The sequence below is a fragment of the Schistocerca gregaria genome, chromosome 8, assembly GCF_023897955.1.
Source record: "Schistocerca gregaria isolate iqSchGreg1 chromosome 8, iqSchGreg1.2, whole genome shotgun sequence".
In the NCBI taxonomy this organism is placed as follows: Eukaryota; Metazoa; Arthropoda; class Insecta; order Orthoptera; family Acrididae; genus Schistocerca; species Schistocerca gregaria.
In genome coordinates this window covers 462,261,405-462,405,583 of record NC_064927.1, presented here as the reverse complement: position 1 = coordinate 462,405,583, position 144,179 = coordinate 462,261,405, and the positions used below count along the sequence as shown (strand labels likewise).

Sequence of the window (144,179 nt, the reverse complement as noted above, 5' to 3'; positions counted from 1 at the left end):
ATAATTACAATAAATCATTCCAAGAATGAGGTGCTTTTGTAAATTTCTGCTAGGCATACATGAACTCTTGTGAGAGGCTCGTATCAAACGCTAATAAAAGTTGATAGCCGATCATGCGGTTGTTGATTTTGCATGTGGTGTCAAAATTACGTTACATTTGCGGGAAGTGTTGTGAAGTGAGCGTTACCCCACTCTACTCGCTGGGTTCTATTTATATTCTTTGCTAGTAAAAAATAGTTTATCAAGTTTGCTTTGTGACTTGGTTGCCTCAAGCTCTTTGATCCTCTTCTTTTTCTGTTTTCCCAGAATCAGTTATTCACTAACATACAATACTATGATTCAAACGTCCATTCTGTTAAATTTATTCCTCCACTTAAGTAGGAAGAACTACTGTCTAAGGAATTCATGTATGTAAAGTTTCTCCAGCTAGTTTCTTATGCCTTTTCTTTTCGCTAGCACAGAATGGAAGGGGTTTAAAATTTATCATAATAGCGATAGAGGCAACATTCCTCTTCAGTCCTGAGGTATTATGCATGACATCTCCAGGTTTTACATTTTTCTCAAGTGCGTATGGAGCTGATCGTTTTATAGCATGTGATATCATACACGATAAACATTATATCACTAAGGTTTTGAGTGGGGCCGCCTTTAGCAAAACACAGCTTTTTTTTGTCCCAGACATGTTTCACCGCAACTGCAGCATCATCAGTGGGTTTTTTATTACTATGGCTCTTAAACCTAAGGAATGTTCTTTACTGTTTGAATACATATAAATATTAGTTGCTAAATCTTAATTACAGGTTTCTCAAGAGCACATAAAATTGTGTAGTCATGCCTTCTTACCACATGGTATGGTTTTCCTTCTGTATTAGATTACATTAGATTTATTTTCATTTCAATTGATCCACAGTGAGGAGGTCCTCCAAGATGTAGAGCCTGCCAGAAAAACAATGATACATGAGAAATATTTACAACTGAAACAAATAAGCTAATGTACCTTCCACAGGTCCCAAGTGGAATGATCATCATTTTTTAATGAACATTATATGAAAGAATCATTTTACAAACACTCATTTACTTAGATTGCATTAATGCACTGAATTTAAAATTTTAAAAACAATGTTTTTTCTTACTTATAAGGTAATAAACATATAATAGAACTACTAGAATACTTATTTGCAATGAACACATTACTGCACTGAAATGGTCCTGAATACACATTGTACTTATATATAAACAAATCAGTTTGTTCTACTGAGAAATTCATCAATAGAGTAGAAGGATTAAACCACCAATAAATACTTTAGGCTTCCCTTAAACTGAATTTCATTGGTCGTTAAGCTTCTTCTGGCTGCTGGCAACTTATATAAAATGTGTGTTCCTGAATAATGCACACCCTTTTGCACAAGAGTAAGTGACTTTAAACCCTTGTGAAGATTATTCTTATTTCTAGTATTGATTCCATGAATTGAGCTGTTGGTTTGAAAAAGCGATATATTTTTAATGACAAATTTCATTAAGGAGTAAATATGCCTGTAAAATCATTTTTCTCAGTGTATCAGACTAGGTAAAAGACTGATCACTGTGTGGTCTCAAGAATCCATTGAATATCTTGAGGCGAGGCTTGCTGCAGCATGAGAATATCAGGCTTTAACTCGTTCTTTGGAAACTCCTTCCAAAAGCAAGGCAGGAAGTAACTCAGATCGAGAGCGTCATGCATTATTTCGCTGCTCAGATCCCTTCACTCATAGAGGCTTAAAGATAATTTTCTCCAACATCATAGTACCGGAAATTTTGATTCGACCTGGCGCAGTCGTGCGAGTTTTTATACACAGAATCCCGTTTATCCCTAACAATTTACCATTTCCGTTTAAAACTGTACAATTCCCAGGGATCTTATGCTATCCCACGACCATAAACAAGGCGAATGCCAGATTCTATGTTTTGCTGGCGTGGACCTTAGTGTCAGTTGCTTTACGTACAACCAGCTCGACGCGGCTCTCTCCCCGTAAGTGAAACGAACAATCGCCTCAGTCATTTCGCCACACGTACTACTTGTAACGTTGTACTCGAAGAAGCTTTATAACTCAAAAATAAACTACATACGTACGAAGTCGTGGACACATTTATAAATAAATGACCGGGCAACCGCGGGATCCTCTACTAGATCCACAGCAGTCCCAGACAACATGCATAAAAGATTGAAATAACTAAAATATGCGTAGATTAAACGTAATGATGCTGGAAAGTAAATATATGGTGCTACGCAGAGGTTATAACACAATTCACAGAGTATTTAGTTTGTCAAATTAAGTTATGGTTTACATTCATGAAATGTGCCACTATCATGTCATAGTATGTAAACTGGTTTTGGATTATAGCAACTTAATGGTGTCGCACCTACAGCATTGTCGAAGGACCAGGCTGAACACGATCAAACAGACGACGGTAGCTGTTACGTCTCACAGGGGGACGTGGAGCCGGGGCAATAAATAAAAGACGACCGCAGCGGGAAGCAATTTGGCTAAGGCGGCTCCCGCAGCGTTTAACGAGTCGTTCCACGTCCCGACGGCAGAGCGCACCACCTTCTTGCCGCAGCCGCCATTTCCGTAGTTGATAAGTTGTGTTCCTTCTCATGCACTCTTCCTTGCGCCCCCCCCCCCCCCCCCCCCCGCCTTTCCGACTTTCTCCTTCGCTCTCTCTCCCTTTTCCTCTATGCTGCTCTGCCTTCCTGCAGCCTTCGGGCCAACTCCATCCCGACGCTGTGAGGTCGTTGTTGATGGTACACGGGGCGTTCATTATCTCCACGGCACAACATCCGGCTTGCAAATCTCCAGGTCGCCTGATTTCCTTGTTCTTGTCTTACTGCCCTTGTAGCCCATGCTGGTATCTTCCACAAGCAAGATGTGCTTACAATTAAAAAATAGTATTCAAAGCATTTCACAGTGCACTTAAAAATGCTGCAGAACGTCACCGTCATGCATCAAAGAAAGAAAGTGTTTGCCGTACGGTGGTGGATTTTGTATATGCTTAATCTTAAATGTTCTATTTGTTTTCGTGAGACGCTGCAAAGGCGCATGAGGATTTGCATATTTTTCCTATGAGTTTTGTTACCCAAAAGAGACCAAAGTTGTGAAACTGGAAAATAATGTACGTTTCATGGTACCTGGAGAGGAGAAAGCTAACACTGTGCTTGAACAGGAACGTCAACAGAATAATCAATTTTCATTAGTAAGACTTGTTATTAATAGCGGAAGTCTGAGCTACACTGAAGGGGACTAATTCAGTGTTTTACGTTATTTAGTACTTAGAAAAGGAGGATAGAGGGAAAGGCACTATATATTGCCGTCTGTATGTTACTTGGAGTGCTTATATATGTATATGTTCTCGGTCGTGAGAGTGTAGATGTTTTGTAATGTTTGTACGACACTTTTCGTATTCTTTCAGTTCTCGGCCTAGGGAAAAATTTACTGTAAGAAGAGTATAGCTTATGAATTTTGCATTGGCCATTACCAAACGCCGCTGTCTACATCGACATCTACGCTCTGTACACCACTGTGAAGCGCATGGCAGAGGGTACGTCTCATCGTACCAGTTTTTTTCCGAAGTCTACCACATTGGCCACATGTCCTAACTGAATGAGGTTCAAGTGGCCGATGCAGACTCACTTACATCGGAAGTGGACAGCAACTCTCCTCTTTATTCTGAAGTAATGCCATCGGCTTGGCGTCTTCCTTAAAGTGCAAACACTTTGCTGTTCTTGACTGAACAGTCAATGGTTTCGTCCATATTACATACGTGATGAGCAGGGTAAAATTGTTTCTCTTACACTGTTTTAACGATAAAAAAACTGGTCGCTGTTGAGCTTGTTAAAAGCTTGTCCTCTGGCCACTGAGACAGGCTTTCCGAGACTAATATTAGGGTACTGTATTTGTTTACAGTCTCTGAATGTTTGTTAAAACGGTATTTTGCTACCCTCTGCCAACTCTGCTAATCTCCAATGATCGTTCACTGTAAATCCACAAACTCAATTTTCCATACGAAAAACTTAATCAGGGGCTTCTTATTTCTATTGCAGACACTCCTTAGGCTGCTATGACCTTTTTAGCACGTGCATCTCTATTTTTTCTTGTAACTCTTCTTTCCAACTTTTTATGTGGAACACGAAATTGCCTTGCTGCCGTAGAAGAAGGCAACTTATCATCCCTTACCGCTTGAATCGCACTTTCCATCACAACAGGGGTTCTATGTTCGTCGATCTGACTTCTTGACATTTTTCTAGGCATTTGGTGTCTGAAAGAATACCAAGGAGCTGCAACAGACAGCTTTCAATCGGGTTTTCGTATTAGACCAAATAGAACAGAGATCGTTTTAAATAATATTAGTTTACTAACTACATTGTCACCAACGGTCGAATGACGGATGATAGCTTTGTATCTAAAAGTATTTACAAGTATAAATCAGTCTGTAGCATTATGTACGATATGTGAAAGTAACTAACTCTTGTTGGGTAAACAGATAGCGCGAGTAGAATAGCCCGTTTTCCCGATTGTCCACCATGTCGTCACTAACAGTTCCAAGATGAAACTAGCAAACCGAAAGTAACTACAAGGAACTACATTTGTAAGTGAAAAGATGTTGTTTAAACACTGATATCGTAAAAAAAATTACTTTAAATTCATGCGAAGTAACATGAATAACGTAAATGATTTATCTTAAATCAGAATACTGAAAATTTAGAAAAGAGAACAAGCTTCCTCTGTCAAATTCACTGACGACAATGAGAGTGTATATTAGAACTAGTCTGACCGCTTCCCGGCAGGCAGCACCACCTTCCTACGCATCAGAGAAGCGTTACAAACAACCATATTTTGAAAGAAATTGAAAGATGAATAATCTGTGTGGCGACCTGCAGCAATATGCAGCTCAGTCGAAGCGCCCTGTTTCTGTACAAACGTGTGGCAGCGAAGCTCCGCCTAGCTTCCCGCTCCCGCCACCAGAGGCGCCACCGAACGGAGCTCTGGTTTTACCGCCAGAGCACTCTGAATACTCACGCGCCAATTGGCGAGGCCGTCGTTTAGCGCTGCTCGTGGACACAGCTGTTCTAAATACGTGCTCCTGACTTCTGTGACCTCGTGGAATCTCCTACATTATTACGCAACGCATAACAGTTTATCGACCGGCTCGTAATCTACATCTCGCGCCTGTAAACAATACGTGGTCAGCGTACTGCATCTCGCTTCCTACTGCGTCCATTCCGTTAACATCGCCTGTAATTCGGTACTTAATACTGCGTGTCGTCCAGTCTTGTGAATAACTGTCACTAAGTTCTGCAAAATATTGTTCACATGTTCTGAGAAGAAAGACATTGTTCTGACTACACTGTTCAAAATTTAAGAACCTTCACTCGGAACCCTAGATATTACGAGCACCATAGAAATTACTAAATAATTTTAATCGGAATGAAGGCGGCACGAAGATAAATGGTATCTGTATTCTGTTGCTGAAGAAAATGTGTACCAGTCTTCCACCATGGGACAGTATCAATAGCAGGAGACAGCAACCGACAACAGCCAATTGCGTTCCAGTTTTCAAAGCATGTGCCATCACGTCCCTGATCGGGGCCGCGCGGAAACAGAATTTCACTCCAGTCAGCAGCGAGCCAGGGTGTAATCGGAATTACACAGTCATCACATTTCGTTGAACGTTTAGTAATAAATTTGTTTCACGTAAGATACTGTGAACATGTAAAGTAATGAGACCAGCAGACCATGTCATACTTTGTTATTATCTTTTCGACAGCTAACCTTTTTCTTCAATTATTTGATCACTCGTAGTTTCAAACCCGAAGCCCCATCACCCAGCGCTCCTGCATAAAAAATTATACAGAATTTTGAAAATATTTAAATCCAAACAGCATTCCACTGCCAGACTAAACTTCGTCAAATAGTATGCAAGTCATTAGGTCTTGGAACATTTCACACATGGCTACCACAAAGAAGTGGGTCCTATGGTTATAAAACTACCGTATGCTAACGTAGACTATGATTAGTAAGCGTAGATTACGTTGATTATTTTAGTACACTTGGTCAGTTAAAATTCGGGTCCTACAACAAACTTGTGACCTCACACTGGTCGGCTTGTCCGCCACACATTGCGAGCGCTCGGCTCCGTGTCTGGAGACTAGAAATCTACACTGTAGGAATCAGCATGGGTTTCGAAAAAAGACGATCGTGTGAAACCCAGCTCACGCTATTCGTCCACGAGACTTAGAGGGCCGTAGACACGGGTTCCCAGTTAAATGCCGTGTTTCTTGACTTCTACAAGGCCTTTGATACAGTTCCCCACAGTCGTTTAATGAACAAAATAAGAGCATATGGAATATCACCCCAATTGTGTGACTGGATTGAAGAGTTCCTAGATAACAGAACGCAACATGTCATTCTCAATGGAGAGAAGTCCTCCGAAGTAAGAGTGATTTGAGCTGTGCCGCAGGGTAGTGTCGTAGGACCGTTGCTATTCACGATATACATAAATGACCTTGTGGACAACATACGAAGTTCACTGAGGCTTTTTGCGGATGATGCAGTAGTATATCGAGAGCTTGTAACAATGGAAAATTATTCTGAAATGCAGGAGGATCTGCAGCGAATTGACGCACGGTGCAGCGAAAGGCAATTGAATATCAATGTAGACAATTGTAATGTGCTCTGAACACACAGAAAGAAAGATCCTTTATCACTTAGCTACAATATAGCAGGTCAGCAACTGGAAGCAGTTAATTCCATAAATTACCTGGGAGTAGGCGTTAGGAGTGATCTAAAATGGAATAACCATATAAAATTAATCGTCGGTAAAGCAGATGCCAGACTGAGATTCATTGGAACAATCCTAAGGAAATGCATTCCGAAAACAAAGTAAGTTGGTTACAGTACACTTGTTCGCTCATTGCTTGAATACTTCTCACCGGTGGGATCCGCACCAGATAGGGTTGATAGAAGAGATAGAGAAGATCCAACGGAGAGCAGCGCGCTTCGTTACAGGATCATTTAGTAATCTCGAAAGCGTTACGGAGATGATAGATAAACTCCAGTGGAAGACTCTGCAAGAGAGACGTTCAGTAGCTCGGTACGGTCTTTTGTTGAAGTTTCGAGAACATACCTTCACCGAAGAATCAAGCAGTATATTGCTCCCTCCTACGTATATCTCGCGAAGAGACCTTGAGGACAAAATCAGGGAGATTAGAGCCCACACAGAGGGATACCGACAATTTCGTTCCACGAACAATACGAGACTGGAATAGAAGGGAGAGCCGCTAGAGGTACTCGAAGTACCCTCCGCCACACACCGTCAGGTGGCTTGCGGAGTATGGATGTAGATGTAGATCCACGAGAAATCAGTTTGTAACTGAAGAAACACCCACTAAAGTTCTTAATTTTGTTGCGTGTTATCGAGACCTTGCATGTATTTAAACACGTAGTCAAGAGTTATTAAACTCGTCTAAAATAGCTACTCGCTCTTCTCCGGAGACGGTTGCTTACACTCGTAAGATTTGTAGTGTCACGTGCTGTGACGTACGCGCCACAGAATGTTGTTCTCGTGAGCCTTGGTTAAAATCGTAGTCAGGTCACCTGTCCGTTAGGTGTGTTGCATGCCCATCGGGCATTATCTCATTTGGACCAATTTGTGTGCATGGGCGATCAATGTCTTTCTAGAATTCCCTAAAAGTCAGAAGTAGTGGACCTTCAGAGTGAGGACATACTTCATGAAGAGCCGCCTAACCATCGAGATACTTCTGTTTTACACGGTTGCCCTAGTGTCACTTACTTAAAAATAGACAGCATATATAGCATAATAGGAATTGTCAATGTTTAATACAGGTTTTATTCGAAAGTTGTTAATATGTAGAATGAAACAGAAGGGCGTTGTGGAAATTTTTTAATAAAATATCATATAGCGCTAGAACAGCCAATTCCCTCTAAAATAGGATAACTTAAAAAAAAAAGCAAAACAAAAATATACCAAACATCGCTTCAACACTTCGTCAAGCTTACAGAAAACTTCACTGTTAAACATAAACAACTTCCGCACTTATCAATAATAACAGGCAACGTTGACGTTGATCATTATGAAGATCGTTCTATTTAGTTCAAAATAGCAACACAGTTCTATACATCTTTTTTATATTTGTGCATGTAACTAAACGAACAAAGAGAAGTCGCACCCAGTTTCTCTCTGACACAATCATTTATATCTATTTTCCTACCAGTGCTACTAATACCATGAGCAATCCTGTTACAACTTCCTTGCACACTGTGTGGTCCTTCAGTGTTATGCTGGAGCGACGAACAGATGCTGTTCACGAACAGAGAATGCAGATATTAATTTGTTCTACATCTATTGTCAAACAGAAGAAATAATACACAATAACTATAATACATAACTCCGTTGCTGTCTTTGCAGCGTCGAAAGCTCGAGATTTTATCCCGAAGAGACGCGGCAAGGAAACCGAGAATGTTTTGCATACACAGTGCCAAACATAAAAATGTTGTTGTGATCTTGTCCGAAGTGTGGTTTGATGCACCTATCCATGCCACGATGTCCTGTGCAAACCTCTTCACCTCTAAGTAACTACTGCAGCCTGCATCCTTCTGAATCTGCTTACTGTATTCATCTCTTCGTACCCCTCTACGATTTTTACCCTCCACACTTCTCTCCCCTACTAAATTGGTGACCTGCTGATGTGGCAGAATATGTCCTATCAACCAATCCCTCCTTCTAGTCAGTCTGTGTTACACATTTCTTTGTTCCCCAGTTCTGTTCAGTATCTCCTGATTAGTTACGCAATCTACCCATCATCAGCACTTTCCCGTAACACCGCATTTGTAAAGCTTCTTCTACCATCACGTCTGAACTGCTTATTGACCATGTTTCACTTCTGAAGAAGACCACACTACAGAAAAATTCCGTCAGAAAATACTTCCAAATAATTAAATTTATTTTCTATGTTAACGGAGTACCCTTCTTCAGAAACAGTTTTTTTTTTCATCACCAGTCTACATTTTATATCCTCTCTACATTTTATATCCTCTCTACTTGGGCCATCATCAGTTACATTACTGTCAAAATAGCTAAACTCGTCTATTACTTTTAGTGTACCGTTTCCTAATTCAATTGCTTCAGCTAAGATGTCACTCATGAGAGACCGACAACGCGACTTCTAGTGATGAGACAGTGTCCCTCTTCTCGCAATGAGTCTTTCATGACTTGCATGTACAGCAAATGGAATGTTATTTATTTGTAATTTCTGCAACCAGTCACTTTTTTATTTTTGTTTTATGTTTAATCTAACATAATACAATGCGTTTCGAACGTGTTCTGTTCATCTTCAGTCGTTTATATGTAAATAAATGCAGATAAATGTTATTCATAATAAACCGTCCTAAACTAGATTAACAAAGAACTCTTTGTCTATTGTTTATTACTGTAGTGGCTGGTGTGGCATCTAGTGGGGGGGGGGGGGGGCAGTGGATAGCCAGAAATCGATGTCAGTGATGTGTTCTGCTGGTCTTTTCCCTTCTGGTTGACTATGTATGACATCACAGCCAATATTGGATGCAGATAATTTTGCATCAGTTGTGTGTTGCGAAAGTAGCGCGAAAGGTTTTTGTATGATAGTTGATCACTTACGATTTCATCACCTTCAGCTTCACTTGTGTAATGGTGTATTGGCGGAGCTGTTGAGTAACACTACACTATTGCACACTGTATTTTGTCACTGATTTACGACGTAATTCACTGCACAAATTGCTTCGAGATACATGTAAACATTATGCACGTAACACAAGATCGTGGACTTGTAGCATGTGAGTCAGTATCGATTATCGAGGTTTTGTATCGATATTGTCGGTACTGACAGATTTGTGGTTATTTATTTACATTGACACATCTTGAATCTATTGAGTTAGAACTGGCTTAAGACTGTTGAAGAATTTGGATTTTTTTGAATTCGGTTATCTCATTATGAATGTTTTCTCCATGTTTTGCATTATTTATGAAAATTTTCATTTCTTCCATGATATCCATTCTTTTACTTTTTCCTATTTTGCGTAAAATTTTGATGTTGTCTTCGATTTTCAAAGGGTGGCATGTGTCTTTAATGTGAGTTGCTACTGCTGATTTGTTACAGTTACCAAGTCTGTAGCAGTCTAAATGTTCTCTGAATCGAGTTCTGAAATTTCTGCCTGTTTGGTAGATATAATATTTATTACATTGGCTGCAGGTAACTTTGTAAATGGCAGATGCATCAAGACTTGTATCTGGTGGTTTTATATTGTGAATAAGCTTCCTACTTAGGTTGTTGTTCGTGCTGAAGCTGATTTTTACTTCTGTGTTTTTGAATAATATTGCTAATTTGTCTGATACTATTCCAAGATATGTTGTTTGTTCAAACTACACTCTCAACTGACAGTGCCCCAGCAGTCAAATATGTAAAAATGCCATATATTGGAATATCAGCAGCAGCAACTCACATTAAAGACACACGCCACCCTTTGAAAATCAAACACAACCTCGAATTTTGGACAAAATTGGAAAAAGTAAAAGAATGGATATCATGGAAGAAATTGAAATTTTCATACATTGTACAAGGCATGGAGACAACATTCTTAATGAGATAACCGAGTTCAAAAATTCCAAATTCTTCAACAGTCTTAAGCCAGTTCTAACTCAATAGATTCAACAAGTGTCAATATAAATAAATGACTACAAATCTGTCAGTACCAAGAATATCGATACAAAACCTCGATAGCTGATACCGACTCACGTGCTACAAGTCTGCTATCTTGTGTTACGTGCATAATGTTCACGTGTATGTTGAAGCAATTTGTGCAGTGAATTACGTAGTAAATCAGCGACAAAATACAGTGTGCAATAGTGTAATGTTACTCAACAGCTCCTCCATTACATCAGGGATGCATGTGAAGCTGCAAGGTAATGAAATCGTAAGTTATCAACTGTTATAGCCTTTCACACTATTTTCGCAATACACAACTGATGCAAAACTATCTGCATGTGATATCATACATAGTCAACCACAAGGAAAGAGACCAGCAGAAGACATCACTGACATCTGTTTCTTGCCACCCACTGCCCCCTTCCCCCCAAATGCCACACCAGGTACTACAATACCAAACAATGGAAAAAATTGTAGGTTAATCTAGTTTAAGACTGTTTATTTTTAAGTAACATTTCTCTGTATGTATGTATGTATGTATAAACGCCTGAAAATGAACAGAACGTGTTCAAAACACGTTGTATTATGTTAGATTAATCATAAATCAAAAATAAAAAGGTGACTGGTAGCAAAAATTACAAATAAATAAGTATCCCACACAGTCATGGTTCACAAAGGTAGCCATTATGGCCGAAAATAAAAATGAAATTTTGTCTGAAAATTCCACGCCCAAGTCGTTTTCAGAAAGATGATTAAGAATGTAATCGAGGCAGGGATGTACGCCAATGGGGACAATGAATCATCCCTGGTAAAAACCTCACTTCATGTTCACTAGCCCATAACTTTCTTTACTGAAAAAATAGTACTGCTTTCCAGTGTTCCATCGCATTTGCTGTGAATTTACCAACTCTTTTTTTATGATCAATCTATGTGGCAGTGAGTAACGTCTGGCTGGAGTTCGTCTGTTGTCATCTACACATAATAACAATAACGAATATTTATAACAACGTCAATTTAGAATAACATGTAAGCCATTGTTATAGACCTATATTTACATTAGATCGTATTTACGATGCAAAATTGGAGTAATCATTTCACCCACTATCACAGCTTCTGTTATACTACGTGTCTGGGAGCTAATTAGGCTTCAGCGCTGACAGAAAGTGCAAGGTGGCCTCGCGTTACTCAGAATCCGCTATCGGCTAAGTAAGGGCTGGGAAGCATCTTGTCCTATTCTGCAAGGACAGACATGTATTGGCCTGAAAGATAATAGTACATGGCGTCGGTGGTTCATGATGCTAGAGGCTGCAGATCCCCTACAGCATGGACAGCGTGGCAGGAGGAGCTCTCTGGCGAGACGAAGAGATTTCAGAAGAGCATACCTGGAGAAGGAGCGTCAAAGGCGGAAGAACGCGAAAGGACGTCCTTTTAGTGTGAAGGAATGCGCAACGTCACAAACTACGCTCGCGAGCTGACCTGTGTGGAATCTTCTCACAGTCAGCGCAGGAGCACGCCTCCAGCAGAAAAAAAGCAGAGACACGCTAACGTGGGGAAATGAAGCCTTCCAGAAATTCATATTAAAGGAGTATTAGCTTCAGGTGATTGGCTGGTAGAGTCATGACCCACGTAGAGGAAGGTAATGTTTTTGTAACGACACACGGGATTCGTTCCTGGAGTGCAAATGTAGATGCCACATGTCCAGCTGGGGGGGGGGGGGGGGGGGGGGGGGAGGAAAGAGACTTCCCTGCGATTGGGAGCACTTGTATCTGCAGGTCGCTGGAAGTTACTTCGCTGGCAGTAACAATATCGGAGGAGTGAGTCTTCGACGTGTTGCTTTATATATGGGGAGCGCGTGAGTCATTTCTCTGACAAGGGGAAGGCCTCAGAAACGGCCAACCGATTCGCCTCAAATTTGCCAGGTCGCTTGAGTACAACCTAAAACAAAGGACTCTACGGTATTTTGGGTCAACACCCCCGCGTTTTTGAGAAAATCACCCCTAAAAGTTATGACGAGCAATCGACTCAAAATTGGCGGGATCGATAGATAATTGTAAATAGAGCATTTTTCATCATCAGGTATGGCGTCCGAAAATGCAAACTTTTCCAGAAATCGAGGAAAGAAACTTTTACAACTGCCGCTTCTGTATCCATATTGTAAACGCTTTTCGCAGATAGCACCGATACCGCAACGGGGAAGGTAACTGCCTGGGAATCGGAAAATCCCGGTTGGAATCTCGAAGAAAGCGAGCGGATGTTATTCTTGTCGTTTGTATTTTTCCATATCTTAATTGATAGGGACAGGAGGGCTAATAAGGTAAGTAAATCAATTAGGAATGATAATAATAAGGTAGGCAAATAAATTTCTCAAACCTCTTGGGATAGTAAACAACTAAAATGTTACTCCATGTCACTTTACAACGGCTCTTCCACTCACTGTTGCGTGTCCTCACTTTTCTTCGAACAACTAGATGGAGGGTACTTGTCATATAAACATTCGAAACAAATATACTCACGGCACCAGGAACATCTAATGAATACAATCTTTCGACAGCTACACTGTTCCTTACGAAGAGTCGGCGGAAAACAAACTTAGTTTACATTTAAAAATATGTCTTTTTCGGGAATTAATTTTGATTCTTACCACGCATACGATATCATTGGCTGGCCGCGGTGGTCTCGCGGTTCTAGCCGCGCAGTCCGGAACCGTGCGACCGTTACGGTCGCAGGTTCGAATCCTGCCTCGGGCATGGATGTGTGTGATGTCCTTAGGTTAGTTAGGTTTAAGTAGTTCTAGGGGACTGATAACCACAGAGGTTGAGTCCCATAGTGCTCAGAGCCATTTGAATCGATATCATTGCCTGAAACCTTGGTGCTGAAAGTTGGTTATGAATTATGCCGTGAATAGTTATTGCATCCATGCGGTTGTGCAATTCCCACTGGGTTTCCAGAAGCACACTGCAATTCTGAAGCCTGGAAATAAAGTTTTTAACCTAGCGATAGAAATAAACATCACACGGCTGGCACACAGGTGTGCAGTTTGGCGGTATTACTTTTACTGTGCAAGTCAGTTGACCCTCGCCATCTATAAACATTGTGTCCGATATTGTAGTATTAATTTGTCCACTCCAGGAATTCAGTGTTAGACAAAACTTGTTATCAGAAACGTATTGTTAAATGTTCTGTAAATCGTATTCGTCTGTCTCATTGTGAGACAGAGTTGTTATTCTGTTTACCTCGAGTGACGATTCTTTAACTCTCTGTGGAGCATGACACACGTTGAAGTGGTTCTTTATGGGAGAATGCATGAGTCGATTGTTTGTTCCTGGCTAGTGAGCAAACAAACCTTGAATCGTGTTCTGTCTTGTACTGAGGTAATTTCAGCCCAAGGAGTTTGCGGATGGCATATTGCGTCCACTGAGTAGGCAGGAAATTCTAGGCACACCATATAGATCACCTGCACAGCGGCCAATGCCCACACGAGCAGATCATTGGTGCAGTACAACTGCTGCCTGCACATCAGTAGGTGACTTGCGCACTCCAGCTCGGCGGATAGGGTAAAAGTCATAGAAAATGCATTGAGTTGAATTTTCTTGTCCACTGAACTTTACTCTGAAGGTGCTACTCGGAGTGTAGGTCTTCTGTTTCTCACCGCTTATCAGTCTCACCTGACTTCGTGTCCTTCTAATAACGGGCTATTTATATCAATCGTAAGGTCGGGTACTGTGAAATACCACAGCTGAAGTCCATAATACGATGCGAAGTGTATCATCCTAGTTGTTCATAGCAACAGAACGAGATATATTGTCAAACGACATTGCCAAACAAAAAAAAATGTTGTTGTGGTTATGGTGGTTTTCACATGTTTTGTTTCTTCGCTTGTTGTCCTCACTGTCGACGTACTGCGTTGCTACACGGGCTGAAAAATGGGATGTGGAAGTACAACACTGACTACTTTAAATAATGTAGCCGACAGGTGCACATTTGCGTTTCACAGTTATTTACGTTCATTAATCACAACCACCCCCCCTCCCAAATAATACACTGTTTTATGGCCAGTGCACTATTGTTTAACTTTCGACAAGGGTTGCACGCTAACATCCACATACTGATACAATAGTTTCCTATTGCACATGTATAAGCCGTAAAAACCTACCCAGGAAGTTCACAGTTCTTGAACAATAGAAAGGTAAGTATAGAGTTGACACTGTCATTGTTTTAACACACGGTCTATTGGTGTAACACTTATTTCACTGTTAAGTTGATGCATTGTTGTTGTTCTAACCAACACTGGTTTCTCGTCTGACACTCGGCCGTGGACTGACTGTCTTGTGACCAAAAACCTGGCCATGATATACCTTCACAATAATAAGTACTGAAACTACACATTCTTCGAAGTTAAATTTACAGAAATTACAATTAAAACTTAACTCATTAAATTAACTGAATACTTCGAAAAATTGGTTCTTTTTAAGTTTCTTCCACCACAAGTCTTAAGCCGAATTATTCGTTTAAATTCACGAAATTAACAAATATTATTGCGCAAACAATACTTTTGACAAAACTGTTAATTACTTTGGTATTAATTAAGGGCTGGCTTTGCTAAAATGTTTTCGAAGGCAGCCAAATAGATACTTTAAGATTACTAGTAGTAATTCCTCCAAATGTTTATATTTAGTACAGAATTTATATTTGTTTATACATCAACAATAGAATTTAAGTTATGAAACAATTACTGATTTCGCGCTATGATGAAAGATACTACTTAGTAATAGTCAAAATAAATAAGGAAATCAATTACATAGATAAAATTAAGCACAAAATCAGATCTGGTGTTATATTCTTTAAAATTAAGGGCCAGTCTTTCTCTTTTATGAAAATGCAGGTTATATTCATGTATGTTAATGGTAGTTCCTTAAAATTGAAGAAACGAAGTTAAGTAGGCAGATGCCAAAACAAGAGGGGAAGTAAAAATATCCAAGCTTCCTTTGTCATGGTCTTCAGTCTGAAGAGTGAGTTGCTGCAGCTCTCTGTGCTGTTCAAATCCCTTCACCTATTGCAACCTGCATCTTTCTGAATCTGCTTACTGTATTCATCTCTTGGTCTCCCTCTATGATTTTTACCCTCCACACTTCCTTCCCTTATAACTCTACCAAATTAGTGATCCGTTGACATCGCAGAATGTGAACTATCAACTGATCCCTTCTTCTAGTCAGTTTGTGTCACAAATTTCTTTGTTATTCAGTATCTCTTCATTCTTAACGTGATTTACCCATCTTTCACCATTTTTCTGTAGCACCACAATTCAAAAACACTTAAATCCATATTCGACGTTAAATTTATGTTTTTCAGAAAAGCTTTTGTTGCCATTGCCAATCTAAGTTTTTTATCCTAACTACTTCAGGTATCATCAATTATTTTGCTGGCTAAACTCATCTATTTATTTATTTATTTATGCATTTATTTTACCTGGCAAGATTAGGGCCTTCAGGCCCTCTCTTACACCTAACCAGGCATACTCAGATTGAACGAGTTACAGTTACTAAATAACATTAAGAACATTTAACGTATTATGCAGTATTGATGTCAAACGAAAAAAATTTGAGATTATAACAGTAGTACAATGATAGTTATAACAATAAAAATAATTATAACAATCAACGATAATAATGATAATAATAATGATAATAGTAATAATAATAATAATAATAATAGTGACTAAGTATATGAAAGTAAACATACATTTCTTTTGTGAATGTCAGTTAGTTGGGAATTTTCTCGTTATATTCTTGCAGCTTGTGAGTTATTCTCGTCGAGCAGAGACATAAGACGATAGAATGGGGTGAAAGAGATATATAAGAGGTAGATAGGTTTGAAGAAGAGAAAAAGAATGGTAAAATTCGAAGCTGTGATGGAGAGAAGAAAGAAAGAGATGTTAGGGGCACAACAATGGTGGCTATACCGTCCCTAATATGTAAGTTTTGAGTTCCCTCTTGAATGTTGAGTAGTTCTGGATAAGACGCAGATCACAGGGGAGTGCGTTCCATAGTCGTATGGCTGAGATGGAGAATGACACGGAGAAAGATTTTGTGTTATGTAAAGGTACAGCCAAGATGATAGACGTATCCGATCTGGTATTGCGATTGTGGAATGATGATAGATGTTTAATGTGAGAAGATAAGTATTGAGGGCACCAGTGGCTAAGAAATCGATGAAGTAAGCACATCGTGTGGAGATCGCGTGCCTTATGTGGGCGTATCCAACCTAGCTGGGAGTATGAAGGACTGATATGATCATACAACCGAATATTGCACACGTATCTGACGCAAGCATTCATCACTAGCTCGAGGCATCTAGAATTTTCACTATTCGTGCCGTGTTGAACTACATCGCAGTAGTAAAGATTAGGCAAGACTAGTGTTTGGACTAATTTTTGTTTAACATGGGTTGGAAATATTTTTCTAAATTTTTGAATTGCATGTAGGGAGGAGAGCGATTTCCGGCAAGCTGTGACTGTTTGTTCTTCCCAGTTTAGGTGTTCATCCAAGATTATTCCAAGGTCTTTTACTGTTTTTTGGTATGGTAGTTGGGTACCATTGAGGAGTATTTTAGGGACCGTTTCGCGAAAGTACCGGCTGATTAACTTTGGATGAGATATAAGTGTGACCTGGGATTTCTTGGGGTTTAGTTTCAGACCTAGGTTCTGTGCCCATCGAGAAACAGAGCAAAGATCTGCGTTCATACTCGCTACTGCGCCAGCAATGTTTTTTGGGCTTGCACTTATGTACAGTTGGATGTCGTCAGCATATAGATGGTAGCTGCAGGAGTGAATCACTGAAGAAATATCATTAATATACAGTGAGAAGAGTAGTGGACCAAGGACGGAGCCTTGGGGAACTCCAGAGTGCACGCTTTTCCATGATGACTTTTCCGACCCACAAACGACTTGTTGACTTCTGTTTTTGAGGTAGCTGTCGAACCAGTGTATTGCGCTGATTGAGAAATTCAGCTGTTTCATTTTAATTAGTAATATATCGAAGTCAACTGTGTCAAAAGCCTTGCTAAAGTCAAGCAGTGTTAGGATAGTAGCTTCACGTCTGTCCATAGCATGTTTAATGTCATCAGTTACTTTGATTAATGCAGTTGCTGTACTATGGTGCTTTCGAAAGCCTGACTGATATTCGTCATGGATGTTATGAGTTTTGAGGTAATCCGTCAGCTGTTCATGGACGATGTATTCTAGGGCTTTAGATATTGCAGGTAGTATGCTGATCGGCCTGTAGTCACCTGGCGACTTAGGGTTGTCAGTCTTGGGTATAGGCTGGATTAAACTTTGCTTCCACTCAGTAGGATATATACTACTGACAAGAGACAGGTTGAAGATGTCTGTGATAACTGGGATAATAGTGGCTACGACGTTTTTAATCATGCCAATGCTCACTCCATCATTTCCTACTGCCTCGGAAGAGATTCTCATAATTGCCTTGTGTACTGTGCCGGTAGTGACATGTTTTAGGAAAAACTTGTCTCTCAAGAGATTGATATCTTGGGGCTGGTAATTTGTCGCTGCGTGGCAGATTACAGCTGTTGAGAAGAAATCGTTTAATTCTTCTGCAGACGCTTGATAAACAGCGTCATATCTTCGCTTCCCTATACCGAAACTGCGCAGCTTTTTCCACAGTGCAGCAGGTTTTGATATGCCGCATACGACAGAGCGGGCATGTCTGATTTTGGCATTTCTCACGCTTTGCTTCGTTCTGTTTCGGAGTTTCCTATAAGCTTCGTACGCCTCGGGAGTTGGGTTACGCTTGAAGGCCCTGTGTGCAGCATCACGTTTATTCATTAACTGGCGTAATGCAGTGGTGAGCCATGGAGCAGGAGCTCTCTTTACCTTGACAGTGCGTTGAGGAGCATGTATATCATACAGTGCAATAATTTTGCTACATAATTGCCGAATTTTTCCGTCTAAAGTCGGTTCATTGCTTATATCATGCCAAGGGATGTCTGAGCAATCCTTTTGAAGAGCGTCATGGTTAACATTTTTTAAGTTTCTGTAGGTTACCAGGTGAGATTTTTCTTTGGTAGTATGCACTGAGTAATTTAAGAATATCACGTCATGAGCAGAGAGTCCCGGAGCGGATGTCTGATTGGCGCGGATTATTTTATCTGGTCGCTTTGTTGCTATTATATCTATGAGTGTGTGGCTGTGTGACGTGTGGTGAGTTGGGTCCAGCGGTGTTAAACTCATATCATTGGAGTGGAACAGTCGCCTTAGTTTTTCGGCAGAGGGAGATTTTAACTGTAAGTCGATGTTTGTGTCGCCCATAATGATTATGTGTTCATACTGTGTCACGAGTGAGGACAGGGCAGACTGAAAGGAGGACATGGCACCGACGTTTGGAGGTTTATAGATTACTCCAATTAGCAGTTTCTGATTTGATGTATTTATTTCGAAAAACAAGAACTCTGCTTCTCCTTCGCCCTTTGCATCCGATGTGCATAGTACAGTAGGTGTCAGATCAGAGCGAACATAGGCACCCATACCACCCCCGCGTCGTGTTTCACGATCTGCCCTTAGGAGAGAGTAACCAGCGATTCGGATAGCGTCGGAAGAAATGTTTGGTTTCAACCAAGTTTCAGAGACGAGGATAATGTGGAACAGCGATTGGCAGAACAGGTCACAGAACTCGTCGAAGTGAGCCGTTAGCGACTGCGCGTTCGCGTGGGCCACAAAGAGCCCGCCGCCGGAACCGGTCCGTCCCATTGTGGCCGCCTGTAGGACCGAGCGCGCTCCGTTTACCTGCTGGCCGGAAGAGGGACAAAAGCTGGATTTCGCGGGGGAAGACATGTTTACAGGTGTCCAAGGTCGTGACTGACTCAAGCGTCTGTGAACTAAAGGTGAAAAACACACTGGAAGTATCGGAGAAGGGAGCGAAAAGAAAGATGGAAAGTGGCAGTAGTGGTTACGAAAAAGATAATAGTAGTAGTAGTAGTAGTGGCGAAGATGAAAATAACAGATATAGAAAGGCGGTTGTAAGGAGATTCCTGTTAATGGAGAATGTTAATTCCCATTTAACTGACAATATGAGTATACATATGTTGAGTGTTTCATTTCCTAATCGAATTCCCTCAACATTAAGTGATTTAATTCGACTACACTCAATTCTCCATGTTTCGCTTTTGTTTGTCTTCATTTTGTATCCTCTATCCCTGGCAGCATTACAGTGTCATTGGCAAACCTCAAAGTTTTTATTTGTTCTCCCTGTACCAAATTTTCCTTATATTTCTTTCACTGCTCATTCAACGTACAGATTCAACAACATCAGGTATATGCTACAACCCTGTCTCACTTTCTTCTCAACAACTGCTTCCCTTTCATGCTCCTCGACACTTTTAACTCCCATTTGGTTTCCCTATAAAGTGGAAATAACCTTTCACTCCCTGTATTTTACCCCTGCTACCTTCAGAATTTCAAAGAGAATATTCCAGTCAACATCGTCAAAAGCTTTCTCTAAATCTACAAACGTAGGATTGCCTTTCCTTAACCTATCTTCTAAGAGAAGCCAGTATTACCTTGGATGTTCCTTCATTTCACTGGAATCCAAACTGATCTTCCACGAGGTTGGTTCCTACCAATTATTCCTTTCTTCTATTACAAATTCGTATTAGTATTTTACAACCATGACTTATTAAGCTGACAGTTCGGTAATATACAAGCAAAAATCCATTAATTGGTGTGCGAGTCACAAAGGAATAGGAACCACGCTTTATATCCTTTTTTTATAAAACATCAGCTGATAATAAACCTTCAGACTTGAAATTACTAGTAAGAAAATAAAAATCAGGAAACAGTGTATCTATGGAAGCGTTATCCCCAGAAAATTTTATCTACTGTCGAGCTGCACTAAAGTTTTTGAAAAATGGACATGATAAAGCATTTCGTAAATGCTGACTCTTTTACTTTCGAGACAGGTGTGGAAGCCTCATAGGCAGACTCCTGCTCATGTGAGGTAAAGAATAAAGCAAGGAGCTCTCAGCAGACAATCGCCTGCTTCTGGTGCAATGTAGCTGTTGACTGGTCCTCACCGAGAATCGCCCAAACCCCAACTGCTTGGGGAAGACGACGGTTCAATCTCGCATCCGGCCATCCTGATTTAGGTTTTCCGTGATTTCCTTAAATCGCTCCAGGCAAATGCTGGGATGGTTCCTTTGGAAGGTCACGGCTGACTTCCTTCCCCGTTCTTCCCTAATCCAATGGGACCGATGACCTCGCTGTTTGGTCTCTTCCCCCAAACAATCCAATCCAATCCCCAACTGCTTGTCAGGGCTCATGCCCAACAGTCTTGGTCTCAGTATGAGAAAAAAGTCCTCAAGGTAAATCCCAACGCGGACAAAACAACTCTTTGCCTCCTCTAGAAGCTTTAGGTCTCTCACAGGATCTCCATTGTATTAGATTGGCTAACTTCTTTTATTACAGCCTTTCAAATATAACGTAGGGTGATGTCTAACTTCCCACGTCTTTACATTTTTTTACAGATAGTTCAATGTCAACAGTAAATGCAGGCTTCACCTTACATTGCGAAGATATGTAAGGTACACAGCCCTTTCATATTAATGTGACCACCGCCTACATTCGACGTCGACCTGCAATACCCACTCACAGACGGCAGATGGTAGGACTTACAGTGGAGGGTATATAAAGCGTATTGGGGGGACACGGAAAACAGTGCAGTCATTGTCCTAATGAACAAACGGTGTGATTTAGATCATGTGCAAAATTAATCATTGGCTTTCAGGCCAAGGTGGAACCATTTTCGAAACAGTTAAGTCTGTGAACTGTTCGCTTGTTGCCATGGTTAGAAGCATACCACGCATGGCAAAATTGTGTCATCCAAAAGTGGCCCCAAGGCAACTGTGTTGCACCATGGACCATAGATATCAGGGTGGACGACAGCTTTGGACAAGTGTACGGTGGAATAGACGAGCAACTGTTGAGCATCTGACAGCTCAGATGAAATAAAGGGCTACCAACGGTGCCTCCCCAATGACCGCTCAGCAAACAGTGCTGAATATGGGCCTCCGCAACAGACTGCCGGTTCATGCAACCAGGCTGCCTGCTGTTCATTGGTGACAAAGGATCCAATTTGCACACCAGTGCTGCAGCTCGATGAACATTGAGTGGCAACAGGTGGCCTTTTCTAATGAATCACGTTGATGTCCAACCTTTGTATCTGCACAGTGAGTGTACTAATGTGTGAAAACTTAGCTTACCACTTAGTGCGCTAATGGACTAAACATCTTAACTGTCTTCTCAAGCCCAGGGTGTCAAAAAGATATTGTAAATAAATATGACCCTGGCCCTGTAAGGCAGCTAATATCAGGTGCAGATCGTAACAAAAATCATTATAAATGCTTCTTTCAAGGACCTAGAATGCATGAATTAATAAAAGTGAAAGTTTGGGGTCTATTCTAGAAAGACAACACAACTATTTCCTTTTTATTCTACATATAATTTATCAATTGTTGCTTTCGGGAATCAAGTGATAAACAACAATCATGTTCAATTACTTTTGGCACTGAATAACAAAATATTAAATTCTTGGACATATTGAAATGACGATTATTAAAATCGTTACTCTACATATGAAAATTTTTTATCACAGGAAAGGATGATTATTAAAAAGCATCATCAGCTCATTTAAGTCTACGTTGTCATAGCTGGTCAAAGCACTGAGTTGGTGGCGAATAAATTTACTTTTTGAACCATTGGAAAAAAAAAAAAAAAACTTTCATGTACTCAATCTGAGGGTAGATTAGTATCCAAGCTTTTGATATTCAATGGTCGAAGCGTATGCAAGTTGGAGTGAGCAGAAGCTAGACTTAACATTTACTGTGGCCTAATGTGTGATGGTACTTAACCAAGTGGCATCTGCAATGGTGTTGTCTCTGTGCCGGACCTGAAACGCTAATTGCCTACTCTGGCCTTCACTGAATTCACTCAGTCGAAACTCTGCTGCGCTCTATAGAATGCTAATCTTTTTCTAGTCAAAATAATGGCTATTTCACACTCACTATGGGTTGGAGCGATGTGCACAATTTCTTTGTCCACAAAAATTCCCACAGGAATAATTAACTACCATTTTGATATCTGCCCCCATTACACATGAAGCTTATCGTCCTCACTTCAAAGAAAGCAAAGCCCTCAACGTCCTCACTTATTTCCGCCCACTTGTGCGGTCTGGCTAGAGACGATAGAGATAGAGCCTTAATTTAAGGTTTAAAATACTTTTATATAATGGGGACCTCTCCACCATGTCGCATCTACATTGTGAAGTATGGCTTCAGCCAATCACCGCCTTGCTAGAGGTGAATAAACATTTTTATTGTCCTTTCTGGGCAACGGCCTTGCCGCAGTGTAAACACCGGTTCCTATCATATCACCGAAGTTAAGCACTGTCGGGCGTGGCCAGCATTTGGATGGGTGACCGTGTGGGCTGCCATGCGCTGTTGCCATTTTTTAGGGTTCACTCAGCCTCTTGATGCCAATTAAGGAGCTACTCCACCGAATAATAACTGATCCGGTCAAAGAAAACCATCATAAAGACCGGGAGAGCGGTGTGCTGACCGCACGCCCCTCCTATCCGCATCCTCAAGTGAGGATGACACGGCGGTCGGATGGTCCCGATGGGGCACTTGCGGCCTGAAGACGGAGTTCTTTTCTTTCCGGGTCGCAGCCTAGCCCTGTTAATGATGTGCAGCTACTTAACTTCAGTCCTGGCTTTATTTACGTTAAAAGGAATAATGTATTGTTCTGGCCTTATCCCTTTCTGCACTGAAGCTCGCCGTTCTCTTGCTAAATGGGAGTCATATAATATTATTAACCACCTGCTCAGTCTGTTTTCAAAAATGCGTTTCACTTTAACTTGTTTGTTCATGCCAGTAAATATATTGGTTGAGCTCGTTTTGTTAGTTTTTGGTACATGAGATTAACTGTAATTGCCTTTTGTTGATATAATACAACTATTGTTTTCTGAGGATCTCATACTGTATCATTCTGTCGCTATGGATCAAGCTCATGTAAGGTCCATAAAATCCGGACGCCTTACAATATTTTACATTCAATTGGACAGATGACGGTACGCATGTAAGGCGTGCAATGTCTGAAAACAAACACACTGAAGCAACTTTCGGAAACAAGTGATAAATGAACAAACGCATGTCAGCACAAGCTCCCTACTACACTTAATAGAAGAAATGATAAGATAAAAGAAAGAAACCGAACGTTCCTCTCACACAACCAGGAAAAAAAAAAAACTTTTCCCCCTTCGCCTTCTGGACACACACACACACACACACACACAGACAACAACAAAAAATTACATCACACCAAACCATCGCGCACTCTCTCTCTCTCTCACACACACACACACACACACATACACACACACAAATGCATAGACGAACAGATCACAGATACTTCAATAATTACGCTCAAAATTTGGCAATAACATTCGATCTTTGGCAAAAACATCTGACATCTGAGAGAAACCAAAACATTGCATCCAAACAAGTTTTTAGTTCATAGTGCTGTGAAATGTTGGATAAAACCGCAAATTGGCATTTATAATAAGAAGAATAACACCAAAAATGCAACAAGAGCGTAATATGTAGGAAATCGTCCACGCAACCTGTAGATACAATTCAAAACATTACTACTTAACAGTAAATACCAACATCCAGAACTGTTTATAGTTTATAGGTACAGTGACCAAAATGTAAATTAAATAGCAAACATATGCACATATTCCAGGCAACTGATGATGTCTTGCAGAAAATAAAGGTGAAACGCATATGGCACTAAAATTGTCTTTTTTGCAGTTGCTGTCAGACGGTCCATAAGTAAAAATTATCAATATACCGTAATATTACACGCAACTGAGGAAGATGACTACAAACGTTGAATTATTGTAATTGTTACCACCGAGCCAATGCATAGTGCGAGCAGGTTCACTGAAAATAGCTTTGAACTATTCCAGACACCTAGTTCGGTAAAAGACTTGCCATTGTCTTAAGGCTCCATTACACGATCAAATTTATTTGTCAAATTCGCGCCTATCCATCCACAGACTTCTCAAACTAACCAGTACATAGTCTAACAATTTCGTCAATTTAACTTCACTTTTGAAGCAGACACTTTTTATGAACGTTGCACTTTGGCTAGAAATGGGAGTAGCTACAAATGTAGCTAACGCATTTTTAAGGAAATGTTGTACTCTAAAACTGATTTGTTTAGAGTTAGGGTGAAGTAACTGTAAACAAATTATTAAAAGTTTAATAGTGCATTTGAAAAATTCTGATGTCATCATCAGTTTTGTTGTTGTTGTGGTCTTCAGTGCTGAGACTGGTTTGATGCAGCTCTCCGTGCTACTCTATCATGAAGAAGCTTGCACAAGATAGAGTAGCATGGAGAGCTGCATCAAACCAGTCTCAGGACTGAAGACCACAACAACAACAAAACTGATGATGACATCAGAATTTTTCAAATGCACTATTAAACTTTTAATAATTTGTTTAGAGTTACTTCACCCTAACATTGAAGAATAAGATACAAGTAAGCGAAAATTTATTCTCTTCTATTCCTTCATCTAATGTCAGTTCATTAAAATAACACTGTGTGGGAACACATATTTATTTATCTATTTAACCTGGTCTGACTAGCGCCACCAGGGCCTTTTTAATGCATAGGACCACAGTACCTTTTTTACATCATAGTTACCTAACTAATAACATTTTTAGTATGACAAATAGTATTAAAATGATATGAATGTCTGCAGCGACAATGTCAGTAAATAATACTGACTACGAACTTCAAATGGTTCTGAGCACTATGCGACTTAACTTCTGAGGTCGTCAGTCGCCTAGAACTTAGAACTAATTAAACCTAACTAACCCAAGGACATCACACACATCCATGCCCGAGGCAGGATTCGAACCTGCGGCCGTAGCGGTCGCTCGGTTCCAGACTGTAGTGCCTAGAACCGCACGGCCACTCCGGCCGGCTGACTACGAACTGTTGTTGTTGTTGTGGTCTTCATTCCTGAGACTACGAAGTAATAAAGTTAATTCTGGCAGTATTTGTACAACTACTATTACTGCTACCACTAGTAGTGATAATAGTAATAATAATAATGACAATAACAAGAATAGTGACAATGACAGACGCAAACAAAATTTAGCCTACATCGTCCTTCGAAAAACTGGAGAACTTCGTATTTTTTATTTTGTGCGTAGAGATGTCTTTTTTTCACTCTTCCTGCGTAATATGCGGCGGGGGAAGATGTGACATCAGTACCATCTTGATAACTGCCAATTTTGTCCTGTTTCCATCCTTCACTGTAGTTTCCATAGTTGTGGAAACTCACGATCAACGAAATAAAATACAATAAAACTCCTTTTCACGAAACATGCACAGCAAAACACCACACAAACAAAGTCTGCCACCTTTTAAAATTTCTGTAAATCAAAATTTCTCTGAAACGCGTCAGGCAAGCCTTATGTTTCACAAACATGTCAAACATCACCATACGCTGTCAAATATTTGGGAAACATAATGAAGTTTGACGAATATTTGATCGAAATGGGACCCTTAAGAGACTTTTTTTTGACAGTACCGTACTTGTGTGAACCTTAACCATAATTTTATAGTGGTCATTGACTCAACTCATTGTCACCGTAAACAGGATTAATATCCTAGTATCTAAAGTTCGGAGAATCACATCATAAATGATCATAACTATATTAACGAAAAAGAGCAAATTTTCTCCAGAGAATATAGTTAAATTTTCACTTGATTGAAAGGATCGTTTCGTGTTAGTTAAGCAGTGTAACTGATTGTGAATTACAACAATTATAATTACATTTTTGAAAGTAATATTTGCAATATGTATTAAAAACTGTTAAATCAGGCAATTCAATTTACCTTTCTCTCAACTATACAGATCTCATTACATGTTTTTGATAACTTTATGTACCAATTTCTTGGCTCCAGAAATTAAGAGATACTATTGTATTTTTAGTAACTTAGAAGTCATTTACATTTAATTACGAATTTCTTGAGAGTGAATTACAAATCGTCGGAACAGTTGGTTTATTGAAATTAGTAGCTAACAGTAAGAACTACACTAAGGTTGTTACATAAATATTTTTGCATCATGTAATTCAATATTTCGGTATGTTTAGAATTTTTCTATAAGTTCGTTGAAGAGTTCTGAAGTTTTGAACATATTCTTTGACATGATGATCTAATTTTGTGATCACTTGTCTAAACAAATTAACTCCCAGGTGAGTAGTGACCGTTGACGCCCACATACATCTTACTGATTGTCATAAAAGCTTAAATTCACTCAAATACAATTGATTTCAGGAATAAATTGTCCCCTTTAGGACTGGCGATACTTTTATTATATTACACCATTAAAATTTCATCAATTTGCATTTTTCTCATTAATGACAAAATGAATAACATTTCAAAATTAATGCACTGAGATGACAAAAATCAAGAGAGAGCGATTTTCACATACACTACTGGCCATTAAAATTACTACACCAAGAAGAAATGCAAATCATAAACGGGTATTCATTGGACAGATATATTATACTAGAACTGACATTTTCACGCAATTTGGGTGCATAGATCCTGAGAAATCAGTACCCAGAGCAACCATTTGTGGGCGTAATAACGGCCTTGATACGCCTGGGCATTGAGTCAAACAGAGCTTGGATGTCGTGTACAGGTACAGCTGCCCATGCAGATTCGTCACGACACCACAGTTCATCAAGAGCAGTGACTGGCGTATTGTGACGAGCCAGTTGCTCGGCCACCATTGACCAGACTTTTCATTTAGAGATCTGGAGGATGTGCTGGCCATGGCAGCAGTCGAACATTTTCTGTATCCAGAAAGGCCCGTACAGGACCTGCAACATGCGGTCATGCATTATGCTGCTGAAATGTAGGGTTTCGAAGGGATCAATAAAGGATAGAGCCACGGGTCGTAACACATCTGAAATGTAACGTCCACTGTTCAAAGTGACCGAGACGTGTAACCAAGGGCACCCCATACCATTACGCCGGGTGATACGCCAGTATGGCTTCCAATGTGCGTTCACCGCTATGTCGCCAAACACGGATGCGACCATCGTGATGCTATAAACAGAACCTCCGTTCATCCCAAAAAATGACGTTTTGCCATTCGTGCACCCACGTTCGTCGTTGAGTACACCATCGCCGACGCTCCTGTCTGTGATGCAGCGTCGAGGGTAACCGCAGCCATGGTCTCCGAGCTGATAGTCCATGCTGCTGCAAACGTCGTCGAACTGTTCGTGCAGATGGTTGTTGTATTGCAAACGTCCCCATCCGTTGACTCAAGGATCAATCGTGGCTGCACTATACGTTACAGCCATGTGGCTATGATGCCTGTTATCTCGACTGCTAGTGATACGAGGCCGTTGGGATCCAGCACGGCGTTCCATATTACCCTCCTGAACTCACCGATTCCATATTCTGCTAACAGTCACTGGATCTCGGCCAACGCGAGCAGCAATGACGCGATACGATAAACCGCAATCGCGATAGGCTACAATCCGACCTTTATCAAAGTCGGAAACGTGATGGTACGCATTTCTCCTCCTTACACGAGGCATCACAACAACGTTTCACCATGCAACGCCGGTCAACTGCTGTTTGTGTATGAGAAATCGGTTGGAAACTTTCCTCGTGTCAGCACGTTGTAGGTGTCGCCACCGGCGCCAACCTTGTGTGCATGCAGTCAAAAGCTAATCATTTGCATATGACAGCATCTTATTCCTGTCGGTTAAATTTCGCGTCTGTAGTACGTCATCCTCGTGATGTAGCAATTTTAATTGCCAGTAGTGTATATAGAAGGCTGTGCTATCTTATACACAAGGTATAAAGGGGCAATGCGTTGGCGGAGCTGTCATATGAATTCAGGTGAAAATATTTCCGACGTGATTATGGCCGCACTACCGCAATTAACAGATTTTAACGCGGAATCATAGTTGGAGCTAGAGGCACGGGATGTTCCATTTCTGAAATCGTTAGTGAATTCAGTATTTAGGGAATTCAGTTTTCGGAGATCCCCAGTGTCATGAGTGTGCCGAATGTACCAAATTTCAGACATTACCTCTCACCACGGAAAACGCAATGGCCAAGAGCTTTCATTTAACGAGCGAGAGCAGCGGCGTTTGCGCGGAATTTCCAGTGCTAATAGACAAGAAACAATGCGTGAAACAATCGCAGAAATGAATGTGGAACATACAGGTTGTTTCAAAAATGACCGGTATATTTGAAACGGCAATAAAAACTAAACGAGCAGCGATAAAAATACACCGTTTGTTGCAATATGCTTGGGACAACAGTACATTTTCAGGCGGACAAACTTTCGAAATTACAGTAGTTACAATTTTCAACAACAGATGGCGCTGCAAGTGATGTGAAAGATATAGAAGAGAACGCAGTCTGTGGGTGCACCATTCTGTACGTCGTCTTTCTGCTGTAAGCGTGTGCTGTTCACAACTTGCAAGTGTGCTGTGGACAACATGGTTTATTCCTTAGAACAGAGGATTTTTCTGGTGTTGGAATTCCACCGCCTAGAACACAGTGTTGTTGCAACAAGACGAAGTTTTCAACGGAGGTTCAATGTAACCAAAGGACCGAAAAGCGATACAATAAAGGATCTGTTTGAAAAATTTCAACGGACTGGGAACGTGACGGCGACCGAGTACGGCAACGACAGAGGGCTACCCGGAGCTAGTGCAGCAGGTGATCCAATAGCGGCCTCGGGTTTCCGTTCGCTGTGTTGCAGCTGCGGTCCAAATGACGCCAACGTCCACGTATCGTCTCATGCGCCAGAGCTTACACCTCTATTCATACAAAATTCAAACGCGGCAACCCCTCAGCGCCGCTACCATTGCTGCACGAGAGACATTCGCTAACGATATAGTGCACAGGATTGATGACGGCGATATGCATGTGGGCAGCATTTGGTTTACTGACGAAGCTTATTTTTACCTGGACGGCTTCATCAATAAACAGAACTGGTGCATATGGGGAACCGAAAAGCCCCATGTTGCAGTCCCATCGTCCCTGCATCCTCAAAAAGTACTGGTCTGGGCCGCCATTTCTTCCAAAGGAATCATTGGCCCATTTTTCAAAACCGAAACGATTACTGCATCACGCTATCTGGACATTCTTCGTGAGTTTGTGGCGGTACAAACTGCCTTAGACGACACTGCGAACACCTCGTGGTTTATGCAAGATGGTGCCCGGCCACATCGCACGGCCGATGTCTTTAATTTCCTGAATGAATATTTCGATGATCGTGTGATTGCTTTGGGCTATCCGAAACATACAGGAGGCGGCGTGGATTGGCCTCCCTATTCGCCAGACATGAACCCCTGTGACTTCTTTCTGTGGGGACACTTGAAAGACCAGGTGTACCGCCAGAATCCAGAAACAATTCAACAGCTGAAGCAGTACATCTCACCTGCATGTGAAGCCATTCCGCCTGACACGTTGTCAAAGGTTTCGGGTAATTTCATTCAGAGACTACGCCATATTATTGCTACGCATGGTGGATATGTGGAAAATATCGTACTATAGAGTTTCCCAGACCGCAGCGCCATCTGTTGAAGAAAATCGTAACTACTGTAGTTTCGAAAGTTTGTCCGCCTGAAAATGTACTGTTGTCCCAAGCATATTGCAACAAACGGTGTACTTCTATCGCTGCTCGTTTAGTTTGTATTGCCGTTTCAAATATACCGGTCATTTTTGAAACACCCTTACGACCAACGTATCGGTTAGGACAGTGCGGCTAAATTTGGCGTTAATGGGCTGTGGCAGCAGACGATCGACGCGACTGCCTTTTTATAAAAGCGCGTCATAGCCTTCTGCACCTCTTCTTGGTTCGTAAGCATATCGGTTGGACACTGGACTACTTGAAAACGGTGGCCTGATCAGATGAGTTCCAATTTCAGATGGTATGAGCTGATTGTAAGTCCCTACGTAGCCATGGGTCCAAGTTGTCAACAAGCCATGTGCAACCTAGTGGCGGCTTCAGAATGGTGTGGGCCGTGCTTAATTGGAATGGACTGTGTCCGCTGGTCCAATTGTACCGACAGTTGGCCGGATATGGTTATGTTCAGCTATTTCGAGGCCATTTGTTCCCAATCAAGGATGAAATTTTTGTGGATGACAGTCCGCCGTGTCTCCGGTCACAATTTTTCACTGTTGGTTTTAAGAACATTCTGGGATATTCCAGAGAATGATCTGGCCACTCAGTTCGCCCGACATGAGTTCCATCGAGCATTTATGGGACATAATCGAGAGGTCAGTTCGTACACAAAATCCTGCGCCGGCAACACCTTCGCAATTGTGGACGGCTATAGAGGCAGCATGGCTCAGTATTTGTGCAACGGACTTCCAACGACTTTTGGAGTCCATGCCACGTTGAGTTGCTACATTACGCCTGGCAAAACGAGGTCCGACACGATATTAGGAAGTAGACCATGACTTTTGTCATCTCAATGTACATTCGCATTCGTTATTAGGGCAGTGTATTCACTTGTCATATTAACGGTTGGCTGTAGTCAGTTTCACATCAATTCGGTTTATTTCGGAAGAATCAATGCCTTTCCGATAATTTTCCGTTCGGATAATCGCCTTCGATTGCAGCAGATGTCGTAGGCGGTGGTGAGACGTAGCGCCGTACACCGATCCTGCCCTGGAGGCGGTTAAGTGGGAGATGTGGCTCAGAGCTGGAGAGTGACAGCTGGTGACGCGAGACTGGACGCGCACGTAGTTTATGTATCAGCCGATAGACGACAGTATTGGATAGGGCGACTGATTTAGTTTCGATTGTGCCCACTAGAGTGCACTAAGGGAATATAATGTATTTTATAAACTGTTCCAGGATTTTCGTAAAGTGTTATTATGTTTTTTTGTGTAGGTAAAATGCTACAAATGTGTTTTAGCAGTGTGAATAATGCGTGAGTGTTGTTTAAGGTTAATATGAAGATAATTGTTTAACGAGTTATGTAGTGGGATTTAGTGCGGGAACATTTCGAAGAAGTATGGACAAAGGGGATTTTTAAAGAATAGATTTGTAAAGTAAGTTTATGGTAAAGGGAAAGTTAATTCAGGTATAAATAACAATAAATAAACAATAACAATAGTAAACAATAACAATAACAATAACAATAGTAAATAACTTAATGCAAAAACAAAATTTCAGCATATTAGGTAAGTACGTCGGTAAAAAGTGCAGTCGTTATTGATGAAAAGCGTGGACTGACGCGGGAGAATGTTGTTTTGCTATTGGCTGTTGAGTAAACTGACCAATGGTAAAGCAATATTCTTCGCGCGGCTTTATCTGCTGGTACAGAAGACTTAGGGTATTCCAGGCAGGTAGTGATGGGCTAAACTGCGATTTTCCAATATCAGTGATTTCTGTGAATGCTACTTTTCAGTATCTGCTATTCTTAACTGTGATTTGTCGCAGTTAAGAGTCGCAGTTAAGGAACGTAGGTCACGTATCCCTCCGCCACTGCGATTTCTGCTACTTCCGCCATTTCTGTGACTTCTGCTACTTCTCTGATTTTTGTGACTTCTGCTACTTCTGCGATTTCTGCTACTTCTGCGATTTCTGTGACTTCTGCTACTTCTGCGATTTCTACGACTTACCACCGTATGAAAAAGTTACATCTGCTCACACAGAAAATATCATCTCAACAAATCTGTCATTGGTAAGTAAGTTTTACGTTTGTTCTTCCGTTGGCTTTAATTATGTATTAAAGAAACTGTGAAAATATTAATAGTGTAATCAATATGTAAGTACAGTAGCGTAATAGTTCGTGTTTAGAAAATGAATTCTAACATATTGTTATGTTCACAGGTACCCGAACTACATTTCAGTCACTCAGTAAATTGATAACTCAAAATATCATTGTCAACAGATCTGGAGAAATTGCCACTGCGTCTTTAGGCTGTTTTCGTCAGACGAGAGGTTAGTTTCTAAGTGTTTCGATGGAGTTAATTACTTCATTGAGATCGTTCTTGCAAATATGAAATATACCCCATTGAGTGGCTTTCATTACAGCGAATATTAGCAATCTACTCTGTCAATTATATTGCTTGTAATTAGTGACAGCAAAAATTGTTTAATAATCCTTGTGATTTTGCAGACACAGTTCTGACTCTTGATTACTGGTTGCTGTACATATCTATCCACATCAAAGGCTATTGAGAGAGACTCGTGAAGATTCAAGACAGCTCTTAGAGGATTTGCAGTTTAAAAGTGACATAATTGTGAAATAAGTGTGCAGAGATGAGTGATTAAACTGTGTTTTATTGAAGTTGTTATGCGATTTTAAAGGAATAATAAATGTTAAATACAGTGATTGAATAATGAAAATCTAATTTTCCACATGTTTAAGCCGTCCTATACCCGTAACTTTCCGCCACATATTTACTGGTAAACACTAGTTAAAGAGTGACGTGCCGCCGCCGCCCCCCCCCCCCCCTCCACAATCTTGATGTGACACTGACCTGTAGCATAGCCCGAGGTATAGAATATGCATTTTGAGGCTGTTTATATGAAAGTGGGAAGTACAGATCTTCCAGTTAAATCAGGAATAGCTTAAGTGCAGTACTTGAAAGTAACACAGGCCAAGCTTACTTATGTAGGTGGTTGTAGTGTCGGCAAAAAGTTCGTGTGTGTGAAGTTGCTATGTAGAACACCAGGGGCAAAACTTTTATCCCGAGTCTAGAACTGTGCCGGAATAAAAGTGAGGCATTCGTATGACTCAATAATGCTGTTTTCATTTCACTACACTTATACAGATGTCTGAGTTCTGCTGTGTTAACATTGCAAAGTCCTGTAGACATGTAGAGTATTAACCAAAATTGTCATATTGGAAGCAGAATCACATTTGTTACGTTAATTGATATTTTCAGGAGAAAAAGGCAATGTAGCTTCTTATTAATATAATACAGAGTCACAGCTGTGTTTGACCAATCATAACTGATGATGAATGTGCATGTCGTCATATAATGTGAAGTGCTTATTTCAATAGTGGTACAAGTCCATTACCTCCACTTTTCTGTCTATAATGCTTCTGAAATTAATGATCCAAACAAACATTAATAAAGGTTCATTTCTAGCAAGAAGCCATATGCTTGAATATTTCTGGTATCTCAACTGTAGATTTTTCAGCGCTCACTTAACTTTAGGACTCCGTATCTCAAAATGAACAAAAATGCACTTGTAACACTAATGAAATAAGTCCTTCATACGCACACACAACATACCGATCTTGTGAGGCACAAGGCTCTTATAACGAAGTACGTACGTCGTTCAACAGATGGCACTGGGAACAGAATGTTAACTGCGCTTTTTAGTTGCTACTTGTGACTCTTAGTTGCGATTTGTCACGGAAATCGCAGTTTGACTCGGTAGCGAATAGCATAGTATGAGCTTTGCTCAACAGATGGCACTGCTAACTGTCCTTTTTAGTTGCTACTTGCGACTCTTAGTTGCGACTTGTCACAGAAATCGCAGAAAGCAGTATGGAATTCGGCCAACAGATGGCTCGCGGCGTTTATTGTGAAATGCTACTTGCGACTGCTAACTGTGACTGAAATCGCAGTTAGATTTTGTAAAGTTGTTACTGTGATATCTATGACTTCTCAATCACTGTGATTTCTAACAGATACGCGATTTCCTGCCCACCACTACAGGCAGGAGTCGGAGCCTAGCCATGAAACAGTTCGAACGTGTGTAGTAGTAGTTCCGATGGAAATGATAAGTTGCCGGATCTCGCAGTGTTTCATACATCAAAAGTGTTGGAAAGTGACTGCTTAATTATTCCGATGGGTGTGTAGAAATTTCGGAATTTTTAAGTATTGAGCGTATTGAGCAGGTCGGTGACTAAAAACTGTGATTGCATTAGGTACCGATGGACTTAATATTTGGCGAGCATTCTCAACCAAAAACAATCAGTATTTTTGTAGCTATTACGTTTTGGGGAAATGCAACACCATAAACTTGCTAATGTGAGTGAAAGGGATTGTGAGTGACTGTGTTAAGACTAGCACGGGCTTGGCAGTGATACTTGTTCACCTAAGTTCCAGAATATTTTAATTAAGCACAAAATTTCCAACCTTTCATTTCGTGTGAAAACTTTCTCCCGAAACGTAGATTAGTGACTTTAATTGAAGCCTGGTTCACGTCGAAGTACAGTAGCTTTCGCTCTACTTCTCTACTGATGATCTGCTGAGACAATGTTCACAGGTAGGTGCAGGTTCGTCGTAAAGGGACGGAAGGAACCGCGCCGTCGCAGTGGGAAGTTTACAACCCGGGTTCGATTCCCGGCGGGGTCAGGGATTTTCTCTGCCTTGTGATGACTGGATGTTGTGTGATGCCCTTAGGTTAGTTAGGTTTAAGTAGTTCTAAGTTCTAGGGGACTGATGACCATAGATGTCAAGTCCCATAGTGCTCAGAGCCTTTTGAACCATTTTACAACGTAAATCAGGAACATTGTCTCTTAGCGTTAGGGTGAGCAGGCTCACCACCACCAAGAACCGGACTGTCGTCACCAAGGGTGCAGCTGAACCACGCAAAATAACTTTGCTGGTGTGAGAAAGGAGAGTTTCTTAGATAGGGCGACGGGTCGGATGGAGCAGGGAATCCACGAGAGGCGATATCAGACTGATCTGCCGGTGTTGCTTCATCGGGAGAATAGTCACCGAAAATGCGGCACGCCATGAATACTGTATGTTCGCTGCGGGTGTGAGCCCACCTGCTCGATGTCGTCTCTCCTTCTCTTGAACTCTGGAACTGGAGCAGCGCGGCGCGGTCTCTCTCTTTCTCCAGCGGCAATGGGATCTGCGAGCGACACCTCATCGATTGCGGGCCACGCGAGGCTTAAATTTTCATGCTCTTATGCATGCCGCCGTGCGAATAAAAATGTTGATACATCGACCCTTCTGATCCCGTTCGCAGATCGAACCTATTCTCTGCGAGCAGGCGAGGGCAATACCAATCACAGGTTGCAAAAAAAGTGGGGCTTTCAAAAAGTTATCCCAGTTTCTCGACTGGGAGTTGGGGTGCGCCTTTCAGGCACGATGTGATTATTGACCTGCCCGAGAGTTTGCGCGAACTTGTCCTGATACTTCAAGTGCAGGTCTGCGAAGAAAATACATAGTTGTCTGTTGCAGAATCATAATTACGCTCCTCCATACCCTTTTGTGATAATGGGTACTGCGCTGATATAAATAAAACCATTGACCGTCGAATTCAGCTGTAGACTTCCAGTTATTCATCCAGAAGATTCACTATAAGTCCATGGAATAAACATTTCACAATAGGGACCACAATTGATCAATACTTTGACGTAGCTGAATATTCCAAAAATTCGTCTGCCTTCTTCGATAAACAAAAACCTTCGGCTCGCTAGCTTCTGCAAACCAAATACGGCGGACTTGCTCCGAAAATCATATATGCGATTACATTTTAGCCTCCTCACGCAAGCGGTAACTAAGAGACGGTATTTTTGATAAAAATGGAACAGATGTTGGTGAGTTTCATGTACTAGTTCTGCATTTATGTAATGACCGTTAACTACAGAAATATCTTCCATAGTTTTCCATTTATCAGTACAGAAGATAACATGAAGACAGTAGCTTTTCTGAAAATTTGTAAACAAGAATTGGTTTGAAATTTTTGTCTTGCTTTAAAAGTGAGTTCTTAAGTGCTGTGCATCATTTTAATAGAGCAAAGATCCAAATGGGAACATAGTGTCAACAGTTTTACGAATAAATTGTGTTTGAAGTTCTCATATACGGTGAAACTTAAATATTTCAACAACTTAATGCAAAAAGCTTGGCAAGATTTAAACTACGTTCCCAGTTCTCTTTCCCCTAAGTTTTCCGTTGAGGTATAAAATCTCAAAACGTAATCACTTTCTGTAAATAAACAAACCTTCAAGATGCGTGTTTTACAAAATTAAATTTTACTAGTGTTATGTACCATTCAAATATCATCTCGGTCCTTTACAAATGTTTTGATCATTATCAAATTAAACTGAATTCTTCGCAATATATTACTTTTGGATATTTGAATACTACAAGCATCATTGTAAACATGGCTTATTAAAAATATATATTTCCTTTGTTAATTGTAAAAAGAGACAAATAATATGACATTGTGTACCTAATGGTACCACAGATACTATTACAAACCTAGTTATTCAAATAACGAGTTTTCCATGCTGTCAACTGACCGTGAAAAGTGTTAGTAAAGAAACCAGTTCACATCAACAGGTAATATTTTGTTCAGTAGCTGACCGGACTCCTTACTGAAATGACCGATGGCCTGCCTAAAACTTCATAGCAGCCAGAAATGTTTTATTAATGTTATGTACCATTCAAATGTCCTCTCGGTCCTTTAAAAATGTTGTGATCATTATCAGACTAAACTGAATTTTACTAGTTGACTTTGTTCGTCGTTAAAATTGCAGTATTAAAATTGCAGTACCATGAATCCGGCATGCATAACCCTCAAACTGACCTTACTTATACAAGGAGGCACCAAAAAAGTTTTCGAGACTAGCTCTGTAACGCATCAACAGACAACAGCGTGAGGCTGCTTGCAGAGGCACACGGAGCATCGACCTTCACAAGTCAGTGCCCCGAGACACAGGGCTCTCTTTACTCTTTCGTGCAACTAGAAGTGATAGCGTTGAGCCGCACGGGATTAGCCGAGTGGTTTTAGGCGCTGCAGTCATGGACTGTGCGGCTGATCCCGGCGGAGGTTCGAGTCCTCCCACGGGCATGGGTGTGTGTGTTTGCCCTCAGGATAATTTAAGTTAAGTAGTGTGTAAGCTTAGGGACTGATGACCTTAGTAGTTAACTCCCATAAGATTTCACACACTTTTTTTTAATTGTGTTGACTGGCATACATTGTGCTTTATTAACCAAGTCTGCACCAAACTTTTCTTTGGAATGAAAATAACACAGACTACACTCGCAAAACGTAGTGGATTTATAATGAGCAGCGATGCTATAATGTGCTAAACTTGAAAGATTTTTATGCGACACAAAATGTATCTGTACCAGTAACCTACAATATTAATAGAGTTACGTGTTTCTCACGATGTTGCTTTGTGACATATAACGGAACAGTTTGAAATTATTTCTCATTTTCCTTGTCTTCGTTCATCATCTACCCGTAATAAGAATACTGTACATGCTTCTACTCTATAGGACACTGCATTTTAGAAAAGTTTAATCCAGTTGCATTTAGACACATGCTGTGCATTCGTATTTACATGGTGCAAACCAGTTAGAATTGACCACATTGAACAGGTAGTCGTAAGACTGAATGTTTTCTTTTCTTCTCACTTTTGGCAGCTGTCTGTAACCTGTTTTGTAAAACCCCTTATCTTCATTAAGAGCAACATGTAACTAATCTATTTCTGTTAATGTCCTACCAGAATCTCACTCTTCAAATCTTTTCAGTTTCTTTAACAGCACGGCACTAACATTAGTTGAATACTACATATCAGTAATTTTGGATGGCTTCAGACTTACATTATTTGTGTTTAAGTACGCTTCTTTTACATCATCTGACTTGGGAAAGAGAAATTTGCTGACTAGTGAAAAACCGATTTCAAGAATCTGTTTGCAGGCCGAGGTGGCCGAGCGGTTCTAAACGCTACGGTCTCTAACCCCGCGACCGCTACGGTCGCAGGTTCAAATCCTGCCTCGGGCATGGATGTGTGTGATGTCCTTAGGTTAGTTACGTTTAAGTCGTTCTAAATTCTAGGGGACTGATCACCTTAGAAGTTAAGTCCCATTGTGCTCAGAGCCATTTGATTTCAACCAAGATCTGGTTAATTTTACGAGCTCTGTTCTCAAAGGTGTAAAAACAGACATTCAATACGTGCCCAGGATCGCTAAACCCATCCAAATTACCTATCACACCTATTAGTACTCGACTTTTAAATGCACTTCCTTAGAAACCCATTCCAGATTACTGGTTGTATTAAATTTAACGTACTTCGAAGAGTTTGCTCGCTATTCTCTTTTAGTTCTTATCAAAATTACCTTCTACTCCAAACAACAGGGCCGTGCAATTCAAATAAATAAATGAAACGTCCCCGTCATCTAGCCACATTTAAGTCAAAAAGCTCCATTAACAAAATGAGAATGACACTAAAGTGCATGTTGAGGAAATTGTATAGAGTATAAATAGAATTGCTTTGATATTTTTTTAGCTAGATTGTAACACTTTCTCTCAAATAGCTCCATCTAATAAATACACTTGTATTTATCATACACTTTAAAGGTGGTTAAATCATCTTCTTCTCTAAAGCACCCCTTCTTAATTAACTGCACTGTTTTTGCATTTTCTTCGGAAAATGCGTACATATCAAAGCCTGAAACTTTTATTGTGAACATGAATGTGTCTCGCAAAACAAATTCAGTGCTACAGTCATCTTTATTTGGGAAGCACAGATCAGTTTTCATATTACTATCATGTCGGGAGAATTTATGAATCTGAATAGATATTGTTAGTGCAATCGAAGTTAAGTTACTTGCATATGTCAGACAATTAGATACATGTTATGCATTCTTATTTACACGGTACAAACCTGTTAGAATTGACCACATTACACAGGTAGTCATATGACTTAATGTTTATTGCTACATCTCACAGCTACTACACATTCTGCCATGAGGAACGAGATGGATTCCTCTGTTGTTGAGTTATATAGCTGGTAATCAGTAGGTGAAATATGTAAGATTGCCAGCACGAAAGGGTGGTTCAAAATTAATAGCGTGGTTTTAAAGCTTTTCAGGATTTATTGTATTCAACTTAGAATGTTGTAAATAATACAGAAAATGAAAGAGCAGCTGAAACTCTCATCCTTACAAGCGTTCAGTGTGGGCACCATTCGTCACCTGGCACACACTGAGTCGATAGGTGAGTACTTCCCAAATCTTGATCAGTGTGTCTGAGTAATACTTTCAACAACTATTTCTTATCCTGGGTAGATTAGCTGATAGTGGAGGCGCATACACAAGATCCTTTATGAAGCCCCAAACGTAAACGTCGCATGGCGTCAGATGGGGTGAATGTGGAGGCCACGCATCTGGACGCTTGTGAACAATCCAGCGATCGGGTATAACGTCGTCTAACCAATCGTATTTGTATTATTCCACCGAGACACCACGCAGACTTGCTGCAAGCTATATGTCTGTGGTTCAGCTTGATCTGAATGAGGCCACAGTTCTAGCACATCAAGATAAGATTCACCAGTTACAGCTGCTTCACTCAAAATGAAAGGCCCATAAACTTTCCTCACGGACATGGCACAAAAAAATTCAATGTAGGGTAGTATCGTCTTTGTAGGATAGTATCATCTCTTGATGATTTCATGATTTGCTGACTCCCCAAAACCATACGGTATGCGTGTTCTATTACCACTTAGGTAAAATGTCGGTTCGTCACTGAAGACGACATGATCCAAAATATCTCAGTAACAATGCAGCAACAATTTGTGTGGAAAGTTGAGGTGTAAACCATAGTATATAGGCTTTAGAGGTGGTAACCGCTGCAAACTATAAGGATGCAGATGTAAGCATCTCCTTAAGTGCCTCCATACAGGTGTCAGGAGAATTGCTGATTCATGACTAGCCTTCAAAATTGATTCTTTGAGCTACAGGGGAAAGAATCACTCATTCGTTCAGCTCATTCTTCAGTCACTCTTGGTCTTCCAGTCTTGGCCCTTGCAAAGACATCTGGTGACTTCAAACTAAAAATACCACCTAAGGATATTATTATCATTTTTAGTATTACAATGGAACTTAACACGGAATGCACGTTGCACTGTAACAACAGATTCAGCCCTTGCAAACTGTAAAATACAAGAAACTTTCTGTTCATTAGGGGCCATCTTTGCTACCAGTGTTTTCTAATAGAAGACACAGGGAACAGTGCATGGGCACAGGCTTACAAAAAAAACTGGCTGGGTTTCTCCTTCGTCTCATGTATTATCTGTAATTAGAAATAGAGTGTAATAAATGCTACAGAGCCTTAAACCCCCAACATTCATTTTGAGAGATCTGGTACGTGTCAGACTTAAATTTTGGAGAATTGTGTGTATGCATGTGTGTGTCCAAGGAAAGTGTTGAACAATTATGACTGTGATGGTACAAAATGACTAAGTTCCTGCAGGTTGGAGCCTAAGTTTTGAAGTTTTGATTTCTGTCTCTCCACTTAACTATCAAGTGGTGAGATATGTGTGTGCACTGTGATGCAATCTACAGGCATGTCACATTCCAATGACTTGACTCAAATGCATGTGTGTTTTCTCAGCCAATTCCGACTTGCGCTGTCAAGTTGAAACTTATTCCAAGAAGCAAAAGCGTTTACTCGGCAAGTAGCTACTTGTAGACGCCAGTAAGTGAAGACTTGTTCGAATAAGCAAAATGCTTAGTGCACGAATTTTGATTTATCGACATATACTTACATGCATTCAAACAGTCGTAGTGGCTGGTTGGCATATAAATGCATGATGACATTGATGACATGCAAGCGTATGTTCAGTTAGCTACAAGAGCCACATAACCCATCACCCACCAACTGCTACCTTTCAAACTGTCACTGCCTCTGACCTGTAACATGGTCTATGCTGTGTGCCAGAGTCAAAGTCAATTGTATGCCTCGTTTTTACAATTTTATGGTGTTACATACTTCTGTTCATATACAAGTAATGCAAACATGGAACATCCTGAATATGCTGATGTACATATTTTCCCTTCCATTTTCATAAGACTCACATGTCATTGCTCCCAAACACTCACAGTCTTTTCCTACAATTATTCGAAGTCAGCCATTCGTCTCAGCTTTTGAGCTCATTCCATTTCCAGCATTTACTATGGATTTTTGATCACTGTGATTCGATCGCTGCTAATACTGTATGGATTGTTTTTCCATGCTCAACTACAATTTTGTTACCTTACCCTATAGCCAGTAACGACTCATAAAAGTGATATGTCTAATGTTTCTGTTCGTGCGTTGCTATTAAAGTTACAGCCTTCTTTTATGCAACTTGCTTTGTGTTGCTCAATGTACATGAAAGGACATGCACTGTTTGCTAGTATAGGAGACTGAACGTCAGTTTCGTGTTACACGTTTTATAACGAGAGTGGTATACTGTGAGGAGGAATAGTACTGCTGTTCATATACAAGGAAAGTGTACATGGAACATCCTGTATGTGCTGACATACGTTGCAGGCAGTAGAATCTTTTTAGGTGTCGCATCTTCTGATCCATAATATTGGTGGTGGAAAGCACAGTGTAACAGCCTTCTAAATTTAAGTGTATAATGCAGCCATTTCGGCAGTTTTTGTTTGAATGTTGAGCGTGATAGAGTACTTTCCATCGTTTGTTGTATGCAAAGCCATAATACTGGTAATTGCTTCTTTTACTACTTCTCCTAACATGATTACACAGCATCAAAGCAAGTCCTGCTTTTGTATAACATATATGTCTATTAAGAATTTTAAGCATTTTGTTTCACTAATCGTTGGAGAAAACCATGAATTCAGAGTAAGGGTGATAACCATGATACAATGCTCACCCTGTAAATTATCCACCGTTGCACCAGTGCAACAGTATCCAGGGTCAACTGGCTCTCAGTTCAGCATCCAGAGGGTAATGTTAGTCACCACAGTTGGGGGAGAATGTCAATCACAGCTATTGTTCAATGTTACTACAAAGAAATGTCATCTAGGCTCCATTGTGCCTTAGCGTAAATGGCTTTATCAGCAGAAGATGATAAGCTTTTGTTGTTCTCCAAGACGAAGTTTTTTACGCAAGAATGAAATTGATATAATATTTGGGTGGCTTTGGAGAGTAGCTGACTGCGAGTATTGACGGTGTATAGTATAGTATAGTATAGTATAGTATAGTATTTGCAGCTTTACTCGTCCCAGTTTCCAATACATTGATAATAACTCCCGAACTTCGAGACAGTGACCCACTGCAGAATGTTACCAGAGGTCTGAGCAAACAAATTAGGTTCTCAGATCTGTGAATGGCTTGAAGACTACTTAAATATTCGTGAGAGACAAGCGTATTGTCAGGAGTGGCCCAGAGAAGTGTGATAGAACTGCTCTTGTTCTCTATATACGTAAGTTGTCTGACTGACAGGTGAACATCGATCTGGGGTTATTTGCTGATGATACTTTGATCTATGGAAAAGTACAAGCATTGATTAACCGGAGGAAGAAACAATGTGATTGAAATATAATTTCTAGCTGATGTGATGCTCTCAGTGTAGAAAAATATAAGGTAATGCAGATAAGCAGGAAAATTAATCCTTTAATGGCTGACTGCAGCATTAGTGTGCTGCTTGCCATAATCACGTCGATTACATATTTAGGATCAATGATGAAAAGTGATATTGTAAGTAGGCTGTTTAGGTTTTTATGTTGGTAACGCCACGTAGCGATCTGTATGAAAATCACTGACTATGCTGTGTGCAGTCTGTGGTTCGTTGGACTCATTGTTGGAATATTCGCTAGTGTAGTGTTGGGCATTTGGCTGTGAACAGCACGTAGCGTTGGGCAGTTGGAGGTGAGCCGCCAGCAGTGGTGGATGTGGAGAGAGAGATGCCAGAGTTTTGAGAGGCTACTATAAGCGGACGATCTGGACGTGTGTCCGCCAGAAAAAGGAAATTTGTGAAGATGGATGTCACGAATACATATATATATATATATATATATATATATATATATATATATATATATATATATATATTTAATTTTTGAACTATTAAGGTAAATACATTGTTTGTTCTCTATCAAAATCTTTCATGTGCTAACTCTGCCTAACAGTAGTTAATGCCTTTAGTAGTTAGAATCTTTTATTTAGCTAGCAGTAGTGGCGCTCGCTGTATCGCAGTAGTTCGAGTAACGAATATTTGTGTGAGGTAAGTGACTCATGAAAGGTATAGGTTATTGTTTGTCAGGGCCATTCTTTTTTTAGGGATTATTGAAAGTCAGATTGCGTTGCGCTAAAAATATTGTGTGTCAGTTTAGTGATGATTAGAATCAGTAAAGAGAAAACTGTTTGAGTACGTTGAATTTAGCTCAGCTGTTTGAAAATCAAATAACGTAGAAGTTTACTAGCACAGTCATTATTTTTCTAAGGGGACGTTTCAATGTGAAATGGAATGAGCTTGTAAGGACAGTAGTAGGGTATGTATGTGCCTGACTTAGGTTTATTGGGAGAATTTTAGATAAGTGTATCTCACCCACAAAGGTGGCTGCATTTAGATCTCTATACCAACCCGTTCTTGAGTACTGCCTGAATATTTGGGCTCTCGACTAGGTTGGACTAAAAGAAGACATAGAAGCAATTCAGAGATGTGCTGCTAGATTTGTTACTAGGGTTCTTAGTAGAGTGCATGTTTGGTGAAAAGTTTTCACAACTCATACCCTATCCCGAATGAGGCCTCCCTTTCCCACTACGTGAAATCCTGTTCATTTCATTTATACGGACTTACTTTTTATATTACTTACTATACTGTGTGTTATAAAATCACAGGCTCAAAGTGTTCCTCAAGTACATGTTCACACAGCAGGACACTCGGGTTACAGTACGCGCTATGTTACACCCTAAAATTTGGAGCCCTGTAGGGGACAAGGGCTTCAAATATGTACGCAAAAAGAATAAAGATGTAGAATGTTAGTAACTTTTGTTTCGTTTAAAAACCTTTGAGAGTTTTCACATAAAAATTTGGAGGCAATACTTTAGGTAAACTCTCATTTTCAGTTGTTCATTATGTAATTACACTCTCTTGCTAAGTCAATGCTGTAGTATTTAAAGCTATGGTATCTTATTTAAGTATTTCTGTAGATAGATGGTCAAAGGATTGCATTTTCAAATGTGATGAGGCGCTGCAGGGGGCATGGTTGGGACACACGGATAGCTCCGTTGGAAAACTTTAGAACAGTGATCGCTGGCTGATGAGCAAGCAAATTGAGTGTGACTCAGCACACTCCTTCCTATCTGGGTGAGTACGTCTGCCTCGCCCCATGTCTCCGGCCCCTGGGAATGCCAGAGCCACCTTCAGGCCACAAAGGTGCGTGCACCTGTGGCAGTCTGACGCCTAGACCAACACAGTGGGGCTGAGGCACTGCTACGGTGGTAGTGCTGATGTGCAAGATGCACCTCCAACCCCTGCCAGTTCCTGTACCAGCAGCCAGCTGTTCTCCAAGCGGCCTTGATCAAGGGGCGACCCAGCCAGCACTCAGTCATCACTGGGGGATGCATGGTGCTGCCCACCTCCTGCCCCAACCCGTTCGCCTGCATCCCTCTCTGGAATACAACCACCGAACATTCTACACAGCAGGTGGTAGTCTTACCCTGAGCAGTTGTCTGCGAAAATGGACATCTCAACAAAAGGCAGCTACATCAACAACAAGGACTAGACAGGCACCAATTAGTAGTTACAGAAGCATTTCCCTTTTTTATTACCCTGTGTGCTGACAATGGGTAAACAGTAAATTGGCCAGAAACTTGTGACTGTTAGTGAAGACATGCAGCTATGCCCGTTAACTAATTTAAAGAATGAAATGCGAGGCAAAGACCGATTTACTGTTAGCATTTCCACATCATGTTCTTCATTCAACACAGAATGGGAGATATGATTAAGCAAAGTTTGGACACTAATGATTGTTATATTATGGGAAATGCTAATAAAGTGTAATTTCTAATTAGCACACGATCTTTCTAGTAGGATTCATTGATATGTCTGTACCGAGTGGTAGCAGTGTGGAAACTCCTCTGACCAAAGACAATTTTTGGAAAAGATAGGAAGTGGTCCACTGCAGACAGCAGAATCAAAGGACTTATGAACAATAACTGTCGAATCGGGCGTCACGATAGAACAATGACCTTGTTGCTTGACAATAGATGCCTTCAATACTGAGTGGCCTTAGCATGACATTTTGCTGGGAGATAAGCGATAGACCGTGCAAATAACAAGACTTCCAGACACCCTCTTCTTATCTGTCACATCTGTCACCATGTCCTTCAACATTCGGTGCCATGAGAAGAAACTTTTTCAAACTCTGACGACCTAACTACAAGTTATGTTTTTTGTGTGTGCCGCAACAGGGAACTGACGCGTTTCGGGTGCGCGCTGTGCAGCATCTCAGAAGTCAAGGTGTAATCTTTCTATGTGTTGTGGTTTGTGTACTTTTCCCAGGGAAAAACTCGTCCAGATGAAGACCATTTTTGCATTATTATTGTTGTGATTCTTGAGTTTCTCCCGGCGTATTTGATAATCAAAATATCCACGGGTGTACTGCCGGTCTATATTTTTGATTATTATTGTTTTTCTATTGTTTACTATTTTCACGACATTAATCTAGTATTAATCTACATATGTACTTCTATCACGTTTCGTTCGGATCAGGTCCATACTTTCACAAACCTAGTTAATAGTGATCTCAGAATTTTTAAGCAAACTTTTGTGTTGATCACATGAGTTAGGGTTCCCTATTGTCGTCAAGTCGCTTAATTAGACGGGGTAAAGAAGAGAATGAACAAAGAAAAAAATTCATTGCCTTGTAGCTAGATTGTGATAACAGGTCAGTGTAATAAACTGTTTCTCGCATTTGTATGCGGTTTATTTATTTAGTCATTATTAAAAAATGTCTCGTAAATTTCTTTAACTCAAGAACCATCTAATGTAAAAGTAATGCAAACCGCGACATGAAATCAGCCTGTTGATGAAACATAACACATATATAAAAATGTTTTTCGATTGCCTAATAGGTAAGAGAGTAGCTCTGCACTTTTCTATATGTCTTATTTCTCGGTCTGCTTAGACAACAGACACATATTGTAAGTGTAAAAAATGTATGCTCGTTTTGATCTTAGAATTAAATGTGAAACAAACGTCAAAGATTTTCATATCGTTCTATCCATAATTTCTCCAAGGGTGGATATTTACGTAATTGTGTACAAATTAGCATAGTTTCAAATCGCTTTGGCCGAAACAACGAAGTCGACAGATTATTGTGAAGAAACATAAAGGCTGAAGGCGCATTTCATTCAGTCATTAATTTGGTATTGTTCATAGAAAATCGCGGTCCTGAGATTAGATGCCGATTATTTTAATACGTCTTGCAATCATTACATGCAAGAATTTATTGTAAATAATTCAGTCATTCTTCTCTGATAAATGAATCTGTCGAGCTTCGATCCTCTTACATGCAGGCCCCACAACGAAAAATTGGTTATTAAAGACCAGCTCAGGTATTATTAGAACATAAACTTGCACTGACCATTCTACATGGCCATAACACACACAATTGAGATATATTATTACTCTCTCTCTCTCTCTCTTTCTCTCTGCCTCCCTCCCTCTGCCTCTATGACTATAGTTGCATTTTTGTTGACAACTTCATAATGTCAATTACCATTAAATTAAACTTATCTCTACACTTGAGAATCTTAACTCAAGGGAGTAACGTGTTATGGCGTCATTTTTCTAGACTCTATGAGAAGTAATGAAATATGAGTCCCACTTCCTTGTGATTTTGTAGTTTTACCAAGTGTTTCTTCTCTGTCTGTCTCCTCATACTTTTACCACGGTGGGCGGAAAGATTACGCTGGGAGCCGAATTGATTGTATTTTGACTTTTAGTTTTTAATGCGTTTGATATTCAGCAAACCATGTAACTTAAACCATGTTTCGTCTTTACACATGTCTGCCAGTTTGTGTGAATATGGGTGTAACTGTAAACACAGGCACAATGGCGAAATGAAGTGTACTTTTTAGTTACAGCTTTGTAGAAGGGACCGGGAACGGCTGCTGAGTTTAATTTTTCGACTCTGGTTCGGGGCACTAAACTTGTGAGGCAGTTATCTGCCCACGCTTTCCTCCACACAGATCCATGTGCAAGGCAAGCACTAGTCCATTTTTTAAACGTATATCTGAAAATTTTGAGGAAAGGAATCAGGTGTTGTTTCTCATACTTTCTGAATAAGAGGACTCCTAACATCATTGAAAAATTCACATTATTGATCGGTCAGTTCGCGCCTCCAAGTTTTTTCCATAATTGTGCACGGGGATAAGGCAGGCTTTGTGCAGAGTCAGTCAGTCGCTGTGCTGGTGTCTGGTGAGTACGATGATCTGCTGCCTCGTGACCTTGCAAGCTGTTTTACAATGGGAATTGGTTCAGGTTTTCGTCTTATGAATTTTCCATAATTAATTAGTGCTGTTTTTCGTCTTATGAATTTTGTATAATTTTTAATATCATTTGTCAGAAGTATTCTGGGTTTCTTGTGAGTGTTATTATAGATTAACTACACTACTGGCCATTAAAATTGGTACACCACGAACATGTCATGCTACAGACGCGAAATTTAACCGACAGGAAGAAGATGTTTCGATATGCAATTGATTAGCGTTTCAGAGCATTCACACAAGGCTGGCGCCCGTGGCGACACCTACAACATGCTGACATGAGGAAAGTTTCCAACCGATTTCTCAAACACAAAGAGCAGTTGACCGGCGTTACCTGGTGAAACGTTGTTGTGATGCCTCCTGTAAGGAGGAGAAATGCGTACCATCACGTTTCCGACTTTGATAAAGGTCGCATTGTAGTCTATCGCGATTGCGGTTTATCGTATCACGACATTGCTGCTCGCGTTGGTCGAGATCCAATGACTGTTAGCAGAATATGGAATCGGAGGGTTCAGGAGGGTAATACGGAACGCCATGCTGGATCCCAACGGCCTCGTATCACTAGCAGTCGAGAAGACAGGCATCTTATCCGCATAGCTATAATGGATCGTGCAGCCACGTCTCGATCCCTGAGTCAACAGATGGGGACGTTTGCAAGACAACAACCACCTGCACGAACAGTTCGACGACGTTTGCAGCAGCATGGACTATCAACTCGGAGACCATGTCTGCGGTTACCCTTGACGCTGAATCACAGACAGCAGCGTCTGCGATGGTGTACTCAACGACGAACGTGGGTGCACGAATGGCAAAACGTCATTTTTTGGGATGAACGGAGGTTCTGATTATAGCATCACGATGGTCGCATCCGTGTTTGGCGACATAGCGGTGAACGCACATTGGAAGCGTGTATTCGTCATCGCCATACTGGCGTATCACCCGGCGTAATGGTATGGGGTGCCTTTGGTTACACGTCTCGGTCACTTTGAACAGTGGACGTTACATTTCAGATGTGTTACGACCCGTGGCTCTACCCTTCATTCGATCCCTGCGAAACCCTACATTTCAGCAGGATAATAAAGTTGCAGGTTCTGTACGGGTCTTTCTGGATACAGGAAATGTTCGACTGCTGCCCTGGCCAGCACATTCTCCAGATCTCTCACCAATTGAAAACGTCTGGTCAATGGCGGCCGAGTAACTGGCTCGTCACAACACGCCAGTCACTACTCTTGATGAACTGTGGTATTGTGTTGAAACTGCGTGGGCAGCTGTACCTGTACACGCCATCCAAGCTCTGTTTGACTCAATGCCCAGGCGTATCAAGGCCGTTATTACGGCCAGAGGTGGTTGTTCTGGGTGCTGATTTCTCAGGATCTATGCACCCAATTTTCGTGAAAATGTAATCACATGACACTTCTATATATATATATTTGTCCAATGAATATCCGTTTATCATCTCCATGTTTCTGTTTTTTGTTTTGGTGTAGCAATTTTAATGGTGACTTTATTCCTTATCTGGTCACTACTGAACTTGCGAATGGTGACGTCAAATAATTTATTGTCTGTGAGTCACAGGCCGCTTTTGACGACTCAATCTTTCCTAGAAAATGATGAATTTTGTTCTCTGTCATTCTGCGGATGTTTGAATGGTTAAGTGTGAGCACATTAACGTCAATGAAGCGTTCCTTAGTCAGCCTAATCCTATCTGAGTAATGATGATTAATGTAATGACAAACAGCTTCGCCAGCGTGCCATCCCACCTCCCGTGGTGAAGTTAATTCCCTGATTGGTCGATTGAGGTCCACTAGTTAAATTTACTTTGCACTGACTCCGTGTGAATAAACTTGCGGCCAAATTCAATTACAGTTTATCTAACTTCAGATGGTTTGGCATCATGTGGAAGTTATAGAATTATAATCACTAGTTTTTTCAGTGGGAAAGTATTGGCTACGACAAAGTCTGTGGCATGCCAAAACTTCGTCCCGCTGAAGCACCAATTGCAAATATTTCGGCGGTTTCAGTATTTCATAAACAGTGGGCGACTTTTACGGCATTTATAGTGATGACTAACGGTGGCTACTTTAACTGTGCACCAAACTTCCCATAGCTGTTCTACTGAGGTTTATTCATTTGATCGCTAATGATTCTCAAAACTACCTTGGCTTCGTTATTTGAATTTTGTAGTTTTTGCAGATAGTGCATGGTGTTTGCCTTTTGATAGACGTGGGGAAGTGTTGTGGAGCATTATTTCTAGTGTATACCAAATTTTAATTGCGCTAGCTACTAGTTTTGAATAAAGCTCTCTATTTGTAATACAAAATATTTTAATCCTTATGATAGCCACTTATTCCCTGATATTCCACTACAAGTATCTCTGGGCTCTAGTAACTTAATACTGTATTGAAAGTGAACAGCTTAAATGAATCTAAATGATGGACAAGCTTTGTTACCGTAATTTCACTCATTTGGGGACTTCAATTGTTTTATGAAAGAGCGTGAGATTTAAAAACTAATTATCAACTATACTGTAGCTCTACTATAGCTGCAATGTTCCCGTGGAAAACACACAAAAACAGCTCGCCAGTAACAGATCAGGTACCATCAAGCTTTACTCTCCAACGTGAAAAAAAAATTGAAATCTCCACTATGGGGACTTCGAAGCTATTTCTACTGTCTTACTTGTACCCTCTGTAATGCTGTTAAGGAAGTGTAAAACATTGCCTGTTGAACTTCTAAACTGCCAGATTTGTTTTCTTCTGTATTGCTAAGTCCAGTACTGAAGTACAGCACTCAGAAGAGCTGTGTAGTGCAACTCTAGCTTACGTCTATTGCTAAGCATTTTATTCCACTTTTGTCTGTACAGCCATTCTCTCTTCCATCGAGTGATGTCTACACCAGCTTGGTAATAAACTGTTTCAATCTATATGCATCTACTCAATTTCAGTGACTTTCAGAAGTTGTTATATTTAGCTTATCACCTCTGTAGAAATAAACTATGATTTTTAGTTTCCTATTGTGATACCAGTACCTCATCTCTAACTGGATACTTACGTGTTGCTTAAAAAGTGTCCCGGTTTTTTATGAATTGTATCTCCAATGACACTATTTTGGCTATTTTATTAACTTACGCTGTGGCTATAGTTACATGGCAGCTCTGTGTTTGTGATACGTTAATTCTTAGTGAAATTACTGGAAATCACTGGGGTTAGCAGCCAAAACTCTCACACACAGACTGCTTGTGCAAATTAGTAATGCAGTTAACTCTTTAAACATTCAGAAGCTGGCAGTGCCACACCTGGTGAGACTATATGCGGTACAGTGCAACACTCACACCCACACAAGACCGCCAAAATCGAGTGATCGAATCGTAAAGCTCCAGTACTTGTTGTGTCACTCAGTGACACAATCTTCACCTCACTGCAAAGTGCAACATCAGTGGTATATCTCATATCATACTTAATTGCAGAGTTATGGTCCGAAAAGTTACCTATACCCACAATAGCCAATACATCGTCTTCTATATGAATATCTTTCCTCAGGGACCTTATATCACAGGTGGTATGCTGAGCCCTATATTTGACGTACAAACAGGATAAACTAGGTATTGCCTACCCAGGAATTTCTACGTTAATTTGGACGTCTCCTCTCCACGCTGACTCTCCTAGTCTCTCTTTCACTCTTATCACAATAAGCAATGATCTGCAAATTTTCCTTGACTTTTTGATTGTTTCTGACCTTTTTTTGATAACCCATAGTCAAATCTCTAAGACGGAAAGTGACTTATAGACTAAATCAACTTGACATATACAATCTCTTAAAACTCTTGTCTGATTTCACATGTTTCACCACAATCCCGTCATCTACCCTATTCTTAACATCACTGAAGTTAACCGCAACGCCAACAGCTTCAATTCCTTCCAAGTAAATTGCTTCTTCACACTATCTTCTGTTTCTGACTGCCAGGCTTCTTCGTTGTGATGCCATTTATTTTGCCTATAAATAATTCTTTTAAGTAACCAAGAAAAGAAAAACCACGATAAAGCGAGTTTTTAAAGTGTTTTATTTAAACCAAATCAGATTGGCTTGCAACACTCCACTCACAGCGAGGTTTCAAGTAGCTGTGATATTAACGGAATAATCGGCGAGTATTTAGGGTCAGGATGTTCACAATGAAGAATATAATCACAAAGAGTTGAATCTATGCCCGTCGGCAGCTGTCTCTCGTCCGTATTCTTCTTCAGATACAGAAATCTTCTCATTGCCTCACGAACAGGAGCGAGTCTCCTCTTCATTCGCCTGAAGAACCCTGGTCTCTCTGCCAAACCACGGTTTCGCCGGTAATCTCCCTTGTTCCGATACATGTCGAGTAGACTCTCCATCAAACGTCCAATCCGCGATGTGGGTGGAGGGTTCTCCTGCGAAAGAGAAAAGAACTATTTTTATTACGCCACTCCTTGAGCAACACTATATCTGCTGCTTAAGGTATTGCAGCCTACTAACATTCTGTGACAGGGCGGTGACTACGACTTTCGCGAGGAATCAAAATAACAGAAATATTATATGGAAGCTGATGTAGACATAAATGAATTTTCATTTCACAACTTCACGAACTTTCCAGCAAATGAATAAACACAAAGGTTGCAGTCATCGTTATGCCCTTACTCATAAATATGCATATTCTTGTTTTGGATCAATCTAATGACCATCATAACAATCGGCATGGGTTACTGAATTTATTAAACAAATTTGTGATCAATAAATGTTTTCGTTTCCACCTATTCTCAAATAATGAATCGCGTTTGCCTTTAAGATGAACTTGTCACGCCCCATAATCACGTCGTAGTGTTTTACATAATTTTCGTGTAGTTTATAGGTGACACGATGGGTGAATGAATTACTTAAACCTACATTTACATATATATTTATTATAAGTGTCTCACACAAAAAGATAATAATAATAAAAAGAAGAAAGCTACGTTTGAATTTCTAATGTAATGCTGTATTAGCAACAACCACATGGTTAACATACCATTGGATGTATCTCAGCTCTGAGCTGTGCCATCGCAGTCTGCACTTCCTGCGACGGTGGCTCCCGGATAATCTTCCGTCTGCGTGGTCTGTTTGCAAAGATCTGCAGACGACTGGGTGGAACAGGAACTCCGGGCGGGTAGTAGGAGCCAGAGACTTCCTCCTCTTCATCTTCGACACCGGGCAAGTCAAAATGCACAATTCGTGGTCTTGGACCAAACTGCGGAATGAAATTGTCATGTCAGTAAACGTGGCTGCATAACATCATTGGAATTCATTTCTTTCGTATTTCTTGAACACTCTGACTGTAATTATTGTCTGACTTTGTACAAAGTGGGCTGTGCTGCTTACATGCACTGCGTGAAGCAATGGTTTATCAGCAACGGCCTCTTTGCTGTCAGTGGTGGTGGACTCCGCCTTCTTCTCGTTCGGCTCTGGTCGAGATGGCCGAAGGCGGCGCAGAGGCGCGGGTGTTTGCGACTCATCGACCAGCCTGGGTTTCCCCTGGCTGGCAGCTGGCGAACAGATCTGCGAGAACATCTGGAAACGTAAAACAAGCAGTCTTTAGTGGATGCAGTGTTCGCTGAGGTGAAAATGGTCCTGTCAAGTGTGGCTTATTGTCAAGTATCATATCGGTCTCATGTTCACACCGTGTGAACACTCTCCAGCCCTTGACACAAACATAAAAAATTAATGTTAAGGGTTACTGTATTCTAGATGGAAACTGGAATGAAACTGAACAGAAAACTGATCGATTATTGAAAACAAGAAACATTTGTAACAAGGAAACAATCATTGAGAATAATGGAAGTTACTACATTTGTTAACTGTACACTATAACGTTATTGACACTCACTTAGCACCGCACAATTAATTAGTTTTCGTAAAAACTTGCTATCAAGTCAAATCTATTTATTCTTCAAAATTTTTGAAGAAAGTTGGGGCATTCATAGTTGTATTAATAGTGATGGTCACCTTTTCGGGTATTTGAAAAATTACTGAGCCAAGTTATTTCATTTTGTATGTGCAAACAATTTATATAAACCTTCTGACATCATAAGAAAAAATCCGGGTCAATTCTAGTGTCCGATACCACCCGTCGGCTTTGACCAATGACGTACTATTTGATGTTATTTTGTTTGTGCCGCAGATTGCTGTCGATGAACGTTAAATGATTTCTCTGGATTTCCTCCATCCGCGCGTATATTAAAAATTCGATGTAGATTGTTTTGTTTTCATCTCGTAATTTGTTTTAGGCATCTTTTGTTAATGAAAGTAGTCGTGATTTATAAGTAGTCGTGATTTATAAGTAGTCGTGATTTATAAGGTTTTGATTTCTCACGCCGTTCGTTATGGATAAGTCATTTGTTTTTCCTGCGAAAATCCTGCTTCAGAAAACGAGTGACCGTACATTAACTATAAAATTTTTGCAGTCATTGGGCGTCATTGTTGAATTTTGCAAGTGCAGTGTCTTTGGAAATTATGTGGGTTTGGCGAAGGTTGCGTTATCACGAACTTCCGACGTATACATGTAGAGATGCTGAAAAAATAACAAATAGAGATCTATACACAGGGGGACGTAGTTCGAAAGATCGAGGCTGAATTTAGAAGCAATTGTCATTCTTACCTACTATTTTTGCTATGAATATTCTTGCAAATCTGTCATGCACGAGGCAGGGGCTTAGTGTTGCACTGTAGTCTACTGGTTTTTGTAGAGAAGTCTGCGGGGAAGTTATGAAGTATAGGAGGTTTCTGGGGGCAGCCATAATACGATCCGTTCCATTCATAGATTGTCCATTGCAGCATTGCTGCCTCACGTATGACATCATTGGTCAAAGCCGACGGGTAATATCGGACACTAGAATTTATCCAAAAATCCTTTACTCCCTACTCAAGGATTTGTACTCACAATTCCCGATTAATTTTCTGGACTACAAGCAGTGGAAAATGAAGTCGCTCAACAAGCAGAGAAGTTAATCGGTAATGTAAAAATAGAGCTGATGGTGGCAAGGGAGGAATAACTTCATTTACTGATAGTCAAACAGAGATAATGATAGTCGATTATGTTGCTCAACAATATCAGGCACTCAACATTTAAGTTAGCAGAACGTTTTATTTAATTATTTAATGGTTGAAATTGATATCTGAAAACGGGAAGTAATGGTAATTCAACGTACTAATCCTCAAAAGTCACCAGTTATTCGAACTATTCCCTTCACCTCATCTAATCCAGCACACCAAACAAAACCACTCGAATGCAGAAAACTACATAAAAGAACACCAAATTACTAAGTTTGGGGACCACAGTTGCAAAAAGTATGTGAAATAAAAAACTCCACATGCAAATAACGCTTTTGTTCCATGTATCTGGAAGCGATTTTTGAAAAACGGGATGACATTTAGTTTTCATTTATGTCATGAGTAAAAAACTCAGAAGCAAAATGAGCTAATTGTAGTCATCACGTCCAGTGTTCATAGACGACTACCAGCAAAATCAGATCTAGACTTTACCTTCATTAAGGGCACCATAGCCTACAAATTTGTGTTGTAGATCTGCAGTTTGTTATGGATGTTCAATGAAACTAACCTGAGCTGAACGCACTCTGCTTCGCTGTACCAGAGTTGGATGTTAAACAATGTGTCTAGTTAAGGTTTAACATTTAGAAATCTAACGTGTGCACATGCTACTTACGTTTGGTTTCTTTGATTATATGGTTCCTGTTTGCTAGGAAGTCGATAGAGTCCGTTACACCCTCTGTTCACTCGCAATACGCAAATTCATAATTGGCGGTCGCAATGAGAAACTCTATTCTACGATTGTATCATTTTGTCAGTGATGACTACAGCAATTTCCATCGCATAAACAAAATGGATGATTCTCTGTCCCGTTATATATCTGTTAACCACCAGCCTAGAAACAAATAAAACTTCACTCCATTCGACATCCTCAAAAAACCTTTCATAAACCTTTATACTTAAGATACTTAAAACATTATTCGCAACCACAATTTCAGTTTCTAGGAGAGCAGGAATTGCGCAAAAGCAAAACCCCCAGTCAACATTATCAATCCGCTTGCACATCACAACATACTTTGTCGCATTCTGCCTGCCATTCGGTAACGAATCTTTGCAGTGCTTCAACAGCACCTCTGTTATGCTCTAGTCGTACCACATTTCACATGTAGTTTAGATTACTAGCAGGCGGAGTTCGCAGATATACTTTTATACCAAACATTTATCGTGACGTGCCAATATCACTTGTGTTATTAGCACAAACACGAAACATGCATTAAATTTCGTCCAAAACTGTATTAACTAGTAGACCACAGAAGAAATTTCTAAAAAAACTAACAGTTGGAAGTATTTACACACCTCCCGAAAACGATATAATTTTGTTTTAGTTAATTCTGAAAGGATAAGATTAGTGAACGAGACGGAAGGAAAGTTAATAATCTGAATTGCCTTTGTTGGTACTCACGCATTTCGCGGGCTAAATTATCAAATATCGGGATAACTTCTTTTGATTTGCTGTACAAACTACTTTATGGAGGATCGTTCAAAAAATGCTGAGAATGATTTTTCCCGTCGTCGTAAGATGCACCAAAGAAAAGCTTAAGTTCGTGTTAACAGGGCCTAGCTTCGAAAGACACAAATGCAGCCAGAAGACGACTGAATCTACTGTACGTAGCAAGGGCTTTCGAAAACAGCAAATGAACTTCTGCTTCTGTTGACCTACAGTATTATTGTGCTTGGCGAACGTACACAAACGACAAATATTCGCCTACCGGTCTCTGATCTGATGTCTCTAACTGCAGAATATTCTAAAACTCAATGATCACGTACCTCCTCACTTCTTCTCAACTTCTCCTCACAACACGAAGAATGCGAAACAGACTTCCTAGAAAGCGCACTTTGTAATCGACTCTTTCTTCGGAAGGTTTGTCAATGAGACTGATGCTACGCAACGGTTCGATCGGTTTTGTGCCCGAACTGATTGTTGGCAGTATCATGAAGATAAACATGTGACATATTCGTTGACAATCAGACCCTGCTTAAAGTAACCCGAACAGAGTGATCATGATCAAGAGGCAGTCTTTGATGGAAATAGTCTGAAACGATCAGAATGAAGCAGCTGTCAGGGGTTCAGAAAGCCCCGTTATCTTCGTATGTACTCGACTTGTCCATCATGAGTAAATCATTTAGGGTTTGTGGAATAATGATTGAATCTAGACATGTCTGGCGTTGTTTCTAACGTGAATTCTGTTTATTTCCTTTTCCGATGGTGCAGCAAAAAAAAAAAAAAAAAAATGAAAGTGAGTGGACTGAGGATATCTTGATAGAAAGGACTTAGGTTGTTATGATGGATGATTAGTGAGGGACTGATGTTGGACAGGGAAGAGTTTAGAAACCCGTGCTGTTCATCTTATATATTAATGACCTTGCAGATAATTTAAACATTAGCTTCGGACCTTCCACAAATGATGTAGCTAACTCCTTTCGAAAAAACTTGCACTACTTTTCAGTTATATCTTCATAAAATATCGATGTGGTTAAGGATTTACTTCCTGCTTCAGGTGTTCAAAATCTCAAATTTTGCACATAACTGAAAGCAGAAATATTTTATCGTATCACTAGAATAACAGGGTGACAAAACAGCAGCGAAACAAATAAGGAAAATGCCTGGCAGTAACACTTTGTTTGGATATGAAATGAAATGAAATCACACAATTCAAGCTGGTAGAGGCTCTGTAATGGTGTGGGGCTTGTGCTGTTGGAATGATGTGGGCCCCTGATACGTCTAGATACGACTCTGGCTGGGGACACGTACGTTAGCATCATTTCTGATCAGCTGCATACATTCATGTTCAGTGTGCATTCCGACGGACGTGGGCAGTTCCAGCAGGACAATGCGACAGGACAGTGCGACACCCCATACGTCCAGAACTCCCCACACATGAACATTATTGAGCGTATCTGGGATGCCTTGTAACGTGCCGTTCAGAAGCGATCTAAACCCGTCGTATTCCTACTGATTTAGGGGTACTTCTGCAGAATTCATGGTGTCAGTTCCCTCCAGCACTACTTCAGTCATTAGTCGAGTCCACGCCACGTTACGTCGTGTTGCGGCAATTCTGCGTGCAAGTGGGGCCCTACACGATATTAGGCAGGTGTATCAGTTTCTTTGGCTCTTCAGTGTGTTAATGATATATAGCTGAAGTTCCTGATACGTATTAAGCCCCACCTTTATCTGTGATAATAATGTTTGCTGCAGCAATTAATTAAAACTTGTAACACCTGCGACATCCGAAACCAGTTCACCTCCTTACTAGCCAGCTGAACTTTTTTTCCCTTTATTTTGTTCGTTATTGATCGTTGCATATGTTGGGGGCGGACTTTCAATGACACCCATTCAAGTTCGTCGTTGATCCATTCACTCTGTTTTTGTTATTATTATTATTATTATTATTATTATTATTATTATTACAGAGGTCACTTACCCCGAACACGCTCAGATACCGTGCCCGCAACTGCATACTCATCCTGACACTGCAACAGCTGCATGGTTCACACTCTAAGTCTCCCTCCTCGAAAGAAATTCCAATTCATGTGTCAGCCCATTGCAAGTGGTTTTCTAAATTTACATCAGTATTTCTGAGACTCTACAATATAGCTTCTTAGCAATGAGCAAAACAGGATTAATCGAACATGTACCTCAGACATTGGTAAGATATTAATTACATACAGTTGACGATCCTGAGGCAATTCGAGTCTCACCTTTATCTACAATATAACAACGTCTCAGGAATATCAACAGTATGTGCTTAACACACGAGCTACGCTTGAGTTACACACACGATTAACCCCATTTCGGTCCTTACTACGGTGCTATTGCTATATTGGAAAGCTTCGACAGTACTGATGCAAGTTTAGAAGGGGAACAGGAATGGGCGGAGTCATGAAGAGGAATATTTATCTGGGAGGGAGAAGTGCAAGGGTACTGCGTGCAGGTGTGTCAGGTGTAGTGCATGTGTGGTGTACTACGCGGCTCAATTTCTTTGTGAACTCAAGACCTGAGTTCAAAACCTGGTGCTGGTACATATTTTAATTCATTGCTTCGGCCTACATCATTATCGTAGATATAGGTGACTCTTAATCTCTCACAAGGGAAGCATCACATCTCACCCATTTCAGATATAGTGGTTAGGTGGCCCCATGGATAAGCTGTCAAAAACTGAACACAGACAAAGAATGAAATCAGGATGAAGATCTACCAAACTACGGAAAAGGAAGAAAAATAGGCACAGTGAACCGTTCAAGCTCAAGACGTACAACATCGACAGAATTTCACTTGCCACAGTGTCATGGTTATGTGGTTATGGTTTTGGACTGTGAAGGAGGAGATCTGTGTTCAGATTTCTCTCTTGCCCATTTTTTTTTCTATTTTGAATAATATGTTGAACTGTCTGCCGCATCATTTACGTATCTGTTCACTGTATTTAAATTTGTGTCTTTGCCGTGCTTAACGTCCGTTTGCAACAGAGACGTGCTACGAAGGGACCTCCAGAGATACGTACCTCCAATTTTTTCAATACAAGTACGACGTGTCATGACTCCTGCGTTTCGTTTTGGAAGTTTGACTCTCTAATTCCTTGTAACACCATTTATTTGTTGCATTCAATTCTGTGAGAGGTCTAAGCGGCATTTCGCCTACTCTCACTACTCATCACATTTACTTGCGACAGCAATATATCCTTACCACATAACTCATGTTGCATAACCAGTGTATAGTATGACAATTTCGTAGACTTCAGAAGAAGAACAGACACGTCAGTGGCCATACGGACAGTATATATATTTGTTAAAAACATGCTGCACGAGGGAGATTTGAACAAGGACTTTCTATTTCGTATACCTACACTGTGACCACATAACCAGAAATCTGTGCCTCGCAACTTGCTCGATGTTGCTCATCTTCTGCTTGTCAGTTCACTCTTTCTATTTTGCTTCTTTTTTTCACAGTTCACTACACCTTCTTCGTATTTTTATACTTGATCTGCCATCCGCTGGACCAGTTTACCGTAGAACATGAGGGTGGGAATTTCTCTTGTCAGGAACATCAACTGTAAATATTAATATTTTCGAAATCTTGTCAAGAATGTATGATTGTCTGCTTCAGTTCTCCAACTTTACAACGAGATATCTGTACATTTCACATCTGAAGTAACCCCAGACAGAAGCACCCAGCCGATTGAGATAAGGTAATCTTGGCGGCCAAGGTAAAGGCTCCACTCCATTTATCCAGTTCCCCAACAACCATGTATCATATTCCCCAACCTTTAATCACACACGAAATTTGAGTCCAATTATAGGGACACAATTATTTCGTCAACGGCTCTTGGCGGACCCATGTATACTGCAAATATTTTTCTTCCGCTTTTGTATGCTTTCATTTCTGTATATTTTCGTTATTAATTGCGATTACAGTTGGGTAACCTCCATAGGCTGTTGTAGATTGCAATAAGTAAGCGCAGAGTACGGTAGATGTCTTAGAAGCTTTGGTAAGTTAATGTTGTATCTGCATTACCTTTGGATTTGGGCTGTTTCATACCTATCGGACATTACCTCCTAATGATCGTTTTCTTTACGTATGCAGTCAGTGTCTTACTACAGTCCTCTAAAAACCGGAATCAGTAAACCGTTTAAAAACTCAATGAGTATATGTAAAGAAACATTTTTGTTCTATAAAGTTATCCTCCTGTCTGGTATTTAAGAAAAAACAGAATTTACAATAAACTGAAATTGTCATCGCTTACATCTGGTTTTATACGAAAATTGTTGATTTATAAGGCAAAACAGAGGGAATTTGTAGTAAATATATAGAAACCAATACAGTGCTATTATACAGTGCTAGGAAATGCAATTTCCTTAACAAAAAAGTAAAATCAGAGACCGCAAAACAATAATATAACACACATGGCTTCTTCAATACTTCGTCGAATTTATGTAAAACATTTTTCTGTTATTCATAAACAGCTTTCACATTTATCAATAATAACAAGGAACTTCGGAATTGGAATTGCAGTCTGCGCAATTCCGAAGACTGCAACAGCTGACAAGTGCGAGAATTATCGCACAATGAACTTAACAGCTCATGCATCCACGATGCTTACAGGAATAATATACAGAAGAATGGAAAAGAAAGTTGAGGGAGTGTTAGATGTCGATCAGTTTGGCTTTGGGAAAAGTAAAGGTACCAGAGAGGCACTTCTGCCGTTGCGGTTGTAATGGAAGCAAGATTGAAGAAAAATTAAGACACGTTCATAGGATTTGTCGACCTGGAAAAAGTGCCCGACATTGTAAAATGGTGCAAGATGTTCGAAATTCTGAGAAAAGTAGGCTTAAGCTACAAGAAGAGACGGGTAATATACAGTATCTACAAGAGCCAAGAGGCAATACTAAAAGTAGACGACCGATAAAGATGTGCTCGTATTAAAAGTTGTGTAGGATAAGGATGCAGCCTTTCGATTCTACTCTTCAACCTGTACATCGAAGAATCAGCGATGGATACACACTGAAGATTCAAAGAAACTGGTACACCTGCCTAATATGGTGTAGGGCCCCCACGAGCACCCAGAAGTCCCGTAACACGTCGTGGCATGGATTCGAGCAATGACTGAAGTAGTGTTGGATGGAACTGACACCATGAATACTACAGGACTGTCCATAAATCCGTAAGAGAGTACGAAGGATTGGAGATATCTTCTGAACAGCATGCTGCAAGGCTTCCCAGGTATGCTCAATAATGTTCATGTCTGTGAAGTTTGGTGACCAGCGGAAGTGTTTAAACTCAGAAGGGAATTCCAGGAGCCACTCTATAGCAATTCTGGACGTGTAGGTGGGTCTCATTGTGCGAATGGAATTGGCCAAGTCCGTCGGAATGCAAAATGAACATAAAGGGAAGCGGGTGATCTGACAGGATGCTTACGTACGTGTCTCCTGTCAGACTCGTATCTAGACGTATCAGGGATCCCACATCATTCCGACTGCACACGCCCCACACCATTGCAGAGCCTGCTCCAGCTTGAACAGTCCCCTGCTGACATGCAGAGTCCATAGGTTCATGAGGTTTTCTCCATACCAGTAAACGTCCATCCGCTAGATACTATTTGAAACGAGAGTCGCCGGAGCAGACAACATTCCAGTGTCTGTGTGGATGGGCCCAGGCGAGGCGTAAAGCTTTGTGTCATGCAGTCATCAAGGGTACACGAGTGGACCACCGACGCCGAAATCCCATATCGAAGATGTTTCGTTCAATGGTTCGCACGCTGGCACTTGTTGATGGCCCAGCACTGAAAACTGGAGCACTGGTTGCACTTCTGTTACGTTGAACGATTCTCTTCAGTCGTCGTTGGTCCCGTTCTTGAAGGGTCTTTTTGCGGACGCATCGATGTCGGAGATTTGATGTTTCACCGGATTCCTGATATTCACGGTACATCCGCGAAAACGTCGTACGGTGAAATGGCCAATTTCTCGCTACTTCGGCTATGCTGTGTCTCATCGCTCGTTCGGCGATTGTAACACCACGTTCAAACTCACTTAAATCTTGCTATTCTCCCATTGTAGCAGCAGTAACCAATCTAACAACTGCGCCAGATACTTGTCTTATACCGGCGTTGTCGACCGCAGCGCCGTATTCGGCCTGTTTACATATCTCTGTATATGATTAAGCATGCCAGCACTAGTTTCTTTGGCGCTTCAATGAAAAAGGTCCAGGAGTGGAATTAAAATTCAAGGTGTAAGTATATCAGGGATACGATTTTCTGATGACATTGCTGTCCTCAGCGAAACCGAAGCGGAATTTCATAATCTGCTAAATGGAATGAACAGTCTAATGAGTACAGAATGTGGACTGAGAGTAAATTGAAGAAAGACGAAAGTAATGAGAAGTAGCAGAAATGAGAACAGCAAGGAACTTATCACCAGGATTGATGGTCACGAAGGGAATCCTACTACCTAGGCACAAAATAGTCAATTACGGGCGGATCAAGGGGGACATCAAACGCACAGTAGCACTGGCAAAAAGGGCTCTCCAAGCCAAGAGAAGTCTACTAGTATAAAACATTAGCCTTAATTTCAGGAAGAAATTTTTGAGAATGTACTTTTGGAGCAGAGCGTTATATGTCAGTGGAATATGAACTGTGGCAAAACCGGAACAGAAGAGAATCGGAGCATTTGACACGGTATGTTATAGACGGACGTTGAAAATTAGGTGGACTGACATGGTAAGAAATGAGGAGGTTCTGCACAGAATCCGAGAGGATGGGAACACGTGAAGAACACTGAAAAGAAGAAGGGACAGGACGATAGGACATTTGTTAATACATCAGGGAATGACTTTCTTACTACCAGAGGGAGTTACAGAGAGACAAAATTATAGAGGAAGACAGAGACTGGAATACACCCAGCAAATAATTGAGATGTAGGTTGCAAGTGTCACTCTGAGATGAAGAGGATGTCACAGGAGAGGAATTCATGGCGGACCGCATCAGAGACAGAAGACGAATCAAAAAACAATAAAAAAAATTTGTCGAATGCAGACACCCATTATAGTTGGTTTACTTTAGCATATGAAATGTACAAAAAAATCATCGTTATCAATGGACATCAGTTGTCACAGTTTATTTAACATCACTGCATGCTTACCTGGTTTCGTGAAGTTCCAAATGGAGAGTACTAATGCTGTAGATTTACATAAAGAAAAATTTTATCGTTTGAAGAGTCCAATGAAATTATGAATGTGGAACGCAAGATAGATAATCAAAACATGCAGAGTCAGCAAACTTAAGTTCCAGGTGGTGGAAATCAAAAGTGATAATTTCTTCAGCTCTGACAGTTTAACATCGATTCCATCGAATTGTAAAAACGTTAATGACCTAACTACAGCTTGGATGAATATAACATGCATCCGAATAATCATAAAGAAGCCCCATGTAATACAGTTTACGTACCTTCATAACGACGGCTCACTGAGCTTCTAGAAACGATATAGAAATAGACCAAACTTCAGGACATTGCGCTGAACATCTAGTATCCCAGAGTCCGAGGAAAAAGACCTTGAGTCAATGCAATACTTCATTTCGCCTCCTCACAATGATTTTTACAAGCACTTACCAACTGCCACACAGATAGCTAGAAATTCCAGGCAATTAGTGTTGTCAAGAGATGGGTGTGATGCCCCAAAATAATATTTAAGTATGCAAGGTATTACCTTGTACATGTGCATCTGCGGAGAGATAGTTAATCTGTTCAATTTTTATTCCACTTACTTATAATATCTATCAATTTTTTAGGTCTGAATTGAGTGCATTTTATTTGAAAATCCAATAAACTACATTTTATATGTGTTAGGAGTCAGCTGAATGTCCTTTACTACCCTCGATATCTCAGATGACTTTTTCTGTGGTTGAACTTTCAAGGTGAATAAGTCAAAACATGCAATTTGTTCTTTTTTCTCTCTGGCATAGTACCCTCCATATAGCAGAGGTTTCTTTTTGTACGAGCGCAATTCGAAGAGTGCTATGACTGTAATGATACATCGTGTCCTTGTTTGATGTGGACCAGACCCTGAACACCATCAGTCTGGCCCTAAGTAACGACTCAGACATTAATTATATACCATCTGCCGTAATTATTGAACACCTCCCATAACTAGTGATTTGCACAGCAAATAGAAGAAAATGTAAGAGATTTACTCGCTTAACGAACGGTGTGTCGCATAAAGAATCTGTTGGGCGGTTTCTTTTTCAATCTTTAATATCAATTTCAGTAACCATTTCTGGCCTGGATCGGTCTCTTTGACCCCTATAAATGAACAGTCTCTTTGACTGCCATTTTAAAGTTACACGTTCTCCTATACACTACCACTGTGGAAGGTAGTACCTCGGACATTGCTGTATTGAGTCAGCTGTGCTGCTCGCGAAATTTCTGCAAGAATGATGCAAGATCTCTTCATTGCTGGCGCACGGTAAGTAGTAGCCCATTCCCTTGCAGTTGCAGTATCTGTTTATGAATTCCAGTTCTGATTTGTCGTCGTTCACCAGCACGAATTCATTACAGATGTCCTTAAGGAAGTAGGTACACACGGCACGAATTTAATTAACGCTGTTGCTATGTCTGTTTTTCGTAAAAGCTGAGCATAAACAAATATCTTTCGATAATTTTCTTCTAGTGTAGGATGTACTGTACTATAAATAAAAAATTACAGTTCTGTATTATAAGTCTCTTTGAGTATCCACTTTTACGAAAAGGAACACACTGACTTATTTTACATGGATTCCTACGGAAAAAAGTGTTCCGCTTAACGAGTGTCGGTTAAGATAAAATTCAAGAACGAATCATGCTCGTCAAGCGAAATAGCGCTGTGTAGTGTAAGTCTTAAGGTCAAGGTCAAACAATAAGCAGTTCACTGGGTAATGACTACTGCAGTGCCACTCAGTGTCAGCTCCAAGAGATTGACAGGAGTGTAACCAACACGCAAACTTTGAAATTCTACCGAGGAGTCCCAAGCGGTACTAGGGTATGAAGCCTCAAGAAAACTTAGACAGACTATAGCCCTTGGGACTTTGTGAAACAGCCCGTATGGCCTTGGACTAAAATGTTTGGAGACCCCTGATGTTGACTAATAACGCTGGTATTCAAGAATTTACTATTTGTGATTGGAAGCAACTGTTCATGATATGCTTTTTGGCAATGTTTTGAGTACTTCTTACGTCTCATTTTGGCAATCTCCCACTTAGTATTTTATATCGCCGTACATGTTTCCTTGCTATATATTTTTCATTTTGGGTGAGAGTGCCACAATCACAGAAGAAATGCATTTGCTATCGTTGAGAATGCCACTAGTTAATACTTGACGCGTTTGTGGTCAATCAGTTAACCAGACCACATAAGGTTCTAACTCTCAGTTATCTCATACCTCTAAACTAACCTATAGCACTTATCTACTGCATGGGAACGGTCTGTTATCAACAAAGCAACCATTGAACTTCCAATATTTTGTCAACAAAATGGCTCAAATGGCTCTAAGCACTATGGGACTTAACATCTGATGTCATCAGTCCCCTAGACTTCGACCTACATACTTCGAAATACTTTCGATAATTTTTTTCTTATGTAGGATGTACTGTACTATAAATAATTATTACAGTTCTGTATTATATGTCTCTTTTAGCATCTACTTTTTCAGAGTGGAACACACTGAGTTATTCTACTTGGATTCCTACGGAAAAAAGTGTTCCGCTTAACGAGTGTCGGTTAAGAGTAAAATTCAAGAACGAATCATGCTCATCAAGCGAAGTACTGCTGTGCAGTGTAAATCATAAGGTCCTGGTAAACAATAGGCAGTTCACTGGGTCATGTTTTGAGTACTTCTTACGTCTCATTTTGGCGTTCTCCCACTTAGTATTTTATATCGGCGTACATTTTCCCTTGCTACATATTTTTAATTTGGGTGATGGTGTCACAATTATAGAAGAAATACATTTGCTATCTTTGAGAATGTCACTAGCTAACAATTGACACGTTTGTGGTCAATATTTTAACCAGAGCACCTAAGGTCCAAACTCTCTGTAATCTGACACCTCTAAACTAACCTATCGCATTCATCTACAGCATGAGAACGCTCTGTTGTCAATAAAGCAACCACAATGAACTTACATTGTTTTTTCAACAAAATGGTTCAAATGGCTATAAGCACATCTGAGGTCATCAGTCCCCTAGACTTAGAACTACGTAAACCTAACTAACCTAAGGACATCACACTCATCCATGCCCGAGGCAGGATTCGAACCTGCTACCGTAGCAGCCGCGTCCCTCCGGACTGAAGCGCCTAGAACTGCTCGGCCACAGAGGCCGGTTTGGCAACAGATGGTTGCACTCGTACTTTGTGGTCGATAAAGTAACCATAAAGCAGTCTCAGCTTTCAGTGGATGCAATGTGTCGTAATTTTCCTGTTAAGTCTTCACATTTACAGAATTTAGCCGAGTTACTATGTTTTTATAGTGTAATATCTCTATTTCCACTGCATCTGTTGCAAACTGCTGCGAAATGATTTTTTTGTCTCGGGTATGCAAGAAGACATACATAATCTCAATTTTCATTGATTTTACGTAAGTTCTGGACATGTTATATAGTGTTATTATGGTACCTCAGTATTTTCTTGAAACTTTTATCAAACAGTTTCTAAAATGTAGCATTGCACTCAGATGTTATAGGCAGTTTTACACATAGTAACTAACACGTTGTTATCGCAAGGTAAACTTTCTGTGAGCAGTGAGCTCTACCGGAACATGGTGAGCTGAAGGAGAAGTTTCCGTGCACCATTTACTTCAAATTTTGCTGGTTATTTACATTTACAAAATTAAATCAACTTATTATGATACTACAGTGTAATATTGACATGCAAATGACTATCTGCCTCCAGTTTCATTGCATATGGTGCAAATCACAGTGAGATGAGTTCTTTGTCTCGTGTTGGCAAAAGTACGTACATAATGTTAATTTCCCTCGAATTCCTCTGCACAAGTTATTTTGTTATGTGTTGTTACCTCAGAATTTATTTGATATATGATCTATATATGATTCACTTGATATATGATTTACTTGATATATGGTATACTGCATTAGTTTACTTGGTATAGTTTCAGAATTATAGTATTGCAATCGGTAAATAGTTTTAAACTGCATTCTTGCTTCTATATCGTATTTTTGCATTCTGGTAGAACAATCAGTGTCCTAACATAAATAATATTTTTTTTACAGTTTAAATCTTAACATTTTGGGGAAAATCGGGCTTGAGCCCTTCAGAGAAAGAACAGCTTATCTTGGGAGATGGGTTTGACGACACTGACGACACGAATTCTTAGTATGGAGGAAACACAGATGAATGCCATGTTCTAGTAGTTACATCCAGAGGATAAAGTTCAGTCAAACAGTGTAGAAGTAGTCAAACAGTGAAGAAGTATTATAATATATTTCTATTCCAGAATCAGAGTCCAAAATTTCTAATACACCTTGTCAGCTGAAGTTTTCTAACGAGACAACGAACCCACGCCAGTATAACTCTCCATTATTTTTACAACCTTTTGGTTTCTAACTGTGTATCTGCATTCCCCTCTAGGCGTAGATGCAGCAATAGTAAATGTATACATACTTTACAAGGAGACTTACTTTCTTGCAGGGAGTATTAAAACTCTGTAAGATGCAATACTTAGAAATATACTGTCAATGAACTGATTGAAAATTTCTGCCTAAAACCGTAAATGGTATCGAAACCAAGGGCAAAAGTAGTAATTAGTGGATCAAAATTTCAGAAAACAGCTGCATGATTCCAAGAGATACTGTTCTGGAGTGTGGCCGTGTATATGCCTACAGCAGCTACATCAAGGGGTGTGCATTTCGCAGCACACGAAGCAGACCTAAACGTAGTAAGTTAACAAACACTACTTGCAGTTATGCCCGTACACCCACCATCGCCGCGACTGCGCGGATATCGCTTTACCTTCTCCCCTCGGCAGCGGAACTGATCTCAAAAGTTTGTGTATATATTGTCCCGGCTAGTTAAGAACCATTCCCTGCCCTTTGGGTCGGCCATTAAACATCTCTGAATCACGTCGTGAATTTAATCGTGTGAACTAGCAGTTGAAAACTGATCTCGTTTACAATTTCCAGACATATTTCATACACTTTCAACCGCGACGGACACAAAGACATTGATTTTATCTCTCGGGAGTAACATAGCAATCAGGTTACAGTCTATTTTTTCTAATTTTTCTTTCCCAATTAATGTGATTTAGTTTCCTTCCTAGTCAAAACGCCTTCGTTATATCCTATTATCTGTTTGTAACAGGTTGATCAGCTTTTCTCAATAACTCTTCAATATTCACGGATATAATTGTCTATATACTAACTGATTTTTGGGATTTAGAAAACACTGAGAAAGTTTCTTATATATATTGTTTTGTTGTCACAATTTTCTTCTTAAATTAAAGAGAGATGGCACTGGGGAATCAATGAAGAAGGAATTGATCCTAGTGTGTATCGTTTCGGTATAATAATAGTCTTAATTTCTAAAATTTTTTGCAGTGACAGCAACTGAAACTGTTTATATAAGAATATACAGCCTACAGTTGCAGGTTAACTTTATCGTTTACCTAGGTTTGAACGTTATTAATAACGTCTTCTTCAGAACATAAATTATTATTTAAATGTTTGCCTAAAACAGGCCATGTCCTAAGTCAACTTCATAAAACTTTATGCGTAACTATAAGGTTTTGTCACTTCTATTAAACCAACTGTAGAAATTCACTTTCACTCGACGAGGCCCATACAACGGGCTTAAAGTGAATTTCTACAGTTGGTTTAATAGAAGTGACAAACCTTATGGTTATGCATTAAGATTTATGAAGTTGACTTACGACATGGCCTGTTTTAGGAAAACATGTAAATAATAATTTATGTTCTGAAGAAGACGTTATTAATAACGTTCAAACCTAGGTAAACGATAAAGTTAAGCTGCAACTGTAGGCTGTATATTCTTATATAATAACAGTCAGTTCCTATCACCAAAGATATGATTTCCTGTCCTTTACCATTAATATCTGATAGATCGTAAATATGTTTCTGGCTTTACAATGTCTAAGCTTCTTAATTCTCACGACACGATATTAATTATAGGTTCGAGTTCCTTCAACGTCTGTTCAGCAAAAATTCAGTCTTTCACGATCACTATATCTCACATCTCTTTTATTAGCAGAATCGCCTTGACAAAGATCGGCAAAGATATTAGTATGAAAAGTTCCAACTAATTTCTGTCCGAATATCTAAAAATAATCTATTATTCGCCACTCCAATGTCTAATCCAGTTATCAGAATGATATTTAATTAGGCTTATAATCCCTGACTTCCAACTACCACGGAAGACTACGAACATGCACCACTGAAAACAATAACTCAAGAGACTTACCAATGCTGCGCATTGGTTAATATATTATATTCAAAACAAAATGCAGCTTTGTTATGTCTCCCTCGGATTCCCTGTGTACAACTTTGCGATACTGTGTTTCAATATCTACTCTTTGTGATATTTTACCTAACTATTACTTCGAAATACAACTACCGTTTTTGGCTCTTGGGTCATTCCATATTACAGAATTTTAATCGAATATTCGTTTCTGAAGACTCACTCTCTGAAAAGCGGTTACACAGTGTAGTTTTGAACAGATAATGCTTTGGACACTTGCACCAACAGAATTCCGCAAGAGAACAAACCTGGTTTATGTCTTATTGTTTTATGTATGTGTATTTTGTACGTATTTTTATATAGACATATTAAGTACCAGACAATAACGAGCAATAAAGCTTTAGTTTCTTCTGTTTACTGTTATTTTAGCGAAAGACCTATAACGATGTGTTTACGTAATATGTATACATAAACATAAAGTTATAAATGTCCCCGTTTGTAGTCGCTAATTATAACAATATGTTTACTGTTGTGCTGTAACATATAGCTATAATCAGCATTGGAAGTGTATTTGCGAACGCCGACCGTGTGTGGCTAATTCTTGTTCGATCGTCTGATCAGTCGGAAGTTGCATTTCAGAGGAGAGTAAATGCCTATTCAAAATATAATTATTTTTGGATAGCTCAACATGAATTTCCTAAGGGACCGTAGTTTATCATCCATTTACCAGTAGAATGTGGCGCGGAGAAAATATTTCGCAGCATACAACTTCCGTCCGATTTCGACGAAAGAATTCGTGACTGTGAACTCTCTATTTGATAGAACATAAAGAAAATTAAATAACTTCATGAAGGGGTGAGACATAGGTTCTACATTAAATAAATAGTCCATACACCAATTCCATTTAAATCTGAATTTATGGCAATTAATAGATATACTTACACTGCAATGAAAGATTTAACATGGATGCCGTTTTGACTGGCACTTCTCTTCTCGTAATAAAAATAATTCCTTTGACGTTTTCACATACACGTCGCACAATAAATCTACTGCTATACAGTATTGCACTTTTAGTGTTGCACTTTTACTTTACACTAAAAATTATTGACCCCATTTTCGCAATGTGGTTAAATTATCGATCACTAAATTAGCACTTCCAGAGAATTGATTGTGGTCGATATTTTGCCGCGCATTAAAATTTATAGTCATGAGTACCACAAGATTTTTCAAATCTTACATATCTTTTATGTAACTGGGAAAGATTTATAATCTAACAGGAAGTATTGCCCTGTGAACTACTAACTGCCCCCCTCGCATTTTGCCTTTCGCACACTTGTGACACTGAAACAGTTGCCACCATTCGCAGAATTTTCATTCCCTTTACACTTACATTAAAAGTAACTGCATTTTTACTGGCACAAAACATGTTCTGGCTACTGTTATACCGTGTTTCAAAGGGTCATACCCCATCGCTCTAAGTATCAGTGTCTGCGCCCTCCAGAAAACCCGTTCTGAAAAATGTCAATTGGCAAACGGGAATGTGATTTCCCTAAGAACTTTGCACTTGACGTTTCATGTAGTGCGTGCCCATTGATTACTGCATCTTGTACCTACAAGTACTTTATGAATAAATAAACGTAAGTCTTTGAAAGACATAGAGTTGATGTTTCACTCCGAACTAGCTGTAAGCCTCTGACATTACTCGTCTGGTATGATTATCTTTAGGCACTTATCGGTCAATTTGAGTCATCAGAAAACGTCACAGCCTTTGAAAAGTCATTCACTTTCCTTGATAGATGGTTATGCTCAAGATAAGTGGAAGCGAAGAAATGTGCCTTGTGTGGTACCACATTTAATGTTTCACTACTCTGAATTTCGCTTTACAGCTGTCGTACCATTTGCTATTATGACCCACATTTTTCTGCGTTTAAGATATGATACCGTCACTGACTGATAAAAACGTTTATACAAAGTGACATATTGCAGATTTTAGATAATGTTAGGAAATCCTAGAATTTAGTAGTACATAATCCTAATTTACTATCATCTGCCTCTCTGATACTTTTGGAGTTGAAGGTCATTTGACTCCACAAGTTTATTCAATCGATGTCGAATAATTCCCATACAGATCTTTGCTTTGTTCCTCTCATTTTTCCCTTTCTGTGTACAGCATATGTTTCTTGTCTTTCGGAAGATATGGACAAATGTTGTGTAACATTATTTGTATGTATGCCCAGTCTTGGTTGTTCTAGCCACGTGTTTCACTTAAACCTTTATATTTCTACCAAAATGTCTTGATTCTAGATTGTAGACCCCCATTCTCTCGAATTCAACAATATTTACCTAAAGGCCTTAGCACAGCAAAATTGTATTGAAAGTGATCTTACTGAAATAAATTTCACTGATGGGAAAGCTTTATTCCTTTCATTTGACATTAATAATCAGATCAACCAGTTCCTTTCTGACTTAAATTTGTTTCACAAAAGACGATGGGATTTAGAAACCAATTATCAGAAACTGCATCCTTCTACTATTCCTAGAAATTTTTTATTCGGGAACATGATAGAATTGTTATAATAACTCCAGGTGGTCTCTGTCTTTAACGTTCTGTGACAAATAAATATCGACTTCCTCACACATTTTGGCGACTTTGCAGGTATTGTCACTGTTTGACTTGTACCCTCTCTAATAGTTAAATTCAGTGTAAAACATATCCCTGTTGGAGGCTCTGCACTAACAAAAAACCATTAGCTTCTGTATTCGCATCTCTATCACTGAAGTACAGTACTCAAAGAGCACACTGCATGTCTACGGAAGTTTGATATTAACCTCTATCCAGCTAAGTCTATCTCCTTATTGTCAGTTTCTTTCAAAATAAGTTGTATTTAGCACAGCCTAACGCACCTGGAGATATATCTTCTGATTTTTCACTTTATTTTGTGGTACGAGTAACTCGTCTTTAATAGTATTGTTGTGTGTAGCTGACTATTTGCGCTGTCCAAACGCTCAACTTCAGCTTTTCGCTTAATTGCTGCTGCTGTGTCTATAATTAGTTTGTAGCTCTCTTTTTCGGAAATATATGCCATTTTCTCAAGTTATTAGAAATCACAGGGATTCGCTGACATGTTTCTGTCAGGCAGACTGCGTCTAGAAATTAATAATGTAAGTAATCTTTTAAAGAAAACATTCAGATGCAGGCAACGTCACATGCTGTACGACAATGTGAGGTGCGATGCATCAGTCACGCACATGTATGACTGGCACGGTTGGTTGAACGAATCCCGAGACTCTAAGGCCTGTTTTATTACTCATACGACCTTCATCTTAGTGAAAGCAACAATTTTAGTGACTTTACTGCTTTCACCTTCAATTGCAGAGTCAAGGTTACTGTCCAAAAAGTTACTTGTACGTTCAATAATCAGTACATATGCTTCTTCACGAATATTCTTCGCACACACCTTATAATACAATCTACGTCGGTTGACTCAAAAGCAGCTGGTACTAAGGGGTAGACTTCCCCTCAAGTTCTGTATTAATTCAGACATTTCCGATCATGTAAATTGCCTGTTAGAAGTACCTTCTCCGCCTTTTTTTCACTCTATAATTATTAACCATGTCTTGCCCTTTTCCTCACTTCTCCGACCGTTTCTGATCTCTTACGGTTGTCTGGATGATGTTGTCTAGAGTCTACAAAGCCCTGAAGCAGTTATAAACTACATGACTACATGTGGCTCACCTGTACCGTCTCTTAAAAATGTCGCCTGATTTGGCAAATCTGCTCACAGTAAATTCATCCCCCCATTCCTAACGTTACTGAAACTCCAGGGTCAACTGCTCTTCTTTCTTTTGTTCTGCTCCCAGTCTAACTTTGATGTATTTCCTTTTCCAGCTGGTTACTTCAAACGTTCAAAAATGTCCATATGTGTGTGAAATCGTATGAGACCATACTGCTAAGGTCATCAGTCCCTAAGCTTACACACTACTTACCCTAAGTTATCCAAAGGACAAACACACACACCCATGTCCGAGGGAGGACTCGAACCTTCAAACGTTTCTATGGAAAATATACATACGTCGTCTTCTCATTGTCGAACATTCTTCACTTTCAGGTTAGTATATTGCGTGCAGAAAGTTCTTAACACTCAGCGTGCTGCTGTTGTAATATTACTGCGCTTTCTGCAAACGGGAATGTGCGGCGGACGTAATATTACGTCACCCCAGATACGACGATTTTCCGCGCTTTCAAACGCATTTTTACGTCTCTCGGAATCAACTATGAGACCTGCTGACTTCCTAGATGACAATAGTGATATCAGTTGCACAATTCATCGGCTTCTTGCTTCATGAGTATTAGGTGTCGATAGAGTTCTCTGATTTGTGTGCTCGTATGTTGAGTTGAAATTCAAAATGAGCAGGGATGAAGAGAAATCTTTGTAGTAGCTGCGGATTTTTTTGATGATGGGTTTCTGAATGTGTTTGTCGCTTATTTTCAAAGATTGTGTTGTCATTCATGGTTCTCCTTCAGTTGTATCACGAGGTGAATGCGAGTGTAGGACTCCACTGAATGTAATGTTGCGCAGCATTCGACTATGAATGCAAAATTTTGCATTGATGTTCCATTTTGTGTGTTTCGTTAGATATAAACTGGCTGTTAGAGAAACATAATCAGAAGTATCTGTATCTGCTTACATATTTAAATAATAGATCTCATCAGTTTTTCGTTCTGTATTGATTACAGTTAATTGATATTCATGTGCGTATTCAAGACTTAGCCCTAGCAATACCAAAGTATGTGTATTCGAAGTAAAAAGTATAATAAACCTAAAATGTTCCTACTACGTTTTTGTACACATGAAGTATAACATCAAAAAATTAAAAATAGAAAAAGATATTTTAGTCAAACTACAGGTAATGTGAGCTGCCTTCTGGACCAGAACTTTAAGTCTTAGAAATTAACTATGCAATAAAAAGCCACAATTAAATATGTTTAAGGTGTTTTATTTAAATGAAACCAGACTGGCTTTTGAAATTCCGCTCACAGCGCGGTTTCAAGTAGCTGTGGTGTTAACGGAATAATTGGAGGGTGATTATGGTCAGGGTGTTCACAATGAAGAATATAATCACAAAGAGTTGAATCTATGCCCGTCGGCAGCTGTCTGTCGTCCGCATCCTTCTTCAGATGCAGAAATCTTCTCATTGCCTCACGAACAGGAGCGAGTCTTCTCTTCATTCGCCTGAAGAACCCTGGTCTCTCTGCCAAACCATGGTTTTGCCGGTAATCTCTCTCGTTCCGATACATGTCGACTAGACTCTCCATCAAACGCCCAATCCGCGATGAGGGTGGCGGGTTCTCCTGCGAAAGAGAAAAAGAATTATTTTTATTACGCCGCTTCCTTGAGCAACACTCTATCTATTACTTCAGGTATTGCAGCCTACAAACATTCTGTAACAGGGCGGTGACTACGAATTTTACAATTATTCAAAATAACAGAAATATAATACGGAAGCTGGTGTAGACATAAATACATCTCCATAATGACAATATCACCACACCACGAACTTTCCACCCAAATGAATTAACACAAGTGTTGCAGTTCATCGTTATGCCCTTACTCATAAATATGCATAATCTTGTTTTGTATCAATCTAATGACCATGATAACAATCGGTACTGATTACTGAACTTACTAAACAAATTTGCGGTCAATAAATGTTTTCGTTTCCACCTATTCTCAAACAATGTATCGTGTTTGCCTTTAAGATGAACTTGTCACGCCCCATCATCACATCGTAGTGTTTTACAGAATTTTGGTGTAGTTTATAGGAGACACGATGGGTGAATGAATTAATTAAACCTACATTAACATATATATTTATTACAAGTCTCTTACGCAAAAAGATAATAATAATAATAATTAAAGAAGAAAGCTACGTTTGAGTTTCTAATGTAATGCTGTATTAGTAACAGCTACATGGCTAACATACCATTTCTTGTATCTCTGCTCTGAGCTGTGCCATCGCAATCTGCACTTCCTGCGACGGTGGCTTCCGGATAATCTTCCGTCTGCGTGGTCTGTTGGCAAAGATCTGCAGACGACTGGGTGGAACAGGAACTCCGGGTGGGTGGTAGGAGCCAGAGACTTCCTCCTCTTCATCTTCGATACCAGGCAAGTCAAAATGAACAATTCTTGGTCTTGGACCAAACTGTGGAAAGAAATTGTAATGTCAATAAACGTGTCTGCATAACATCATTGGAATTCATTTCTACATTCGTACTTGAACACACTGACTGTAATTATTGTCTGACGTTGTACAAAGTGGGCTGTGCTGCTTACATGCACTGCCTGAAGCAATGGTTTATCAGCAGCGGCCTCTTCGCTGTCAGCGGTGGAGGACTCCGCCTTCTTCTCGTTCGGCTCTGGTCGAGGTGGCCGAAGGCGGCGTAGAGGCGCAGGTGTGGGCGGCTTATCGATCATCCTGGGTTTCCCCTGGCCGGCAGATGACGAGGTGAACCGCGAGAACATCTGGAAACGTAAGACAAGCAGTCTTTAGTGGATGCAGTGTACGCTGAGGTGAAAATGGTCATGTAAATTTCGTCATATTGTCAAGCAGGATTGACCTAAACCATCATTTCGGCCTCATACCACCCTTTGTACAGTGTGTAACACACTCCAGCCCTTGTCACAACCATAAAAAAATTAACATGAAGGCATACCGCTTCTTAGATTGAAACTACAATCAAACTGAACAGAAAACTGACTGATCACTAAAAAACAACAAAGTTTTGTAACACGGTAGCTGAAGCTACTAAACGTTTTAACTGAACACTATAACGTTATTCACACTCACTCGGCACTGTACAATTAATTATTTTTCGTAAAAACTTGCTATGAAGTAAAATCTATTTCATCCTCAAAATTTTTGAAGAACATTGGGGCATTCATAGTTGTATTAATGATAAACTCGAGAAGTAATTTTAATTGAATGCACTACTTCTGAAAGTCACCAGTCATTCAAATTTTTTCCCTCACCTCATCTAATCCAGCACACCAAACAAAACCAACAAATACAGAAATCTACATACCACAACACTAAATTAATAAGTATGGGGCCACAATTGGAAAAAGTATCAGAAATAAATGTCTCCTCATTCAAATAACGCTTTTGATCAATGTTTCTGGAAGCGATTTTATAAAAACGGGATGACATTTAGTTTTCTATTATGTCATGAGTAAAAAAATCAGTAGCAAAATGAGCTAATTATAGTGAGTCATCAAATCCAGTGATATACAATTACTAGCAAATCAGATCTATACTTTGTCTTCATTAAGTGCACCGTAGCCTACATATTTGTGTTGTAGATTTGCAGTTTCTTACGGACAGTCAATGAAACTAACATGAGCTTAACCCACTCTGTCTCCTCTGTACCAGAGTTGGAGGTTAAACAATGCGTCTAGATAAAGTTTAACACTTAGGAATCTAATGTGTGCACAAGTTACATACGTTTTTTTTCTTTTCTGTGCATATTACAACCATCGCCTAGAAAATGGTTTGGTTTTGCTGATTATATGGTTCCTGTTTCCTAGGAAGTCAGTTTAGTCCATTGCACCCTCTGTTCACTCGCAATACGCAAACTGAATATCGGTGGTGGCAATGAGAAACTCTGTTCTACTATTGTAACATTTTATCAGTGATTACTACACCAATTTCCACAGCATAAACAAAATGGCTGATTCTCTGTCCCGTTATATATGTGTTTACCACCATCCCAGAAACAAATAAAACTTCACTCCATTCGACATCCTCAAGAAACCTTCCATAGACCTGCGTACTTAAGATACTTAAAACATTATCCCGCAACCACAATTTCAGTTTCTAGGCTAGCAGGAATTGCGCAAATCCAAAACCTCCAATCAACATTATCAATCCGCTTACACATCACAACATACTTTGTCCCATTCTCCCTGCCATTCAGTAACGAATCTTTGCAGTGCTTCAACAGCAGCTCTGTTCTGCTCTAGTCATACCACATTTTACATCTAGTTTAGATTACTAGCAAGCGGAGTTCGAAGATATACTTTACATACCAAACATTTATCGTGACGTGCCAATATCGCTTGTGTAATTATCACAAACACGAACCATACACGTAAATTTCGTCTGAAACTGTATTAACTAGTCGACAACAGAAGAAATTTCTAAAAAATAAGAACAATTTTATTTTCCTGTTTTGCATTGTCCGCCGAACTATGTTAGTTACCATCTGACAGTTTTGTAGATCCTTCGATTGAAAGTATTTGCACACCACCCGAAAACGATATAATTGTTTTTAGTTGACACCAAAAGGACAAGATTGGTTATCGAGACGGAAAGAAAGTTAATAATCTAAATTGCCTTTGTTGGTACTCATTCATTTCTAAATGAATTAATTAGTTTTACAAAATTACGAAACACGAAAAATAATTCTATCTGACCTGAGATGACGTGTTTCTGATATTTGAGTACGTAAGTTGTACTTATGGGTCTGTGTTGTAGATCAAGTTCGAAATCAGATTCTTCTCTGAAGTGCATTTTTGGAGATCGCGCGCTAAATTATCAAATAACGGTATGAATTCTTCTGATTTGTTGTAGAAACTATTTATAGAGGATCGTCCAAAAAATGCTTGCAATGATTTTTTTGCCGCCTTCGTAAGATGCACCAAAACAAAACTTAAGTTCGTGTTAACAGGACCTAGCTTCGAAAGACACAATTGCTGCGATGAGCCAGAAGACGACATACTGAATCTACATTACGTAGCAAGCGCTTAGGAAAAAAGCAAATGAATTTCTGCTCCTCTTGACCTTCAGTATTATAATGCTTGGCGAATTTACACAAAAGACAAACGTTCGTCTACCAGCCTCTGATCCGACGTCTCCAACTGCATAATATTGTGATCACGTACCTCCTCACTTCCTCTCAACTTCTTCTCACAACCCGAAGTATGCGAAACAGACTTCCTAGAAAGCGCACTTCGAAATCGACTCTTTCTTCGGAAGGTTTGTCAATGAGACTGATGCTACGCAACGGTTCGGTCGCTTTTGTGTCCGAACTGATTATTGGCAATATCATGAAGACAGGCATCTGATATATTCGTCTACAATCAGTCTGCTTAATGTAAACCGAAAAGAGTGATGATGATCAAGAGGCAGTCTGTGATGGAAATAGTCGGAAACGATCAGAATGAAGGAGCTGCCAGGGGTTCAGAAAGCCCCGTTACAGTTGCATGTACTCGACTGGTTTCGCGGGACGTATGAGTAGGGGGAAGCAACATATTCGATATCTCTTCCAGAAACGCACCCTCTCGAAACCTGGACAGCAAGCTACACCGCGATGCAGAGCCCCTCTCTTGAAGAGTCTGCCACTTGAGTTTGTTAAACATCTCCGTAACGCTATCACGCTTACCAAATTACCCTGTGACGAAACGCGCCGCTCTTCTTTGGATCTTCTCTATCTCCTCTGTCAACCCGACCTGCTACGGATCCCACACTAATGAGCAATACTCAAGTATAGGCCAAGCGAGTGTTTTGTAAGCCACCTTCTTTGTTCATGGACTACATTTTCTAAGGACTCTCCCAGTGAATCTAAACCTGGCACCCGCCTTACCAATGATTAATTTTATATGATCATTCTACTTCCAATCGTTCCGTACGCATATTCCCAGATATTTTACAGAAGTAATTGTTACCAGTGTTTGTTCCGCTATCATATAATCATGCAATAAAGGATCCTTCCTTCTATGTATTCGTAACTACATTACATTTGTCTACGTAAAGGGTCAGTTGCCACTCCCTGCAACAACTGCCTATCCGCTGCAGATCTTCCTGCAGTTCGCTACAATTTTCTAATGCTGCAACTTGTCTGTATACTACAGCATCATCCTCGAAAAGCCACATGGAACTCCGACATTATCTACTTGGTCATTTATGTATATTGTGAAAAGCAATGGTCCCATTACACTCCCCTGTAGTACGCCAGAGGTTACTTTAACGTCTGTAGACGTCTGTCCATTGAGAACAACATGCTGTGTTCTGTTTGCTAAAAACTCTTCAATCCAGCCACACAGCTGGTCTGATATTCCGTAGGCTCTTAGTTTGTTTATCAGGTGACAGTGCCGAACTGTATCGAACGCCTTCCGGAAATCAAGGAAAATGGCATCTACTTGGGAGCCTGTATCTAATATTTTCTGTGTCTCATGAATAAATAAAGCGAATTGGGTCTCACACGATCGCTGTTTCCGGAATCTATGTTAATTACTTCAGAGTAGATTCTTCGTTTCCAGAAAGATACGCGAGCAAAAACCATGTTCTAAAATTCTACAACAGATCGATGTCAGAGATATAGGTCTACAGTTTTGTGCATCTGCTCGACGACCCTTCTTGAAAACTGGTACCACCTGTGCTCTTTACCAAGCATTAGGAACCTACCGTTCCTCTAGAGAATTGCGGTTCACGACTGGTAGAACGGGATCAAGTTCTTTTGGGTACTCTATGTAGAATCGAATTGGTATCCCAGCAGGTCCAGTCGACTTTCCTCTGTTGAGTGATTTCAGTTGTTTTTCTATTCCTTTGACACTTATTTCGATGTCAGGCATTTTTTCGTTCGTGCGAGTATTTAGAGAAGGAACTGCAGTGCAGTCTACCCCTGTGAAACAGCTTTGCGAAAAGGTGTTTAGCATTTCAGCTTTACGAGTGTCATCCTCTGTTTCAATGCCATCATCTTCCCAGACTGTCTGGATATTCTGTTTCGAGCCACTTACTGATTTAACGTAAGACCAGAACTTTCTAAGATTTTCTGTCAAGTCCGTACATAGAATTTTACTTTCGAATTCAATGAACGCTTCACGCACAGTCCTCCTTACGCTAACTTTGACATCGTTTAGCTTCTATTTGTCTGAGAGGTTTTGGCTGCTTTTAAACTTGCAGTGAAGCTCTCTTCGCTTTCGCAGTAGTTTCCTAACTTTGTTGTTGACCCACGGTGGACTTTTCCCGTACAGCACAGTTTTACTCGGCACGTACCTGTCTAATACGCATTTTACGATTGCCTTGAACTTTTTCCATAAACACTCAACATTGTCAGTGTCGGACATTATTCAATGGCAGCTTATTTAGAAAGATTCAAAACCAGCTTTAAATGAGGAATCTAGGAATTTATTACAACCCTCTGCTCCCATAGGGTCAGCGAAGACAACACTACAGCGAGCGTAAAACGTTTAGGCGATCATTCCTCCTGCGCTTCATATGTGAATAGAAGACGAGGAAGAACCCCCAAATAGCTGTTATGATTGGGGGTACCCTCTGCCAAGCATCGTTAGCAGAGTATGAATGTACCCGTACCTGTTCACAAGGAGGTGTTCACGCGTCGTCTTTTCAATTACTTTCAGTACTACATTCATCTTCGTCTATATAGCGAGTTGACAGATTTATCCCATAGATCATCTAGTAAATGTTATTGGCCAATGCAATGAGTTAAATTGTGTACCGACACCGGGACTCGGACTCCTGTCACCTGCTTACTAGATGATGCGCCAAGCCCTTACACCTCACTGACACTGCGGCTACCGGTACTGCACGGATCATCCTAATACATCTCCCTCCCCGATACAAATTCAAACTCACTATTCAGCTCGTCAGCCTCTCAGCAATGAGTGAGGTATGGCTGTTCCTGTCTGTTATTCCAGTGTGAGTGATGTACACTGAAGCACCGAAGAATCTGGTATAAGCTTGAGTATTCAAATACCGAGATATGTAAACAGGCAGAATACGGAGTTGCAGTCGGCAACGCCTATCTGAAACAACAAGTGTCTGGCACAGTTGTTGCATTTGTTACTGCTGCTACAATGGCAGGTTATCAAGATTTAGCTGAGTTTCAATGTGGGGTTATAGTCGGCGCACGAGTGATGTGGCACAGCGTCTCCGAGCTAACGACGAAGTGGAGGTATTCCCGTACGACGATTTGACGAGTGTACCGTCAATATCAGGAATCAGATAAAACACGAAATGTCCGACATCGCTGCGGCCGGAAAAAGATCCTGCAAGAATGGACCAAGGACGACTGAAGAGAATCGTTCAATGGGATAGAAGAACAACATTTCGGCAGATTGCTGCAGTTTTCAACGCTGGGCCATCAACAAGCGTCAGCGTGCGATCGATCCAACGAAACATTATCGATATGGATTTTCTGAGTGGAAGGCCCACTCGTGTGCCTTTGATGACACACGATTTAAAGCTTTACCCCACCCCTGGGCCCGTCCACAACAACATTGGACTGTTGACGACAGGAAACATGTTGCCTGGTGCGATGAGTCTCGTTTGAAATTGTATCAAGCGGATGGACATTTACACGTATGCAGACAACCTCATGAATCCAGACTGTTCAAGCTGGTGGAGGCTCTGTAATGGCGTGCGGCGTGTGCTGTTGGAATGATGTGGGACCCCTGGTGCGTCTAGATACGACTCTGGCTGGGGACACGTACGTTAGCATCATTTCTGATCAGCTACATACATTCATGTTCAGTGCGCATTCCGACGGACGTGGGCAGTTCCAGCAGGACAATGCGACAGGACACTGCGACACCCCATACGTCCAGAACTCCCCACACATGAACATTATTGAGCGTATCTGGGATGCCTTGTAACGTGCAGTTCAGAATCGATCTAAACCCGACGTATTCCTACTGATTTATGGGTACTTCTGCAGAATTCATGGTGTCTGTTCCCTCCAGCACTACTTCAGTCATTAGTCGAGTCCACGCTACGTCACGTCGTGTTGCGGCAATTCTTGTGCAAGTGGGGCCCTACACGATATAAGGCAGGTGTATCAGTTTCTTTGGCTCTTCAGTGTTTTGATGATATATAGCTGAAGTTCCTGATACGTATTAGCCCCACCTTTATCTGTGATAATAATGTATGCTGAAGCAATTAATTAAAATCTGTAGCACCTGCGACATCCGAAACCAGTTCACCTCCTTACTAGCCAGTTGAACTTTTTTTTCCCTTTATTTTGTTCGTTATTGATCGTTGCATATGTTGGGGGCGGTCTTTCAATTACACCCATTCAAGTTCGTCGTTGATCCATTCACTCTGTTTTTATTATTATTATTATTATTACAGAGGTCACTTACCCCGAATACGCTCAGATACCGTGCCCGCAACTGCAGACTCATCCTGATGCTGCATAGCTGCGTGGATCATCCTACTAAGTCTCCCTCCTCGGAAGAAATTCCAACTCATGTGTCAGCCCATTGCAAATGCCTTTTTAAATTCACGTCAGTATTGCTGAGACTCAACAATATTGGAGTAGCTTCTTAGCAATGACCGAAACAGGATTAATCGAACCTATACGTCAGACGTAGGTAATATATTAATTATATACAGTTGATGCTCCTGAGGCAATTTGAGTCTCACCTTTAACTACTGTATAACAACGTCTCAGTAATATCAGCTATATGAGCCTAATACACGAGCTACGCTAGAGGTACAAACACGATTAACCCCATTTCGCTCATTGCTACTGTGTTATTGCTATATTGGGAAGCTTCGACAGCACTGATGCAAGTTTAGAAGGGGAACTGGAATGAGCTGTGGCATGAATTGGAGTTTTTATAGGCGAGGGAGAAGTACAAGGGTACTGCGTGCAGGTATGTCAGGTGTACTGCATGTGTGGTGTACTACGCGGCGTAATTTCTTTGTGAACTCAAGACCTGAGTTCAAAACCTGGTGCTGGTACATATTTTAATTCATTGGTTCAGCCTACATCAATATCGTGGATATAGGTGACTCTCAATATCTCTCACAAGAGAAGCATGACATCGCATCCATTTCAGATATAGTAGTTAGGTGGCCCAGTGGATAACCTGTCAAAAACTGAACACATACCAACAATGAAATCAGGTTGAAGATGTACCAATCTTACGGAAAACGAAGGAAAATAGGCACAGTGCACCGTTCAAGCTCAAAACGTACAACATCGACAGAATTTCTGTTGCCTCGGTGTCATGGTTATGTGGCTATGTTGTTGGACTGTAGAGGAGGAGATCTGTGTTCAAATTTCTCTCGTGCCCAATGTTTTTCTTTTTTTCATAATACGTTGAACTGTCTGTCCGATCATTAACGTATCTGTTCGCTGTATTTAAATTTGTGTCTTTGTAGCGTTTAACGTCCGTTTGCGAAAGAGACGTGTTACGAAGGGACCTCCAGACATACGTACCTCCCATTTTTTCAATACAAGCACGACATGTTATGACTCTTGCGTTTGAAAGTTTTGGCTCTGCAATTCCTTGTAACACCATTTATTTGGATTCGACTAATGACTGAATCAGTGTTGGAAGGAATTGACACCATGAATCCTGCTGGGCCGTCCATAAATCCGCAAGAGTACGAGGGATTGGAGATCTCTTCTGAACAGCAAGTTGCAAGGCGTCCCAAGTATGCTCAATAATGTTCATGTCTGGCACGATTGGTGGCCAGCGGAAGTGTTTAAACTCAGAAGAGAACTCCTGGAGCCACTCTGAAGCAAATTCTGAACGAGTGTGGTGTCACATTGTCGTGCTGGAATTGCCTAAGTCCGACAGAATGCACAATGTACATGAAGGGATGCAGGTGATCAGACAGGGTGGTTACGTACGTGTCTCCAGTCAGAGTCGAATCTAGACGTATCAGGAGTCCGACATCATTCCAAATGCACACGCCCCACACCATTACATAGCCTCCACCAGCTTGAACAGTTCCCTTGCTGACATGCAGGGTCCATGGATTCATGAGTTTGTCGCCATACCTGTAAACGTCAATCTGCTCGATGTAATTTGAAACGTCTCTCCTCCGACCAGGCAACATGTCTCCAGTCATCAACATTCCAGTGTCGGTGTGGACGGGCCGAACGAGACGTAAAGCCATGTGTCGTACAGTCATCAAGGGTACACGAGCGGGATTTCGACGCCGATAACCCATATCGAAGATGTTTGGTTTAACGGTTCGCAAGCTGACACTTGTTGATGGCCCAGCATTGAAAACTGCAGGGGTCTGCGGAATGGCTTCACTTCTGTCACGTTGAACGATTCTCTTCAGTCACCGTTGGTTCCGTTCTTGCAGGATCTTTTTCCGGACGCATCGATGTCGGAGATTTGATGTTTTACCGGATTCCTGATACTGACAGTACAATCGCGAAAAGGTCGTACGATAAAATTTCGACTTTCTCGCTACCTCGGAGATGCTGTGCACCATCGCTCGTGCGCCGACTACAATACCACGTCCAAATTCGCTTAAATCTTGATAAAATACCATTGTGGCAGCAGTAACCGATCTAAGAACTGCGCCAGACACTTCTCTTGTATATTCGTTGTCGACAGCAGCGCCACATTCTGCCTGTTTACAAATCTCTGTATTTGATTAAGCATGCCAGTACCAGTTTCTTTGGCGCTTCAATGAAAAAGGTTCGGGAGTGGAATAAAAATTCAAGGTGAAAGGATACCAGTGATGCGATTTTCTGATGACATTGCTATCCTCAGCGGAACCGAAAAGGAATTTCATGATCGACTGAATGGAATGAACAGTCTAATGCGTACAGAATATGGACTGAGAGTAATTCGAGGAAAGATGAAAGTAATGAGAAGTAGCAGAAATGAGAACAGCAAGAAATTTAACACCAGGATCGATGGTCAAGAAGTAGATGAAGTTAAGGAACCCTACTACCTAGGCTGCAAAATAATCAGTTACGGACGGATCAAGGGGGACATCAAAAGCACAGTAGCACTGCCAAAAAGGGCACTCCTGACCAAGAGAAGTCTACTGGTATAAAACCTTAGCTTTAATTTGAGGAAGAAATTTCTTAGAATGTACGTTTGGATTTTATGGTAGTTAAACATGGACTGTGGCAAAACCGAAACACAAGAGAATCGAAGCATTTGATATGTGTTGTTATTGACGAGCGTTGAAAATTAGGTGGACTGACATGGTAAGGAAAGAGGAGGTTCTTCGCAGAATCGGAGAGAATGGGAATACATGAAGAACACTGAAGAAAAGAAGGGAGAGGACAATAGGACATGTGTTAAAACGTCAGAGAACGACTTCCTTGGTGCTAGGGGCGGTTGTAGAAAGACAGAACTATAGACGAAGACAGAGACTGGAATACACCCAGCAAATAATTGAGATGTAGGTTGCAAGTACTACTCTGAGATGAAGAGGTTCTCTCAGGAGAGGAATTCATGGTTGCCCGCATCAAATGAGGCAGAAGACCGACGAATCAAAAAAAAAAAAAATAATGTTAAATGCAGACACCCATTATAGTTGGTTTACTTTAGCATATGAAATGTACAAAAAAATCATCGTTTTCATTGGACATCAGTTGTCACACTTTATTTAACTTCAATGCACCCTAACCTGGTTTCATGAAGTTACAAATGGAGAGTACTCATGATGTAGATTTACGCAAAGAAAAATTTTATTGTTTGAAGAGTCCAGTGAAACTATGAAGGTGGAACGCAAGATAGACAATCAAAACATGCAGAGTCAACAAACATAAATTAGATGTGGCGGAAATCAAGAGTGATAATTTCTTCAGCTCTGACAGTTTAACATCAATTCCATCAATCTGGAAAAAAGTTAATGACCTAACTACAGCTTGGATGAACATAATATGCATCCGAATAAACAACAAGAAACCCCATATAATACAGTTGACATACCTTTATAATGACGATGTAGTGAACTTCTAGAAACGATTTAGAAATAGGCCAAACTTCAGGACATTGTGCTGAACCTCTAGAATCCCAGAGTCCAAAAAGAAAGATCTTGAGTCAAAGCCGTGCTTCATTCCGACTCATCACAATGTTTTTACAATAACTTACTATATCCTACACAGATAGCTAGGAATTCCGAGGACGACGTGCTGTGAAGAGATGAGTGTGATCCCCTAAAATAATATTTAGTTATGGAAGGTATGGTTTAAATGGCTCTAAGCACTATGGGAATTAACATCTAAGGTCATCAGTGCCCTAGACTTAGAACTACTAAAACGTAACTAACCTAAGGACATCACACACATCCATGCCCGAGGCAGGATTCGAACCTGCGACCGTAGCAGCCGCGGGGTTCCGTACTATGCGAGGTATTACCTTGTACATGTACATCTGCGAAGAAACAGTTTAGCTGTTCAATTTTTATTCCACTTACTTATAATGTCCGTAAGTTTTTTTAGCTCTGTAATGAGTGCATTTTATTTGAAAATCCAATAAACTACAGCTAACATGTGTTAGGAGTCAGCTGGATGTCATTTACTACCCTCGATATCTCAGATGATTTTTTTTCTGTGGTTGAACTTGAAAGGTCAATATCTCAAAACATGCATGGTTGATGTGGACCATACCCCAAACACCATCAGTCTGAGCCTAAGTAACGACTCAGACATGAATGGTATACGATCCGCCGTAATTATTGAGCGCCTCCCATAACGAGTGATTTGTACAACGAATAGAAGAAAATGCTAGAGATTTACTCGCTTAACGAACGTGTCGCGTAAAGAGTCTGTTGGGTGGTTTCTTTTTCAGTCATTAATATCAATTTCAGAAACCAATTCTGGCCTGGATCGGCCTCTTTGACCCCTATAAATGAACACAAAGTTACACGTTCTCCTATAATTTACCACTGTGGAAAGTAGAACCTCGGACAATGCTGTATTGAGTCAGCTGTACTGCTCTCGAATTTTCTGCAAGGGTGATGCAAGATCTCTTCATTGCTGGCCTATCGTAAGTAGTAACCCATTCCCTTGCAGTATCTGTTTATGAATTCCAATTCTAATTTGTCGTCGTTCACCAGCACGATTTCATTAACGATGTCCGTAAGGAAGTAGCTATACACGGTACGAATTTAATTAAGTCTCTTTTTCGACTAAGCACGGCATAAAAAATACCTTTCGACAATTTTCTTCTAAATTATCATGTGCTTTACTATAAATAAAAAATTAGTTCTGTATTATAAGTCTCTTTGACTATCTACCAGGTGATCAAAAAGTCAGTATAAATTTGGAAACTGAATAAATCACGGAATGATGTAGATAGAGAGGTACAAATTGACATTCATGCTTGCTTGGAATGACATGGGGTTTTATTAGCACAACAAAAATATAAAAGTTCAATAAAGTCCTACAGATGGCGCTTCATCTACTCAGAATAGCAATAATCAGCATAGCAAATTAAGACAAAGCAAAGATGATGTTCTTTACAGGAAATACTCAGTATGTCCACCATCATTCCTCAACAATAGCTGTAGTCGAGGAATAATGTTGTGAACAGCAGTGTAAAGCATGTCCGGAGTTATGGTGAGGCGTTGGCGTCGGATGTTGTCTTTCAGCATCCCTAGAGATGTCGGTCGATCACGATACACTTGCGACTTCGGGTAACCCCAAAGCCAATAATCGCACCGACTGAGGTCTGGGCACCTGGGAGGCGAGGCATGACGAAAGTGGCGGCTGAGCACACGATCATCACCAAACGAGGCGCGCAAGAGATCTTTCACGCGTCTAGCAAAACTTTGTTTTTTTGGTTCTAACAAAACCTCATGTCATTCCAAGCATGTGTGTCAATCTTTACCTCTCTATCTACATTATTCCGTGGTTTATTAAGTTTTCAAATTTATACTGACTTTCTGATCACCCGGTAATTTTTTGGAATGGAATACATTGACTAATTCCACATGGATTCCAACGAAAAAGAGTGTTCCACTTAACAAGTATCGATTACGAGTAAGATGCAACAAGTAATCATATTCATTAAGCGAAGTAACACTGTCAGTATAATATTGAAGGTCAAGGTCATAAGCAAGCAGATCACTGCAGCGCCAGTGTGGCAATTCCAAAAGACTGGCAGCAGAGTGTAAGCTAACATCCCATAGATATTCGGCCTCGCATGCGGTTCCTCTTCGTGAAAATGTCTTGGCTTAAACTCCTCTAGGCGTTGATCAGCATGTGTCGCATTACACGCCCTGTATTAGACACTTGTGAATTTTTGGTTAAAGTTTCCTTGAGTTTACGTAAGTTCAGTTGTAAACATCTACGTCTGGACATGTTATATAGTGTTATTATGGTACCTCAGTATTTTTTTGAAACTTTTACCAAACAGTTTCTAAGATGTAGCATTGCGCTCAGATGTTACAGGCAGTTTTACACATACTCACTCCCACGATACTATCAGAAGATAAAGTTTCTGTGAGCAGTGAGCTATACCCGAACATAAGGAGCCCAAGGAGAAGTTTTCAGTGAACCATTTACTTCAAATTTTGGTGGTTATTTTCATTTACAAAATTAAATCGACTTATTATGATACTACAGTGTAATATAGATATGCATATTATTATCTGCCTCCACTTCCACTGCATACAGGGCAAATCACTGTGAGATGTGTTTTTCGGTCTCGTGTTGGCAAAAGGACGTACATTATATTAATAACCCTCAAATTTATCTTAATATTTCAGATGCAAATAAGTATCTCGGCACAAAATATTTTGTGTAGTGTTGTTTCCTCGGCATTTACTTCATATTTGACCTTTATATGATTTACTTCATATATGGTTTACTTAATACATGATATACTTCATCAGTTTACTTGATATAGTTTCAGAATTATAGTATTCCATTCAGTAAATATTTTTAATGTGCATTCTTGCTTCTATATCGTATTTTTATATTCTCGTACAAAAATTAGTGTCCTAACATAAATAATATTTTTGTACAGTTTAAATCTGAACATCTTGTAGAAAATCAGGCTTGAGCCCTTCTGAGAAAGAACTGCTTCTCTTGGAACATGGGTTTGACGACACTGATATGAATTCTTAGTATGGAGAAAGCAGAGAAGAATGGCATGTTCTAGCAGTTACTTCCAGAGGACAAAGTTGAGTCAAACAATGTAGAAGTATTACAATATATTTCTATTCCAGAATCAGAGTCTAAAATTTCTAACACGCCGTGTCAGATGAAGTATTCTAAACAGACAACGAACCCGTTGTAACTCTCCATTATTTTTACTACCGTTTGGTCTCCGTGTGACTGTGTGTCTGCATTCCCCTCTAGGCGTAGATGGATGGAAGCGGTCTATAACTTCATTGATGCTGCAACAGTAAATGTAAATATACTTTACAAGGATACTTGCTTTCTTGCTGAGAGTACTAAAACTCTGTCAGATACATTACTTAGAAATGTCCTGGCAATGAACTGATTGAAAATTTCTGCTCGAAACCGTAAATGGAACCGAAACCCAAGCCAAAAATAGTAATTAGTATATCAGAAGTCCAGAAAAGAGCTGCATCACTCCAAGAAATACTGTTCAGGAATGTGACCGTGTGTATACCTACAGCAGGTACATCAGAGGGGGGGGGGGGGGGGGGGTGCATTTCGCAGCACACGAAGCAAACCTAAACGCAGTAAGTTAACAAACACTACTTGCAGTTATGCCCGCACACCCACCGTCGTCGCGACTGAACTGATATCGCTTCGCCATTTCGCCCCGGCAGCGGAGCTGATCTCAAAAATTTGTGTATATGTTGTCCCGGCTAGTTAAGAACCATTCTCTACCCTGTGGGTCAGCCATAAATCATCTCTGAATCACGTTGTGAATTTAATTGTGTGAACTAGCAGTTGAAAATTGATCTCGTTTTCTGTTTCCAGATATACTTCATACTCTTTCAACCACCACGGACAAAAAAAAACAGAGATTTTATTTATTACTCGGGAATAACATAGCAATCGGGTTACAGTCAATTTTTTTCCCATTTTTGCTTCCCATATAATTTGATTTAGTTTCCTTCGCACTCAATATGTCTTCGTTAAATCCTGTTATTTGTTTGTAACAGTTTGATCAGCTTTTCTCAATAACTCTTCAATATTCACAATTACAATTGTCTATGTACTAGCTGATTTTTGGGATTTAGAAAACGCAGAGAAAATTTCGTATATTTTCCGTTTTATTGACACAATTTACTTCTTAAATTAAAGAGAGATGGCACAGCGGAATCAATGAAGAAGGAGTTGATCTTAGTGTGTATCTTTTCGGTATAATAGCAGTCAGTTCCTATCACCAAAGATATGATATCCTCTGAAACTGTCCTTTACCATTAATATCTGATAAATCATAAATATGTTTCTGGCTTTACAATGTCTAAGCTTCTTAATTCTCACGACACGATATTAATTATTGGTTCGAGTTCTTTCAATGTCTGTTCAGCACAAATTTAGTCTTTTACGGGCACTATTATCTCACGTCTCGTTTATTAGCAGAATCGCCTTGACAACGATCGGCAAAGATATTAGTATAATAAGGTCCAATATCTCCATATAATCTATTATTCACCACTCCAATGTCTAATCCAGCTATCAGAATGATACTTCATTAGGCTTATAATCCCTAACTTCCGATTTAATATAATACATTATGGAGTCGAGGTGGCAGTTGTCGTTATAGTGATTATCACTGTTAGCATTCAACCGCGATTCTTATACATATGTTTTAACAACGCGTTTCAAGAGACAATGCTCTCATCACCAGGTTGTAAAGTTTATGTCACAAAATTAAACGGACTAAAAAGACAAAATACCATCACAAATAGTTGGGAAGTCCATAGAGTAAAATAGAATTAAAAGTATATTGGACTGTGTGTCCTCCCTTACATTGAAGTTGTAGACACAAGTCGATGGCCGTCCCATAGCTACCACATGTGCTGTCGCATTGTGCCGGCTCGGGAGCTGTTGTGGACTGACGTGCCTAGGTGTTGCGGCGTGGTTACAGCCATGTGCTTGACGGTAACGCTATGCTATTCGACGCCTGATTTCCTTATTGCATTGTTCTGCCATCGTTAGCCTCTCGCAACTCCGTCAGTGACTTGCTACAAGTTTAAAGTCGCATACCTACACAAAAATAATTCTAATACCCCGTTAAAAAGTCTCATTTCTTTAAAATTATCTTGTGCATTTAGAATATTATTTTGTTTCTCTTCATGGATAGCTATCTCGGATTCCTCTTGTAAATCAAGTTTCCTCCCTTTCTTTTCTACATGAAATATTTCTACGTTGTCTTCTATGCTATTAAGGGGATGGCCTGTTCCATATACACTCCTGGAAATTGAAATAAGAACACCGTGAATTCATTGTCCCAGGAAGGGGAAACTTTATTGACACATTCCTGGGGTCAGATACATCACATGATCACACTGACAGAACCACAGGCACATAGACACAGGCAACAGAGCATGCACAATGTCGGCACTAGTACAGTGTATATCCACCTTTCGCAGCAATGCAGGCTGCTGTTCTCCCATGGAGACGATCGTAGAGATGCTGGATGTAGTCCTGTGGAACGGCTTGCCATGCCATTTCCACCTGGCGCCTCAGTTGGACCAGCGTTCGTGCTGGACGTGCAGACCGCGTGAGACGACGCTTCATCCAGTCCCAAACATGCTCAATGGGGGACAGATCCGGAGATCTTGCTGGCCAGGGTAGTTGACTTACACCTTCTAGAGCACGTTGGGTGGCACGGGATACATGCGGACGTGCATTGTCCTGTTGGAACATCAAGTTCCCTTGCCGGTCTAGGAATGGTAGAACGATGGGTTCGATGACGGTTTGGATGTACCGTGCACTATTCAGTGTCCCCTCGACGATCACCAGATGTGTACGGCCAGTGTAGGAGATCGTTCCCCACACCACGATGCCGGGTGTTGGCCCTGTGTGCCTCGGTCGTATGCAGTCCTGATTGTGGCGCTCACTTGCAAGGCGCCAAACACGCATACGACCATCATTGGCACCAAGGCAGAAGCGACTCTCATCGCTGAAGACGACACGTCTCAATTCGTCCCTCCATTCACGCCTGTCGCGACACCACTGGAGGCGGGCTGCACGATGTTGGGACGTGAGCGGAAGACGGCCTAACGGTGTGCGGGACCGTAGCCCAGCTTCATGGAGACGGTTGCGAATGGTCCTCGCCGATACCCCAGGAGCAACAGTGTCCCTAATTTGCTGGGAAGTGGCGGTGCGGTCCCCTACGGCACTGCGTAGGATCGTACGGTCTTGGCGTGCATCCGTGCGTCGCTGCGGTCCGGTCCCAGGTCGACGGGCACGTGCACCTTCCGCCGACCACTGGCGACAACATCGATGTACTGTGGAGACCTCACGCCCCACGTGTTGAGCAATTCGGCGGTACGTCCACCCGGCCTCCCGCATGCCCACTATACGCCCTCGCTCAAAGTCCGTCAGCTGCACATACGGTTCACGTCCACGCTGTCGCGGCATGCTACCAGTGTTAAAAGACTGCGATGGAGCTCCGTATGCCACGGCAAACTGGCTGACACACGGCGGCGGTGCACAAATTCTGCGCAGCTAGCGCCATTCGAAGGCCAACACTGCGGTTCCTGGTGTGTCCGCTGTGCCGTGCGTGTGATCATTGCTTGTACAGCCCTCTCGCAAGTGTCCGGAGGAAGTATGGTGGGTCTGACACACCGGTGTCAATGTGTTCTTTTTTCCATTTCCAGGAGTGTATATGGTTCGCAACAGCTGATTTGTCATAATTTCCTAACCTGAACGCATCTTTATGTTCTTCATACCGGATCGCGAAAGATCTCCCTGTTTGCCCTATATATTTTGCATCACAAGTTCTGCACTGAATCTTATAAAGTCTCGATCTTTCAAACTTATTTATCTTCCCGTCAATATCGAGCTTAAGGCTATTCCTCATTAGGTTATTACTCATTGTAGGTGAGATTAAAGATACGCAAGTCACTGACACTTCCCGTTTGGTTTCGTTGGATGTGAAGAACTTATACTCCAGTGTTCCGGTTAACGAAAGTATAGAAATCATTAAGAGAAATTTCCTTAAATACGGCAACATTTCAACGCATGAGACAATTGAATTTATTGAACTCCTACAGCTCATTACAAGTTTTAATTATTTTACGTTTAGTAACAAATTTTGTATTCAGGACGATGGGTTAGCCATAGGGTCTAGTATTTCAGGAACTATGCCGGACATTTTTATCAATGACCTTGAAGATAAAGTTCTAAATTCTGACGTTAACATTATGGATAAAATTGTTTATTACAAACGTTATGTAGACGACACTCTGTTACTTGTCGATGGTTCCCGTGCGGACATTGAGGAAATAGTAAAAAAGTTCAACGACGCACATAATAAAATAGAATTTACCGTGCAGTATGAAACTAGCAATTGTTTACAGTTCCTGGACCTGAATGTCAAAAAACAGGTCAACAAACATGCGTTCTCCGCTTATAGAAAACTAACTACGACTGATGCCGTGATCCTGAATGATTCATGCCATCTGCAGGCTTTTTAAGAAACTGCTTTCCGTAGTCTCGTGCATAGGGCAGTCAATATACCTATGAGCGAAAAAGATAGGGAGACTGAAATTAATAACGTTAAGAGAATAGCGATGAATAACGGTTACAGAATAGATATGGTTAAAAAAAACTGTTACAGAAAAGTAATAAGCGCAAAAAGAATAAACCTGATGGAGAGAAAGTGAAAATTATCACGATGCCATACTACGGCACAGTCTCACAAAAGATAGCAAATATTTTTAAGCCATACGATGTTAAAATAGCTTTTCAGACTAATAACCTAGTGAGGTATAGCCTTAAGCACGATATTGGCGAGAAGAGAAATAAGTTTGAAAGATCGGGAATTTATAAGATTCAGTGCAGAACTTGTGATGCAAAATATATAGGGCAGACAAGAAGATCTTCCGCGATCCGGTACAAAGAACATAAGGATGCGTTCAGGTTAGGAAATTATGACAAATCAGCTGTTATGAACCATATATATGAAACAGGCCATCCCCTTAACAGCATAGAAGACAACTTAAAAATATTGTATGTAGAAAAGAAAGGGAGGATACTTGATTTACTAGAGCAATTCGAGATAGCTATCCATGAAAAGAAACAAAATAATATTCTAAATGCACAAGATAATTTTAAAGAAATGAGACTTTTTAACGGGTTTTTAGAATTATTTTAGGGTAGGTATGCGACTTTAAACGTGTAGCAAGTCACTGACGGAGTTGCGAGAGGCTAACGATGGCAGAACAATGCAATAAGGAAATCAGGCGCCCAATAGCATAGCATTACCGTCAAGCACATGGCTGTAACCACGCCACAACTCCTAGGCACGTCCGTCAACAACAGCTCCTGAGCTGGCACAATGCGACAGCACACGTTGTAGCGATGGGACGGCCATCGACTTGTGTCAACAACTTCAATGTAAGGGAGGACACACAGTCCAATATACTTTTAATTCTGTTTTACTCTATGGACTTCCCAACTATTTGTGATGGTATTTTGTTTTTTTAGTCCGTTTAATGTTGTGACATAAACTTTACAACCTGATGATGAGAGCATTGTCTCTTGAAACGCGTTGTTAAAATATATATATATAAGAATCGCGGTTGAATACTAACCGTGATAACCCTAAATTCCGGCTGCCACGGAAGACCGCGAACATGCACCATTGAAAACAAAGACTCAAGAGAGCTACCAGTGCTGCGCTTTGGTTCACATATTATATTCAGAACAAAACGCAACTCTATTAAGTCTTCCATGGATTCCCTTTGTACTACTTTGCGTTATTCTATTTCAGGTATCTACTCTTTGTAAAATCTACTTAACTATTACTTCGAATTACAACTACCGTTTTATGGCTCTGGGGTCATTCCGTATTACAGAATTTTAAGTAATATTCGTTTCGGAATACCCACTCTCTAAAGAGCGGTTACACAGTGTAGTTATGAGCAGATAACGTTTTGGACACTTGCACCAACGGAATTAAACAACAGAACAAACCTGGTTTATGAGTTATTGTTTTATGTATGTGTCTTTTGTATGTATTTTTATATAGACATATAAAGTACCAGACGATAACGACCAATAAAGCTTTCAATTCTCCTGTTTACTGCTGTTTTAATGAAAGACCCCATTTTCGCTATGTTATTAAATTATCGAACACTAAAATAGCACTTCCAGAGACTGGATTGTGGTCGATATTTTCCCACGTATTAAAATTTATAGTCATTAGTACCAAAAGATTTTTCAAATCTTACATAACTTTTATGTAACTGGGAATGATTAGTATTCTAACTGGAAGTTTTGCCCTATGAACTGCCAACTGACTCGCTCGCAATTTGCCTTGCTCCTTGGCGCACACTTGTGACATTGAAACAGTTGCCAAGATTCGCTGAATTTGCATTACCTTTACACTACATTAAAATTAATTGCATTTTTACTGGCACAAAAAAAGTTCCGGTTACTTTTATATCGGTTTTCAAAGTATCATACCCCATCGTTCTTAGTATCAGTGTCTGCACCCTAAGGAAAACCCGTTCTCAATGGCAAACGAGAATATCATTTCCCTAAGAACTTTGCACTTGACGTTCCATCTAGTGTGTGCCCACTGATCTCTACATCTTGTTCCTACAAGTACTTCTTGAATAACGGAAAGTAAGTCTTTGAAAGATATAGAGTTAATGTTCCATTCCGAACTAGTAGCAAGCCTGTGGTATCATTCGCCTTGTATGGTTATCTTTGGGCACTTTTCGTTCAGAAAATGTCACAGACTTTGAACAGACATTCATTTTCCTTTATAAATGGTGATCCTCAAGATAAGGAAGACCGAAGCAATGTGCCTTATGTGGTACCATATTTAATGTTTCACCAATCTGAATTTCGCTTTACAGCGGTAGTACCATTTGCTATTGTGACATTCTTTTGTCTGTGGTTAAGACATGATACCGTCACTGACTGATTTCAACGTTTATTAAAAGTGTCGTGTTGCAGTTTTAAGATAATGTTAGGAAATCCTAGAATTTAGTGGTACGTAATTCCAACTTAACATTAGCTGCCTCTCTGATACTTTAAATTTGAAGCTCATCTGACTTCATAAGTTTATTCATTCGGTGTCTAGTAATCCCATAGGGAGCTCTCCTTTGTTACTCTGATTTTTTTTTTTTTGCGTGTACAGCAAATGATTCTTGCCTTTCGGAAGATGTGGACAAATGTTGTGTAACATTATTTGTATGTATGCCCAGTCTTGGTTGTTCTAGCGACGCATTTCACGTAAACCTTTGTAATTGTAGCGACCCATTCTCTCGAATTCCACAATAGTTACCTAAAGGCCTTAGTACAGCAAAACTATATTGAAAGTGATCTTCCTGGAATACATTTCACTGATGGGAATGCCTCATTCCTTTCATTTCACCTTACTGACCAGATCCACCAGTTACTTTCAGACTTAAATTTGTTTCACAAAAGACGGTGGGATTTAGAAACCAATTATCAGCCACTGCGTCCTTCTACTATTCCTAGAATTTTTTTTAAATTTGGGAACATGATATAACGGTTATAGTAACTCCAGGTGGTCTCTGTCTTTAAGGTTTTCTGTCAAATAAATTTCGACTTCCTCACACATTTTGGCCACTTTGCAGGTATTGTCACTGTTTGACTTGTACCCTCTCTAATAGTTAAATGCAGTGTATAACATATACCTGCTGGAGCCTCTGCACTAACAGAAAACCATTAGCTTCTGTGTTCCCATCTCTATCACTGAAGTACAGTACTCAAAGACCTTATTGCACACTGTATGTCTACAGCAGTTTAATATTAACCTCTATCCAGCTAAGTATATCTGCTTAATGTCAGTTTCTTTCAAAATAAGTTGTATTTAGCATAGCTTGACGAGAAATATCTTTTGATTTTTCAATTTATTTTGTGGTACGAATAGTTCATCTTTAATGCTATTGTTGTGTGTAACTGAGTATTTTCGCTGTCCAAACGCCCAACTTCAGCTTTTCGATTAACTGTTGTTGCTGTGTCTGTAGTTTGTTTGTATCTCTGCTTTTGGGAAATATTTGCCATTTACTGTAGTCATTAGAAATCACTGGGATTCGCTGACATGTTTCTGTCAGGCAGACTGCGTCTAGAAATTAGTAATGTAAGTAATCTCTTAATGAAAACATTCAGATGCAGGCAACGTCACATGTTGTACGACAATGTGAGGTGCGATGCATCAGTCACGCACATGTATGACTGGCGTGGTTGGTTGAACGAATCCCGAGACTCTAAGGCCTGTTTTATTACTCATACTACCTTCATCTTAGTGAAAGCAACAATTTTAGTGACTTTACTGCTTTCACCTTCAATTGCAGAGTCAAGGTTACTGTCCAAAAAGTTACTTGTACGTTCAATAATCAGTACATATGCTTCTTCATGAATATCCTTCGCACACACCTTATAATACAATCTACGTCGGTTGACTCAAAAGCAGCTGGTACTAAGGGGTTGACTTCCCCGCAAGTTCTGCATTAATTCAGACATCTCCTATCATGTAAATTGCCTCTCAGAAGTACCTTCTCGGCCTTTTTTTCACTCTACAATTATTAATCATGGATTGCCCTTTTCCTTACTAGTCCGACGGTTTCTGATCTTTTACGGTTGTCTGGATGATGTTGTCTACAGTCTACAAAGCTCTCAAGCCGCTGGAAACTTGTAGACTAAATGCGGCTCACCTGTACCGTCTCTTAAAAATGTTGCCTGATTTGTCAAATCTGATCACAGTAAATTGGTCACCCCATTCATAACGTTACTGAAGTTAACTCCAGGGCCAACTCCTCTTCTTCCGTTTGTGCTGCTGAAAGTATAACTTTGATGTATTTCCTTTCTAGCTGGTTACTTCGAACGTTCAAAAATGTCCAAATGTGTATGTAATCTTATGAGACTTAACTGCTAAGGTCATTAGTCCCTAAGCTTACATGCAACTTACCCTAAGTTATCCAAAGGACAAATACACACACCCATGCCCGAGGGAGGACCTTCAAACGTTCCTATGGAAAATATTCATACGTCGTCTTCTCATTGTCGATCATTCTTCACTTTCGGGTTAGTATATTGCGTGCAGAAAGTTCTTAACACTCAGCGTGCTGCTGTCGTAATATTACTGCGCTTTCTGCAAATGGGAATGTGCGGCGGACGTAATATTATGTCACACAACATACGACGATTTTCCGCGGTTTTAAACGCATTTTTCCTGCTCTTGGAATCAACTGTGAGATCTGCAGATGACGTGATATCAGTTGCACAATTCATCAGCTTTATGCCGTTTGTTACTGTCTCTGGCCTCATGGGTTCTAGGTGACGATAGACTTCTGTTTTGCCCACATCTCGTGGTCGTGCGGTAGTGTTCTCGCTTCCCGCGCCCGGGTTCCAGGTTTCGATTCCCAGCTGGGTCAGGGATTTTCTCTGCCTTGTGATGGCTGGGTGTTGTGTGTTAGGTTAGTTCGGTTTAAGTAGTTCTAAGTTCTAGGTGACTTATGACCAAAGATGTTAAGTCCCATAGTGCTCAGAGCCATTTGAACCATTTAGTTCTGTTTTGTGTGCTCTTATGTTGAGTTGAAATTCAAAATGAGCAGGGAAGAGGAGAAAACTTTGGACACAATAATTTATAAAATCTGTGACATCTCTAGAGACGATGAAAACGTAGTATTCGATGACAATTCGGATCACATATCGTATGAAAGTTATAGTAAGTGCGGCCTTTTTTCATTATGGGTTTTTGCATAAGTTAGTCGCGTATTTTCAAAGATTGTCATGCATGGTTCTCCTTCAGTTGTATCAGGAGGTGAACGCCAGAATAGCAGCAAGTAATGTTGAGCAGCACTCCACTATGAATGCAAAATTTTTCTTTGATCTTCCATTTTATGTGTTTCTGTGGATATAAATTGTCTGTTAAAGAAACGTAATCAGAAATATTTGTTACTGCTTTCATATTTGAATTATAGATCTCCTTTTCAGTTTATGTTCTGTACTGTTTACAGTTAATTCATATTCATGTGCGTATTCAAGACTTGGCACTAGCAATACCAAAGTATGTGTTTTCGAAGTAAAAAGTATAATAAAGCAAAATGTTCCCACTACATTTTTGTAGACATGAAGTGTAACATCAAAAAGTAATAAATGCGAACAGATATTTTAGTCAAACTACAGGTAATGGGAGCTGATTACTGGACCAGAACTGTAAGTCTTAGAAATTAACTATGCAATAAAAAACCACAATTAAATATGTTTTAAGGTGTTTTATTTAAATCAAACCAGACTGGCTTTTGAAATTCCGCTCACAGCGCGGTTTCAAGTAGCTGTGGTGTTAACGGAATAATTGGAGGGTAATTACGATCAGGGTGTTCACAATGAAGAATATAATCACAAAGAGTTGAATCTATGCCCTTCGGCAGCTGTCTCTCGTCCGCATTCTTCTTCACATGCAGAAATCTTCTCATTGCCTCACGAACAAGAGCGAGTCTTCTCTTCATTCGCCTGAAGAACCCTGGTCTCTCTGCCAAACCATGGTTTTGCCGGTAATCTCTCTTCTTCTGATACATATCGAGTAGACTCTCCATCAAACGCCCAATCCACGATGTGGGTGGCGGGTTCTCCTGCAAAAGAGAAAAAGAATTATTTTTATTACGCCGCTTCCTTGAGCAACACTATATCTGCTACTTAAGGTATTGCAGCCGACAAACACTCTGTAACAGCGCGGTGAATACGACTTTGCAAGTAATCAAAATAACAGAAATATAATACGGAAGCTGGTGTAGACGTAAATGAATCTTCATAATGACAATATCACCACTTCGTGAACTTTCCACCCAAATGAATTAACACAAGTGTTGCAGTCCATCGTTATGCGCTACTCATAAACATGCATATTTTTGTTTTACATCAATTTAATGACCATCATAACAATCGGTACTGGTTACTGAACTAATTGAACTAATTTGCCATCAATAAATGTTTTCGTTTCCAGCTATTCTCAAACAATGTATCGCGTTTGCCTTAAGATGAACTTGTCACACCTCATCATCACATCGTAGTGTTTTACGTAATTTTGGTGTAGTTTATAGGGGACACGACTGGTGAATGAACTAATTAAACCTACATTTACAAATATATTTTTTACAAGTGTCTTATGCAAAAAGATAATAATAATAATAAAAGAAAGCTACGTTTGAGTTTCTAATGTAATGCTGTATTTGTAACAGCCACATGGCTAACATACCATTGCATGTATCTCAGCTCTGAGCTGTGCCATCGCAGTCTGCACTTCCTGCGACGGTGGCTCTCGGATAATCTTCCGTCTGCGTGGTCTGCTGGCAAAGATCTGCAGACGACTGGGTGGAACTGGAACTCCAGGCGGGTAGTAGGAGCCAGAGACTTCCTCCTCTTCATCTTTGACGCCAGGCAAGTCAAAATGCACAATTCTTGGTCTTGGACCAAACTGTGGAAAGAAATTGTCATGTCAGTAAACGTGTCTGCATAACATCACTGGAATTCATTTCTCCATTCGTACTTGAACACAGTGGCTGTAATTATTGTCTGTCTTTATACAAAGTGCTGCTTACATGCACTGCCTGAAGCATTGGTTTATCAGCAGCGGCCTCTTCGCTGTCAGTGGTGGTGGACTCCACCTTCTTCTCGTGCGGCTCTGGTCGAGGTGACCGAAGGCGGCGTAGAGGCGCAGGTGTGAGCGGCTCATCGACCAGCCTGGGTTTCCCCTGGCTGGCAGGTGGCGAGCTGAACCGCGAGAACATCTGAAAACGTAAGACAAGCAGTCTTTAGTGGATGCAGTGTTCGCTGAGGTGAAAATGGTCATGTCAAGTGAGGCTTATTGTCAAGCATCGTATCGGTCTCGTGTTCACACTGTGTGAACACTCTCCAGCCCTTGACACAAACATAAAAAATTAACATTAAGGGTTACTGTATTCTAGATGGAAACTGCAATGAAACTGAACAGAAAACTTATCGATTATTGAAAACAAGAAACATTTGCAATAAGGGAACAATCATTGTGAATAATGGAAGTTACTAAATTTGTTAACTGTACACTATAACGTTATTGACACTCACTTAGCACCGCACAATTAATTATTTTTCGTAAAAACTTGCTATAAAGTCAAATCTATTTAATCTGCAAAATTTTTGAAGAACGTTGGGGCATTCATAGTTGTATTAATAGTGATGGTCACCTTTTTGGGTAATTGAAAAATTACTGAACCAAGTTATTTCATTTTGTATGTGCTAACAATTTATAGAAACCTTCTGACATTATAACAAAGATCCTTTTCTCCTCACTCAATGATTTGTACTCATAATTGCAGACCAATTTTCTGGACTACGAGCTGTGGAAAATGAAATCGCTCAACAAGTAGAGTAGTTATTCGATAATGTAAAATGTAAAGGTGATGTTGGCAAGGCAGGAAAAACCTGAATTACTGATAAGGAAACAGGGATAATGACAGTAGATTGTCTTACTCAACAATATCTGTCACTCAACATTCAAGCCAGCAGAACGTTTTATATAATTATTTAGTGGTTGAACTTGATATCTGAAAACGGGAAGTGATGGTAATTCAATGTACTACTTCTGAAAGTCACAAGTCATTCGAACTATTTCCCTCACCTCATCTAATCCAGCACTCATAACAAAACCAACAAATGCAGAAATCTACATAACAGAACACTAAATTAATAAGTATGAGTACCACAATTGGGAAAAGTATCTGAAATAAAAAACTCCACATTCAAATAACACTTTTGATCCATGTATCTGAAAGCGATTTTATTAAAACGGGATGACATTTAGTTTTCTATTATGTCATGAGTAAAAAAATCAGTAGCAAAATGAGCTAATTATAGTGAGTCATCAAATCCAGTGATTTACAACTACTAGCAAATCAGATCTAGACTTTGTCTTCATTAAGGGCACCGTAGCCTACATATTTGTGTTGTAGATTTGCAGTTTCTTACGGACAGTCAATGAAACTAACATGAGCTTAACCCACTCTGCCTCCTCTGTACCAGAGTTGGAGGTTAAACAATGCGTCTAGAAAAGTTCAACACTTAGGAATCTAATGTGTACACATGCTGCATACATTTTTTCTGTTTCTGTACATATTACGACCATCGCCCAGAAAATGGTTTGGTTTCGTTGATTATATGGTTCATGTTTCCTAGGAAGTCGTTGTAGTCCATTACACCCTCTGTTCAATCGCAATATGCAAATTGAATATCGGTGATGGCAATGAGAAACTCTGTTCTACTATTGTAACATTTTCTCAGTGATGACTACACCAATTTTCATCGCATAAACAAAACAGATGAGTCTAAGTCCCGTTATATATCTGTTAACCACCAGCCTAGAAACAAATAAAACTTCATTCCATTCGATATCCTCAAAAAACCTGCGTACTTAAGATACTTAAAACGTTATTCCGCAACCACAATTTCAGTTTCTATGCGAGCAGGACTTGCGCAGATCCAAAACCCCCAGTCAACATTATCAGTCCGATTACACATCTTAACATACTTTGTCGTATTCTGCCTGCCATTCGGTAACGAATCTTTGTAGTGCTTCAACAGTAGCTCTGTTATGCTCTAGTCATACCACATTTTACATGTAGTTTCGATTACCAGCAAGCGAAGTTCGCAGATATACTTTACATATCAAACGTTTATCGTGACGTGCCAATATTACTTGTATTATTAGCACAAACACGAACCATACACGTAATTTTCTTCGAAAAATGTATTAACTAGTCGACCAGAAAAGGAATTTCTAAAAAAAACTAACAATTTTATTTTCCTGTTTTGCACTGTCCGTGGAGCTATGTTAGTTACCATCTGCAACTTTTATAGATCTTTCAATTGGAAGTGTTTACACACCACCCGAAAACGATATAATTTTTTTTAGTTGATCCTAAAAGGACAAGATTGGTAAACTAGACGGAAAGAAAGTTAATAATCTGTATAGCTTTTGTTGGTATGCACGCATTTCTAAATGGATTAAATTGTTTTGCGAGATTACGTAACACGAAAAAAATAGTATATGATTTCAGGTGAAGTGTTTCTGATATTTGAGTACATAAGTTATAGTTATGGGTCCGTCTTGTACATCAAGTTCGAAATCAGATTCTTCTTTGAAGCGCATTTTTGGAGATCGCGCGTTAAATTATCAAATATCTTGATGAATTCTTTTGATTTGCTGTAGAAACTATTTATGAAGGATCGTCCAAAAAATGCTTACAATGATTTTTCTCATCGTCCTGAGAAGTACCAAAGCAAAACTTAAAGTTCGTGTTAACAGGACCAAACTTCAAGAGACACAAATGCTGCCATGAGCCAGAAGACGACATACTGAATCTACAGCAAATGAATTTCTGCTCTTGTTGATTTACAGTATTATTGTGCTTGGCGAACGCACAAAAAAGACAAATGTTCGTCTAGCAGTCTCTGATCCGATGTCTCCAACTGCAGAATATTGTAAAACTCAATGATCACGTACCTCCTCACTTCTTCTCAACTTCTTCTCACAACCCGAAGGATGCGAAATAGACTTCCTAGAAAGCGCACTTCGAAATCGACTCTTTCTTCGGAAGGTTTGTCAATGAGACTGATGCTACGCAACGGTTCGGTCGGTTTTGTGCCAGAACTGATTGTTGGCAATATCATGAAGACAAGCATCTGCTATATTCGTTGACAATCGGACTCTGCTTAACGTAAACTGAACACAGTGATCATGATCAAGAGGCAGTCTGTGATGGAAATAGTCGGGAACGATCAGAATGAAGGAGCTGCCAGGGGTTCAGAAAGTCCCGTTACATTCGCATGTACCCGACTTGATTCCCTTGCTTCATGAGTAAATCATTTTGGGTTTGTGCAATAACGATCAAATCTAACCATGTCTGGCGTTGTTTCTAACGTGTATTCTATTTATTTTATTTTCCGATGCTGTAGCAAAAAAGATTTGTGACTGGACTGAGGATTTCTTGATAGGAAGGACGTAGCATGTTCTACATCTACATCCATACTACGCAAGCCACCTGACGATGTGTGGCGGAGGGTAAATTGAGTACCTCTATCGGTTCTCCCTTCTATCCCAGTCTCGTATTGTTCGTGGAAAGGAAGATGGTCGGTATGCCTCTGTGTGGGCTCTAATCTCTCTGATTTTATCCTCATGGTCTCTTCGCGAGATATACGTAGGTGGGAGCAATATACTGCTTGACTACTCGTTGAAGGTATGTTCTCGAAACTTCAATAAAAGCCCGTAGCGAGCTACTGAGCGTGTCTGTTGCAGAGTCTTACACGTATCATCTCCGTAACGCTTTCGCGATTACTAAATGATCCTGTAACGAAGCGCGCTGCTCTCCGTTGGATGATTAGTGAGGGACTGATGTGGGCCAGTTTAGAAACCCATGCTGCTCATCTTACATATTAATGACCTGCCAGATAATTTTAACATTAACTTCGGACCTTCCGCAAATGATGAAGCTAACTCCTTTTGAATAAAACTGCACTACTTTTCAGTTATACCTTCATAAAATATCGATGTGGTACAAATATTTGCGCTCTGCTTCAGATGTTCAAAATCTCAAAGTTTGCACATGCCTGAAGCAGGAATATTGTATCCTATTACTAGAATAACAGGGTGACAAAACTGCAGCGAAGCAAATAAGAAACACCTCTGGCAGTGACACATTGCGGAGATATGAAATGGTCACTCAGGCTCAGTCGTAGGTACGTCAGCTGGATTACATCGACTCATTGGCAGGATGATAATAGGGAAACGTTGGGAGACCATTCCTGTAAAATACGGGACGTGTACCATACAGGACAAAAGGGGATTATTAACTTAGACATAGAAGGGTAGCGCAAACGATTACTATTTTGTTTTCACCAAGGGGAGAGAATTACAGAAATGTTGTAAAATGTATGAACGTTTGATGGATGACGCAAATTATACTATGGCAGCTTACTTATAAAGCTTCAAGACCAGCTTTAAATGAGAAATCAACGAATTTACTACAACCCTCTGATCCCATAGGGACAGCGAAGACAACAGTAAACTAAGTACAGCGAGCATAAAAGCGTTTAGACGATCAGTCGTCCCGCGCTTCATATGTGAATGGGAGACGAGGAATGTACAAATTCACTGTATACTCGTACCTGTTCACAAGGAGGTGTTCACGCGTCGTCCTTCCAATTACTTTCAGTACTGTGTTCGTCTTCGTCTATATAGCGAGTTAATAGATTTATTCTTTAGATCATCTCGTAAAACCTATAGACCAAAGCAATGAGTTAAATTTAGTATCAGCACAAGGATTAGGACGTCTCTCACCAGCTTACTAGACAGATGGTCTATCCCGTACACCTCACTGTCGCTGCGTCTACCATTGCTGCACGGATCACCCTAATACGTCTCCCTCCCCGATACACACTCAAACTCACGTTTCACTCCCTCAACCCTCAGCAAGGAGTGAGGTACGGCTATTCCTGCTTGTGATTCCAGTGTGAGTGATGTACACTGAAGCACCAAAGAACCTGGTATAGGCATGATTATTCAAATACAGAGATATGTAAACTGGCAGAATACGACGCTGCAATCGGCAACGAATATGTAAAACAACAAGTATCTGGCACAGTTGTTAGAGCTGTTATTGCTGCTACAATGGCAGGTTATCTAGATTTAACTGAGTTTCAAAGTGGTTGTATAGTCGGCTCACTAGTGATGGGACACAGCATATCCGAGCTAGCGATGAAGTGAGGGTATTCCCGAACGACCATTTCACGAGTGTACCGTCAGTATAAGGAATCAGGTAAGACATCAAACCTCCGACATCGTTGCGGCCGGAAAAAGATCCTACGAGATCTGGACCAAGAACGACTGAAGAGAATCGTTCAGCGGGACAGAAGAGCAACCTTTCCGCAGATTTCTGCAGTTGTCAATGCTGAAGCATCAACAAGTGTCGTCGTGCGAATCATTCAACGAAACATCTTCAATATGGAGTCGAAGGCCCACTCGTGTGCCTTTGATGACTACACGACATAACGCTTTACGCCACACCTGGGCCCGTCCACACCGACAGTGGACTGTTGATGACTGGTAACATGTCTGATCCGACGAGTCTCATTTCACATTGCATCGAGCTGATGGACGTGTACGCGTATGGAGACAACCTCAAGAATCCACGTGCCCTGCATGTCAGCAGGGGAATATTCAAGGTGGTGGATGCTCTGTAAAGGTGCAGGGAGTGTGCAGTTGGAAAGGTGTGGGACCCCGTGTAAGTCTAGATACGACTCTGACAGGAGAAACGTACGTAATCACCATGTCTGATCCGCTGTATCCATTCACGTTCATTGTGCATTCCGATGGACTTGGGCAGTTCCAGCAGGACAATGCCACCGGACAATTCCACACCCCACACGTCCAGAATTTCTACGGATTGGCTCCTTCTAGTACTACTTCAGTCATTAGTCGAGTCCACGTCACGTCGTGTTGCGGCAATTTAGCGTGCTAGTGGGGCCCTACACGATATTAGGCAGGTGTACCAGTTTTTTTTTTTTTTTTTGGCTCTTCAGTGTGTTAATCATATATAGCTGATGTTCCTGATACGTATTTAGCCCCATTTCCATCTGTGATGTATGCTGAAGCAATGAACTAAAATTTGTAACGGTTCCGGCATTCGTAACCAGATCACCTCCTTACTAGACGGTTGAGCTTTTTTTTTCATTTTATTTTGTTCGTTATTGAATGTTGCATATGTTGGGGGAACACTTCCAATGATACCCATTCAAGTTCGTAGTTGATCCATTCACTCCGTTGTTGCCCTGCCGCTGTAACAGCTGCATGGATCACCCTACTAAGTCTCCCTCCCCGAAAGAAATTCCAACTTATGTGTCAGCCCATTGCAAGTGACTTTCTAAATTCGCATCAATATTACTGAGACTCTACAATATTGGAATAGCTTCTTAGCAATGAGCGAAACAGGGTTAATCGAACCTGTACCTCAGATGTAGGTAATATATTAATTATATACAATTAAGGGTCCTGAGGCAATTTGAGTCTCACCTTTATCTGCTATAATAACAACGTCTCAGGAATATCAACTGTATCTGATTAATTCACTACTGGCCATTAAAATTGCTACACCAAGAAGAAATGCAGATGAGAAACGGGTATTCATTGGACAAATATATTATACTAGAACTGACATTTGATTACATTTTAAAGCAATTTGGGTGCATAGATCGTGAGAAATCTGTACCCAGAACAACCACCTCTGGCCCTAATAAGGGCGTTGATGCTCCTGGGAATTGAGTCAAACAGAGCTTGGATGGCGTGTACAAGTACAGCTGCCCATTCAGCTGCAACACGATACCACAGTTCATCAAGAGTAGTGACTGGCGTTTTGTGATGAGCCAGTTGCTAGGTCACCATTGACCATACCTTTTCAATTGGTGAGAAAACTGAAGAATGTGCTGGCCAGAGCAGCAGTCGAACATTTTCTGTATCTAGGAAGGCCTGTACTGGACCTGCAACATGCAGTCGTTCATTATCCTGCTGAAATGTAGAGTTTCGCAGTGATCGAACGAAGGGTAGAGCCACGGGTCGTAACATATCTGAAATGTAACGTCCACTGTTCAAAGTGCCGTCAATGCGAAAAAGAGGTGACCGACGTGTAACCACTGGTACCCCATAGCGTCACGCCGAGTGATACGCCGGCATGCCGATGACAAATACACGCTTCCAATGTGCGTTCACCGCGATGTCGTCAAACACGGATGCGATCATCATGTTGCTGTAAACACAACCCGGATTCATCCGAAAAAATGACGTATTGCCATTCGTGCACCCAGGTTCGTCGTTGAGTACACCATCGCAGGCGCTCCTGTCTGCGATGCAGCGTCAAGGGTAACCGCAGCCATGGCCTCCGAACTGCTAATCAATGCTGCTGCAAACGTCGTCGAACTCTACGTGCAGATGGTTGTTGTCTTGCAAACGTCCCCATCTGTTGACTCAGGGATCGAGGCGTGGCTGAGCGATCCGTTACAGCCATGCGGATAAGATGCCTGACATCTCGACTGATAGTGGTATGAGGCCTTTGAGATCCTGCACGGCGTTCCGTATTACCCTCCTGATCCCATTGATTCCATTTTCTGCTAACAGTCATTGGATCTCGACCAAAGCGAGCAGCAATGTCGCGATACGACAAACCGCAATCGCGATAGGCTACAATCCGACCTTTATCAAAGTCGGAAACGTGATGTTACCCATTTCTCCTCCTTACACAAGGCATCACAACAACGTTTCACCAGGCAACGCCGGTCAACGTCTGTGTGTGTAAGAGAAATCGGTTGGAAACTTTCCTCTTGTCAGCACGTTGTAGGTGTCGCCACCGCCGGAAACCTTGTGTGAATGCTCTGAAAAGATAATCATTTCCATATCACAGCATCTGCTTCCTGTCGATTAAATTTCGCCTCTGTAGCAGGTCATCTTCATGGTGTAGGAATTTTAACGGCTAGTAGTGTACACGAGTTACGCCTGAGGTACACACACGATTAACCCCATTTCGCTCATTGATAGAATGCTATTGCTATATTGGAAATCTTCTACAGTACTGATGCAAGTTTAGAAGGGGAATTGGAATGGGCTGATGCATGAATTGGAATTTTTATCGGGGAAGGAGAAATACAAGGGTAATACGTGCAGGGGTGTCAGGTGTAGTGCATGCGTGGTGTAATACTCGGCGCAATTCCTTTGTGAACAAAAGACCTGGGTTCAGAACCTGGTGGTGATACTAATTTTAATTCATTGTTTCGGCCTACATCATTATCGTAGATATAGGAGACTCTCAATATCTCTCACAAGGGAAGCATCACATAGCATCCGTTTCAGATATAGTGGTAAGGTGGTCCAGTGGATGAACTGTCAAAAACAGAACACAGATCAAGGATGAAATCAGGATGAAGATGTACCAACTACGGAAAAGGAAGCAAAGTAGGTACAGTGAAGCGTTCAAGCTCAAGACGTACAACATCGACAGAATTTCAGTTGCCACGGTGTCATAGTTATGTGGCTCTGGTTTTGGACTGTGGGGGAAGAGATATGTGTTCAACTTTCTCTCATACCCAATTTTTTTCTTTTTTTCATAATATGTTGAACTGTCTGTCAGATCATTAACGTATCTGTTCGTTGTATTTAAATTTGTGTCTTTGTCGTTCTTAACGTCCGTTTGCAACAGAGAGGTGTTACGAAGGGACCTCCAGCGAAACGTACCTCCCATTTGTTCTATACAATTACGAAATGTTACGACTCTTGCGTTCCGTTTTGGAAAGTTTGACTCTCGAATTCCTTGTAACACCATTTATTTGTTGCATTCAATTCTATGGGAGGTCTAAGCGGCATCTCGCCTACTCTCACTACTCATCACATTTACTTGCGACAGTAATAGATTCTTACCACATGACCCATGTTCTACAACCTGTGTATAGTATGACAATTGCCTAGTCTTCAGAAGAAGAAGAGACACGTCAGTGACCAGACGTGCAGTACATATATTTGTTAAAAACATGCTGCACGAGGGAGATTTGAACACGGATTTTCTATTTCGTAGACCAACACTGTGACCACATAACCAGAAATCTGTGCCTCGCAACTTGCTCGATGTTGCTCATCTTCTGCTTGTCAGTTCACTGTTTCTATTTTGCTTCTTTTTTTCACAGTTCACTACACCTCCTTCGTGTTTTTATGCTTGATCTGTCATTCGCTGGACCAGTTTACCGTAGAACATGAGGGTGGGAGTTTCTCTTGTCAAGAACATCAACTGTTGATATTAATATATTGTAAATCTTGTCAAGAACGTATAATTATCTGCTCCAGTTCTCCAACTTTGCAACCAGGTTTCTGTACACTTCTTATCTGAAGTAACACCAGACAGAAGCACCCATCCGATTGAGATAAGGTAATCTTGGGGGCCAAGGTAGAGGCTCTACTCCCTTTAACCAGTGCCCCAACAACCATATATCACATTCCCCAACCTTTAATCACACAAGAAATTTGAGCCCAATTATAGGGAAATAATATCTACTGAAGTCAGCTCATAACCACACAGAGGCATTTATTTCGTCAACGGTTCTTGGCGGACCTATGTATACTGCAAATATTTTTCTTCCATTGTTGTATGCTTTCATCTGTGTCAGTTTTCGTTATTATTTGCGATTAGAGTTGGGCAAGAGCCGTAGGCTGTTTTAGACTACCATAAGTAAGCGTAGACTACGGTAGATTTCTTAAAATCTTTGGTAAGTTAATGCTGTATCTGCATTACATGTGGATTTGGATTGTTGCATACCTATCGGATATTATCTCTTAATGATCGTTTTCATTACGTATGCAGTCAGAATCTTACTACAGTCCTCTAAAAACCGGAAGCAGTAAACCGTTTACAAACTGAATATGTAAAGGAACATTTTTGTTCTAAACCATTATCCTCGTGTATGTTACTTAAGAAATAACAGATTTTACAATAAACTGAAATTGTCATTGTTTAATTCTGGTTTTATTCGAAAATTGTTGATTTATAAGTTGAAATAGAGGGATTTTGTAGTAAATATATAGAAAACAATACAGTGCTATCATATATCCGTAGGAAATGCAATTATCTTAACAAAAAGTAAACTCTGAAAGGGCAAAACAAAAATATATCAGCCATCACTTCAATACGTAGTCGAACGTATATACAACATGATTCTGTTATTCATAAACATTTTTCACATTTATCAATAATAACAGGGAACTTCTGAATCTGAACTGCGGTCTGCGGAATTTCGAAGAGCTGACAAGTACGGGAGTTATCGCAAAATTACCTTAACAGCTCATGCATGTAAGTTGCTTGCAAGAATAATATACAGAAGAATGGAAAAGAAAGTTATGAGGGGGGGGGGGGGAGGGGGTAAATATCAATTTCACTTTAGGAACGATAGAGGCACCAGAGAGACAATTCTGACGTTGCTTTTGGTTGTGGAAGCATGACCGAAGAACAAGCAGGGCACGATCATACAGGGTGTTTCAAAAATGACCGGTATATTTGAAACGGGAATAAAAACTAAACGAGCAGCGATAGAAATACACCGTTTGTTGCAATATGCTTGGGACAACAGTACATTTTCAGACGGACAAACTTTCGAAATTACAGTAGTTACAATTTTCAACAACAGATGGCGCTGCAAGTGATGTGAAAGATATAGAAGACAACGTAGTCTGTGGGTGCGCCATTCTGTACGTCGTCTTTCTGCTGTAAGCGTGTGCTGTTCACAACGTGCAAGTGTGCTGTGGACAACATGGTTTATTCCTTAGAACAGAGGATTTTTCTGGTGTTGGAATTCCACCGCCTAGAACACAGTGTTGTTGCAACAAGACGAAGTTTTCAACGGAGGTTTAATGTAACCAAAGGACCGAAAAGCGATACAATAAAGGACCTGTTTGAAAAATTTCAACGGACTGGGAACGTGACGGATGAACGTGCTGGAAAGGTAGGGCGACCGCGTACGGCAACCACAGAGGGCAACGCGCAGCTAGTGCAGCAGGTGATCCAACAGCGGCCTCGGGTTTCCGTTCGCTGTGTTACAGCTGCGGTCCAAATGACGCCAACGTCCACGTATCGTCTCATGTGCCAGAGTTTACCCCTCTATCCATACAAAATTCGACGCGGCAACCCCTCAGCGCCGCTACCATTGCTGCACGAGAGACATTCGCTAACGATATAGTGCACAGGATTGATGACGGCGATATGCATGTGTGCAGCATTTGGTTTACTGACGAAGCTTGTTTTCACCTGGACGGCTTCGTCAATAAACAGCACTGGCGCATATATGGAACCGAAAAGCCCCATGTTGCAGTCCCATCGTCCCTGTATCCTCAAAAAGTACTGGTCTGGGCCACCATTTCTTCCAAAGGAATCATTGTCCCATTTTTCAGATTCGAAACGATTACTGCATCACGCTATCTGGACATTCTTCGTGAATTTGTGGCGGTACAAACTGCCTTAGACGACACTGCGAACACCTCGTGGTTTATGCAAGGTGGTGCCCGGCCACATCGCACGGCCGACGTCTTTAATTTCCTGAATGAATATTTCGATGATCGTGTGATTGCTTTGGGCTATCCGAAACATACAGGAGGCGGCGTGGATTGGCCTCCCTATTCGCCAGACATGAACCCCTGTGACTTCTTTCTTTAGGGACACTTGAAAGACCAGGTTTACCGCCAGAATCCAGAAACAATTGAACAGCTGAAGCAGTACATCTCATCTGCATGTGAAGCCATTCCGCCAGACACGTTGTCAAAGGTTTCGGGTAATTTCATTCAGAGACTACGCCATATTCTTGCTACGCATGGTGGATATGTGGAAAATATCGTACTATAGAGTTTCCCAGACCGCAGCGCCATCTGTTGTTGACAATTGTAACTACTGTAATTTCGAAAGTTTGTCTGCCTGAAAATGTACTGTTGTCCCAAGCATATTGCAACAAACGGTGTATTTCTATCGCTGCTCGTTTAGTTTGTATTGTCGTTTCAAATATACCGGTCATTTTTGAAACACCCTGTATGATTCGTCGACCTGTAAGAAGCGTCCGACAATGTAAAATGATCACGATGTTCGAAAAGTAGGTTTAAGCTATAAGTATAGACGGGTAATATACAGTATCTACAAGAGCAATGAGGGAATAATAAAGGTGGACGACCACCAACGAAGTGCTCGGATTAAAAAGGGTGTAAGTCAAGGATGTAGCCTTTCGACTCTACTGTTCAACTTGTACACCGAAGAATCAATTATCGATATACACTGAAGAGTCAATCAAACTGGTACACCTGCCTAATATGCCGCAGGGCCCCCAAGAGCACTCAGAAGTCCCTTAAAACGTCGCGGCATGGATTCGAGTAATGACTGAAGTAGTGTTGGAACTGACACCATGAATACTACAGGGCCGTCCATAAATCCATAAGAGAGTACGAGGGGCTAGAAATCTCTTCTGAACAGCATGTTGCAAGGCGTCCGAGGTACGCTCAATAATGTTCATGCCTGGGAAGTTTGGTGGCCAGCGGAAGTGTTTAAACTCAGAAGAGAATTTCAGGAGCCACTCTATAGCAATTCTGGACGTGTAGTGGGGTCTCATTGTGCCGATGGAATTGCCCAAGTCCGTCGGAATGCAAAATGAACATAAAAGGAAGCAGGTGATCTGACGGGATGCTTACGTACGTGTCTCCTGTCAGACTCGTATCTAGACGTATCAGGGATCCCACATCATTCCGACTGCACACGCCGCACACCAATACAGAGCCTGCTCCAGCTTGAACAGTTCCCTGCTGACATGCAGAGTCCATAGGTTCATGAGGTTTTCTCCATACCAGTAAACGTCCATCCGCTAGATACTATTTGAAACGAGAGTCGCCGGAGCAGACAACATTCCAGTGTCTGTGTGGATGGGCCCAGGCGAGGCGTAAAGCTTTGTGTCGTGCAGTCATCAAGGGTACACGAGTGGGCCACCAACGCCGAAATCCCATATCGAAGATGTTTCGTTTAATGGTTCGCACGCTGGCACTTGTTGATGGCCCAGCACTGAAAACTGGAGCAATGTGCGGAATGGTTGCACTTCTGTTACGTTCAACGATTCTCTTCAGTCGTCGTTGGTCCCGTTCTTGAAGGGTCTTTTTGCGGACGCATCGATGTCGGAGATTTGGTGTTTTACCGGATTCCTGATATTCACGGTACATCCGCGAAAACGTCGTACGGTGAAATGGCCAATTTCTCGCTACTTCGGCTATGCTGTGTCTCATCGCTCGTTCGGCGACTGTAACACCACGTTCAAACTCACTTAAATCTTGCTATTCTCCCATTGTAGCAGCAGTAACCAATCTAACAACTGCGCCAGATACTTGTCTTATACCGGCGTTGTCGACCGCAGCGCCGTATCCGGCCTGTTTACATATCTCTGTATATGAATAAGCATGCCAGCACTAGTTTCTTTGGCGCTTCAATGAAAAAGGTCCAGGAGTGGAATTAAAATTCAAGGTGAAAGTATATCAGGGATACGATTTTCTGATGAAATTGCTGTCCTCAGCGAAACCGAAGCGGAATTTCATAATCTGCTAAATGTAATTAACAGTCTAATGAGTACAGAATGTGGACTGAGGGTAAATTGAAGAAAGACGAAAGTAATGAGAAGTAGCAGAAATGAGAACAGCAAGGAACTTATCACCAGGATTGATGGTCACGAAGGGAATCCTACTACCTAGGCACAAAATAGTCAATTACGGGCGGATCAAGGGGGACATCAAACGCACAGTAGCACTGGCAAAAAGGGCTCTCCAAGCCAAGAGAAGTCTACTAATATAAAACATTAGCCTTAATTTCAGGAAGAAATTTTTGAGAATGTACTTTTGGAGCAGAGCGTTATATGTCAGTGGAATATGAACTGTGGCAAAACCGGAACAGAAGAGAATCGGAGCATTTGACACGGTATGTTACAGACGAACGTTGAAAATTAGGTGGACTGACATGGTAAGGAATGAGGAGGTTCTGCACAGAATCCGAGAGGGTGGGAATACGTGAAGAACACTGAAAAGAAGAAGGGACAGGACGATAGGACATCTGTTAATACATCAGGGAATGACTTTCTTACTACCAGAGGGAGTTACCGAGAGACAAAATTATAGAGGAAGACAGAGACTGGAATACATCCAGCAAATAATTGAGATGTAGGTTGCAAGTGTCACTCTGAGATGAAGAGGATGTCACAGGAGAGGAATTCATGGCGGCCCGCATCAGAGACAGAAGACTGACGAATCAAAAAACAAATTTTAAAAAAATCGTCGAATGCAGACACCCATTATAGTTGGTTTACTTTAGCATATGAAATGTAAAAAAAAATCATCGTTATCAATGGACATCAGTTGTCACAGTTTATTTAACTTCACTGCATGCTTACCTGGTTTCGTGAAGTTCCAAATGGAGAGTACTAATGCTGTAGATTTACATAAAGAAAAATTTTATCGTTTGAAGAGTCCAGTGAAATTATGAATGTGGAACGCAAGATAGACAATCAAAACATGCAGAGTCAGCAAACATTAGTTCGATGTGGTGGAAATCAAAAGTGATAATTTCTTCAGCTCTGACAGTTACCATCGATTCCATCGAATTGGAAAAAAGTTAATGACCTAACTACAGCTTGAATGAATATAAGATGCATCCGAATAATTAAAAAGAAGCCCCATGTAATACAGTTTACGTACCTTCATAACGACGGCTCACTGAGCTTCTAGAAACGATATAGAAATAGACCAAACTTCATGACATTGCGCTGAACATCTAGCATCCCAGAGTCCGAGGAAGAAAGACCTTGAGTCAATGCAATACTTCATTTCGCCTCCTCACAATGATTTTTACAAGCACTTACCAACTGCCACACAGATAGCTAGAAATTCCAGGCAATTAGTGTTGTCAAGAGATGGGTGTGATGCCCCAAAATAATATTTCAGTATGCAAGGTATTACCTTGTACATGTACATCTGCGGAGAGATAGTTAATCTGTTCAATTTTTATTCCACTTACTTATAATGTCTATAAATTTTTTAGGTCTGAATTGAGTGCATTTTATTTGAAAATCCAATAAACTACATTTTATATGTGTTAGGAGACAGCTGAATGTCCTTTACTACCCTCGATATCTCAGATGACTTTTTCTGTGGTTGAACTTTCAAGGTGAATAAGTCAAAACATGCAATTTGTTCTTTTTTCTCTCTGGCATAGTACCCTACATATAGCAGAGGTTTCTTTTTGTACGAGCGCAATTCGAAGAGGGCTGTGACTGTAATGATACATTGTGTCGTTGTTTGATGTGGACCAGACCCTGAACACCATCAGTCTGGCCCTAAGTAACGACTCAGACATTAATTATATACCATCTGCCTTAATTATTGAACGCCTCCCATAACTAGTGATTTGCACAACAAATAGAAGAAAATGTAAGAGATTTACTCGCTTAACGAACGGTGTGTCGTATAAAGAGTCTGTTGGGCGGTTTCTTTTTCAATCTTTAATATCGATTTCAGTAACCATTTCTGGCCTGGATCGGTCTCTTTGACTCCCATTAATGAACACTAAGTTACACGTTCTCCTATAAACTACCACTGTGGAAGGTAGTGCCTCGGACAATGCTGTATTGAGTCAGCTGTGCTGCTCGCGAAATTTCTGCAAGAATGATGCCAGATATCATCATTGCTGGCGCACGGTAAGTAGTAGCCCATTCCCTTGCAGTATCTGTTTATGAATTCCAATTCTGATTTGTCGTCGTTCACCAGCACGAATTCATTACAGATGTCCTTAAGGAAGTAGGTACACACGGCACGAATTTAATTAACGCTGTTGCTATGTCTGTTTTTCGTAAAAGCTGAGCATAAACAAATATCTTTCGATAATTTTCTTGTAGTGTAGGATGTACTGTACTATAAATAAAAAATTACAGTTCTGTATTATAAGTCTCTTTGAGTATCCACTTTTACGGAAAGGAACACACTGAATTATTTTACATGAATGCCTACGGAAAAAAGTGTTCCGCTTAACGAGTGTCGGTTAAGATAAAATTCAAGAACGAATCATGCTCATCAAGCGAAGTAGCGCTGTGTAGTGTAAGTCTTAAGGTCAAGGTCAAACAATAAGCAGTTCACTGGGTAATGACTACTGCAGTGCCACTCAGTGTCTGCTCCAAGAGATTGACAGGAGTGTAACCAACACGCAAACTTTGAAATTCTACCGAGGAGTCCCAAGCGGTACTAGGGTATGAAGCCTCAAGAAAACTTAGACAGACTATAGCCCTTGGGACTTTGTGAAACAGCCCGTATGGCCTTGGACTAAAATGTTTGGAGACCCCTGATGTTGACTAATAACGCTGGTATTCAAGAATTTACTATTTGTGATTGGAAGCAACTGTTCATGATATGCTTTTTGGCAATGTTTTGAGAACCTCTTACGTCTCATTTTGGCAATCTCCCACTTAGTATTTTATATTGCCGTACATGTTTCCTTGCTATATATTTTTCATTTTGGGTGAGAGTGCCACAATCATAGAAGAAATTCATTTGCTATCGTTGAGAATGCCACTAGTTAATACTTGACGAGTTTGTGGTCAATCAGTTAACCAGACCACATAAGGTTCTAACTCTCAGCTAATCTCATACCTCTAAACTAACCTATAGCACTTGTCTACTGCATGGGAACGGTCTGTTATCAACAAAGCAACCATTGAACTTCCATTATTTTGTCAACAAAAGGCTCAAATGTCTCTAAGCACTATGGGACTTAACATCTGAGGTCATCAGTCCCCTAGACTTCGAACTACATAAACCTAACTAACCTAAGGACATCACACTCATCCATGCCCGAGGCAGGATTCGAACCTGCTACCGTAGCAGCCGCGTGGCTCCTGACTGAAGCGCCTAGAACTGCTCGGCCACAGAGGCCGGTTTGGCAACAGATGGTTGCACTTGTACTTTGTGGTCGATAAAGTAACCAGAAAGCAGTCTCAGCTTTCAATGGATGCAATGTGTCGTAATTTTCCTGTTAAGTCCTCACATTTACAGAATTTAGCCGAGTTACTATGTTTTTATAGTGTAATACCTCTATTTCCACTGCATCTGTTGCAAACTGCTTCGAAATGAATTTTTTGTCTCTTGTATGCAAGAAGACATACATAATCTCAATTTTCATTGAGTTTACGTAAGATCAGTTTTAAACAAATACGTCTGGACATGTTATATAGTGTTATTATGGTACCTCAGTATTTTCTTGAAACTTTTACAAACAGTTTCTGAAATGTAGCATTGCACTCAGATGTTATAGGCAGTTTTACACATAGTAAGTAACACGTTATTATCGCAAGGTAAACTTTCTGTGAGCAGTAAGCTATACCGAAACATGGTGAGCTGAAGGAGAAGTTTCCGTGCACCATTTACTTGAAATTTTGCTGGTCATTTACATTTACAAAATTAAATCCACTTATTATGATACTACAGTGTAATATAGATATGCAAATGACTATCTGCCTCCAGTTTCATTGCATATGGTGCAAATCACCGTGAGATGAGTTCTTTGTCTCGTGTTGGCAAAAGTACGTACATAATGTTAATTTCCCTCGAATTCCTCTGCACAAGTTATTTTGTTATGTGTTGGTACCTCAGAATTTATTTGATATATGATCTATATATGATTTACTTGATACATGGTATACTGCATTAGTTTACTTGGTATAGTTTCAGAATTATAGTATTGCATTCGGTAAATAGTTTTAAACTGCATTCTTGCTTCTATATCGTATTTTTGCATTCTGGTGCAACAATCAGCGTCCTAACATAAATAATATTTTTTTTACAGTTTAAATCTTAACATCCTGAAGAAAATTAGGCATGAGCCCTTCTGAGAAAGAACAGCTTATCTTGGGAGATGGGTTTGACGACACTGACACGAATTCTTAGTATGGAGGAAACACAGATGAATGCCATGTTCTAGTAGTTACTTCCAGAGGATAAAGTTCAGTCAGTGTATAAGTAGTCAAACAGTGTAGAAGTATTATAATATATTTCTATTCCAGAATCAGAGTCTTAAATTTCTAATACTCCTTGTCAGCTGAAGTTTTCTAACGAGACAACGAATCCACGCCAGTATAACTCTCCACTACTTTTACTACCGTTTGGTTTCTGACTGTTATCTGCATTCCCCTCTAGGCGTAGGTGGATGAGAGTGGTCTATAACTTCATTGATGCAGCAGCAGTAAATGTATATATACTTAACAAGGAGACTTGCTTTCCTTCGGGGAGTACTAAAACTCTGTAAGATCCAGTACTTAGAAATATCCTTGGCAATGAGTTGATTGAAAATTTCTGCTCAAAAACGTAAATGGAACCGAAAGCCAGACCAAACAGTTATTAGTAGATCAACATTTCAGAAAAAAGTTGCATGATTCCAAGAGATAACTGTTCAGGAATATGACAGTGTGTATGCCTACAGCAGGTACATCAGAGAGTGTGCATTTCGCAGCACACGAAGCAGACCTAATCGTAGTAAGTTCACAAACACTACTTGCAGTTATGCCCGCACGCCCACCGTCTTCGCGACTGCACAGATATGGCTTCGTCGTTGCCCCCCCCGACAGTGGAGCTGATCTTAAAGTTTGTGTATATATTGTCCTGGCTAGTTAAGAACCATTCAATTCCGTGTGAGTCGGGCGTAAAACATCTCTGAATCACGTTGTGAATCTAATTGTGTGAACCAGAAGTTGAAAATTGATCTCGTTTACAATTTCCAGAGATATTTCACACACTTTCAACCACCACGGACACAAAGACAGTGATTTTATTTATTACTCTGGAATAACATAGCCATCGGGTTACAGTCTATTTTTTCTAATTTTTCTTTCCCAAATAATGTGATTTAGTTTCCTTCCTAGTCAAAACGCCTTCGTTATGTCCTATTAGCTGTTTGTAACAGGTTGATCAGCTTTTCTCAATAACTCTTCAATATTCACAGATATAATTGTCTATATACTAACTGATTTTTTGGATTTAGAAAACACAAAGAAAGTTTCTTATAAATTTTGTTTTGTTGACACAATTTTCTTCTTAAATTAAAGAGAGATGGCACTGGGGAATCAATGAAGAAGGAATTGATCCTAGTGTGTATCGTTTCGGTATAATAATAGCCTTAATTTTTTTTTTTTATTTTTTTTTTTTTGCAGCGACAGCAACTGAAACTGTTTATATAAGAATATACAGCCTACAGTTGCAGGTTAACTTTATCGTTTACCTAGGTTTCAACGTTATTAATAACGTCTTCTTCAGAACATAAATTATTATTTAAATGTTTGCCTAAAACAGGCCATGACCTAAGTCAACTTCATAAAACTTTATGCATAACCATAAGGTTTTGTCACTTCTATTAAACCAACTGTAGAAATTCACTTTCACTCGACGAGGCCCATACAACGGGCTTACAGTGAATTTCTACAGTTGGTTTAATAGAAGTGACAAACCTTATGGATATGCATTAAGACTTATGAAATTGACTTACGACATGGCCTGTTTTAGGAAAACATTTAAATAATAATTTATGTTCTGAAGAAGACGTTATTAATAACGTTGAAACCTAGGTAAACGATTAAGTTAACCTGCAACTGTAGGCTGTATATTCTTATATAATAACAGTCAGTTCCTATCACCAAAGATATGATTTCCTATGAAACTGTCCTTTACCATTAATAACTGATAAATCGTAAATATGTTTCTGGCTTTACAATGTCTAAGCTTCTTAATTCTCACGACACGATATTAATTATAGGTTCGAGTTCTTTCAATGTCTGTTCAGCAAAAATTCAGTCTTTTACGATCACCATATCTCACATCTCTTTTATTAGCAGAATCCCCTTGACAAAGATCGGCAAAGATATTAGTATGAAAAGTTCCAACTAATTTCTGTCCGAATATCTAAAAATAATCTATTATTCGCCACTCCAATGTCTAATCCAGTTATCAGAATGATATTTAATTAGGCTTATAATCCCTAACTTCCAACTACCACGGAAGACTACGAACATGCACCACTGAAACAAAGACTCAAGAGACTTACCAATGCTGCGCATTGGTTTATATATTATATTCAAAACAAAACGCATCTTTGTTATGTCTCCCTCGGATTCCCTGTGTACTACTTTGCGATACTCTGTTTCAGTATCTACTCTTTGTGATATTTTACCTAACTATTACTTCGAAATACAACTACCGTTTTTGGCTCTTGGGTTATTCCATATTACAGAATTTTAATCGAATATTCGTTTCTGAAGACCCACTCCCTGAAAAGCGGTTACACAGTGTAGTTTTGAGCAGATAATGCTTTGGACACTTGCACCAGCAGAATTACGGAAGAGACCAAACCTGGTTTATGTGCTATTGTTTTATATATGTGTATTTTGTACGTATTTTTATATAGACATATTAATGACCAGACAATAACGACCAATAAAGCTTTAGTTTCTTCTGTTTACTGCTATTTTAATGAAAGACATCAATTTCGCAATGTGGTTAAACTATCGATCACTAAATTAGCACTTCCAGAGAATGGATTGTGGTCAGTATTTTGCCGCGCATTAAAATTTATAGTCATAAGTACCACAAGATTTTTCAACTCTTACATATCTTTTATGTAACTGGGAAAGATTTATAATCTAACAGAAAGTATTGCCCTGTGAACTGCTAACTGACTCGCTCGCATTTTGCCTTGCTCCGTTTCGCACACTTGTGACACTGAAACAGTTGCCACCATTCGCAGAATTTTCATTCCCTTTACACTTACATTAAAAGTAACTGCATTTTTACTGGCACAAAACATGTTCCGGTTACTGTTATACCGCGTTTCAAAGGATCATACCCCATCGTTCTATGTATCAGTGTCGGCACCGTCCATAAAACCCGTTCTGATAAATGTCAATTGGCAAACGGGAATACGATTACCCTAAGAACTTTGCACCTGACGTTCGATGTAGTGCGTGCCTACTGATTACTACATCTTGTACCTACATATACTTTTTGAACAACGAAACGTAAGTCTTTCATAGATATAGAGTCAATGTTTCACTCCGACATTGTAAGCCTGTGACATTACAAGCCTGGTGTGGTTATCTTTGGGCACTTATCGGTCTATTTGAGTCAACAGAAAACGTCACAGCCTTTGAAAAGTCATTCACTTTCCTTGATAAATGGTTATGCCCAAGATACGTAGGAGCGAAGCAATGTGTCTTATGTGGTACCATATTTAACGTTTCACCAATCTGAATTTCGCTTTACAGCTGTCGTACCATTTGCTATTGTGACAATCTTTTTTCTGTGGTTAATATATGATACCATGACTGACTGATTACAAAGTTTATACAAAGTGACATATTGCAGATTTTAGATAATGTTAGGAAATCCTAGAATGTAGTAGTACATAATCCTAATTTACCATCATTTGCCTCTCTGATATTTTTGGAGTTGAAAGTCATTTGACTCCACAAGTTTATTCAATCGATGTCGAATAATTCCCATACAGATCCTTGCTTTGTTCCTTTCATTTTTCTCTTTCTGTGTACAGCATATGATTCTTGTCTTTCGGAAGATATGGACAAATGTTGTGTAACATTATTTGTATGTATGCCCAGTCTTGGTTGTTCTAGCCACGTGTTTCACTTAAACCTTTATATTTCTACCAAAATGTCTTGATTCTAGATTGTAGACCCCCATTCTCAAGAATTCCACAATATTTACCTAAAGGCCTTAGCACAGCAAAATTGTATTGAAAGTGATCTTACTGAAATAAATTTCACTGATGGGAAAGCTTTATTCCTTTCATTTGACATTAATAATCAGATCAACCAGTTACTTTCAGACTTAAATTTGTTTCACAAAAGACGGTGGGATTTAGAAACCAATTATCAGCCACTGCATCCTTCTACTATTCCTAGAAATTTTTAATTCGGTATCTTGATAGAATTGTTATAATAACTCCAGGTGGTCTCTGTCTTTAACGTTCTGTGTCAAATAAATATCGACTTCCTCACACATTTTGGCGACTTTGCAGGTATTGTCACGGTTTGACTTGTACCCTCTCTAATAGTTAAATGCAGTGTAAAACATATCCCTGTTAGAGGCTTTGCACTAACAAAAAACCATTAGCTTCTGTGTTCGCATCTCTATCACTGAAGTACAGTACTCAAAGAGCTTATTGCACACTGCATGTCTACGGAAGTTTGATATTAACCTCTGTCCAGCTAAGTATATCTCCTTATTGTCAGTTTCTTTCAAAATAAGTTGTATTTAGCATAGCCTAACGCACCTGGAGATATATCTTCTGATTTTTCAGTTTATTTTGTGGTACGAGTAACTCGTCTTTAATAGTATTGTTCTGTGTAGCTGACTATTTGCGCTGTCCAAACGCTCAACTTCAGCTTTTCGCTTAATTGCTGCTGCTGTGTCTATAATTAGTTTTTCGGAAATATTTGCCATTTTCTGAAGTTATTAGAAATCACTGGGATTCGCTGACATGTTTCTGTCAGGCAGACTGCGTCTAGAAATTAATAATACAAGTAATCTTTTAAAGAAAACATTCAGAAACAGGCAACGTCACATGCTGTCCGACAATTTGATGTGCGATGCACGAGTCACGCACATGTATGACTGGCACGGTTGGTTGAACGAATCCCGAAGCACTGTTGTATTATTCAAAGAATGATACGAACTTCATCTTAGTGAAAGCAGCATTATTAGTGACTTTTCTGATTTCATCTTCATTTGTAGAGTCAATGTTACGGTCTAAAAAGTTACTTGTACGTGCAATAATCAGTACATATCCTTCCTTAGGAATATCCTTCACCACATACCTTATAACATAAATTACATTGCTGCTACACCGCTTGACTCAAAAGCAGCTGCTACTAAGGGGTTGACTTCCCCGCAAGTTCTGTATTAATTTAGACATTTCCTATCATGTAACTTGCCTGTTAGAAATACCTTCTCGGCCTTTTTTTCACTCTGTAATTATTAACCATGACTTGCCCTTTTCCTCACTTCTCCGACAGTTTCTGATCTCTTACGGTTGTCTGGATGATGTTGTCTACAGTCTACAAAGCCCTGGAGCAGTTATAAACTCTACGACTAAATGTGGCTCACCTGTACCGTCTCTTAAAAATGTTGCCTGATTTGGCAAATCTGCTCACAGTAAATTGGTCCCCCAACAGGTAACGTTACTGAAGTTAACTCCAGGGTCAACTGCTCTTCTTCCGCTTGTTCTGCTCCCAGTCTAACTTTGATGTATTTCCTTTTCGAGCGGCTTACTTCAAACGTTCAAAAATGTCCAAATGTGTGTGAAATCGTATGAGACCATACTGCTAAGGTCATCAGTCCCTAAGCTTACACACTACTTACCCTAAGTTATCCAAAGGACAAACACACACACCCATGCCCGATGGAGGACTCGAACCTTCAAACGTTCCTATGGAAAATATGCATACGCCGTCTTCTCACTGTCGATCATTTTTCACTTTCAGGTTAGTATATTGCGTGCAGAAAGTTCTTAACACGCAGCGTGCTGCTGTCGTAATATTACTGCACTTTCTGCAAACGGGAATGTGCGGCGGACGTAATATTACGTCACCCCAGATACGACGCTTTTCCTCGCTTTCAAACGCATTTTTACGTTTCGCGGAATCGACTATGAGACCTGCTGACTTCCTAGATGACAATAGTGATATCAGTTGCACAATTCATCGGCTTTATGGCCTTTGTTACTGCTTCTTGCTTCATGAGTATTAGGTGTCGATAGAGTTCTCTGATTTGTGTGCTCGTATGTTGAGTTGAAATTCAAAATGAGCAGGGATGAAGAGAAATCTTTGTAGTAGCTGCGGATTTTGTTGATGATGGGTTTCTGAATGAGTTTGTCGCTTATTTTCAAAGATTGTGTTGTCATTCATGGTTCTCCTTCAGTTGTATCACGAGGTGAATGCGAGTGTAGGAGTCTACTGAATGTAATGTTGTGCAGCATTCGACTATGAATACAAAATTTTGCATTGATCTTCCATTTTGTGTGTTTCTTTAGATATAAACTGGCTGTTAGAGAAACATAATCAGAAATATCTGTGTCTGCTTACATATTTAAATAATAGATCTCCTTTTCAGTTTATGTTCTGTATTGATTACAGTTAATTCATATTCATGTGCGTATTCAAGACTTAGCCCTAGCAATACCAAAGTATGTGTATTCGAAGTAAAAAGTATAATAAACCTAAAATGTTCCTACTACGTTTTTGTACACATGAAGTATAACATCAAAAAATTGAAAGTAGAAAAAGATATTTTAGTCAAACTACAGGTAATGGGAGCTGCCTACTGGGCCAGAACTTTAAGTCTTAAAAATTAACTATGCAATAAAAAACCACAATTAAATATGTTTTAAGGTGTTTTATTGAAATCAAACCAGACTGGCTAGTCAAACTCTGCTCACAGCGCGGTTTCAAGTAGCTGCGGTGTTAACGGATTAACTGGAGGGTAATTATGATCAGGGTGTTCACAATGAAGAATATAATCACAAACAGTTGAATCTATGTCCGTCGGCAGCTGTCTCTCGTCCGTATTCTTCTTCACATGCAGAAATCTTCTCATTGCCTCACGAACAGGAGCGAGGCTTCTCTTCATTCGTCTCACGAACCCTGGTCTCTCTGCCAAACCATGGTTTCGCCGGTAATCTCTCTTGTTCCGGTACGTGTCGAGTAGACTCTCCATCAAACGCCCAATCCACGATGTGGGTCGCGGGTTCTCCTGCGAATGAGAAAAAGAATTATTTTTATTACGCCACTTTCTTGAGCAACACTCTATCTACTACTTCAGGTATTGCAGCCTACAAACATTCTCTAACAGGGCGGTAACTACGAATTTTGCAGTTAATCAAAATAGCAGAAATATAATACGGAAGCTGGTGTAGACATAAATAAATCTCCATAATGCTAATATCACCACGCCACGAACTTTCCACCCAAATGAATTAACACAAGTGTTGCAGTTCATCGTTATGCCCTTACTCATAATTATGCATAATCTTGTTTTGTATCAATCTAATGACCATCATAACATTCGGTACTGATTACTGAACTTACTAAACAAATTTGCGGTCAATAAATGTTTTCGTTTCTCAAACAATGTATCGTGTTTGCATTTAAGATGAACTTGTCACGCCCCATAATCACATCGTAGTGTTTTACAGAATTTTGGTGTAGTTTATAGGGGACACGATGGGTGAATGAATTAATTAAACCTACATTTACATATATATTTATTACAAGTCTCTTACGCAAAAAGATAATAATAATAAAAAAAGAAGAAAGCTACGTTTGAGTTTCTAATGTAATGCTGTATTAGTAACAGCTACATGGCTAACATACCATTGCTTTTATCTCAGCTCTGAGCTGTGCCATCGCAGTCTGCACTTCCTGCGACGGTGGCTCCCGGATAATCTTCCGTCTACGTGGTCTGCTGGCAAAGATCTGCAGACGACTGGGTGGAACTGGAACTCCAGGCGGGAAGTAGGAGCCAGAGACTTCCTCCTCTTCATCTTCGATACCAGGCAAGTCAAAATGAACAATTTTTGGTATTGGACCAAACTGTGGAAAGAAATTGTCATGTCAATAAACGTGTCTGCATAACATCATTGGAATTCATTTCTACATTCGTACTTGAACACACTGACTGTAATTATTGTCTGTCTTTGTACAAAGTGCTGCTTACATGCACTGCCTGAAGCATTGGTTTATCAGCAGCGGCCTCTTCGCTGTCAGCGGTGGTGGACTCCGCCTTCTTCTCGTGCGGCTCTGGTCGAGGTGGCCGATGGCGGCGCAGAGGCGCAGGTGTGGGCGGCTCATCGACCAGCCTGGGTTTCCCCTGGCTGGCAGGTGGCGAGCTGAACCGCGAGAACATCTGGAAACGTAAGACAAGCAGTCTTTAGTGGATGCAGTGTACGCTGAGGTGAAAATGGTCGTGTAAATTTCGTCTTATTGTCAAGCAGGATTGACCTAAACCATCATTTCGGTCTCATACCGCCCTTTGCACAGTGCGTAACACACTCCAGCCCTTGTCACAACCATAAAAAAATTAACATGAAGGCATACCGCTTCTTAGATTGAAACTACAATCAAACTGAACAGAAAACTGACTGATCACTAAAAAACAACAAAGTTTTGTAACACGGTAGCTGAAGCTACTAAACGTTTTAACTGAACACTATAACGTTATTCACACTCACTCGGCACTGTACAATCAATTATTTTTCGTAAAAACTTGCTATCAAGTAAAATCTATCCAACCTGCAAAATTTTTAAGGATGTTGGAGCATTCATAAGTGTATTAATGGTGAAGGCCAACTTTCCGGTTAATTGAAATTATTGAGCCTAATTTTATTTTGTGTGTACAAACAATTTATGTAATCCTTCTGCAATTATGAGAACAAATCGTTTTCTCCCCTGGTTCAATGATTTTTACACGTAATTCCAGACTAATTTTCTGCACTACGAGCATTGCAATGTAGCCGCTCAACAAACAGAGAAGCTAATCGATAATGGAGAATGTAGAGATGATGGTACCAATCGAGGAATAATCTCACCTACTGATAGTGAAACAGAGATAAAGATAGTCGATTGTGTTGCTCAACAATATCTGCCATTCAACATTCAAGTCAGAAGAACGGCTGATTCAATTATTTTATGGTTGGAATTGATATGTAAACATTGGAAGTAATAGTAAATCAGTGTATTCCTTGCGAAAGTGACCAGTCTTTCGAACTATTTCCGCCACGTCATCTAATCCAGCACACCAAACAAAACCACTAGAATGCAGAAACTTACACAACAGGACACTAAATTACTAAGTATGGGGACCACAATTGGAAAAAACTATCTCAAACAAAAATCTTCACACGCTTTACATCTGTGTATGTGGAAACCATTTTATAAAAACGGGAGTCACGTTCAGTGTTCGATTATGTCATGCGTAAGGAAATCAGAGGCAAAATGAGCATTGTAGTTAGTCAGCACATCAAATGTTCATGTACAACGACAAGCAAAATCAGATCTAGGTGTTCATTAATGGCATCATCGCATCCAAAATCAACATAGGCTACATATTTGTGATGTAGATCTGAAGTTTGTTATGGATTTTCAATGAAACTAACAAGAGCTGAACCCATAATGCCTCCTTCGTGCCAGAGTTGGACTTTAAACATAGCTTTCCACAGATCTTATTCAGATCACATGGTTTATATTCTGCAGTGTTATCAGCTGCTTTTTATAGGTAACTTTAGTGTTTTGTGAGATTCTTGCCAATTGTGTATCCCTCGCATCTACCTACTTTATCAACTGTACTTAAAGGATGTCAAAACTCGTCCACATCTTTAACAGTCTCAAGTTAAAATTTAACATTTAGAAGGCTAACGTGTGGAACTGCTGCTTACTTTATCTGTTTGTGTGCATATTAATACCATCACTTAGGACAGATTTTGCTTCTTTGAGCATCTGGTTCCTCTTTGCTACCAAGTTGGTGTAGTCCATTATTCCCCTTCGTACACTCGCATTAAGCAAATTGAATATCGGCTTTGGCTAGGAGAAACTCTGTTCTACGATCGTATGATTTGCTCAGTGATGACTACACCAACTCCATCGCATAAACAAAATGGATGATTCTCTGTCCCTTTATATATCTGTTAACCACACAGCCTAGAAACAAAAGAACTTCACTCCATTATCATTCTGAAAAAAACTTCCATAAATCTGCGATCTTAAGATACATAAAACATTATTTCGCAACCAGAATTCCAGTTTCTAGGCGAGCAGAACTTGTGCAAATCCAAAAACCCATATCTACATTATCAACCCACTTACACATCATAACACACTTAAACGTATTTTGCCTCCCATTCGGTAACTAATCTTTGTAGTGTTTCAGTAGCAGCGGTGTTGCGCTCTAGTCATACATTTCATATAAATTTTCGATTTCTAGCAGGCGGAGTTCGCAAATATACTTTAGATACCAAAGGTTTGTCGTTATTAGCACAAACACCAGCCATACACGTAAATCTTATTTGAAACTCTGTTTACCAATCGAGCACAGAAGAAATTTCTAACAAAACGAACAGTTTTTTCCTGTTTTGCATTATTCGCCGGGTTATGTTAGTTACCATATGAGCCCGCATCTCGTAGTCGTGCGGTAGCGTTCTCGCTTCCCGCGCGCGGGTTCCGGGGTTCGATTCCCGGCGGGGTCAGGGATTTTGTCTGCCTCGTGATGGCTGGGTGTTGTGTGTTGCCCTTTGGTTAGTTAGGTTCAAGTAGTTCTGAGTTCTATGGGACTGATGACCATCGATATTAAGTCCCATAGTGGTCAGAGCCATTTGAACCATTTTTTTAGTTACCATCTGACAGTTTTATATTAGGTCAAGAACTTTGCTTCCGCCATTTTGCAATAGACTGCAGTAGTAGAAACTGGTGGTACAAGTCGTTCGTCGTGTCATACATTAAGCTTAGGCATTTGAGAACATAACGCCATCGAAGCATCAGTCGATTTTTTTATTGCATCATGAAGTTATTCTCGACTGAATATGTCAACTAATGGGCCCAATTTTCGTCATCTGCGGGAGGGTTTAATTTTATGCTTCGATATGAAGAAATTTGCGGCTGAGGCTCATAAAAAACTGGGGTAAGACCTATGATGAGACGCCTGTTAGTGACAGAACTTCGCAGAAAATCGTTTCCATGCTTCAAGAATGGTGATTTTGACGTTGATGACCGGCATGTTTATGAAAGAGAGAAAGCTTTCCATGCTACTGCAACCGACAGGAACAATCACGGGAGATCGTTATCGAAAGCAGTTTATGTGTCTGAGCCGATTACTGAAAGGTAAACGGCCACACTACAGCGATAGGCATGAAAAAATGATTTTGCAGCATGACGGTGCACGACCCCATGTCGAAACTCCTGTCAAAACATACTTGGAAACATTGAAATGAGATGTTCTACCCCACCCGCTCTATTCTCCAGATATTCGTCCCTATGACTGCCACCTTTCTCGATCGATGGCACACGACCTAGCTGACTAGCACTTGCGGTCATGTGAACAAGTGCTATATTGGATCGATTCATGGCTCCCCTCAAAGGCGCCCAGTTTAAACACTGCGGGGTTCGTATGCTGCCCTAAAGCTAGGAGAAAGCAGTGGCCAACGATGGCCAATACTTTGAATCGTGAATTTTTTGTAAGGTTTTCACAATAAAATCTTGAACTTCAAGAAAAAACGGCGGAAGCAAAGTTGTAGACCTAGTAGATCCTTCAGTTGCAAGTATTTACATATCATGCAAAAATAATTTTTTTTTAGTTTATTCTAAAAGAACAACGATTGGTAAACGAGACAGAAAAAAATTTAATAACCTGAATTTCCTTTGTTGGTACTCAGGTATTTCTAAAAGCATTAATTAGATTTGCGTAATTACGTGACACTGAAACTTAGTTGTATTTCAAGTGAGATGACGTGTTTCTGATCTTTGCCGTACGTCAATTATAGTTATCGGTTTGTGTTGTACATAAAGTTCGAAATAAGATTTTAGGTCTAGTGAAGCAGGGGATACAACCCGTCGGTTTTGACCAATGACGTCAGAATTGGCCAGAGAACATTTATTACACAGATGAAAGAGCTGACAAGAATGGTCATAAACAAAGGAATACGAGAGTTGACTTATATAAAGGCCAGTAGTATTTTCACGTTAAGGATATCACGTTTTTGTATCGTATTATATCACTGGAAAATGAAAGGGAAAAAATGAATGGAAAATATTGGTAGCATAGAATACATCACGTCACATATATATGAGATGTATCTCGAACCTGATTCGAACTATATTGCTTAAGTGCAGTACGGGATACAAGTTTGGCGTACGTCCATTTCTTCGTTTTCACTAACATTAGTGTCCTGTTGCTCAGTTGAATTATGTATTCCCTGCTGCACTAAACCCTAAATGAAGCACGGGATACAAATGTTACATGTGTCGTTTTTTTCGCCTCCGCTATCACTAAGTCTGTTCTTACGTAGATATTAGTACTACCGATGGCAGAACGAGCTACGTACATAATATCTGTATCTCACACTTCCGTTGACCTCTATATAAGTACACTGCTAACGAAAACGTGGAAATGGACGTACGTTATATTTGTAACCTGTACCTCAGTTGAACTACGCGAAGAGACAATAAGACGACACATATGCAATTTATATCCCCAACTTCACTATGCGGTACAGTTTTTTTCGCCTTCGATGTTAATAGTATCCCATTCTTTACTTGAGCTGTGTAGCTATACACAACATTTGTGTCGTGCTCTCCAGTTGGCATAAGGTGGTAAATCTCATCAATGTTACATACGTCGTTCTTTTCGAATATGTAATGTCAGTGTAAAGGTCAACTGAAGGACGGGATACAAATTTTAGATGTGTCGGCAGTTTCGCCTTTAATATTGCTAGTACAGATTCGATACTAGTGATGGGAAACGAAAGAAGAACGACACCTGCGAAATTTCTATTACGTACTGGAGTACACGAAAACAAACGTATTGGTACAATACAACAATGAAATCCGTCAAAATAGTCAAATGCAGTAAATGAAGAAAATGGAAAAGTGAACTTACCATACGGGAACTTCCTGAAAGAACCGAAGCTCGCCTAGACAGACATCAACAAAAATCACATACCCATAAACACAACAAACACAACATTACGAAACACACGCACACACGCGTGCGCGCACACACACACACACACACACACACACACACACACATACAGGCACAGGCACAGGCACACACATTCACCCTTCCTCCCGCCCCACATCCTAATGTGAAATTAGCTAACATATTTCGGACGGTACATTTGCCCAACATGTTTAATTAAACATTTAAAGAGGCAATATGTTTGGGAATACTATGTCTCCATGAATATTCGTCTAGATGACTTTGAAGTGTGGAAATCTGGCGTTTCGCTTTCCCTACAAGAGATTTCACAGCTTACCGATAACCCTCTATGCAATTTGTGCAAGCCCCTGTGGATAATAATCTGGACTCTATATTGTGATTTACTACGAGATGCTGATAACCGCTTTCCCCTAAATCCCTATATGAAGGAAACCCGTCTGAAATTACAATGGAACCCTCTGGAACGTGATCTTCAATTACGCTGACCAGAACTTCCTTCCTTCCTTCCTTCGATTGGGTACTACTTCGAACACTACATCGTCACACACCTGATCTGAAACTACTGCCCCCCTAAACCAATAATCCCACCGGAGGTTCCCCCCTGTTGTACTTGCTTTTGCCAAAATGTGATTCGTCAGTTTCGACCACAACACAGCCCCCCCCCCCCCCCCACAAAGTCACCATATATCTCATGTAATCCCCCACACACTTCCCTACAGAAAGAATACCAATCCACAGCTGTACTCTTACTCACACGACATTCATGCACACGCAGCCATACAGGACATCTCAGATGATTTTCATAATGTCTCTCAAGGCGAGCTTCCTCTTCTAATGGATCGCCACAACCTGTCTCCGCTGCAGCTCCAGACGAATAAGTAGTGAGTGCAGCGACGAGATACACTTGTGAGGTGCGTGTGTTCGCTGCACTCCCGACATCGAACATACTCAGCAATGAGACCACAAATCGTGGCCGACATGTGTTCGCCCATAGCCTCCCGTAACTCAACAAGGTTCATCGGAGCAGATAAATCCATACATACAAACGCAAATGAGATACTAAAAATTGTTCTAAAATAAGAAACTAATAGTCCAAATTACCTCAATGTTGTTGTTGTGGTTTTCAGTCCTGAGACTGGTTTGATGCAGCTCTCCATGCTACTCTATCCTGTGCAAGCTTCTTCATCTCCCAGTGCCTACTGCAACCTACGTCCTTCTGAATATGCTTACTGTATTCATCTCTTGGTCTCCCTCTACGATTTTTACCCTCCACGGTGCCCTCCAATACTAAATTGGTGATCCCTTGATGCCTCAGAACATTTCCTACCAATCGATCCCTTCTACTGGTCAAGTTGTGCCACAAACTTCTCTTCTCCCCAATCCTATTCAATACATCCTCATTAGTACTGTGATCTACCCATTTAATCTTCAGCATTCTTCTGTAGCACCACATTTCGAAAGCTTCTATTCTCTTCTTGTCCAAACTATTTATCTTCCATGTTTAACTTCCATACATGGCTACACTCCATACAAATACTTTCAGAAATGACTTCCTGACACTTAAATCTATACTCGATGTTAACAAATTTCTCAATATCACTAAGAATGAAATTAAGTACCTAATGAATTAGAAACAACCAATTAATTTAATAAATGCACACGAAGAATATTTTCAGCAATATGTAGCCTCTTTTATAATCACATTCAGTTATTTTAATGTATAATGACAGCGCTTATCCGGAACACAGAACTGTTTTATTATCTATGGCTCGAAGTGAAGACATTACTATCTATGAGTAATGTATGACGTCATTGGTCAAAGCCGACGGATTGCATCCCCTGCTTCACTAGAACCCAGATTTTTATTTGAAACATATTTTTGGAGATCGGGCTAAGTAATTAACTGTCGGGACAACTGCTTTTTATTTGCTACGGAAACTATTCTTTGGAGCAAACACTCAAGAGAATAATGACATTTTTTCTAGCTAGATCTTCCAGAAAATGATTAGAATTATTTTTCCCCTCCTCATAAAATGCACTAAAAGAAAAGTGAAGTTCGTGTGAATAGGACCTAGCTTCATATGACACAAATGCTGCCACGTGCCAGAAGACGACGTATTGAAACCACAGTACGCAGCAAGCGCTTTGGAAAAAGCAAATGAATTTCTGCTCCTCTCGACATGCACCAGTATTGTGCTTGGTGAACGTACACAAAAGTCTACTGGTCTCTCATCGGATGTCTCAAACTGCAGAATAATATAAATCTTAATGATCACCTACCTCCTCACTTCTTCTCAACTTCTTCTCACAGCCCGAAGGATGCGAAATAGACTTCCTAGAAAGCGCACTTCGAAATCGACTCTTTCTTCGGAAGGTTTGTCAATGAGACTGATGCTAAGCAACGGTTCGCTCGGTTTTATGCCCGAACTCATTGTTGACAATGACGTCACGCAGACACGCGTCTTTCATATTCGTTGACAGTCGAAGACTATCTAAAGTAAACCGAAGAGAGCGAGCTTCATCAAGAGGCAGTCTGCAATGCAAGCACTCGGACACTATCAGAATTTAGGGGCTGCTAGGGGTTCAGAAAGTCCCGTTACAGTCGCGTGTACTCGACTTCTTTCCCGCCCTTCAGGAGTAAATGGTTCAAATAGTTCAAATGGCTCTGAGCACTATGGGACTTAACATCTGAGGTAATCAGTCCCCTAGACTTAGAACTACTTTAACCTAACTAACCTAAGGACATCACATACATCCGTGCCCGAGGCAGGATTCGAACCTGCGACCGTAGCAGCCGCGTGGTTCCGGACTGAAGCGCTTAGAACTGCTCGGCCACAGCGGCCGGCCCAGGAGTTAATCATTTTGGATTTGTGAAATAACAATTTAACCGAAACTTCCTGGCAGATTAAAACTGTGTGCCGGACCGAGACTCGAAGTCGGGACCGTTGCATTTCGCGGGCAAGTGCTCTACCATCTGAGCTACCGAAGCACGACTCACACCCCGTCCTCACAGCTGTACTTCTGCCAGTATCTCGTCTCCTGCCTTTCAAACTTTACAGACGCTCGCCTGCGAAACCTAATAGGTTCGCAGGAGAGCTGCTGTAAAGTCTGGAAGTTAGGAGACGAGATACTGGCAGAAGTAAAGCTCTGAAGAGGGGGTGTGACTAGTGCTTGGGTAGCTCAGTGGTAGAGCACTTGCCTGCGAAAGGCAAAGGTCCCGTGTTCGAGTGTCGGTCCGGCACACAGTTTTAATCTGCTAAGAAGTTTCATATGAGCGCGCACTTCGCTGCAGAGTGTAAATCTCTTTCTGGAAACAATTTAACCATTTCTGTCCTTGTGTCCAATCAGTATTCTCTTTATGTACGATGGTGTAGCAAGCAAAATTTGTGACTGGACTAAGGATTTCATGATAACTAGGACGAAGCGTGTTTCATTGGATGAAGAGTGATCGACTGATGTGGCCCACAGAAGAGATTTGGAACCCTTGCTGCTTATCTTATATATTAATGACCTAGCAGACAATTTTAACAGTAATTTTGAACCTTCCGCAAATGAAGTAGTTAACTACTTTCAAAGAAAGCTGCACAAATGTTCAGTTATATCTTCATAAAATATCTATGTGGTGCAAAGATTTGCACCTTGCTTCAGATGTTAAAAAATTTCATATTTTGCACTGCACTGAATGCAGAAATATTGTATCCTATCACTAGAACATCAAGATGACAAATCTGCAGCGAAGTAAATAATAAAGATGCCCGGCTGTAACAACTTGTGGCGATATGAAATGAAATGATAACACACTCAGTCGTAGGTGCATCTGATAGAAGACGTCGACTCATTGGCAGGACACTTGGGAAACGTAGGCAGGCCATTCCTCCTGTGTACGGGGCCTGTACCATACAGGACCAACAGCGGTTTCCTAACGTATATGTAGGAGGGTAGCACAAACGTTTATTTTTTTTCTTTATCAAGGGGAGACCATCACAAAATTCTGCAAAATCTATGAACAGTTGAAATGTGAGGCAAATTATTCCATTACAGCTTGCTTAGAAATCTTAATAACGAACTTTAAATGAGGAATCTAGGAATTTATTACAACCCCTAGCTCCCATTGGGACAGCAAAGACAACGTTAAACTACACTCCTGCAAATCGAAATAAGAACACCGTGAATTCATTGTCCCAGGAAGGGGAAACTTTATTGACACATTCCTGGGGTCAGATACATCACATGATCACACTGACAGAACCACAGGCACATAGACACAGGCAACATAGCATGCACAATGTCGGCACTAGTACAGTGTATATCCACCTTTCGCAGCAATGCAGGCTGCTATTCTCCCATGGAGACGATCGTAGAGATGTTGGATGTAGTCCTGTGGAACGGCTTGCCATGCCATTTCCACCTGGCGCCTCAGTTGGACCAGCGTTCGTGCTGGACGTGCAGACCGCGTGAGACGACGCTTCATCCAGTCCCAAACATGCTCAATGGGGGACAGATCCGAAGATCTTGCTGGCCAGGGTAGTTGACTTACACCTTCTAGAGCACATTGGGTGGCACGGGATACATGCGGACGTGCATTGTCCTGTTGGAACAGCAAGTTCCCTTGCCGGTCTAGGAATGGTAGAACGATGGGTTCGATGACGGTTTGGATGTACCGTGCACTATTCAGTGTCCCTTCGACGAACACCAGAGGTGTACGGCCAGTGTAGGAGATCGCTCCCCACACCATGATGCCGGGTGTTGGCCCTGTGTGCCTCGGTCGTATGCAGTCCTGATTGTGGCGCTCACCTGCACGGCACCAAACAAGCATACGACCATCATTGGCACCAAGGCAGAAGCGACTCTCATCGCTGAAGACGACACGTCTCCATTCGTCCCTCCATTCACGCCTGTCGCGACACCACTGGAGGCGGGCTGCACGATGTTGGGGCGTGAGCGGAAGACGGCCTAACGGTGTGCGGGACCGTAGCCCATCTTCATGGAGACGGTTGCGAATGGTCCTCGCCGATACCCCAGGAGCAACAGTGTCCCTAATTTGCTGGGAAGTGGCGGTGCGGTCCCCTACGGCACTGCGTAGGATCCTACGGTCTTGGCGTGCTTCCGTGCGTCGCTGCGGTCCGGTCCCAGGTCGACGGGCACGTGCACCTTCCGCCGACCACTGGCGACAACATCGATGTACTGTGGAGACCTCACGCCCCACGTGTTGAGCAATTCGGCGGTACGTCCACCCGTCGTCCCGCATGCCCACTATACGCCCTCGCTCAAAGTCCGTCAACTGCACATACGGTTCACGTCCACGCTGTCGCGGCATGCTACCAGTGTTAAAGACTGCGATGGAGCTCCGTATGCCACGGCAAACTGGCTGACACTGACGGCGGCGGTGCACAAATGCTGCGCAGCTAGCGCCATTCCACGGCCAACACCGCGGTTCCTGGTGTGTCCGCTGTGCCGTGCGTGTGATCATTGCTTGTACAGCCCTCTCGCAGTGTCCGGAGCAAGTATGGGGGGTCTGACACACCGGTGTCAATGTGTTCTTTTTTCCATTTCCAGGAGTGTAAGTACAGCGAGCATAAAAGCGTTTAGACGATCACTCTTCCTGATTTTCAAATGTGAATGGAAGGGGCAGAACCCCTAATGACTCCTGCGATTGGGAGCACCCTCTGCCAAGCATGGTTTGCAGAGTTGGAATGTACAAATTCACTGTATACTTGTACCTGCTAAAGGAGGTGTTCCATGCGAAGTCCTTGCAATTATTTTCAGTACTGCATTCCTCTGTGTAGCGAGTTGACAGTTTTATCACCTAGATTATCTCGTAAATGATGTAGGCCAAAGCAATGAGTAGATTCGGACGCCTGTCTCCTGTTTACTAGACAGATGCTAGCCCTTACACCACACTGACCCTGCGGCTACCGTATCTATGATTATAATGTAGGCTGAGGCAATGTAGCACCGCCGTCATTCGAAGCCAGATATGATTACTAGGGATTTGCACTAGCCATTACACCACACTCGCTCTTTCGCCCCAACACCTCCATGATTGCCCTACTACGTCTCCGTCTCCGATCTAAATTCCAACTCAAATGTCAGCCCAGTGCCTGTCCCCTTCTACGCATTGATGCATGTCCGTGTTCGTCGTGGCATACTATCCACAAGACAAGTTCATCAAGGCGCTGTTGGTCCCGATTGTCCCACCCTTCAACGGCGATTCGGCGTAGATCCCTCAGAGTGGTTCGTGCGTCACGTCATCCTTAAACAGCTCTTTTCAATCTATCCCAGGCATGTTCGATAGGGTTAACGTCTGGAGATCATGCTGGCCACTCTAGTCGAGCGATGTCGTTATCCTGAAGGAAGTCATTCAGAAGTGTGCACGATGGGGGCACGAATTGTCGTCCTTGAAGACGAACGTCTCGCCAGTACGCTGCCGATGTGGTTACACTACCGGTCGGAGGATGGCATTCACGTATCGTACAGCCGTTACGGTGCCTTTTATGACCACCAGCGGCGTCTGTCTGACCCACATAATACCACCCCAAAATAACAGGGAAACTCCGCCTTGCTGCATTCGCTGGACAGTGTGTGTGTGAGGCGTTCAGCCTGACAGGGGTTGCCTCCAAACACGTCTCCGACGATTGTCTGGTTGAAGGCATATGCGACACTCATCGGTGAAGAGAACGTGATACCAATCCTGAGCGGTCCATTCATCATGTTGTTGGGCCCATCTGAACCGCGCTTCATGGTGTCGTGGTTGCAAAGATAGACCTCCCCGCGGACGTCGGGAGTGAAGTTGCGCATCATGCAGCCTACTGCGCACAGTTTGAGTCGTAACAAGACGTCCTGTGGCTGCACGAAAAGCATTATTCAACATGGTGGCGTTGCTGTCAGGGTTCCTCCGAGCCATAATCCGAAGGTAGCGATCATCCATTGCAGTGGTAGCCCTTGGGCGACCTGAGCGTCGCATGTCATCGACAGTTCCTGTCTGTCTGTATCTCCTCCATGTCCGAGTAACATCGCTTTCGTTCACTCCGAGACGCCTGGACACTTCCCTTGTTGAGAGCCCTTCCCGGCACAAAGTAACAATGCGGACACGATGGAACCGCGGTATTGACCGTCGAGGCATGGCTGAATTACAGACAAAACGAGCAGTGTACCTCTTTCCTGGTGGAATGACTGGAACTGATCGCCTTTCATACCCCCTCCGTCTAATAGGCACTGCTCGTGGATGGTTGTTTACATCTTTGGCCGGGTTTAGTGACAACGCTGAACTGACAAAGCGACTGTGTCTGTGATAAAAGTATCCACAGTCAACGTCTACCTTCAGGAATTCGGGGAACCGTTTTGATGCAAAACTTTTTTTGATGTTTATATATTCTTACCACTTGTCACATATTCTATAGCCAGTGTATAGTATGAAACATCAATGACCAGACGGACAGTTCATAAAATTGTGAAAAAAATGTGCATGAGGGAGATTTGAATACGAATCTTCTACTTCGTAGTTGCTCTCTGTTGCACGTCTGCTGCTTGGACCGTTCATTGTTCTTATTTTGCTTCTTTTTCACAGTTCAGTATACCTTCTTCTTGTTGTCATGCTCAATATGTGTTCAGTTTGCCATCCACTGGACTAGTTTACCACTGAATTTGAGGAAGATGCGATGGGAAGTTTCTCTTGGCAGAAACACTAACTGTATATGATTAACACCTTGTAAATCTTGACAAGACGGTAAATTCGCTGATCCCGTTCACCAACTTTGCAACAAGACTTCTTTATAGTTCACGTTTGAAGAGGCCCCAGGCAGAAGCACCCAGTGTGTTGAAGGAAGATAATCTTTGGGGCCAACGTATAGGCTCCAATCTATCTACTCGGTGCCCCACCAACCATATATCACACTCCCCAACCCTTAATCATACTCGAAATTTGAGATAAGTTATAGGGCGATGATTTCTACTAAAGTCAGTGGCAGCCAGCTTATAACGACACACACGGATTTATTTCCTCAACTACTCGGACCCTTGTATACTTCAGATATTTTGGTTCCACTATTTTATACTTTCACCTGTGTCAGTTTTCGCTATTAATTACGATTAGAGTTGTAAAACTACCGTAGATTGTTTTAGACCACCATGAGAAAGGGTAGACTACGCTAGTCTCTCTGGAAACTTTGGTACGTTAATGTTGTGCCTGCATTACCTGTAGATTTGTTGTATTGCATATCTATCGGACGTTACCTCGTGATGATCGTTTTCTTTACGTATGCAGTCAACGTCTTACTAGATTCCTCCAAAAACTGGAAATAGTACTCAGATGTTAAGTCCCATAGTGCTCAGAGCCGTTTGAAGCCGGAAATAGTTAACAGTCTAGAAAATAAGTGAGTATATATAAAGAAAAGTTTATCTTCTACACTGTTATTACCCTGTCTGTTACTCAAGAACAAACAGTATTTATGCCAAAACTGAAATTGTCAGTGATTAATTCTGGTTTTATTCGAAAATGGTTGATTTGTAATGTGACACAGACGGATTTAGTAGTAAATATAAAGAAAACAATACGTATTTGTCATATTGCCTCAACAACAAAATAAAATCAAAAACCCCGAAGTAAAAATATAACAAACGTCGTTCCAATACTTCGTCGAATATATATAAGACATGTTTCTGTTATTCATAAACAGCTTTCACATATATCAATAATAAAAAGGAACTTCAGAATTGGAATTGCAGTCTGCGGAATTCCGAAGATTGTAAGAACTGACAAGTGCGAGAATTATTGCACAAACAGCTTAACAGCTCATGCATCTAAGTTGCTTACAGGAATAATATACAGAAGAATGGAAAAGAAAGTTAAGGGTGTGTTAGATGACGATCAGTTTGGCTTTAGGAAAGGTAAAGGTACCAGAGAGACTTCTGCTGTTGCGGTTGTACTGGAAGCAAGATTGAAGAAAAATCAAGACACGTTCATAGGATTTGTCGACCTGGAAAAAGCGTTCGATAATGTAAAATGGTGCAAGATCTTCGAAATTCCGAGAAAAATAGGGTTAAGCTACAGCACGAGACGGGTAATAAACGATCTCTACAAGAGCCAAGAGGGAATAATAAGAGTGGACGACCAAGAACAATGTGCTCGGATTAAAAAGAGTGTAAGACAAGGATGTAGCCTTTCGCCGCTACTGTTCAAATTGTACATCGAAGAGGCAATGACGGATATAAAAGAAACGTTCTGGAGTGGAATTAAAATTAAGGGGAAAGTATGTCAACGATTCGATTTGCTGATGACTTGCTATCCTCAGCGAAACTGAAGAAGAATTACATGTTCAGCTGAATGGAATGAAAGTCTAATGAGTACAGAGTGTAGACTGGGAGTAAATCGAAGAAAGGCGAAAGTAATGAGGAATAGCAGTATTGAGAAAAGCGAGAAACTTAACATCAGGACTGGTGGTCACGAAGTAGTTTAAGTTAAGGAGTTCTACCTAAGCAGCAAAATAACCAATGACAAACTTAGCAAGGAGGAAATCAAAAGCAGACTAGCACTGGCAAAAAGGTCATTCCTGGCCAAGAAAAGTCTACTAGTAGCAAATATAGGTATTAATTTGAGGAAGAAATTTCTGAGAATGTACGTCTGGAGTACAGCATCGTACGGTAGTGCAACATAGACTGTGGGAAAACCGGAACTGAAGAGAATCGAAGCATTTGAGATGTGGTGGTACAGACGAATGTTGAAAATTTAGTGGACTGATAATGTAACGCATGAAGATTCTGCGCAGAATCGGAGGAAAGGAATATGTGGAAAACACTGACAAGGAGAAGGGACAGGATGACAAGACACCCGTTAAGACTTCAGAAAATGACTTCTACGGTGCTAGAGGGAGTTGTAGAGGGAAAAAACTGTAGAGGAAGACAGAGATTGGAATACATCCAGCAAATAATTGAGGATGTGGGTTGCAAGTACCACGCAGATGATGAGGTTGGCACAGGAGAGGAATTCTTTGCTGGCCACATCAAACCAGTCTTAAGACTGATTACTCAAAAAAATGTAAAAACTGGGAAGTCTTGCCTTTGATCACTATGAAGAACGTTCTAGTGAGCACAAAATAATACGTATTTTATATGTTTGTGCACGTAAACTGCATTTGCCTATAAAGTAGTTGCTTTCGTTACATAAAAGCGCAGCAGTTCGGCGATTAGCTAATTTTTGTTACTAATAAAACACAATTTATATTCTGTAAGGACCTAAAATACACAATAAATTAAGACTGAATGCTGCTGTAATTATGTTTAAAACAAACAAACAAATTAATTAAAAAGTTTTTAGTGCCAAAGAAAGAAAAATATCGTGTTGGATGAAAGAGTGGATTATGTAGCAGGATGATTTTGGAGCGCCCGAGAATCTTATTGCAGAGCTTGTAATGGAAGATCCACAACAATATCGAAATTTAACGAGAATGATAGCGATGAAGAAGGAGGAATTATTCGTTATAAGTGGCCCCTAAACTGCCGAGCAACACATTATAATGTGTAAATCCATTACCGTTAAAAGCAAACTGCTTGTGTCACTAAGATTTCTGGCATCAGGTACGTTTATTCTCTTCAGTGTTTGGTAAAGTTGCAGTTACATTACACTAGGTTTCATCTTGATACACTTACTTCTGCAAAATCCAAGTGGGGCGCACATCTGATAAATGAAGCATTTCAAGACAAAGATTTATTTGACGATGTTACTCAAGGAATCACACGTAAATTCCTGAAGATCTGTTTTTATAAACCACGTATAATATTATAGTCAATAAATACATCATAAGAAGTTATAGATGCAGCTGCGTTACTTGAAATGAAACCACAGTTTTCCGAATTGCAAAACGGTTACTTTTAAGCATAACTTTACTCGTTTCTCTATGTTAATTAATCCCTGTTGTATAACTGCTTTGCCTATTTCTTCTTAAATTGTGAATGTTCTGGTAAGTTTTTCTGTGGGGGAACTTCAGGCAATAAGCTTTGCTTCATTTCTCGATTCCTCTAGCCCAGTAAGTGAACATTCGATAATACTGGCCATTTGCCATACAATTCAATGCACAACTTGGTCCTGAGTCCACTTCATGATAACTTCCTTTATCACACACACACACCTTTTTTTTTGGCGACACAACACTGAAATTCACAACAATATTTGCTTGTCGATCGTATTAGTAGTCCCAACTGTCCCGTCAATACAGGTACCGGTTTGAAGAGCACTCAGCTGTAGTGGCTCTGTAGTGCAGTATATAATGCGCTACTTCTTTCATTCCTGTTAACATGGAGTGAGTTTCCTCCATGACAATTTTTTTTTCTTTTGTTATTTCTACATAATATGTCCATGATGTTTGTTAATTTCTTTATTGTGTTGCATTGTTTAAATATAGCACCTCCGAAATAGCCTAACTGCTCGTGTTGTTCGTGTAGCACGTAAAACGGCCGATTTCTTAGCTCAGAAACGTGGTTCGGCCAGAAACTATGATTCAAAATACGCAGTTTCGTGAGTACTTCCATTTTAGTACAGCAAAATATATTACCAAGTTGTGGTAGCGTAAATACTGTGAAATATGGCACACATCCTGTACACTATTTGGCCGCTCAACACTCCCCGAGTACGGTACTCTTAGCTCTCCTGACAATGTCGGCATTCTATTTCTTGTCGGAGGCCTGCGCTGAGCAACTTTCGACGCAGGGAGGTTGCCGTCTACACGAGAGATTTCAACTCCCAGAGTGTGATTCTCTGAGATCTGGTCTCACTGTCGGCCATTGCCAGTCAGCTCGCTCTCGGAGACGCTAAC

General features: G+C 40.6%; 1 protein-coding gene and 1 pseudogene across 1 annotated transcript; one reads left to right on the top strand and one right to left on the bottom strand.

Annotated features, from left to right (window-relative positions):
• The first annotated feature begins 23,127 nt into the window (after nucleotides 1–23,127).
• LOC126285507 (5S ribosomal RNA) lies at nucleotides 23,128–23,245 on the top strand (annotated as a pseudogene).
• A 28,930-nt stretch (nucleotides 23,246–52,175) lies between these two features.
• On the bottom strand, nucleotides 52,176–129,835 carry LOC126285247 (serine/arginine repetitive matrix protein 1-like). Its single transcript, XM_049984543.1, has 11 exons — nucleotides 129,821–129,835; nucleotides 127,381–127,569; nucleotides 127,038–127,256; nucleotides 126,193–126,417; nucleotides 101,594–101,782; nucleotides 101,251–101,469; nucleotides 76,462–76,650; nucleotides 76,112–76,330; nucleotides 53,458–53,646; nucleotides 53,108–53,326; nucleotides 52,176–52,493 (listed from the first exon to the last, which is right to left on the bottom strand). Exons 1-11 carry the CDS (start codon nucleotides 129,833–129,835, stop codon nucleotides 52,176–52,178), a joined length of 2,190 nt encoding a protein of 729 aa, XP_049840500.1.
• Nucleotides 129,836–144,179: the final 14,344 nt, after the last annotated feature.

What these genes read in the sequence shown, in the direction of transcription:
- LOC126285247 (XM_049984543.1), bottom strand. An exon ending in GAGCTGAGATACATGCAATG is followed by an intron (nt 76,651 to 101,250) that starts GTATGTTAGCCA and finishes TTACGTTTCCAG; the next exon opens with ATGTTCTCGCGGTTCACCTC. An exon ending in CATTGCTTCAGGCAGTGCAT is followed by an intron (nt 76,331 to 76,461) that starts GTAAGCAGCACA and finishes TTCTTTCCACAG; the next exon opens with TTTGGTCCAAGACCAAGAAT.